Consider the following 139,608-nt stretch of genomic DNA (forward strand, 5'->3'; position numbering starts at 1 on the left):
TAAAGCTTATACATCAGCATTTTCCTAGTACCCTTGGCTACCTTTTCGGAATCTATTAGCAACTGCTTGTGATTCTCGGTTTATTTTAAGAATTTAACTTCATTTTTAATATCATTTCATCACTCTAACAGTAAATATTATATCAATTAAGATGTCATTGTCTCTCCTTTTTGATATCACATTCATGAATTTATCATGATAGGAAAATTCCATCTATTAAGTTAATAATCTCTCTCTGCATATTCCATCAAAGTAGTATGATCTCTTTGCTCCTCTTTCCATGACTTTATGAATGGAACAACCAAAATGATTTATCTTCTTTTCAACTATAGAGCATTTGAAGATGGGGATAATCAGAAGCAGCTTCTCTTTTTTGCTGGGAACTGGCTGTGGTATTTACATTGCCCAGAATTACAATGTTCCAAATGTAAAGAAGCTCGTGAATACATGGCTCTTTGTGGCCAAGCACGTTGAAGAAACATACAGGAAGCCAAAGCAGAAAGACGAAGATTAGTAGCCATTGATATGTACTGCCATACACTTTGAATGAATAATATAATACCGCGATGGAAAAAGCACCAGGAATGTGGTGATTATTTTTTTGGAGATCGAATATGTCTGCACTTTATCATTGTGAACATTCAATTAGCAAGCAGGGCTTTGTTTCTGGGATGCAAACTCTGCAGCATAGCTTATTGTGACCGTGTAACTTTCTTCTACTGCTTCTATAACCTTTAATTTTTTTGAGAAAACTTTTGTAAACTATATGAAGACACCTCATTTTGTGGGTGCTCTAAATTGTCGCATAATCTACTAGTGCTGATCTTTGTTTGCCAATATCAGTTCATCATTTTGATTTGAAGTCTCAGTTCTTCTGTTGAAACTATGATTTAAGAGTTGATTTCATAGGAATTTTTCATTATACAACCTGGTTAGGCTTCCTTGGAGTAGGATGAATTATATCAACGCATATGCAAAAAATATCTTTCTGTGCTGATCCTGTTTCTTTTTTGTTTTTAGAGAAAACCCTTTCCATGATTTCAATTTTACTGTTTGTTTTTTTCTCTCGATTTATCTGCAGGCTTAAGGATGGGATAAAGTCCTCAGTCGCCAATGTTAAGATGGCATGCATCACTTGTTAAATCTTTCTGATACTGTTTTCTGTTATGGTTAGATTTGGACGCATCTTTGTGGCTCGATTCCAACGTTGAACGACAGAACCTATTACTCTTAATTACCTTTGGAATCCCTGCTTTGCTTAAAAAGCCTTTTATCACTGTTCGCTGATTGAAATTCCTAGTCCAACCTATCTCCTCAAGTCATGATTGAACTTTGAGTCCAATAATACTTAAAAGAACCAAGTTCCTTTTATCGCCAATCTGGGACTTAAAAAAATCAGGTCTTTGTCAAGGGAATAATGGGGCCTTAGTAGCATTTTCTTTCTTTTTTAGTCAGCATGAGCATCCAAAGAGCTTTTCATGTGTTTTTACTCATGACGCAACTAAACTATTGCCACCATACAGTTTGAGGCTCCATTTTTCTTTCCTTGTAGTAATGCCACTGAAGTTAAAACACCTCATCTGATTCCCCCTCCACCACTTGACCTCTCCCTTAGGTGGGCATCTTAAGAAAGTCGAGTTGTTTTCACAGTTGAATATTCTTCCTCATCATTGTGTAGCCTAGCACAACCTTCTCCCTAGGCTACTCATTGGACCTTGATTTTAATGCTACTAAAAAATAGCAACAAAGAGCCTAGCAACTTGAGGCATTTCCACATTAGTGCTTGAGCCTATATGAAGCTTTACCGGCGGTGTGTCGGCTGCCACGGTCTTTGGTCTGGATTCCGTGCGAACCGAAACCTAATGATACAAGCTATGCCGTTGAATGTCGTTAGGAAAGCCACTGCAATGCGTAGAATGGGTTCATTCATATGGGCACTTGCATACTGCCCATCAAAGAGAGAACCATATCATCTTAAAGGGCAATATAAAGAGCTTAGTGGAGCTTTCAACCTCAAATTACAGGCCGACAGGAATCCAGACAGCTGCACTCTCCACCTGTAGGGGGGCCTCTATTGCTCCCTTCAAGACCATGTAGCCTTTGCCTAAAGCTGAGATTCCCAAGCAGGTTAGAATTTGATTTCAAGTCTCAATTCCCCTCCTAGTCTAGAATAAGAAAGCAAGCAGTCTTGGTTGGGTGGCGTTGCTGCTTTTTTGATCTTGACTCGTATAAATATATGGAATGGAAGCAGCTAAGGGGAAGGCATGTCATTCTTTACGCCTTCTAAAGCCAGTGTACTTGAAAGCATTAGGGATCGGGTTGCATGTGGAGAGGGCTCCCTACCTTTTTGTAGGGATTAACAAAATACTGAGACCGGTGGTGGACAATGAAGAGCTTTGTTTAAACATAATCTGGTAATGCGGCAAGCATAAGGGCGCTGTTTCATACACTAAAGAGGAAGCTTCTTCCTTGCTCTTCCATGGCCAAGTTCCTGTACAGGTCTTGTCTTCACTGCACCATCACCCTGACTTATGATCCAGGTATGCAGATGCTAGACCGAGATGTCTCGAATCGAATGAGGTGTCAAATTAATGCTTCTATTTTACCATGAGGTCTCATTTTTAATGTCATGCATATACCATGTTTTTAATTATGTAAGAGCCTAAAGAGGTTCAAATTTTGATAATGATTTCTTTAGAAGATGCTTGGTACAGCACAAAAAAAGGAGACTTACAAATAAAGGAGGTACCTCTAATATACAATTATATAAGTTTTAATCTTCTTTACACAAAGTTTTGAAGGTATCCTTAGCTTTCGCTTGCTAAATTTTTTTATAGTGCGGTTCTAAATTCGTGATCCATATATATTGTGTCCAACCGAACATCACACTTGCAACTTTAACCGTAATGAAAGAACTAACAAGACGGCGTCGCAGGCCAAAAGTTGGTGCAATAATTTGGTAGATATGTATAATTTGTATATTATACAAATTTGCACTGCAAATAATCTAAAATTAGAAAATGGATTTTTTTAAAAAAAATAGTTAGGTTAGCCATCTGGTCGCAGTTAGGCTGAGTGACTGATATATCTTGGGTTTGAATCAATGCAACCAAAAAATTATTTTCAAGCCAAACTTAGCTGTTTGTTGGTATGGTTTAAATATCAAAGGAACATCATATGTTGAGTCAGACTAAGCCATTTGCGAACCTTCTTCAATTGGAATGTTGCGTCTCTTTTACTTCATGCAAGTTGAACTTTGTTGTATTAACATTCGTGCCGTCGATTTTTTTTTTAAGGGATATGTCATAAGCCCCACCATCTATTCTAATATACTAGTATCTGAATACTTTACAATTATTATACCATCATTATCTCGTACCAAACTATTTTACAATTAGAAGAATTTTAAACAAAATAATCTATTAAACTGGTGTTGTGTGAAGCCAACTCCCATTCTATAAAAATATTGGGAAAGGAATATGCAAAGCTTATAACAATTATTAGAAATTTACATTGCCATTTTCCTTCTCTGATACTTCTCCAATGATCCTTGAAATGTTAATCATTCTGCCAACATAATTATTGCAGCCTGCGTTAGTTCATTAAGGAAGTGGATTATCGCATATAGCATCACCAACATAAATTACATTATCATCTTCTCAAGCACTCCTTTCCATGACTTTTTTCCCCTGACCGAAGCTTTCCTTCCATAACCTTGGAATATATTATTTGTAGAAAAACACCATTTTGTCGCAAAAATAATTCCCCTTCTCTCTCTCTCCTTTGACCAATTATGTTTTTTTTTCCCCTCACACATACCGAAGGCTTTCCTTCCACGACCTTGGAATATATTATTTTTAGAAAAACACCATTTTGTCGCAAAAATAATATATTCCAGGCTTTCCCCCTTCTCTCTCTCTCTCTCTCTCTCTCTCTCTCTCTCTCTCTCTCTCCCTCCTTCCTTTGACCACTTATGTTTTTTTTTTCCTCCTCACACCTATGTCTCCGGTCTTTTTCTTCTAGATCCCAGGGTAAGGTGGCGATCATGCACAGTTTTTCTTAAACTAAAAAAATAAATAATTAAAAGCCGGGGTAGAAGTGCCTGTGAAAACTTTTACCACCTCTAGAAGTGGTGCGATCTGTGGACTAGGTTGTGCTGCTCATAGTTTTCATCTCCACTGTCCCGTGGGGAACACCAGAGCCTATGAGACAGAAAAAGAGCCTGGGAAAATTTTCAAACCCGGAAGTCCAAAGCAACCTTTCTTGTCGAAGCCGTCGGCCGGGGAGGGAGAAGGGGTGGGGGGACGGATGGATGGATGGATCTGTCACGAGGGACTCGCCTGAACCTGGCCACGATTGAGTAAAAATCCCACCTTTTCCCAAAAGGCAGCACACGAGCTCGATAGCGAGCTAAAGGTAAGAAAAAAAGACGGACTTCTGATGAACCCCTGCACCACTTTAGCTCCCTTCCGAGTTCCATCTTATTTTGTCAGTAGTTGGTGTAGAAGAAAAGATTTGGATTCATCCAATCACCGCAACCCACATGAAGAAAAAGAGGCAATGTGGAATTAAAATAAAAGTAACGTCCACTTAATTTAGATTTTTAGAATTCTTTAAGCTTCATGGAAGGAACTCAGAAGAAGAGAAAGGAAGGTAAGCGACGCCAGTCCCAAGTCTGACCCGAACTGTCCCTCTGCTGTCACTTGTTTATGGTTACAGGCCCGCAGACAAGTACTACTGTTACTCGTGCTTCTTCTGCTACTACACCTAACTAATCCACCACTTCTCTCTCGCTCTCGCTCTCTCTCCCCCCACTTGGATAACTTTTAGGAGGGAAGGTTCACGGAGGAGATGTCGGAAAAGTTGGCCCAGAGCTCCTCGTCATAATAGCACTCCTCTTCCACCTCAGTCGCCAGCGCCGCCTGCATTTGCCTCCACCAGTCTCCGTCGCCGTTGACGCCGCCTCCAGCGATCGGAGTTTGCTCATAGTTGTTGTAGCTGCTGTAACGATCGTGGTTGTTCTCCGTGACCTCTGCTTCAACTTCCGGCTCTGTTTCTGTCTCGGTCTCGCCATTCCTTGCGAACCGGCCCCGAACTCTCGGCCGGCTGTCAGCCAGCGTCTTCCTGCATGCATACTGAAGACGAAATAACAAAGTCAGTAATGGAATTGCAAAATTAAGATAATCGTATGGAAGAATGAAAACAGCGAATCAAAATCAAGAGGAAGAGGGGATTCATACAGTGATCTTCTTGTGGAAATTCCTCTGGTTGCGCTTGCTTCGGTACCTCTCGATCCTCTCCTTGCGCTCCTCGGCGCTGTAACGCCCGACCCTCCCTGGTATCGCCGTGCCTTCCTGGTTGTAATTGTCGCCGGACGCTTGCATCCCGTTCATCCCCTGTTCCCGTTAATTTCGTCCACAGAGGGGGTGAGGGGGGGAAAATCCAATATTTTCAGCGATGCATGAATCAAGATGAGATTTTGGGAGATGGGAACGAAAAAGAGAAGGTGCGGGCGCCTTTGGTTACCTGGAGGTCGCCGGTGCTGAAGACCCGCCTGACGGGGCCGGCGTTGAAGTCCAGGTAGTCGCCGGAGGAGGAGGATGGGGACGACGATGGCTGCGGCGGCTGCGGCGGCGGCTGCGGCGGGTGGTGGTGGTGGTGATGCTGGGGGTAGGAGAAGAAGTGTTGCTGGTTGGAGAGGTCGGGAATGCCGTGGGGGAGAGAGAGGGAGTGAGTGCTGCTGCTCCTGGGGAGATGATGATAATAATAAGAAGGAAGAGAAGACGAATAGGGCGGAGAAGAGGAGAAGAGAAGAGGATGGGAGCCGCCCGCGTCGTACAAGGCTTGAGGGGGGGCGGCGGGGCAGCAGACCACGGGGAGGCGGTAGGGGTCGCCACAGGAGGGGGAGGGGGAGGAGGAGGAGGAGGAGGAGGAGTGGAACATGGCTTTGGGGGTTCTTCTGGGGCAGAGCTTTGACTTTGATGGAGAGGACACGGGGCTTAGAAGGCTAGGGGGAGTGGGTTGTCTTATAGGGTAATGAGGAGAGTTAGACCACCAGGATGACGTGGCTAATGACGTTGGCTTGAGAAAGGGGGTTGACCATATCTGGCCCCCGACAAGGATCTCCGAAATATGTGTTGGCTGGGGCCCACTGAGTCTCTCCATGTCTACTTTCGTATTTGGCTTGCTATCAGCTACAACCAAACGCAACCGTATCAACCAGCAATCTAGTATTTCTGGAGATAAATATTTTTTTAGATACAGCGTAGGGGGGTTTTAGACCTACGGTTGTCTTCCAGAATAGGTCATATTTTTGAGTCCTTTTATTTTTTTTGTCTTGTAGCTGTACAAGGCCAAATTTTTTTACGGGAGAACGGACAAGGTGCTTAGGACTGCGCTCAAGGGCTTTGCCCCCCTATTTGTTTATTTCTAATATTATATATATTTTATGATGTTTTTTCTAAAACAAGTATACCTGTCGATGGCTTTCATTTAAATGTGAGCTAAACTTACCCGAGTTAAAATCTAACAAAATTTAAAATTTACACTTTGCTTCAAATCCAGCGCCCTGACATTTTCCCCTGTTTCTCCACTAAGGTTGTTTGCATGACTGAATTCAGCCAATGAGGAGCCAACCTAGGCTAATTTGATGAGTAGATATGCAAACCTAAAGACATCAAGTATGAGAAAGTAATCAGGTGATGAAGTTCTTGAGTATGGACTCCAAGAAATTTCTTGATTGGCATTCAATTGGAGAGAATTAGTGATTCTAATCCTAAATCGAAGAGAATCATCAATAGTGTCTTTCTTATGCATCTTTATCGGTCCTCCTCCAATTTCTTTATTTTGAATATATAGGCTACGGCTTTAGCTAATGTGAGGTCGTAATTCTACACAAGCTGCCATATTCTGAACACATACAAGGGAGGAGTTACTTTGGAAAACTTGATGGGCGCCATTGAAAGCCAACTTAAAGCTTAATCTTCCTGAGCCGTAGAATTCTAAATTTTTTTTTAAGGTGCATGCTAGGCCCTCTAAAACTTTAGTCATTAACATAAATAAGCTCTATGGATGGGATATTGGCATATCTAAAAGCCTCCGTCAGCTTTCTTTCTTTGCTAGATGTTGCTGTATGCGTACCCTGGAGAACGAGATTTTTGTGTGTGTGAAACCGAAGGAAAGTGGCCGTCAGCAAAGGCTTAAGCTTTATTCAGGTACCAAAGTAGGAGGATATGGAGGAGGAGGAGAAGGTGCTTTATCACTAACTCTTCCTTTGAACTTCGAATATTTTTTATGAACATCTTCTAATTTAGCATGCCACTTTAATAACAGGTGCAGTCTTAATTTTTTAGGTGGAGTCTTAATTTTTTAGGCTTCTCGAATTTCAGTACATGTATGAATAAAACAAATTGGACCCAATCAAAAGGTAAGATAATGGTGATTCACTTGGCATATGAGTGGCCATAGAGGGCTGTTGATATGGTTGATGCTTGAAAGGGGAAAAAGAGAAGACAGCCATGCCACCAACCTATAAATTGTATTTCACTGATATTTCTGTAGCATTCACACATGATAGTTCAAATAATTATGACTGTTGGACATATGCAAATATGTGCACTTTTAAAAAGACAACACTCATTTTACCCATCTATAAATTATTGTAATTTTCTTTTCAGAAATTTAGCATGATTATTTGTCTGCCTATAATTCTTTTAAATTCTAGTTCTATATAAATATATACATGTATGTACGTACACTGCATGAATGTGTATATGTATATAAATGTGTAACCATGCATGCATATATGTATAATAAGAAATACAGTTGAGTTTTCATCTCTTTGGATATGGAATCTGTTGCGTGCACAGAAGAGAGGGCACTATAACCAGTAGACCTAATTCAAAATTTATTAATATGATATAAAAAATAAAGAAAAATGCGCTGTTAAGAAATCTTATGAAGACAAATATAAATTGTCATGGTTTAAAAAATTTAAAGCAGCATCATATGCCATGGTCTTAACAAAAGTTGATTTTTGATAATTCTTGTTAGAGGAATTTTCTCAACCCCAAAGTATGGCATATTCCAACAAACCACAGAGATGGCCGGGATGATATTTTCCCTTTTTATTAGAATAACAATTTTTGTTTCGATAACACAGATAGTATTTTACCATTCTAGCATGAGTACAACTACAAAGTCAGAAAAGAAAAGAGGGTGAAGGGAGAGACGAGAAGGCTCCAGACTATTCCATAATAGACTATTGGAATGCTAAGCAACGAAGGATGCTACCCAATCGGCCGCCCTGATCGCCTCCTAGAACACATATGTGACCCAAGCGTCCAGACGATCCCATAGCAAGCCACAAGTATCAGTATTCTAATGGGAGAACAGGAAGACGGACTCAAACCGCTGCCTTCTTAACCTTGTCCACGCCAGGTCTGAAATCCGACCTCCACGGCTTCATCGCTAGGAGTTGGCCAACCACAACCAACGGCTCATCGAACAGAGCTGAGTTCTAGTCATCTTCGCACCGAAAACAAAACATATGGTGGTCCTTCGCCATCGAATTGACCTCCATGTCATACTCCAACTTCCCCTGAGTTTTGAAATTATGGGCAACCTACTCAACGGAAATCATCATCCTAAGGCTTCGAGCTACGATTGCCGTCGTCTCCCATGCCTGCCTCGCCATCTCAACCCTTCCACCGGCAGCTCTACAACACCCGCAAAATAGCGATAGAGATCTAGTGATTCGTCCATTGGGGTTGTCGAGGAACACCCTGCACTAGTCCAGACTACGTCCAGGAGCCCACGCTTTGCTCCTGGTTCGGCCAGTCCTCATTGCCGAAAGATCTCTTCACCGGCCTTCCTCGCCGGCCTTGAAAGCCTCAAGGTCACACGATTTCTAAAGCAGAATATGAACTACACCAAATATTTTGGCCATATAACAGCAATCATTCAGATGCGTTGTATGAGCCCCAAAACTACTTTTTCAATAAAAAATATCACCACATCTCTCACCTATAATGGAATTTTTCTATATCTCAATTTGTAGAGGATTCCCACTCGGTCTTTACTTACCCAGCTAATATCATTCCTTTCCAGGTGGAAATGGCTGTTTGAAAAGCTTTGAGACTGGTTGGAAGCATAAGATTCCAAAACTTTTATTATAGTTTTGAGTCAGCCTCCAGCTACACTAGGATATATATATCACTAACCATGCAAGCAGCAATTCCACAATTTGCTTTTATAATAAAAACTCATCGGTTAGCTACCTCACTGTAGGATTTTGCGTGGCATAATATATATATATATATATATATATATATATATATATATGTTCTAGGTGTAGCTCGAGAGCACAAGCACTTGCATGGTCCATCGCCCACTGGCCTTTGTCGCTGTAGATAGAAGATTAGAGAGAGAGAAGGAGGGGGCCACGCCAACCAGAAGTCGACACATCTCAATCAACTCAAGGATATCACTTTGAGTCTGGTCAACAGGAGGTCAACTTCGTGATTAAGATTTGACAAGACTGTTTCAGTCGAATCAGTTTGTAGTCCTGAGAATGCTCGAATGCATTGCCATTGTCTTTTTCCTTGTCATCAAACTCGCATATATGGTCCTAGATTTCTAGCCAATCAAGTAATTCCCAAAGTCTTTAACCATGCAGGGCGCTTTGATCTTTGTTGAAGTTTTATTTATCATGAACACCGCCACCCTAATCTATTCCTTTTTGCCTGTCCATCTAGACATTGGCCAGAGGGAGACAACCTCAATTGGGGGTGGATGGGTGGAAAAGAGAAAGCAATGAAAAGAACAGCCTCAGCCCTCCATCCCATTCTCTCACGCTTCACCACCTCTACTCTCTGCCCCTATCCTCCTTATCATCTAATCATGTCCCTCACGGAACATTCACCCAATTCAATCTTAGAACTGTTACTTATTATTTAACGGGCCCACCAAAAATAATTACTTATAATTTGAAATGCAAATGCAAAATAAAACACTTTTTTTCCCCTTTTTTTTTTTAAAAAAAAGGGCAATCTTTCTCTCTCCAGATTTTGTGAGTTTATAACGTGAGAGGCCATTGGGCGCAAGTATTGGTCATGAGATGTATAACATGAGTTTCCCATTGGAAGCATAGTCCCTGGATGATGATGAGTTGTACTAAATTTGTATATATTCATCGTCGTCGTCATCGTCGCTGTCATCATTTTCTCGTTGGCAAAAGAATGGCAAGCTTCTTCCTACAGTGAACTTATGCTGAGTGGTCTCTCCATCAACTCCATCGGGAACTTTGATTCAATTAAAGCGTACGAACTCAAACATGATAAGAACTTAAAAAAAATCTGGCCCCTCTTTAAGAAGCCACCAACCAGGAGCCCACCTTTGGACTCTTTAGCTCATGACCAACTACCAGGGTAGGTCCTCCTTCTGTTGCTCTCTAGCTAGCTCCCTGGGGTGCAACCTCTACTTCGCCATGTTGTCATCAGACCTCATTTTCCTTTCCATATTCCAAAAGAACACGATATAAGAACTCACTCACAAGAGACACCCTTTTAGTTTAATTAAATTTTGATGGATCTCTACTTCATCTAGCTGCATCATGTGGATCAAGTTTTGTTATTCGCAATTATCAGGGAATAGTTAGTCAGCAACTCCCACTTGGGCACTAAATTTCTGTATAAAAACGTAAAATTTCCATCCATGAGGACTGGAGAGACGGGGACCAACCGGTCCGAGATTCTTCTTCAATGTCCAATTCAAAAGGTCCTCCTCCAATATGGCGATGACCTTCGACAGAGAGTAAAAAGTATATGAAGATGGGATGCAATCTCTTAACATAGTGCTGATTATTCGGTCAGAGCATTGGTAAGGTGGGCTTCTCACTTCCCATCAATATACCTCTACAGGTATCCATACTCAAACTTGCATTTGACTACATAGTAAAAAGGAGGCCCCACCACTTACATCCTGAACCAGAAGAGAGGAAACCCCATGAAACAAATGAAGAGAGAGAGAGAGGTTTTAGCTGGCAAACCTACTATAATGCATAAATGCCATATAAGTTAGAGATGATTAGCTTATAACTCTCTTTTTTTAAAGTGCTTTGAGAATAACCTGAACAATAGCAAGCATCTACACGTCCTCCATTGGATACTTCCAACAGGCTTCTATTCCCTTCGATTAGTCTTGTAAACATTTTTGGACAAACAAGGAGCTAGAGGCTAGGTCATCAGCTAGAAGGATTAGAAATTGCCATATCTCCGCAAGGACGGTCCTCGCAAGCATTTCCCCACCTCTCTGAGGTCCATCAGACTCCTCTGATCAAGCTCCAAGGGGACATCGGTCCTATAAGGCCTGGGTGGGGGGAATGATTCCTTCTTCCTTTGAACAATGCCTGCCTGCAGAGATACCAGACAAAGCTCTCGAGGCATCGATGGTTGTTTCAGGCATCCATTGGCTGGCAAGTGTGTTGTTGCAGTCACTGGTTAATTGATGCTATTTCGGTCATCCATTGGCTGGTAAGCAAACAGAAAGTGATCCAAGCCGCTCCGAGCCTGATCATGTCCTATTCCTCCACAGATTCCATGAACCCCACCTGCAGGTCCACCCTCATGGGCTACGTATCCCATTGACGTAACCTGACAGTGCAAGATCACCACCATGGTGGCCACGGCCAAACCAACATGATAAAAGTCCGCGCGCACCCACCGATATCATCACTTGCAGAGAGCTTTTGACCCTTCACATGCAACAAACTGGAGATCCCACTTGCAGCCTCAGTGCTGCAGACTTCATGAAGATTTCTTGAATGCCTCTTAGCCTCTGAGATCGAGCTCACAAGGTTGCTGGTCAGCTTATTACCCGTCGATTCGAGCAGACGAGAGCTTTTAATAAAAGCTAATGAGCCATAAGAATCGGTAGTTCTACGGTTAATTACAGCTTCAACGACGACTACTGCTCGAGCTCTTATGGTTGCAGGTCAGATTTCAAACCGATCAAGCACCAAATGCACTATGGCAGTAAATGAGCCATGAAAAGCTATAGTTTCATACGCGGTTTCGGTTCTTCTCTCCTGCTCGCCTGTGCTTTCACTCATAGGTAGCAGCATGTAGGAATCGAGTGGGAAGATTAGGACATGGTGCAATCCTTATGGTTTTAGGCTTTTCTGGTAGCAGGTCAACAGGCAAAACAGTCGCACCACTACACCAGGAAGTGGGGATGCAATTATTGGCCAGTTGATGGGCATCAAGTACTTTGCAGAATGCCATCTTAAACGTTAACAGCTTATATATGCAACTACGATTGCCGTAATTAAGAGTTGAGAGCTCGCATGGCCGATATTCTCCTATATATATTTTGGCATTGAAGACACTCTGGGACCCTGGGTTGACATGTGATGTGAATGGGTGGAAATGGGATGCAGCAGGGCTCGAGGTGACAGGAGACACATAGCTACAAATGCGACATCAAAAAGTTTGAAGTAGACCATTTCTCTTCTAGTAGCACGAGCACTACTTTTTACGTGCCACCACCAAAGTGATAGGAAGAGATAAGGAGGATTTGCTGCACCCTATGGAAGAAATTATTTCCTTTTCCCCCAGGAAAGAGACCTCTTTTTCTCCCCCAACATCCCATGCTTCTGAGCCACCTTAAGACTGGCATCATAAAGAACATTCAATGTAAAATTCACAGATTCACTTGCCATGCATACAGATAACACACGAGTTGATATGGGCATGTGGTTTTTGGAAATTCCAAAATTTCCAAAATTTACTGTTCCCATCAAGATTCTCTCACAGCAAAATGGATTCCTATTTAATGTTTTTCGGAACTGGTGAAGTCCAGCAACGCGGGGAATTCAACAATCAAAACCTGGAGTGTCGTTGAATCTTTTAGAAAACTCAGCTTCAACTTAGAAGCATATGTTGGTTAACTGATGAAGAAAAATGCAATTGCTCCTCAAGAACTTGTAAGAAAAAGGGGAATCCACAAAGGTTTTCCTGCACAGATTCATAAAACTATGGAAGCCCTTTGGGCAAGCCGAGGCATTCTTTAACCAAATTAACAGGGCAACTGTTTACCTTCAGAACTATAATTATTTGATAAAATCTTTGCAACCATCTTCAAAGGCTTAGCATTTTTTCTGAATACCCATGAATTTCTAGTCATTCAACACCATGGCCAGTGACAAAGCTTTCCTCATCACTCAATCTATAGCCATTTTTAATTTTTGCACATAAATAGCATGTCTTCCAATTTTCCTTCCACAATGAAAGTGTGCATTGAAAAATCTGAACAGAAATATACCTGTCATTGAAAGTTCTAGATGCCTTTCCTGTTTCTTTATCACCTCATACAGGTGTCCAAGTACACATGCATTCTCAGCCACATGCGCCGAAAGCATCAAACATGGAGTAAGAAGATATTGCATCACTATAGAAGGTCAAACCTAATAACTGGCTAGCATGAAAAACATCCTAGAAAAATTTTGACTCACAGAGTTCACAATGTCAGTAGATTATATGAGATGGAAAATTGCCCAATAAGTTACTCCGATGTTCATAATATAATGTCATGGCAACAAAGTTTTACAGTTCCAATCAATTGTAAGGAATATGTGAACGGAGTAAGATAATAACAAACAGACAACATGAAGCTGATCCGACAATTTGTCTGAGTGAATTTTTGCCTGAAGGACCCAATTGATTAAGATGGACTGGACCAGCAGCAAAGAGATTGCAGAGGAGCACATCAGAGCTTTGGGTCAAGTCAGACGGCACAACTGATCATTGCATTAGATATCAAGGAAGTCAATTTCAAGTCCATACATAACATGATCAGTAAAGGTTTGCTAAACTAATGGTGTAAATTAAAAATGAAAAAGAAATGATAAGGTATTCAACAGGACTTGGATCCAATTGTTGGCACCCCTCTCTAGGCCCGGAGTTCAAACGCTATTGGTGGTCTAATACCACTTTATTTCTCAAAAAAGAAAAAAATTAAAAAGAGAAAGAAAAAGAAGAAAGGAATATGATCAGGTCACATGTTCACAATCTAGTTATTAGACTTAAAAGGTATGATTATGGGAGATTTGTAGTGTTGCATGGACGTGAATATGAGAATCAAATCCAGACACATGTCAAAGTGTTTGACTTGGCAAGAGGGAAGAAAAAGAAGATATGGGATACATAGATAAATGATTTTAATTAAATAATATATTTAAATATTGCATAAAAGAAAATATTAAAAATATTATATGTCTAAGTTTTCAATGTGCATGCTGCTCATCCAAACTTATGAATTAGCTCAAGAATCTTATGAAAAATGGCATTTTTCAAGGTTACTTCAAAACTTACATTCTTGACCAATGTTTAAGAATGATAGAAGTTGCAATTAAGTATCCAACAAACAGATTTTAGGTGCTGGACACGAGTGTCCAGATAACACAGGAAAATTTGAGGTCAGTTTAGCTTTTCATTTTAGTGATATCAAGATGTAGAAATTATAAACTTGAAACCTAGTATGATAAGAATATTTGACTGAATTATTGACGTATAATTATGTGAGCTTAGATCTCAGGATAAGCAGGTTATTGGACATTGTAGGAGACTTTATTCAGCAGACAAGTAACAAGCAATCCAACAAGGTAGAAAGCATTTTTGCTAGCATTCCCCATGACGTTGGTCAATTCTTTGGATAGACAATACCCACTTTCCAGCTACCTCATACCGGTAACCACTTATCACCAATGCATTTTGATACAGCAATCCAAGATGGAAGATGTTTTAGAAAACCAAGGTATCAGATTGTGCTGTAATCAGAGTCATAAACAGTAAAAAAGTGAATAATCATACATATGATTACCTAAGAGCTTGAATGGAATCATGATTTTCCTTAGACTTGAGAAGCTAAAAGCTGAAACATACTGGCAAAAGCTTAGGGGAGAACAAAATTGTTTCGACCATAAATTTGTTAGCACGTTTATTGTTTCATTCAAGAATAGTTCGCAAGGAATGTTGTTTTTCAATCACTAATATTCTGCTGAGGAAAGAGGCTCTGCCACAAGACTATAATCCCCAGTACATAAAACCCAGCTAAAGTAGCCATATACCACACAAACATAAGAAGATCATCTGGCTATAGCACAAAACTATGAAGTTCATGCGATCAACGGTGCCCATCATTTCAGAGTTTTGGCCTTCGGCATTCGAGAAAACAGGCATCCTACCTCATGCTAGTACTTGGCAATGCAATGTTTATTGGAGGGCTTGAATGCACATTTCTATGAAGGCCATCGTTCAAGGATGCATGATCTCTAGCTGGTATACTGATAGGATTGGGTATGAAAGACTTAACAAGCAGACAAGAATAATAAAATTCCCTAATTCCCCATGAGACACAAGAAACTAGGTTTTGACATGGTATTCATCTTTCATGTATATACATGTTACCCTCAGGCATACAAGACAAGCAGAACTCAGTTTTCAAGCTGTCGTTATTAGATTAATGAGCAAAATATTCTAATCTCTACATTCATAATTGGGAGTACAATAGTTGTTGCAAATGAAGAATTTGTTGAATACCATCTTAATTTACCCAACAAACAGCAAGGACCATTCGTACAAAATTTGCTCGTGCAATTAATCTTTTTTTCCTTTGTTTTCTGTTAATTGAGACTTACTGACAACAAGCACCAAGAGATAAAGCACATTGCAGAATGGGAAGAAGTAATAGTATTAATAAAAATGTTCGTTAAAAGTTAAAAATCACTAGACATCCTTACAAATGTTTTCTTAGTCTTTGGAATTGCCATTTTTTCTTCTTGAAAAGAATTGGCTTAATCAAACCCTTGCAAGGCAATGGGAGAGCTGGATAGACCAACCTTTGCTTGCTTCCTCGTTTCACTGAATATACCAAAGAGTAACATAAACAATCAAAAAAAGCAAAAGGCAAAAAAGTATTATTAGAAGCTCATTTGGAAACAGCATGAAGATACTAGTTCTAAATCAAAGCTTCAACTTTGCTGAACATGCTACCTGATTTAGTCTTGCAGCTGCTGAACCATTTTCTATTTTTTCACTTTTGTTAGAAGTCAACTCCCTCGATACTTCATCACTTTCAATCAAAACAACTTCTCCTTTGATCACTTGCTGGGGGCTTTGCAGTACCCCTCCACAAAGATGTGCCATAGGCATTCAAATATTCATACTTTATTTCTTGCAGCATTTCTCTGTCATTTGATTCGCATATCCTTGTCGATGGAACTGGTGAAAAATGACTCATTATCTTCTGATGAAATCCGATTGCTTGCAACACTGATGCCATACATTTCTTCTGAGACATCTGTAGGAGTCTCAATTGCAACTGGAACATTGTCAGACAGCTCTGGACTTGCATGATCCTTCAAACATCTATCGGATGACTCGCTGTCCTCAAAAGCATTCGACCATGCCTGATTAGCTTTAGATGATAAGAGATTTTCTTCGCCAGTAAGCTTGCAATCCTCCAATACTGCATTATATAAAAGCACATCAACTATACCAGAAATCCCACGTACACTGGAACTTTTCAGGTCCTCATTGACCACAACATCTGGGCTAGGCTCTTCAGCATCAGCCAATGATGTTTCCAAGTCAACCAATGAAACCAAAACATTTATGACAGACTTTTGCCGCTCTAATGGTGTTGTAGCCATTGGCACCCTATTCTCATCTAGAAATTCATTAGATGTCTCTTGCAGTGCAACATCATCAGTTGCAGCAAGAGGGGTGTCATTTGCAGAAGCAGATGACTCCAATTTCTTAGGAGAGGAGATCTGTGTTTCATGTTTACTGAATCAGAAGGGTGTTCCATCAGCTATTGATGAGAAATCAATTGCATTTGAAATTTAGACAGTTTGCTGGCAGAAGAGAAAAACTTTGTGTCCAACAATGGTGAATCACGTTGCCCGGTAGAGATAGGATCCCCATTGTTACAGTCACCAAACCAAACCCTTTTAGAGTCCAACTGTTCATTAGGCAAGATTCTTTCAATTCTGATAGCTTCCTTATAACAATGCTTCTTTCTTAAGGCAGTAGCTACTAGTGACCTGCATTCCAATGAAACAAGCTAATATGAATCATAAAAATTTAAAAAAGGAATAAACAAAAAATGCATAAGATTGATTTCAATGATATCAGAAAAGAATAAAGTATACTAGATCTGCAGTTCTCAGAAATAGATGATTTCGGACTCTATAGAGAGGCCAAGAGAAAATGCTGATAAATTTGCATCATCATATGGCCCTCTAATTTCATTTACCGTGAAACGGCACCTGAAATGATGAGATTCTTCCCTCGTGTCCAATCCACTAGGAGCTGTGAGTTTAAGATACGAACCTTTAGATGACAGAGTTGATATCTAGCTATTAAATAATAGCTAGCTGGCATACTTGATAAGGCATCTGATATATGCAGTACAGGAAAGATTGATGTTGTGAACACTCATGTAATAAAAAGCAGCCTGTTTTTGTTGATTGAGAACAAAGTATCACAAGATATGCAAACACAACTATACTATTCCTCCCAGTATTTCCATGATCTTTGATTTTATTTAATTCCTCAAGTTATCTACCAAGAATCCAGAAAAAGGAAAAAGTAAGCCTTGACAATAACTTCTACTTGAGCATTGCTGCAAGACACTGCACTGACATCTTCTTCGACAAAGCAACCAGATTGTAGCTGTCTTAGTGTCTTACTGATCTGAAATTCCAGCCAAAATTTACAGCACATTGAGGTGTTACTCAAGCTTATACATGAATTTGCTAGACATAATCCTTACCTAATTAACTGCAAGAGATTGATATGTGAAGTGAGATATTAGCTTGTAGCAACTTTATCCCCAACTCTCTAGCCCAATATGGCTGTCCCACTATGAACTGGATATGGGTAGGGCTTCACACATGGCAGTTAAATGAAATGTCAAGCCACTACTTTATGCACAGGGTATAGTTCCAGTGGTGTCGCCAAAAGCAGATAACGGCTAGGATCTGAAAGCATTATAAGCCTTCATTGCATTTTAATAAACCAAAATTTGACAGCAGCTTTCAGAAACTTTATTATTCATGTTATTACTGCCACTATATGCTATTATGGCAAATGATGGCTAATAATAGCAAAATAAAAGCATTATGGATATTTTCTGTTTGAAATTATTATTATTTTGTATTTGTGTAATTCCCAATCTAGTATCTACGCCCACAGGTACAATTTATAGTACAACCAAGTGCAATTATGTAGATTAGAGTCAATCAAGGTGACTCCAGATTTTCCACCCGAGACCAAACCTGATTAGACAATAAAGTCCCGGATCAAATCTAAACATATAGTATAACCGGATCTAAATCAGCTACAGTTCAACTCAAACGCTGACATATGGACCCATTTGCACTGTTCTTGAAGGTCAAAAATTGTTCTTCCCCATACAAAGCCTCCTTCCGTAGTCACCATCACCAATCCTTTACATGGCATGCAATAAAGGAAAACTTTTAACTGGTTAGGCAACATATTTTATTAAAATAAGTGCTCCGGAAAGAGAATTTTCAGTCGACTCCTCCTTCCTTTGTGTGCATGTGTGTATGCATAGTGTTTCCATGCTTACAATGAAACAAAGGAAGGAAATAAGCACAAATCTAAAATAGTAGAAAATTATAGCACAAATTCAAAATAGGACAGCCTAGCGCATAACTCTAAAATTTAGAGGCTACAGTTTTTATGATCAATAATCAAACTTGCATCAACACTCCTATGAACTGTAACAGTTTTCTGGCAAACAATAATGAGTGGACATAAGATGGACTCTATGCACAAAAATGACATATTTCTGTCTAAAACTAGTTGGAAAGAAGTTCTTCCTCTATTATAGTGAAAAATATGATATTGCAAGACAAAGGCAAGCAAAGTAAATAGTCCAAAACTACAACAAAATTTATTGCATTGATTTCAGGAATAAAATTTTAGCTTCAATGCATATGATCCATGTATTCTGGCCCTTACCAAATGCTTGCAAGCTTTGGAACGAGTCAGTTATATCGTACAAATGGTTCACTTTAATTTATTTACTAAAGCAAGCTGGGTGAAGCAAATTTACTAATTGTAATGAGTGACTATTTTCCTTGGCATCTGATAGCATCTATCTCCTGACGCGAACATCCACAATAAGGTGAAAGTATTTTATCTCAAAATGTAACCCAAGCTGCAGTCAGATCAGGTATGTATTTGGTGAGCAGGAAATTATGCTAGAGTTTTAAGTTAATACATTTATGTAACAAGGGAGCATATAACTTCATAAAGAAAATTAAAATAGGCGCATGCATTGGATCACCATTGCGGAGACGGAAATCATGGCTCCAGCAGAAAACCCTTTGTGCAATCTCATACAGCACCTAAATAGCAACTTCTACCATTGGAAGCCTTAAACAAAAGGAAGTTTCTGACAGAAGCCTATTGAAATTATATCAACCTGTGAGAAGATAATTCTTGTTGGGAATAGTCAACCAACACCAAATGTGAACTTAAAAGTAAATTATAATCAAGGAATGTTATGACAAGACATGAAGAATATAAATATATAGCAGTTCTATGATACATGGTAGATCACACTACAATGATACATCAAAAAGGATAAAACTTTGCTGTTACTAAGATTGTCTTTTCCAATTTGAAGATGCCTATGAAGTTGCAATGGACTAATCCGCCCTTGGTAGGAGCAATCAACAAGAAAAGATCTGTATGGTTTACTGCTGGGATAAGTTTTGATAGTTAAGATTTACAGTTATGGGATATTTTGAACTTGCTTTCGGCTTAAAAAAAATTCACTACATCAATGACCATAAAATATGATTGCTGACGGTAAATATTTCTGTCTTCTTTTGAACAGACTTTAGCACAGTCCATGTACATCACCTAGAAGAAAAGAAAATGCCCATCCAAAATACATACAGTAGTTCACTGTAAGCAAGTGCCTCATAGACTGGGATCTCTTCCAGTCTTCAAGTCGACCACCCATTTAGCCAGACAATGCTATGACCCTGTAAGACACTTGCGTACATTATCTACTTCATCTTAAATTACATCAGACTGATAAAATTAATAACTCACCCATATAACAGAATGGAATCCATTTTCTCATTTTCTTAATAAGAAGATGAATAAAACAAATCATCAAGAAATGAATTGACACTGATTACCAGAGTACTGATTGCACTGGTGATCAGGGTTCTAAATCTATTGCCAGTGCATCAATGATTTGTAGGAATGGCTAAAGTGATATAGGTTGGATAAATAAGGAGGGCAATTGATTAAGGTCCAGGGAATATTGGTTCAGTGAACCTAAAATATCCAAATCTGTCTGCAGTTTCTTTTCTACAGTCTAAATCAGTAACAACTTTCTTTTAGAGAGCATTGGTATGATTCTTCTTCATAACCTTGAGGAGAAGTTTTCATCTCATCTATTACTGAATAAAAGTTCTGACGGAATTTGCATTCCTTGTACCTCCCCAAAGCCAACATGAGTCTACCACCAACTGAGAGTATTGATGAGTGGCTTTAGGCCTGGAAACACCTTACCCTCCACTGAAATTGGAACAAAAACTAGAAGTCCATTCCTTATATGAGTTGTGGACCTATGTTTAGCCATAGCGAAAGCCTTCAAGAAGGTTTTGAAGTGTCGGAAACTTCATGTAACTGTACATCTATGTTTCTTTCCTCATGAAGGGGAGGCCCCAGACTGCAATAACAAAGGGATACTTCAAGAAACATGTTCTTGGCTTTGCTTTCCACTCTTCAGGATTTGTTCTCCTCTCCTTTTATATCACCTTTTATATTTGGAAAATTGGGTAAAGCTTCCAACTTTCCTCTTCTCACCTCCATTTTTCAGTATCTCAAGGATATGTTAATTGCTAGAAAATCCAAATTGAATTTTTTTAATAAAAAAAGAGGAAAAAACTTTTTATTATTTGGTTTTCAGTGGTGGGAAGTAAAACGTGTACTTGGGGTTTGGTATCAGACAGTCACAATGTCATGCACTGCCAATGGTTTATTTGAATTAAAACACAGCATGATTCCACTGCTGAGCTTTTATTGGAAGCCCTCGTATAAAACGAGTCGTATAATGGGAAAATAAAAGCATATACACAGGCAAGAAGCATTATACCTCAGAGAACTTGCAGGCCTCGTCGAAGGTCTCCTGGCTGAGGAGCCGGACAGCGGCAATGTCGTAGGTTCGGAGAACGGGGTTCCCAGGGAGGAGGGAGGCGGCGGCGGACTTGGCGCTGATGGAGACGGTGAGGCGGGAGTACTGGCGGAAGTGGGCGGAGAGGCGGACGCCGACTAGGTCGCGGTGGAAGGCGACGCCCAAGGCGAGGACGGGGTCCGCCGGGGACGGAAGAGAGGGAGAAAGGGAGAGATCTTGCAGCGGTCGGCCTGGGACATGACCTAGCGGTCGTAGGCGACGGCGGTGTACCGAGCTCCATGGCCTTCACCACCGCCTTCCGCCGCACAGCCCGTCGGGCCTTGTTTTCCGGCACGTCGGCTAGGTCACTCTCGAGGTAGGGGACGCTGAGGTCGAAGAAGAGGACCATCGTCGGTGGCGATCGTCGGCGACGGAGAGGGCTTTTATTGGATCTTTTTAGACAGCGCAAGGGCGCGACGGCCAACATACTTAGCCCACCAGCCAAAGAATTTAATTCGAGTACAACCTTTTTCTCAAATTGAACTCCGTTTCCCCAGCCACTGCCTTTCGTTTTACCGGGTCGGTATCCGAATCCTAGACCCTTTTTAGAATGCCAGGGCCGTTGCCTTTCTCCGGCGACAACTTTCCGCCGAGTCGCCGGAGGAGAACCCATCCCTCCGCCCTTCTCTCCACCGCTCTCCTGCTCGAAACCTCTCTGCTCTCTGGGCGTCACCCTTCTCTCGTTTGTCCCCCACTCGATCGATATGAAGAGGCCGAGATGTGTTCTTCTTCCCGGGATCTCGATTTCTCGTCTCCTCCTCATTTCTTGCGTCTTCCTGTGCTCTGTTCCCGGCAAAGCAAACCAATTCTCTTATTTTTCTTGAAAACAATTGTTTGTAAATATTTTGCATGGGTTTCCCTCTTATTTAAAGACAGAAAAGAGGGCAAACTGATTGCATGCATATGAAGAAGCCTTGTTGGTCGCATTGTCTTGAGAAAAGTTGGGAGATTTCACAGGTTCTAATTCATATGGTGAGAGAGAGGAAGAGAAAGGATAGAGGTTGGAGACTATGCTAAAGTCTAGTTGAATTTTAGATATGATTTGCAGGAGTTGTAGAAATAATTAAGAAAATAAGAGTTGGCAGCCAGTTTGGATAATAATGGTAGGAGGATAAGTTTTGTTTGGGATAGGTGTGAAATTATTATTGTTCATTAGTTTTTTTTCCTAAAAAAAACTTAAATATGAGCTTGAGGGTGTTTCCTAGGTTTGTTTTTTAAATTCTTTTTCGTTTTCTTCATGCTATGGCAATGGTTGATTTTTGCCCCCAATTGCAATTATATTATATTCAGTTCATTGAAAATTAATGTAAGAAATTGAAGCAATGTGTCAAGAAATGAAGCTCAGATAAACTTTTTTGGAATATGCTTTTCTGGTAGTCAAAGCATAAGATGTATGCAGGTTGACTGACAGTGCTTGATTGTCGCATGGGTAGTTTCTTTTCCTATAGAAATTTGTGGCTTGCTACATCAACTATGAACATTATGGAAGTTACATCCAATCCAAAAGAGAGAGGGCTTAAGGAATACTAGAAAACATTTGGATATTGAGCTATAAAGGAGTTTGTGGTAGTTGATAGAATAGACAGAATAATTCTGTGCAAATGGAAAAGGATATTTTCTTTTTTTTATAGCATATGTGTGTGTTGATTTATCGAAAGGTTAATATTTGTAAGCACAATGAAGATATTTGTGTGATTTGATGTCTTGCAAGAAAATGCTCTCAAGTTGTCAACTTTATATTGTATTGGTTTCTATGATTATGGGAATATGGGGTGAAGGTTTTGGAGCTTTTAGATTGGGGCATATCTTTTTGCTCAAAGTTGTTGCAGAACTTCTATTTTTCAGGAGGTTTTTCATCAAAGGCAGTTACACTTAGGTCAATCCAATTTTTTAATATTCATGAATTTCTGGCTCGCAATCCAACAATTTATTTTGACTGTAAAGGAGAGAGCAAGATAATATTGCCAGATGTGAAGGAGAAACACTTTTTCTACACTTTCAAGGGCAAAGAGTCTTGGCAGGGTATATTATTCTTTCATTGCATAGATAAGTCAAAATCCATTATGTTGCATAGTTATTTATTATGTTCTTTTTTGTCGTCCACACTTACTAGTTTCTCTTGGTCTAGTGCGAACAAACTTAGATAAATTATATTAGCACAAAATACATAAACAACAATCATTCTCCCATCTGTTCATGGGTAGCGTTAATAACTGTGCTTCACCTTAGGAAATATTATCCTACCATGTCACTTGCTATATACCTTGTTTGGCTTTGAGAGAAGTTTTTACTAAATTTGCAAGCAAGAATTACTTCATATTTGGTCAATTTAAATTACAGCAATCAAAGAAAATTTTAATTATATGATTGGTCCCCATGGTACTCCTATGCTTAAGAATCATAGCTGTTGGAAGCTTGATCTGAGTTATAACCAGAATACACCTTCTTTTGAGTGCTTATAACTAAGGGGGGAATGATTTGGTGATGTGTGATAATAAGGTTATTGTTTTCTGAATCTACTCATGTCCTCGTCATACAGTGAGCCAGTGTTCTACTGCTATGATAACATAAACTCACACTCAAGAATTTTTCTAGAAGTTTGCCAATGGACTTGGTTCCTGCCATTAATCATTAAAAAATTTTAAAAAAAATTAAAAGTTCATGAGTTTTGCCCTTTTTAAAATGTTAATGACTGAATTCTGTTCTTTTCAATTCAGCATTTATCTGGAATTTTTCGTATCACCTAAAGCTAAATATTGTTAAAATGAAAAATTTTGAAAGATATTACCTTCAGCAGAGTCAACATGCCCATCTGGCTGTTGTGCTTCTGTGGGGAATAAAGAGCCTTGTATTTGTTCTTCTTACTATAAGTTGCGGTAGGTTATGGTATGTTCATTCAGCAGCCATAATCATTGTCATGTTCCCATTTAAGAGGATAGAATTCTTATAAAGATGCGATGGGGCCTATAAAAATGTTCATTTGAGCTGTATGCTTTTCTTGTTATAGCAGCAAAAAAAAATAATTTCCCACTTGCCTCCAACTGTGATTGAAAATTGAATTTCTCCTCTAATTCGTTATTTAATAGTAAAGTCTGGATATAATTTATTTTTAGATCACACTTTTTTCAGTTTAAAAGGTTTACTTTATTTCGTAGCTAATTTCGTCGATTTAGAATAACATTTTCATGAATAACTGATGCTTTTAATGTTTTTGTTACTGGCATGAAGAATAAATAGAAATCCATCTATGTTTATCTTAGTATGCCTCTCATTAATAAACTCGACATAATGTCTTCAATCGTTTACAGGTTTTAACAGTGGTATACAAATCTGGACATCATGCTGGTAACAATGGTGATCTTAAGCTTTCAGAAAATTTTCTATTCTAAAGAGCATAAAACATCCATAATGTCCTCTCTGTCATCTAAGGACACTCATTTTAAGCAATTAGGTTGAAACTCAATTTTTTCGTGGCTGAGCATGGAACTGGAATTTTGGGTATTTATAGTTTAGAAAGTAGATTTATTATTGTCTAAATTATAACGCGGCATCATGATTTAAGCACCGGCTTAAAGAAAGATATTGACAAATCACCAATATATATCACTTCTATACTAAATTGCATATGGATATTTGTAATCTGATGAAGGCATGGGCATGCTTGAATGTTTTGCTGAAATTTGAGTGGGATCATAGATTTATTACCTCCACTATTTAACCTATAGAAAGGCATATAATTATCTTTCTGTTGGTTCCAAATGTATACGATCGTAGACAATCTTTAAGAAAGGAAATAACTTTGAAATACCATTATCTTTTAATTAGTTCCATCATTATACTAAAGATGCTCTTTGGAAAAGGATAACATCTGATGAAGATCAAGACATCCTTCTTCAAGATCACACTCTCTTTTCTATCTCTGGCTTATCTTCAGAAGCATTGACAGCAGCATTTTTTTTTTTTTTTGGAGAAATAGGAGGGCTAAAACGCCCACCTCCATTTTATTGAAATGGTGAAAGAATATACAAAGTTTACATTGAAATTCTGGGGAAGACAGTATGGAACTGATAATAGATATATTATTTATTTATTTGCCTGTCGGTTGGGAAGTTCAGGGGAGCTAGTTTGCCTCTGACTCAATCAATAGTTGCTGCGGCATCTTGGGTGGTGGTGTTAAAATTTCTGTTATTACTCTCTTTCCATATATGCCAGATGTGTGCCATATCTAGATTGTCTCATTCTTGCTGAATAGAGAGATGCAAGTCATTTGTCCAAGTCGATCAGAGGGACTTGAGTTTGGCTGGTGCAGGCTTGCTAATATTTAAGCAAGCAAGAAAATGTTGCCAAACTTGGGTCGTAAAATTGCAAGATAAGAATAGATGGTCATTAGATTCTGGAGCAGACTGACAAAGCACACAGTTTGAACTTTTGACTTGTTTTTGCTTTGAACTGTTGTCTTTCATCAGCACCACCATGCTGGCGATTATGAAAGTTTGCAGCAATCACTCTCTTAAGCAAAAAATTACAACCTATCGCAGATGTTAAGGCACTTCAACAAATTCATCCTCTCCTGTCTGCAAGTCCTAATAGCAACCAAGGACATTCTTATGTCTGTTTTTGCCTAAGACCTCTACTTACTGAGGGTACTGCCATCTATCAATGTTTTGGCTTTAAATACAGAAACCTAGTTGCCATGAAATGTTTGTGTTCAGGCAGTTAACTATGATATATTATTCTACTTGCAGTCTCTGACAGAGCTTACAGATAATAAGTGCAAGCGCTGTGGTCTGTATGAGATGGACAGTATAAAAACTGATGATGTTTTTGATGAGTGGGAGCTGTGTCTTGATGATTTTATTGATGGGAAATCTATACATTTTAAGGAGGAGTTCAATGCCACATTCATATGCAAGGAGTGTAGAGCTGCTGCTGGTGCAAATCTCTCTCTCTCTCACACACACACACACGACTTTGTATCTACTTTGATGTTTTTGCCCCAACGATTTGGTTCACTGTTGTTCCAGTTGTAGATCCTGGTAATTACTTCTAGCTCAAATAGTGGATCTGTTGACAACAAAATGAATGTGGTTCTAGTGATGGTTATCAGTGCATTGGTCTCTGTTATAGCTGCTGCTGGAACAGTTGGTGCATACAGATACTGGCAGAAGAGGAAGAGGGAGCAAGACCGGGCTCGATTTCTAAAGCTTTTCGAAGACGGAGATGACATCGAAGATGAAGTTGGTCTGGAGAAGATATAACAACACACTGTGGCAGAGCTTGATTTTGATCGACAGTATACCATACAGAGAGTGTCATACCAATTTCTGATGGATGTTCAACAGAGATAAGAAAACAGTGTCTGGATCACACACCAAGGGAACTTACGGAGTGGACAAGTACGATGCTCTTTAGAAGAATCCTTGTATTCTTGATATTATATGCCAACATAGTTTTGATGGTGTATATTGTTATTTAGTTGATCTAACAATTGTGAGTTGAAGTATTTTCTTAGTTTTGATGGTTCTCGGACCATGCTGCTCGAGAGCAGCCACTCTTGTATTACTGCTTAATCCAAGTGTCCAAAACATTTTCTCTTTCTTAGTTTTTTGGAGCTCGAGACGGGAGTAGAGGAATAAGCAAGGTCAAATGTTTCGGAAATGACACCAAGATTTGAATGCAGAATATCATATGGAAGAAGGCTGCAAATGCAACTGCTTAGTATAACCAATCAGATTCTAATTACTTTACCAAGCTGCTCTTATCAATGGTTTATGGCCTCATTTGTGGGTGACAGTGAATTCAGATCAAGCTAGTGGCTCTATAACTGACTCACTGTAAATTGCAAGGTTGAAATGCCCATGCCCTGACGCTCCTACAACCCTCAAACTCACTAACTTATGATTTTCTCAGAGAATGTAACGCCCAAAAGATGTTAATTTATGATTTTCTTTTCAGTATGAGAGGCCACAGCCTTCTAAACATTGGAGGATCTAGCATGCCCTCGGGAGATTGCTAAGTTCCTGGTAATATAACACTCCTTTTGCCATGTATTGTGTTATTGCAAACAAAACCAAAGAATTTCAAAAACCATGCAAATTACCACTTGTCCCAAAAACTTAAGCTAATAAGATGAAGCGGATTTATTTATATATTTTATATTTTTTTATATTCTTTCTTACATATGGACCAAACTTTTCTTTAATGGATAAGCCCAACATGTAAAATTTTTAATAATGAGATTAAAGAGTGCTAAGACAGAATTCACCCAGAACCTTTGCTCTAATTCCATGTTAAAATTACCATTTATCCCAAAAACTTAAGCTAATAGAATAAGATAGATTTATTTATATATTTTATATTTTCTTGCAGAACTTACTGAGAACTCAATAATATCAGCTAGCCAGACTGCTAAGACTATTACCATGGTGTAAAATATGAGATACCCTCATCTCCAGGAGTAAATCCATCCAAGATTAGATCTGAAGCAAACATGGGTTATAGATAATAGAACATCTTCGGGGAAGACAACATATGACAGTGACAGGATCCTTCTCAATCCACAATTGCAAAACCTGTAATAAAAGAAAGTATATATAACATCCATCCAAGCAGCATTATAGCTCTGCTCAGATGACTGAAACGCCAGACAGGGCTGCAACTCACGGCCTAACCAACCCAATCATTCCAAAGGATAAATGTTATACATTTATCACCATCCAGCCAGTTCAGAATTAAGGCCAACATCGTAGAAATAACCCAGAGTAAAACCCTGGATGTTCGCAATAAGATGGTAGAAATCTTCTCTCTTTAATCATACAGTACCATGCAGTTGTTGATTTCACAAAAGAAATACAAAAAAAAAAAAAAAGGTCCATGGCAAAAACTGTACAATGCACGAGATAATATAGAGTTCATAGATGATATGGTCACAGTACTCTCAGAGTCAACAGAAACCTATTCAATAGTTGTTAGAGAAAGTAAAGCATAGCCAGCAATGTCAACCATCTGAAACCCTAGTTCCACTTCTTGAACTTGCCCAACATATGGTGTTTCCCTCCAAATATTCAATGCTTCCCAAACCTCTTGTGCTTCCCATGGTTGAACTTGCCATACTAGAACTTGCCATGCCAGAACTTGCCATGATGGCATCCATGGAACACCCCATGACCATGATGGCATCCACGGAGCATCCCATGACCATGATGGTATCCACGGAGCATCCCATTACCAAGATGATGATAGCCATGAGCCATATGGTGAGCCCCGTAAGCAGCAGCCGCAGCAGCTGTACCCCCAGCTATTAGCGCCCCCATGCTACTAGATCCATAACCTGCATATAGAGTTTCCAAATTAATAAAATTAAAATAGTAGAAATTCAACCTTCTTTTAGGTGGGGAAAAAAAAAAGACGTATTATCACTGAAGGCTCTTCAAGTTGTTCCCTTTTAAAATAGTTAATAAGAAACAGCAACTTTTATTTGGTATTTTGGTTGTTGAAGCTGTTGGTGGTGATGATGGTCATAACTCATAATCATATATAGAAGCAACAAACATCTTCAATAATGTTACAAGTTCTTTTACAGCCTTCAGAAGTTGGGCAATTTATTATTAGCATATAGAAGATCGATTGATACACTGCCAAAATATCATAAAAAGAAGCCCACCACATGGTTCCTGAAAATTGAACAAGGTCAGCAAATAGATCAAGAAGGGTTAGAAAGAATAGCATAGATGCTATATGACGAATACCATGACATGGGGGAGCAAAAGGACCAGTACCAGGATAACCTGCTGGTGGGAATCCACCTGCTGGGCGGTATCCACCGGCAGGTGGATATCCAGATGGTGGATATCCATAAGGGGGATATCCTGGTGGAGGATACCCATGTGGAGGATATGGGCCAGGTGCTGGGGGATATCCTTGTGCTAGGTATCCATAAGGGGGATGTCCTGGTGGAGGGTACCCATGCAGAGGATATGGGCCAGGTGGTGGGGGATATCCTTGCGGTGGGTAAGCCGTAGGTGGTGGGGAATAAGGATACTGAACAGGGTATCCTGGTGGATGTCCCGCAAGCCCATACTTGTCACTGGTGTCAGGCTTGTCCTTCCCACCTCCCATTTACTTTGTTGAGATGGCTGCAGGAGAAGGGACAAAGAATACAGATTATGTATTATTCTGAAAATGAGATTATGTATTGTTCTGAAAATAACATGAGAAATATATTTCAGCAAACCTTGAACTCAACCAAGAACAACTAAATACAGAAGCAAATGATCCACGAGCACAAATTGTTTAACTAAGTCCAAGATCGATAAAAATCATGGTTGATTTTCTTAGTAGAATTTTAATCAGTATGTTACGTATGCGATATATATGAATCATGTGTCGAGGTGATAAAGACCAATCAGATGCCCGCTGCTTCATTTCCTGTCATTTCATTGACTAGCCCTGAAGATCCCAATCTTCCTCACATAAATAGTTTCCTAACTTTATTTTTCTTAGCTTTACCAAACAAAAAGACCTAATAACATGTATTTAAAAAAAAATGATCATTGAGCTCCTTCTCTGTCCTGTTGTTTTTTTCTTTCTGTATTAACGGCAATTTGTTTGAGACTCTCTGCTTTATTAACGGACAAGTGTAAAAAAAAAGTAACTAACGGGCTATAAATGCAAAATTCCCTGTTGATCAAGGCTTTTACCTTCCCTTATTTTAGAGATTTCATAAAGTATTAGCTTGAAATCATGCAGCCATATGGTCATTAAAGACCAACAAGTAAAACAAAACAGAAAGAAAATTCTGGTTCTGATGTATCAACAGATGTGCAGTGATTACTTTGAGGAAATGGAATATTTAAGGTAACTTATAGCAATGATCAGAAAGCAAAATCCTATAAAAAAAGTGGACTGACCACCTTTTCAATGAGAAAAGTAAGGTGCAAGGACACAGAACTAGTTTAAATAATTTAGGAACAAGTCATCTAACCAAACATTTCTAGAGAAAAATCACGAAGGAGGAAAAAAGGAAAACCCTGCTATCACCAAAATAGGATAAATCACAAAAGTTGAAGCAAAATATGTGAATTTACTGATACCTGACATCTAATTTGTTGTAAGCATTATATTGCTTATAATAAATGAATAATATGACACAGGTTTGTGTAACGATGTCAAGGCATGTATTGACACTTGGATTATTTCATCACTATTTGTTCTCCATCTACAGGCATCTAGCAAAGTAAAACAATATCCCATACCCACTTTCTTCTGTTTACAGTTTGAAATGCCAATTACATGCATGAATGCATACGATGGAATATCAAATCAAACTTGAAATTCTAATACTTAATGAACATGTCTCTTTATAGATGACTGAAAAAAAAGAGAGAGTAATGAAGAGATGCATGTAACCAAGGCTTTATATTCGATCATTTCTCTGCCTATTTCAGGGTGCTTTGTGCTCTGCATGTTTGCATGCGTGCAAGTTGGTGCATGTGTCCATGATTAGGAGCCCTGCTCAATGCATCTTAAACTGCCTAGGCATTAGGGATGCAGTTTTCCCTTTCCTTGGTAGAAGGGTGAAGAAAGTTGAAGTCTTAAGTCCCAACCAGGGTATATCATAATACTTTAGCAAGTATCTTCTGCCAGATATTCTATAGCTTTTGGTTTCATCTCCTCCCAACGTAGGGTCCCTCACTCTACCCTACATGCAACAACCTAGGATCTCACCCAAAATGGCTGGTCTGAAGGTATATTTTGAGCTCCTTAGTCCTATATAAGTATTCAAAAATTTTTCGGTGAATAACTGATATGAGACTAAATACACATCCAGATAGGTCTTCGCATACTTTCCCCGTTCAAGCCCTGACGTCTTCGTTAGGCTAAGGGTTTAAATCCATTCAAGTCTAATCACAGGCACCACGATCAGCTCGTGGTCAGCCTCTGTGAACCTATACTGCAGTGTCTCCTAGTCCACATAGGCTATGGGCCGAGTTCGTTCTAATACCATTTGTAACAACCTAAGAGCTCACCCAAAATGACTAGTCGAAAGGTATTATTTGGATTCTTTGATCCTGTATAAGCATTCAAGATCCACCTAACGAAGAACCAATATGGAACTAAACACATGCCCGCACGAGTCATCACATACTCCCTCTGTTAAGCCCTGACGTCCTTGTTAGACTAGGAGTTCAAATCCATTCAATATAATCACAAGCACCACGATCGGCTTATGATCAGCCTCTATGAACCCATGCTACAGAGTCCTCTAGTCCACATAAACTATGGGCCGAGTTCGCTCTAATGCCATTTGTAACAACATAGGATCTCACGCAAAATGGCTCCATCACCTAAATAATTTGAAAATCATCCAAATTCCTCCGGTTAATAAATTTCAAGCCCAATTCAGCTAATACAATGCAAATATCTAAATATAACAACTAATCTAACATCTTTTTATAGAAATTAATAATGGATAAACCAGCCATACAATACACCGCAACCATCACATTGTTGCAAGGAATCTTTTTTTTTTTTCCTTAATTCTTTTGGTAGGTTTTTACTTCCTAATTTCTATTGTCCTATCCAAATTCCAGTACCGACAAGAAACTCCAACATACTAGAAACAAATAGAACGACAATACACAAAATTTCAGATGATTCAAGTTTTTCTTACTAAAAAATCACCACATAGTGCTCAGATACATGGAAAACAACAAAGAAACGATTGCATTCAGCATATAATCGATCCCAAAAATAATAATCTAAACAAACAACACTTAGTATAAGGGGGGGAAAAAACACGGTTTGGCGGAGGAAAAACCACACCTTTTCTCGGAGACCGATCGCTAAAGATTCCGGAACGACGGAGACGAGAGAATGACAGAGATTGAAACGATAGAGATTAGAGCGAGGAAAGGGTTTTTTCGTGTGTGTATGTATACAGGGGAATATTTAATTATAGAACGCGAAGGCGGCGCGTGTTACGAACGCGATGGCGTACGAGGAGATCGGCTGGTCCGGAGAGTGTAGTCTTCGTCTCCAAGCAAACGCCGTAAGGTGAACGCGTGTATTTTCCGTGTATTTTCCCAAGGCGGTGTTGAATCTGTTTACGTTTCGATATGTGAGTGGCTTTTTATGATTCGAGGAAATAAGAAGCATAGGACGTGATTAAATTAAAAAAGCTAAGGCATGCAGACTAATACGTCACCTTGGAGAAAGGAAACCGTTTTGGAGAGCCGGTATTGTCCCCCAAATAACGCAGTTGGCGTGGCAACTAATTGTGCCAATTACGTCTCGCCACATCGAGATCATTTTGTGTGAACCAATGGGCGCTCGTTAGTAGGAGCCAGCAAGGTGCGGGGACGTGCCCTTAGGAAGCGGGGCCCGTCCGCCGAGTGAAGCTTCGTCCCCAAGCAAACGCCGTCAGGTGAACGCGTGTATGTTCATGTAGCTGCCGCCCTTTTTTCTATTTATTTATTCATTAATTATTATTATTATTATTATCGGCGACCACTCAGAACAATCCAAGAAAAAAAAGTTCAATGGCATGAATAAAGAAAACCTCTCAAGTAATGCATGACAAAAAGTGTAACTCAGTCGGCAGCTCTATTCGCTTTTCGGAAGACATGCATAGCTCGAAAAGCGTCAAGTTCTTTCGAAGTTCTGTATATGTTCCAAAGTAACGGGTGTTGCCTGTCAAATGTCAATACTGTGACGACCGTGAATCCACTTAATCACTGTAGCTGAGTCATCTTCTAGTTAGATGCTATCTGCGCCTAAAGCGCGCCTTGCTTGAATAACACCCTCCTATGTTGCTCTCAGCTTTATCAGTGACAGGCTCATCAAAGGTGCGCGCACCAGCTACCTACTGCTACAAACTTGAAGTTATGGTCCTTGATCACAAAGTCTACTCATTCTCTGTCTCTGCCCTCCAGTATGCTGCCAACAAAAATTGTTTTGAGGAGGCCAGATAGTGGGGCTTCCAAAGTGAACGTGAATCATAAGTTGACTGAGGCCCAGTGGTTCCTAGCGAACTCAAGTGCTACCGCAGATGTCGCCTCTTCTTTTCCGAGACGGTTCTGAATCGGTTCCGCGTGTATATGTTAGTGGCTTCCTATGATTCGAGGAAGCAAGAAGCATTAGTACGTGATTCAATTAATAGAGTGAAAGCTTCCACACTAATTCGTCACCTTGGAGAAAGTAGGAAACCGTTTTTCTTTTGCTGCAGCAGGGAGGAAACCGCTCGGAGCGCCGGTCCATTACACAAACATTTCCCTCGGACTCGAACCCCCACACAACGCGGTTGGCTAATGGTGCCAACTAGGTCTTGCCACATGGAGAGCAGTTTGTCTGAACGAATGGGGGGCTCGGGAGGTCGTCTCCAAAAAAACAATGGTGGATGGCGTCTTTCTTTATGCTGCAGGGATTACCACGATTGCCGCTTCGATATCTTCTAGGATGGCCAGAAATATTTAGGATGCCCGCTCCGCTGTCACAACGTCCATATTTGCTCTTTTTTTTTGAGTGTCTCTACCTTTTAGTCATCTCAAAGTGAACTTCAACGATGGTATGTTGGCGGATGGAGTATATGAATGAGTGAGCTGTATGATTAGAGACCACTATGGTAAGTTGATTACAGTTGGAGGTCGGCGTACCCCGGCCTGACCATCATTGAGGCGGAGCTTCGAACAGCCTAAGAAGGTATCTTTTATGTGAGGAGTGTACTATAGGAAGTGGATCAGTATGGGGATGGTCACCCACTGCTTCGCAAGACTTGCAAGCAGGTCAGAGATTTGGGCTCTTTTTAGGCAGCACATGTGTATCGGAAGGCGAAAAGAGCTGCAGATTGAATTGTCTCCTTTGTTGCTTGGCACTTCGAAGAGTTCATTTGGACAAGTATAGCCGATATACTCTCTTTCTTGTATCTTTTTTCTCTTGATTTGGCAGGTTGTACTTACGTAAGAGGTATATGAAATACTATTTTACCAAAAACAAACAAAAAAAAAAAACAAAGGGGGCTCGCGAGTAGGAGTCGGCAAAGTTCAGTGACCTGGTGTGGACTTTGAACGCGGATCTAAAAGTCTGCAACGTATTAGAACTCGACCGCGTGATGAGATACTCCACGGCCGGAGAGAAGATTTTGGGGTGCTGTATAATTTTTATCTCGAAATATTTGAACTAGCATTTTACATTTGTGATATGCATGTGAGAAATTGGGTGGAAGGCTATGTTTTCATAGTAAATATCCTTGGAAAAATGGGGAGGAGGGAACTTGTGGAAGAACATGGGTGATGCAAGTGAGAATACACAGTGAAAGGAGAGATTAGGATTGAACATAAAAGATATTAGTCTTCGATAGAGGAAACATGCAGTTAAACTGCATTGATAACTAAATTGAGATCTAAGATTCCGCATGTGGTAAAAATATATATGGTTTGAGTGGGTCAAGCGGAGCAAAAAAACCTCCTAACGAATCTCCGAAAAGGGAATTCAAGTGCTTAAATCCTAAGGTCAGACGAGTGAGTGGCCGGCATGTGTCTCTAAAGATTCTTGATGCTTCATGAGTTATGTTATATAAATGAGGCTAGATTGTGATTTCTATATGCTTTATACTAGTGAAATGCATAGGGGTATCACATGTGAAATTTAAGCAGATAGAATTACAAGATATTCCTAGAATATTATTGTATTCTTACCACACCCCGAACCTAGCACCCAGGTCTAGGTACGCAATACGGCCGCACACTTTTTAGGGCAAAACATCAATTTGAGCGGTCCATTTACTTATGTTAAAAGTCGTTTTATGAGGATCCATATGGGTATATATTTAGTCCCACATTGGCTATGCACCAGATATATCTTGGATATTTATATGAGGCTAAGGAATCTAAATAATACTTTTTTGTTGGTTTTCTTGGGTAAGATTCTGGATTGTGACAAATGGTATCTGAGCAAATCTAACCCACGACCTATATAGACTAGGGGACACTGCAGTACGAGCTGATTCAGGCTAACCACTAGTTAGTCGTAGTGCTTGTGATTAGATTTAAATGGATTTGAACCTTTAGCGTAGTGAAGATGCCGATGCTCAAACGAGAGAGGAAGAAAGGATCAATGCGAGCGTATGTTTAGTCCCACATCGGCTATGTATTGAGCATATTTTAGATATGTATATAGGATAAAAGAATCCAAATAATATCTCATAGCTAACTTTTTTGGGTGCAAATTTTCCCACATCAACAAAAAAATTAATGGTAGACTCAGGAAAAACATAACACAGTCAGACTACCTTTCCATTGTGCATCAATGTGGCCCTCAAATCAGGTGTACAAAATTTTTTTAGCTCGCAAAAGAAACCAAAAATCAGCTTACAAGATGCTGAGGAAATCCGCTTCATATGCGAGCAACGCAATGACAAGAAGAGGTGATGTTCCACCACCAAGCTGAATTTATGTAGGAAACCCAGTTCTTAAATCACTGTATTGTTTGTGCAGTGCTGGATTCATGCATGAAAATATTGATGGCTTCTTAGGCTTGGCACCAAACAAGAAGGTTTTTAATGGTATTTTATGCTTGCTTGATACATGCCTAAGGGACTGTTGTTGTTGGTGGTTTCTTGATCCAGCCAGTTCGAAGTTCTCACGGAGCTTCGACAGTGCCCTTCCAATCTCAATCTGAAGGCCTCTCACATGATCCAATCCAGTTTGCAGCTCTTTTTCCACCTTTTTGTTCTCTTGTTGCATGTTGAGCACCTCACCTTGGAACTTTGCAGCCTGATAAGAGGTGAACTGCACATCTTGTTTCTCACTTTCTTTTGAGACCCTTGTTATCTCCTCTTGCATGTTACAAAGGGATGAGAATCTGCACTGCAACTCCCCCTTTAGCAGCTCATTCTTTTCCAACCAAACTTGGAGTTTCGTGTTCAATTCTCTTAGCTTTTTGCCGTTCGGGACTGATTCCTGTTTTGCTGCTTGTTTAGCAGCAGCCATAGCGCCACCACTCCCCTCTTGTGGTTTGATATCCTTTAGCTCTTCCATCTCAGCTTGCAAGTCATTAAATGTTGTCTGGAATATCTGGATTTGATGGTACGATGTGCTGAACCTTAACCAGAAGTCCAAGTTCTCCTCTAGCAATGTGTCGATATCTGCTCTAAATTTTTCTTCGATAGGCGAGGAGGTGTGTGATTCATCGACTTGGTACAGCTTGATGTCTTCTTCTGCATGAGGGCTATCAGTATTTGTTGCATCAAATGGTGTATTTGTTTTTGGCATGGAGTCCGTAACTTTATTGTCAGACTTTTCAGAGTTCTTTGGTGCATTTACATTAACAGTCTTCTGTAATGAGCTCAGCATTTTCCTTAGAGATCGGATCTCATCATCTTTGATAGCATTGGCACTCTTCAATTCTTTTACCTGTTCCATTGTCTCAACGTGGTATTCTTCATTCCTCTTCTCTATCTCAGTAAGCATTTTCTTCGTATTTTTATAGTCCCGAAGGATAGATGAGCACTCAGCTAATGACATCTTTTCTTTGCCTTCTAATCCCTTCACTAGCAGGTTTTGCAGGTCTGGTATATCATCCAGCTCTTGCAATTGCAACTCTGCTTGGGGGCTTCGACTATTGCTATCAACTGAACCCATCTCCCCGATCCTTCCTTCTTGCCTTCCCTCTCTTAGTGGCTTCTTCTCTCCATGATGTTTAGGGGACTGCAATTTCTCTGAAAGATCATTAAGGCTATCGCAGGCTTTGGCCAAATGTGTTTGAACCATGCCTTTTTCATCTTGAACACACTTCTCAAGATGTTGAACTCTTTGTAACTCGTCTTCTGCCTCCTTTAACCTCTCAGTCAAGCTATTGGAGTCACCAACCAGAGTTGCCTTATCTTCCTCTAGGCTGCGCAAGTACTTCTGAAGCTCATCTGTTTCTGATCTTAATCCCTGAATCTGTGCAGTCTGGGATGAAACTATGAGCTCCAAGCTGATGACCTTATCTACAAGCTCGTCGATCTTTTCTGCAAGCTCCACCGCCGATGTATCAGAGCTCATATCAAAGTTTTCCTTTACGTTCTGGCATATCAACTGCAACTCCACCCTCTCCGGTTTCAAAGCACATACTTCCTTCTCCCCATTCATGGTGTCAGAACTCTGCTCCGTATTTTGATCGAAGTTCTCCCCGGTCTCCATCTGAGACTGACCACACTCAACTTTAAGTGCCTTTAGCTTCTGTTTGGCATCCTTTATCCTTTTTGACTCTATTCTTGCCTCTTCTGTTGATCTCTTTTGCTGCTTGTGCAGGTTCACCAAGGTATCCTCACAGGACTTAATGGCTCTTGCTACCATCAAAGCTCGAGCATCGTCATCTTCAATGAATGCACTGGCATTGAAAGCATCTTGCAACGAAGAAGCTTCCTCTTGCAGCTCGGTAATCCGCCTTTCTATGTCCCAGTATTTCTTGACTCCACTCTCGTAAGAGCTCTTGACAAACTCCTTCTCAGTCTGCAGTAGCAGGATTTCCTTCTGAAGCCTGTCTATCTCTTCTTGTGCCTTCTCTTTGCTAATCTGAGAGCTAATCCTCCTATGGTTTGTCTTGTCCAGGACAGGCCGACTTTCTCTGTGTGTGGTTCTCAAACTAAACGGTGGAATTTCTGCTGGTGACTTGCAAAATTTACCGGCATCGACAGCAGTCATTGCCTTTGGAGAGTTCTCATCATCGTCGTCATCGCCGATATTAAACTGGACCTGGTCAGGAAAAGCAGTTGCAATGGTGTGGTTGGCCTTGTGCAATTCTCCTGATATTCGATCGTACCTATCAGCTAGTGCTTTATATGCTCTGTAGGTTTCATCAACAAAGTTTAAGAGCTCTGGTCTCCTTCTAAAGTACAACTCTGCCTTCCTAGCAAAGGAATCAGCATCCTCCTCTATGAGCTTGATCATGGCTTTCACCTTCTCCTCCATCTCTGCACACCAAAAAACGTCCAGAAATTTAGATCATGAACTATAAAAACACAAACTCGTGATGTCCTCTCTCTCTCTCTCTCTCTCTCAGAAAAAAAATGTAGTGAGCATGGATGTATATACCATATGAAATGCAACTTTGTGACACAACAATTTTGATCATTTGCAATCGGTTATAAGTTATCAGCTTTATGTCCACAGGCAATACATAAATGTATTTTATAGTCCCTTTCTCAAAATATAGAAGATATTTAAAAGTAAGAGTAAGATTTAAGGAGGTATCAGAAGGGTTGTTTTCTATGAGCAAGTGACAATGAGGTAAAAATAGGGACTGCCTAGTGTCTTGAAGCCCATGAAAAATTGGTCAGATTCCTCCTAAACAATTTATTGAAAATGACAGAGAAATTTTCTATTCGCCCATACAATTTCTTGTCCCCTCAATTATCTCTCCGAAGAATCCTACCATTAAGCAGACCAGATTCACATGCTTTTTTCCCGAGAGAGAGAGAGAGAGAGCAATAGATGCTTTCACATGCTAAGAGTAAGAAAATTCTCAGGAAAAGCCAAACAATGTCTCTCTATTACAACTTGCAATGGAAAACCCAGCATTAAGAGAACAAACGGGATCCTATTCCTTATTTTTTCATTGAAACATCTTAAGGATTTCAGATGTAGTATATGAAAAAGTTCTTTGAAAAGGTTATGAAAAAGTTCTTTGAAAAGTTTAAGAAAAAAAAGATCATGTAGTTGTGACTGTAACGAATCTTGGTTGCACTGAAATGTTTCAATAACATAATACTATGAAGGAGGAAGAAGGCTAACCTTGGACGTTGTTGTCGAGCCATTTGGACTGCTTGGTTCTGATGTGGCTGGCCCACCACCAGGAATAGGCGTTGCTCGCTGCCCTTTGCAACATCTCTTTCCCTCCTCTCTCACTCTCTCTCTCTCTTCCTCTCTCTGGACTTAGACTGGATCAAAAGATCCCATTAGAGAGAAGGAAACAAGGTGTGGTGGGAGGAAGAGAAGGAAGAGGAGGCGATCGCCATGACGAGGAGTCTGAACGTTTTTCTCGTAAGCATATAAGGCTCGGACGTAGAGGACCGGATGCAGTCCCGAAGATGGGGGTAAACGTGTGGGGAGAGCGCTCTAATAGGAAGGGAAGAGGAGTATGCTACGTCTGTAACGGAGTAACAGCTTAACATTTTCGATTCTAATTATCAAAAACTTAATTTTGGAATCATTTAATTTTTTTTTCTCGTATCTGTTTATCTTCTCTCTTGACAATATAACTCATTTCTGTCTCTTATCTCTGTTGTAAGTACGATTAATATTCAATAAAAATCAGATGGCTCGTTTTGCCTCCCTTTACATTAAAAAAAAAAAATCTCCCTGTCCCTATCGGTCCGAAGGTGGCATGAGACAGTGAAACGAGGTGGCAAGAACTGGTCTGGTTTTGTTTGAGCCAGATTTGGTTCAAGAATTTTGGACTTACCTGAGCTTTGAAGATCTGATTTTTTTTTTTTTTAATCTGGAATATAAAACGGTCATGAATGAGTGGGGATTATAGACCAATTTGGATCAAGAGATGTAGAGTTTTCATGGATTAAGACAGTTGGGTTAAGCCTTTTATGGCTGTTTTCTATCATGTGTAGCTCACTTTTAAGTAAAATGTAAGAAGTATTAGATTGAAAATGTTATGCAATCCTTAATTCTCATACAATTGATTATATAAAATGTAATAATAATAATAAAATTGTTGCAGTTAAATTATTCTCCTTTTCTTCTATGTGCATTCGTTTCCATAATGGATGGCGACAATTTATTCAAGACGGGATGAGCTGAGTTTAAGATGGCATAGGTTGTATCGGACAATTATTGAACTAAGTTGTGAATCAAATTTATTGGGTTAAGCTGAATGAGTCAACTACTCGTAATGATTCATTAAATTTATAAAAAGTTATTCTTTTAACTTGACCAGACCAAAACCCAACCCATCAATTACGAGAAACCAAATAAGTGAATAATATCCATCACACAATAAACTTTAGTGTTTATGTTGAATTCGGGACAATACAAGTTGAGCTCAGGTTTTGTGCTTGGTGCATTTGATGGATTAGATTATTCATAAGTGATTAAAGAAAATATTATTCATTAAGCAACATGCATTTCTACATTATTGATCATTTACTTTGAATCAACTTGAGCTAAATGTGTCTTAATTTTCACAAAGTGAAATTCAGAAAAAAAAGACTCACTTTCCAAGACATAGCAGCCATCTCACTTACCCCAGGTTCCGACTCCACCCTATTAGCGTAACAAATGATTTTGAGCTGCTTACCAAGCAATTTTTTGGAGTTGCTTGCTAAGTGTAGAACATTTCTAACTGGATGTACCTTTTATATAACTCATTTTTGTTTTTTTTTTTTTTTTTAGTATAACGACTGCTCATATCATTCTAGCATGAGTATAGCTAGCAGAATTAAGAAAAAGAAAATAAAAAAGCGGTGCAGAAATAGCTTCTTGGTAAGACCAATAGATCTCCTCCGAGTTTTAAGCAGTAAAGAAGGCAACTCAGTCTGTTGTCCTATCTTTCTTTTTTTTTTCTTCTTCTTTTTTTTTTTGCTGAAAACGGGTACTTCATACAGTACGGGTACGAATACACCCAATAAAATCAAAATACAAGACCTCACGGAGTGCCAATGGCAGCTCCGCCTCCCCTGACCAGAGGGCATACCCCGAGTGGTGGGCCACATGGCCAGCCACCCAATCGGCTGCCCCATTGGCCTCCCTGAATACATGTTTGGCCAAAGTGGCCCCTCCCTCACTCATCATCACAATATCGCGAATCAACGGATGGTCTGTGCTCTCACCCCCCAATCCCCTCTGAATCCATCGGACAACAGTGGCCGAGTCCCCCTCCAAAATAATCGAGCTGGCCCGCAGTACTACCCGCGCATGTCGAAGGCCTACCCAGGCTGCATGCAACTCTGCTACAGGCACCGATGTATCAAACAACTGACAGCCACCTGCGGCCACTACCCTGGAGTGCGGGCCTCGTATGACAAAGCCTGTACCGCCTCGCGTGCCACCATCCAGAACTGACCCATCGAAGTTAACCTTGAGGAAGCTCAGGGGTGGGGGCTCCCAGGTGAAAAACACCAACTGAGAAGCTGCCGAAGCAGGGGGGAACCCCAGGTGTCCCGAGCTGTCAAAGGTCTATCTGTAAGAAAGGCGGGTCTGATCTCCGAGGCCTGTGCTCGAGCGAGCTCTGCCACAAACCTCGGTGACACCCTACGCTCACCGAGAGTGCGGGTATTCCTTGCCAGCCAGATCTGAAGTGCTGTGCAAGTAGCTCTAATGCCCTCCTCGCGGGTCCGTAAACAGGCTAACCACTGCCGTGTCACCCTGAGAAACTGTAGCCGCTCACTCCGGGCCCCCCGCGGGATCCCAGCCCACTGCCATGTCGACCGCGCCCATGTACACTGGAAGAGCACATGGTCCGCTGACTCCTCAGCTCCGCACGTCCCGCACTCAGCTGGAACCCCCCAACCTCGCCTGATCAGCTCTGCTCTCGTAGGAAGTCGGTTCCAGAACACCTTCCATAGAAAGAGAGCAACCCTCGGATGAAGTCTGGACCTCCAAATCCAAGTGCAGTCCGGCCCCGGCTCATGCCCTGGCTGAATGGCGCGCGTGATGTCTCCCAACCTGACACTGGCCTGGCTCGAGGTGCCCCACACCCTGACATCTGGCCCACCGCATCCTGGTAACGGGAGGGATCGGATCCTCGCAGCTAAGTGTACCCCGAACAATAGCCTGAGTCTGGCCTCATCCCATACTGCCCCTCCTGGTACAAGGAGATCGCACACCCGTAACCCCTCCACTGCCTCTGTGTCAAACATAGTTGGCTAGCGGCTCAGGGCCAAGGAGTCCACCCATGAGTCGCTAGCCACATCAATACTCCGGCCGTCGCCAATCAGAACCCTGATGTGTGCCGATACTGACGGCAGGTGCCTCCCGATCTCACGCCACATGAAGGATGTTGAAAAAAAAAAAAAAAACTTAAATGCGCACGCGGCCAAAATCTCGGGCCGCGTGCGCGTTTGAGAAAAGGTAACGCCCAGCGGGCGTTACGCATTTGAAAACGGACGCGTTTGAAAACGCGTCCGCAAATGACCAAACGGCCCCTGTAAAAACCCCTATTTAAACCCCTTGATTTCATCTCTTTGTAAGCACGAAAAATTTCAGAAAAATAGTGGAAAAATTCTGAAAAAATTCTTCTCCCTCTTAGCCACTTCCAAATTCTGGTTTTACATTTTTATTAAGTTGATTTAGTTCTTTTCATTCCGTTCTTTGCTGGATCTGCAAGTCCGATCGGGTTCGCTTTGACTTCTTCCGAGACGTGCCGAAGAAGAGGTTGTAGGGTCGTCGTATCTCCGAGAAGGATTGCCGGGTGACCCGTACGTGGGGGCAAATACTTCTTTGGGACAGCGTCTACGCGCTTCGACCTGCTTTCAATCAGGCTATTTCTTCTACCTTTATTTTTAATTTAATATTAGTAGATTGGTAGGATTTGAAATTCTATGATATAAATTTATTAAATGCATAGATTTATTTTGTGCTAGAATAGATTTATTTTACATTAAAATAGAATTATTTGGATGCCGAATAATATGCATGTATATTATTTCTTTTAAGATTTTCCATTAAATGAATTAATAGATTTATTGTTTATTTATATGATATATTGCTAACAATCCAAAGAAGTATTTATTTTTGTTAGTAATATATAATTAATTAAATTCTTTATTACAATTGTGGCATATTAGATTTTAATTGCAATAATTGTTTTTGCTAGCACATCATCAATAATAAATTATTCTAAAGAGTTAATAATTTGGTTAACCTCCAAGAGGTTTATTATACCTCCATTTGGACTTCTCAAGGAGTAATTTCCAGATCCCATTCAAACGGAAAATTCGGAAATTGGTTGATACATAATAGTTAATCTATTGAATTGACTTATTAGATCTCAATAAATTATTCTAATAAAGGAATAAATATTTTAATTCGCTGAATTGACATTTTAGATCTTAATTACAATAATTGATTTGCCATAAAATTAGTAATCAATTATTTCAATAAGGCAATAATTCAAATCTAACATATAATTCATTAAATTGATATTTTAGATCTCAATTAAAATAATTGATTTGCTACTACTAAATTAGTAATCAATCATTGCTAATTCGGAAAATTCAAACGAAAAATTTTGAAATTAGTTAATCCACAATATCTAATTTAAATTTGCATTTAGGTTATTTTAAATATTGAATTTGTGTGATTTCTAGTGATTATATCCACTAACTAATAGTGTCTAAGAAAAGCTTGTCAAAAAGGCATACGTGCCTAAGAAAGGCTGGTACTTAAGTGAGCCTAGTACTCCACCACCGATCTGGAGCTGATCTGGCTATTAGTTTTTTGGATATATCAATTAGACATCCAAAGTTCAATATAAATATTACTGCAATCTTTTGACATAGATTTTTTTGATTTCAATCAGGTTTCTGTCACTATTCTGTAACCCTGATCCTATGGCCTCAAACACTAGTGACCATCTTAGTGCCAAACCTGAAAAATTTGATGGCCATAACTTTAGGAGGTGGCAGAACCAAATGCGGTTCTGGCTCACCACATTAGGGTTAATCTCAGCCATAGGTCAAAGTACGACTGAAGTTGATAACGGGTCCAACCCAACTACTTCTTCCAACACTGAACATTCTGCCTCCACTAACACACCCACTAGGACACCTGATGAGATAGATTATCATTGTATCCATAGAATCCTAGGTGCTCTTTCTGAGAGGCTGTATGATATCTATTACACAGCCAAGAGTGCCAAAGAACTCTGGGACACCCTAGATAGCAAATATGGTCTTGATGATGCTGGGGTAAAGAGGTTCAAGGCCTCCGATTTCAATAAGTTTAGGATGGTGGACTCAAAGCCTATGAATGACCAAATTCATGAATTTGAAACCCTGATCCACCAGCTTAGGGCTAATGGAACCAATTTGGATGAATCATTCCAGGTAGCCTGTCTGATAGATAAACTACCTACTTCCTGGTCTGATTTTGCCAAGACCCTGAGCCATACCCAAGGAGTTCTCACCCTAACCCAAGTCTTAAACTCCATTAGGATTGAAGAGCAGCATAGGCTCAGAAATAATACCTCTACTGGACCCAAAAATAATGCATATAATGTAGAAGCTCCTCCTAAGAAAAATTAGAACCGACCCTTCCGTAAGAATTTCAAGAAGAAACCCTACAACCCTAGAAACCCTAACCACCACTACAATGGGAAGCCTATTCAATCCCAGGAGCAGAAGAAGAAAAAAGAGGAAGGTGGTGCTCGTTTCTGTTATGTGTGTGGTCGGACCAACCATTTGTCTCCCCAGTGCTTCTATAAGAAAACTGCACCTCTTCAATCTAAGAAGAAGGGTCCACACACATCCAGTGCTCAAGTCAACATGGTGACTTCCGGCGCTGGCTCCTCTGAGACAGCTTTCAGGCCTGTTTCCTTCACTCCTGAAGTTAACATGACTTTACAAGCACTTGATTGGTGGATTGATACCGGAGCTGGTATTCATATTTGTTCGGATCGCTCCTGGTTTTCTTCTTACCAGATCTCAAGTGGAGGAGCTGTGATCATGGCAAACAGCTCGGAGGCGTGTGTGTTAGGAGTAGGACGTGTGGACTTAAAGCTTACCTCTGGAAAAGTCCTGTCACTGCACGGCGTCCAACATGTTCCAGTTGTTAGGAGAAACCTCATTAGTGGTTCTTTGCTTGTCCAGCAAGGCTTTCGTCTTGTTTTTGAGTCCAATAAGGTTGTAATTTCTCATGGTGTAATGTTTATTGGAAAAGGATTCCTTAGTGAAGGATTGTTCAAGTTGAATGTAATAGCTCCTTTAATAAATGAAAATCATTTGATTATGAATATAGAACCCCCTTCTATTTGGCATGGTAGATTAGGTCATGTAAATTATAATTCAATTAAGCAACTTATGAACCTAAATCTAATACCAAAAAGTGATCTTAAGAACCATGAGAAATGTCAAATTTGTGTAGAAGCTAAACTCCCTAGGAAGCCTTTTAAATCCGTTAATAGGGATTCAGATCTATTAGAGTTGATCCATAGTGATGTTTGTGACTCTGGTAGAACTTCTAGAGGAGGTAACAAATATTTTGTGACCTTCATAGATGATCTATCCAAATTCTGTTATATCTATCTAATTAAAACCAAGGATGAGGTGCTCAGCAAATTTAAAATATTTAAGATCGAAGCTGAGAACCAACAAGAAAAAAAAATTAAAATTCTGAGATCAGATCGGGGAGGTGAATATACATCCAATGATATAACTCAATTTTGTGAAGATCATGGAATCATTCATGAAGTGACTGCACCCTATTCTCCCCAATCAAATGGAGTAGCAGAAAGGAAGAATAGGACTTTAATGGATATGGTGAACTCCATGCTTATAAGCTCAGGAGTGCTAGAAAATTTGTGGGGGGAAGCTCTTGTTTCAGCCTGTTATATCCTTAATAGGATTCCCTCTAAAAATAATGATCTAACACCATATGAAGTTTGGAAACATAGAAAACCTAATCTTAGCTATTTGAAAGTGTGGGGGTGCTTGGCAAAAGTTAAAATACCTGATTTTAAGAGAAAGAAAATAGGGCCTAAAACAGTGGATGCCATATTCATAGGTTATGCAGCCAATAGTAATGCCAATAGATTTCTGGTGATAAGTTCAGAAGTAAATGATATTAGTAACAACACTATCATAGAAGCTAGAGATGCAACATATTTTGAAGACACCTTTCCACTTAAGACTAGAGTAGATAGCGGTATAGCTAGTAGCTCTAGTAGAATAAGGACAAGAGAAATAGAAGTAGAAGCAGAACCTAGGAGGAGTAAAAGATCCAGGATAGAGAAAACATTTGGAGATGATTTTTATACCTTCCTAATAGAAGACTCTCCAACTACCTTTGAGGACGCAATGAAATCTTTGGATTCACCTTTTTGGAGAGAAGCTGTGGACAATGAGATGCAATCAATTATCCAAAACCATACTTGGGAATTGACTGATCTTCCTCCTGGTTGTAAAACAATAGGATGCAAATGGATCTTTAAGAAGAAACTTAGGCCTGATGGCTCTGTAGATAAATTTAAGGCTAGATTAGTTGCCAAGGGCTTTACTCAGAGACCTGGGGTAGATTTCTTTGATGTTTATGCACCTGTAGCTAGGATAACTACTATTAGGGTCCTTATAGCATTAGCCTCCATTCATAGATTAGTGATTCATCAGATGGATGTTAAGACAGCTTTTCTAAATGGAGACTTAAATGAAGAAATTTATATGGACCAACCAGAGGGATTTAAAACCCCAGGCCAAGAAAATAAAGTTTGCAGACTAGTCAGATCTCTTTATGGTCTTAAACAAGCACCTAAGCAATGGCATTTGAAATTTGATGAAACCATAATGACATTTGGATTTGAAATCAATAGCACAGACGAATGTGTATATCATAAGAGAGTTGGACACAAATTTGTGATCTTGTGCCTTTATGTAGATGATATACTGATCTTTGGGACAGATCTTCAGATAATTGATGAAGTAAAACAATTTTTAAGTCATAAGTTTGATATGAAAGACTTGGGACAAGCTGACTTAATTTTAAATACCAAAATAATTAGAAGTGCAAATGGAATTGAGTTATCCCAAAGTCATTATGTTGACAAGATACTCAATAAATTTAATTATTCGGATTGTCAGCCTGTCTCTACTCCCTTTGATCCCTCTACACATCTTAAGAAGAACTTAGGAACTCCTATCCTTCAAAGCCTATATGCTCAAATCATAGGCTCACTAGGATTCCTAACTAACTACACTAGGCCAGACATAGCATATGCTGTAAATAGACTTAGCAGATATACTGTTAATCCAAATAGAGATCACTGGACCGCATTAGAAAGGATCCTTAGGTATCTTAAGGGTACTAAGTCCTATAGTTTGCACTTTAGTGGGTTTCCTGCTGTTCTAGAAGGCTATAGTGATGCCAACTGGATCAGCGATACCTTAGATGTTAAATCCACCACAGGATATGTCTTTCTCCTAGGAGGTGCTGCTGTGTCTTGGAAATCCACTAAACAAACCTTAATATCTAGGAGTACCATGGAGTCTGAACTGATAGCTTTAGACACTACTAGCACTGAGGCTGAGTGGCTCAGAGATCTACTTATAGACCTTCCTGTAGATGAGTCACCTTTACCACCTGTCTCCTTACATTGTGACTGTAAATCTGCAATAGATAAGTGCAACCAAGAAAATGCCAATGTAAAAATGAACAGGCACTTAAAAGTACGTCATAAATCATTGAGATATAAATTGAAAAATAATGTTATTGCCTTGAATTTTGTAAAATCAGAAAATAATTTGGCTGATCAGCTTACAAAAGGTTTATCTAGAACAGTGGTTCTAGAGTCGTCGAGGGGGATGGGGCTTAGCCCATAAAGATAAATCACCACGGTGGGAACCCAACCTTAAAAGGTTCAATGGGTAGAAACAAACCGGAGTGTGACTAAGAGGAGCACTATTTCATGTTTTCCTCATCCCTATGGCGCTAGTGCTCATAAAAGCAAGCGGTAGGATGAGTTCGTTTGTATAACTCTTAATGAGTCCGAGACCCAAGAGGCAGGAGCTTCCTTGCTAGCTTCCTTATTAGGACTCACCTATATGTGCAGTCGTGAGGCCGCGATTATGGGAAATGGGCGATTCCCTAAAAAGCACATGATAGATATCTGCGCATGGCCATAACAGCGCAACCCGCTTAGAACCCAGATCGGGCTATATTATGTGTGTTGTTGATTTAATCTGAGCCATGGACCGAGGTTCAAGGTTAAGACCACCTTGGCTCCACAGATGTAATCAATTGTCACTAAGTGAAGGTTCAAACCGAAAGGTACCTACACCTATTACATAATATAAGATATCCAGCATTTTATTTTGATTTTAAAATTATTTAAGTTTTTTTTTGTGGGGGATTGTTGAAAAAAAAAAAAAAAACTTAAATGCGCACGCGGCCAAAATCTCGGGCCGCGTGCGCGTTTGAGAAAAGGTAACGCCCAGCGGGCGTTACGCATTTGAAAACGGACGCGTTTGAAAACGCGTCCGCAAATGACCAAACGGCCCCTGTAAAAACCCCTATTTAAACCCCTTGATTTCATTTCTTTGTAAGCACGAAAAATTTCAGAAAAATAGTGGAAAAATTCTGGAAAAATTCTTCTCCCTCTTAGCCACTTCCAAATTCTGGTTTTACATTTTTATTAAGTTGATTTAGTTCTTTTCATTCCGTTCTTTGCTGGATTTGCAAGTCCGATCGGGTTCGCTTTGACTTCTTCCGAGACGTGCCGAAGAAGAGGTTGTAGGGTCGTCGTATCTCCGAGAAGGATTGCCGGGTGACCCGTACGTGGGGGCAAATACTTCTTTGGGACAGCGTCTACGCGCTTCGACCTGCTTTCAATCAGGCTATTTCTTCTACCTTTATTTTTAATTTAATATTAGTAGATTGGTAGGATTTGAAATTCTATGATATAAATTTATTAAATGCATAGATTTATTTTGTGCTAGAATAGATTTATTTTGCATTAAAATAGAATTATTTGGATGCCGAATAATATGCATGTATATTATTTCTTTTAAGATTTTCCATTAAATGAATTAATAGATTTATTGTTTATTTATATGATATATTGCTAACAAAGGAGACTCGGCGGCCCCGCTGTGCCACCCCTGAAGCCCCTCGGCCATATCTGGTTGCCATCACATGACTCCAGAGGCCGTGTGGCTCTAAGATGAACCGAGCCGCATGCCGAGCAATGAAAGCCTCGCGCCTCTCAATAAGGGACTGCACTCCCAGACCGCCCTCATTAGTGGGGCGGCAAACCTGCTCCCAAGCGACCAGGTGCACTCCGTGACCTCCACCGTATGACCCCCACAGGAAATCCCTAAGAAGGCGCTCGATCCTTAACAGGATCGTCTTGGGAACCACTGTGTTGGCCATGAGATAAACCGGTAGAGATCCCAGCACTGTCCTGACCAGTGTCACTCTCCCCATCATGGATAATGAGGACGCCCTCCATCCCTCCAGCCTGCTCTGGACTCGCTGTACCAAACCGGAGCACTCTGCCACCCGCAGTCTCCGGCCAGTGATAGGCACGCCTAGGTAGGTAAGCGTCCCTTCCTGCTTCGGTATCTGGAGGATCCCTCTGATCTCCTGCCTGACTCCGCTCTCTGTACTGGAGCTAAAGGAAATGGTAGATTTGTCCTATCTTTCTTTCGATATACACATATAACCTAAAAGGTATTGTAGTTTTTTACTATCTGAAGTAAGTCGTCGAGTAGAAGGTTTTCACCTTTTATTCACTCCCGCCCCGTAACTTCTTGATCGAAGAAATGACAAAAAAATAAAAAAAATTATGCACCAACGAAAGGACCATGATTCATGCAAGAAGAGAGAGGGAAAAAAAAGGCACGGACAAATGTTGCCCTACGGATGAGTGCATGGAAGCGCACGGAAGCCTGAGTTCATAGAGATGCCATACCGCGGGCAAGCCCACAGGAAAAACTCTAGTTAACTTTGTTCGTGATGGATCACGACCGTCCATTCGCCCTGTCCACTTCCGCTTGCTGAGGGTTTGCGGTGCAAAACACCCAGTGGATCCTATCTGTGTCCTGCACGTACCGATCCGCCCCACTGCAAAACATGGCGACAAAAATAGAAATTTTCTATCCGAATTACGCAATCACCGATGCAACTTTTATTTTTGCACGCGAGAAACGCACGCATCAGCTGATCCAGTCAAGAACATCTGGGCCGTCCGTTCGATACCTAAGTCCTATAACTCATCGCGGAGCCCCCGTCAGCCTGCCTGCGAGCGGCTAGGGTTTGCCCTTTTTTCCTTCAGACATCGCTCAGGTGCGGTTTCCTTTTCGCTTCCGGATTCTAGGGTTTCTCTTGTGCGAATTTTTGATCTAATGTTTGGTCGATTTATTCGAGTTTTCGTCTCTCTTCTACCTTTGGGTAAGGATTATAATGGATTTGCGAGGTTTCTCCCACTGTTTTACTCTCCGTTAGATGCGTTCTGGTTTCCCGCAGCGATGACGCCCGTGATTCTTTGATTTCGGTTTGTCTTTGTAGTTATTATGTTGGATTTACCCGAATAGGTGATAGTTTTTGAGGTCAAATAGTTCTAATGTCTTTCAGGTTGTTATTTTTTTTTTTAATCGATCTGTGATTGATTAGGGTTTAGAGAGAGAGAGTGGGAGGCAGGGGGATATCTATAGTGGGAAATTTCGGAAATTTTATTAGCGTTTTCGGCAATCCTTCGCCCCTTGTTATTTCCCAAACTTCTAGTCTAATTCGACAGCCTTTTTTTTAACTTTAGAATAATCTAGTAGTAGACCAATTAAGGCAACCTGACTAGAGATCCGTTGTGCCTTCGAATGATCGATTCATCGCCATATGACCCGAACTCTTGGCCTTTTCTTAGCACCAGATTTTGATCTGAGATGCAAGGTTTGTATTCTATAATGAAAAAAAAATCTAGCCAAGATCTATAAAGAATGGCGTTGGCCTTGATGTCAGGGTTGAGATGAGTACCGACCCTCTTAAGTCCTAATATTGAAGGCTGTCTTTGAAGTCTTTCAAAGTTATTGTTTTTTCAAGATTTTTTTGTTTTATTTAAAATATTTAGATTTTTTGCTGTTTAAAAGAGTTCTTTTCAACGAGCTTTTTGGTTATTGAGAAGAGAATATGAAGTTGGAAAAAGATGACATGAAGGAAATGAAAAAAAATAAATTTAGAAAAATACACTCAAAAGTTAAATGTCCAATTTCATGGTTTTAGTGCTTTTGACAAAATTTTATTATACAACCAGACGCTCCTAAAAAGTACACTTCATATTATGCCTTTGTAAAGACAGTACCAAACTATAATTTGTACTGGTAAAAGACAACTAGTAACAGAGATATAATGAAAATGACATTATAAATTGGAGTTTATCTAATAGACAATGCATATATTTAACCCTTTAACAGTTAATTATGCATTCAACTATGAAACTTCACTGAATAGCTGATGTGTGGTATCTAATCATCTGAACTTTTGATTATTTTTTTTCACTTTTAGTTGATACGTGTCATCCGAGTTCCTTCTTTTTCTTCTCCATTTTTTTTCTATTTTATGTTGGTTGCAGTCAACTGTTCATATGCATATGTGCATACAACTGATTATCAGAATATTCATTTTGTGTATATTTATTGCTTTTGTTTTGTTGCAGTACGAAAATGCCTCGCTATGATGATCGCTCTGGTGGGACACGCCTTTATGTTGGTCGGCTGTCATCTCGCACTCGTCCACGCGATCTTGAAGACCTTTTCAGCAGATATGGAAGGTAATATAGGCAATGATATATCAGTAGTGAATGCATTGTTTCAATTGGTGTCCAAATGTGATGACATTGTTATTACCAATTTTGTAAGTTTACATGTCACAATCCCATCCAGATTAGCTGCCAAATGTCCTGACAAGGTTGCCAATCCAAAGACTCTTTTTCTATATCTATTGGTTCTGCATGTTGTTTATCATCTGTAATCTGAGTTTTATTTATCTATAACCAAGTTGACACACCAATCATCGTTTACCCGTCAGTGTAATTTTTTGGCATAACTATATTTTTATTTATTATGGTTTTACTAAAAAGTCATTTTTCTTATTCAGATGTTTGTGTCAAAAAGTCGCACATCTTTTGTATGGTTTTCCAATACTCGCTGTTTGTATATTGTGATGACAACCTTTCTGTTTCTGTTGCGAAAATGTGTTCATTCAATTAGCTGTAAGTGTGGATCTTGAAGTGACTCACTGAGGTGATATCAGACATAGTCCTTTGCCAGGCCAGTATATTGTGCTTGGGTATATGTGTCTATTTTTTTATTGTGAGAAGGTTGAAAAAAGGTCTCGTGTGTTTTAACTTGAACGATCTTGTTGAAGGTTGTTGGGTTTTTGCCCAACCGGGAGGTCTGTGGTGCCCTTGGTGGAATTGGTGGCTATTCTTGCAAAGTTTATAAGAGACTTTGGCGATTCTTTCTGTAGTGTTATTGCGTGTTTTTATGGAATTGGCTGCAACCACAAAGTGGTGTTTTGTTCTTCTGAGGGGCGAAGTAACATACCCTCCGCTACTTAAGTCATGATGGCCTTACTGTTTCTGGCAACCATTTCCGCAGAGTACGAGATGTGGACATGAAGCGTGACTATGCCTTCATTGTATGTATACCTCTACTCTTTGCAATACCTTTTCTTTTGTTATTGTTAGCTTGTTATGTTTACTAGTGGCTGTTATATGCTCTTCTTCAAATATGAGCTTTTCCCGTTTTCTCCTTTTCTGGTGTCTGCCCGCCACTTTAATAGGAATTTAGCGATCCTCGAGATGCGGATGATGCTAGATACAGCTTAGACGGGCGAGAATTTGATGGAGGTCGTATTATAGTTGAATTTGCAAGAGGGGTATGTAACTGAAATGTTGCTTAAACTGAATATTGATATTATTAATTGTATTTCTTTGGCTTCCCTGTATAACTTCTGCCACCATTTTTAGGGTCCACGTGGTCCTAGGGGTTCACGTGAATATCTTGGAAGAGGTCCTCCTCCTGGATCAGGCCGTTGCTTTAACTGTGGGATTGATGGCCACTGGGCTCGAGACTGCAAAGCTGGGGACTGGAAGAACAAATGTTACCGCTGTGGTGAAAGAGGTCATATAGAAAGAGACTGCCAAAATAGTCCCAAGAATATCAGGTAGCCCACATCCCTCATCCCCAAAAAAATTGCATTGCATTTCTTTTTTGATGAATTATTTCTTGGCAGCGCCAATGTGGGTTACTGTTTGGTTACTGATGTTGCAGGCACGAGCGAAGTTATTCACGTTCGCCAACCCCTCGCCGTGGTAGGAGCCGGAGTCGGAGCTACAGTCGGAGCCGTAGTTACAGGTATGCGTAAGATTTTGTACGGTCCTTAACTTATAAATGACTTTTCTTGGGTGGTTAATGGATTTTAATTTGCTTCTAGTCACTACCGGGATGGAAAATTAAGTGCTAGTAGCCTTTTGCTGTTATCGAGTATTTGCATTAATTTAATTGGAGTACGTAGTTTTTGGACTGCAAGCAGATTTCTATTACTTTATGAAGTTGTGGTAAAGTGAGGATTGTATATCCTTGTGAATGAAGGTGATTGAGCCTTTCAGATGAAGGCATGATGCCATTTTTGATGTTAACAATTGGTAAATTCAACATAGGGAGTTGGACTGTTTGTTATGCCTTGGGCTTTTCATGTGTAGATTATGTAGCTTGTACCCCCGATATATCCTTATCATAACCAATTCATTCATTATTTGACTTTTTTGCTGTCTTTTTCCTTGTCAAAATTTTAACCTTGTATTCTTTTTGCTCTTATACTACATTTGTGTATTCTTTTTGCTCTTATACTACATTTGTGTAGTTTGCATGGGGCAGCAGTTTGAACTTGCTATTCTTTTTTGGGCCTTGGTACAAAATTTTATGATTGGGTGTCCAACTTTTTTAACATGGATTATTTGGAAAGAAAAGTTGAGGGGTGTACTTTTTTTTTAGATGGTTAGGCTTTTTATCATTTGGGGAGTTATTTATTTTTGTTTGTGTGTATTTCACATGTTTGTGCATGGGTGAATACCTGCTTTCTTGCTGTTTTGTTTATTTTTACTTGAAGTTCTTCATCTGTTTCTTGTTCCAAAGGGGGAGAAAAAGAAGCCCCAATATCTGAAGACTTATTTTTTCCAGATCTACTGCTTGTTTCTTTTTCTTCCCTTCTCCTTTCATTTTCTTTTTCTTGTTTTTTGTGGTGGTTTTGGATTTGGTTGGTGGGGAGAGGTGGGGGAGGGTTGTGCAACATGCGATTTTTAAGTATGATGGATATTTACAGTCTCGCTTTTGTTACCTTTCTCCTTCCAGTAATTAATATTTTAAGTTTGGTAATGGATTCTTCTTTCGGTATAATGTTTTACTGCCAGAGAATCATGGTTTCGAATTTTTACAAGTCATTTGGCAAAGGCATTCGCATTTTGGTTGCGAAGAAGCATGATGTTAAGAGAGAATATGCTCTCTAGATAGACTTAGGGAGAGTACAAACATCATGATGGCATCATCCTCAAAAAAATTGACTCACTTGATACATCCCTTGCTTAGGTATGCCTCATCAATGTATCTTCATTAAGTTTCGTGTTTCTTGGGTTTGAGGATATTGTTGGTTGAATCTCCTCAGTACATTGAATTGCCTGTGCTGGCACTTTTGGTGAAGAGCTTGTTACTCTGAATGCAATTCATATTTCATATTGCTAAGATACAGTTTGTGAGCATTTCTAATATCCATTTGGTGGTCTATGATCAGTCGATCCAGGTCTCCTGCACCTAGAAGAGATGGGCGCAGCATAGAACGTGATGAGAGGAGATCAAGGAGCCCTAGATACAGCAGGAGCCCAAAGTCGAGGAGTCCGTCTCCAATGAAGGGGAGGAAGCGCAGCTTGTCACCTGATGGTAGCAGGAGTCCACAAGAGAGGATGAGCCCTCCACCTAAGGAACGCAGGGAAGCTGATCGCAATGGGTCAGATTACGGTGAGAGCCCCAGGAGGAGGGAGAACAGCAGGAGCCCCATGAGCCAGGGGAGAGAGAGCCCTCCTATGGACCGAAGGAGTCGGAGCCCCGAGACTAATGGGAGGAGTCCGAGTCCAAGGGACGACAGGGATGACGGTAATCATGTCTCTCCTAGAGGCAGCGAGTCTCCACAAGACTGAGGGGGACTGAGGTTTGGTATTGTTAGCTAGTTCTATAGAACTTTCATCGGCAGGTGCCTCCATAAGTACTGTGTACTATTCTCTTAAAACCAGTGACTGATGAACATTGCTTGCTTTTGAAATTGTCTTTCAAATACTTGATTTCAGCAACATGTTATTGTCGTTTTTTGCGGAGCAATAAGCTTGATGGCACCTACATTTATCGGTGGGGTTGTTAACAATTAAGTTTGAGCAATCCAGGCTTAGCTCAAGCTAGCTTGTTTAACCTGGTATCCAATTTGAGCTGCCCATGAGAACCTGATGACCTTTATATTTACATATCTACATTTATCTGCGTAAGCTGATTTTTGTTGTTTGACCTCGTTTAAATTCTTCCGATCAGTTAATCGTAAAACAATATCTTACTTATAAATTAATTATTATAATACTATTATCATTGTCTATTTTTTATTTATTGGATTTTGAGCTTACTTGAGCTGGGCTAGGCTTAGCTCCCGCTTGACCTGTATTTATTATGTGAGCCTTTGTCAAGCTGAACCGGAGTGGTTTGTTTTGACAATTCTAATTATTTTCGAGGTATATTTATGTTATTCCCTTGCCAAATTAAGGAAAAACTTTAGGAGATTGTTTCAAGTATTCTTATATTTTGGGCTTGTTTGGAATTCTATAATTAAGTTGCATTAGAGTTAGAGTTGTTGTTGTTGGAGGCTCGACCTTTCATGTTTGGAAGACAGGCAGGGGCAAGATAAGAAAGAGGCAGTTGAGGGGGGACGGAGTGGTGGAAGGGATGGAGGCAAGGAATGAGCGAAGGGGGAGTAGATGGAGGTGTAGATATATATGAGCATGGATTGGTGTTATTGTCTTTTGTTTACAAATTTTAACACCGTATTCAATATTATTTGGTGAGAAGTGACTCTTAGATTTCACTGGTCTGTCATACGCCTTTAGCATGTCGAGCTTGGGATTGCTATTAGGACTCCGTCTTGGGATTGCTATTAGGACTCCGTCCAGAATTTGCTGGACTTAAAAAAATAAACTAAAGTGTATCCAAATGAAACTTTTGATGCTTAATCAAACCTCATAGACAGATGAAATTTTTAACTGGATAAGATCTGATGAATTAATCCAAATATGAACGGGATTATGCGCGTATTGCTCCATTTCCTTCATGCCTCTGTTCTGTTGTATCCATCGTTGAGCAGCTGGTGGACGTGGTCGGACCAATGACCTGTCCATAGAAGGGAGGTGGGGATCATGGAGCTAAGCTAATTATAGCTTAATTTAATGAGTCCAGGTGGCGGTACAGAAAGCAAACGTTTATCTCATTGCCAAGATGGTCGGGCCAGCCAACTAGGATCGGATCCAGATTTAGGTGATCCGAAGCAATAATCCAATCAAATCCAAGCTAAATATAATCTCATCATCACTAATCCAATTTCATTCTGACCCAGATACGAGGGCTCTAGTCTGAAGGCCTTCTAAATATCGAATCTTAATCAGAATTAATTGCCTAATCGATTGCAGCCTAACGGTTTCGGATCCCGCTACCGATTCACGTCCAGATCAGATCCAATCAATTGGAACCCATTTTGGGAAGGCAAATCAATTTGGTAGCTGCGGGACCCACTACGGGTTTTTTCCGTTTTTTATAGAAGGGGCGGCCAGCGACGATGCGGGAACCGGACGACGACGACGACGGCTGTTGCCACCGCGCTCGCGGGAGGAAGCGGACCAAGGTGGCGGCGGTGGCGGAGATGGGGGCCCAGGAGGAGGGAACGATCGAGCACAAAGTGTGCGCCCGGGTAGGGCTCCTCGGGAACCCCAGCGACGTCTACTTCGGCCGTACCATCTCCTTCTCGCTCGGAAATTTCTGGGCCTCCGTCCGGTTGGAGCCCTCCGAGGATCTCGTCATCCGCCCCCACCCCATCCACGATCTCGTCTCCTTCACCTCCATCCACCATCTGGTCTCTTCTCTCTCTCTCTCTCTCTCTCTCTCTCTCCGATCTTCTTGATCCTTCCTGGTCTTTTGTAAGTAGATCATTGTCGGTTTTGCGTGTAAATCGGATGGGTTAGATTCGTGCTTATGGACGAATCCAGCAATCTAATTCTCAATTTATGTTAGATAAATTGGAATCTTGGGCCTGATTGAATTCTGTTTTGCAAGAAAGCTAGCCTCCCTTCCTTATAATTAGAGGAGCAAACATCTTATCAGGAAGGATTCCTGGAGCGCAAAGAAAAAAATGTGTAAAAAAATATTACATTTTTATCTCGCAAAAGGAAGGAAAAAAAGGAAAAGGAAGGACATGAGCTATGTTCTATATTTCTAAAGTTAAACGATCGATAGCCTCATAGCTTATTGATATGCATGTTGTAGAGGTAGGACAGTAGCTTAGAATAGAGACACCATCTTGGGAATGCCATGTTTACCATACTTAAAATTATGAAAGTATTAACTTTTCAATAGCAATGAAATTTGATAATTCATTTTCTTTGTTTATATTGTGCAAAATTAGGATAATACAATTTAACAGTAACATTGCGATATGGTCAGGTGGATTGTCGTTTATTTTTTATATTTGTTGACAATTGGTCTATTTAACATGCATGAATATTTTCATTGAATTTTGATGATTGGATTGGTAAGCATATCATTTTCTCTATTCTACTAACTTTCTTTATTGTATTTGATACATGTTTTTGTTATCTATATCTCAGGTCCATCGCTTACAAAGTGAGGGATATTATGGAGGTGTTCGCTTGCTTATGGCAATTTGTAAAGTTTTCTACAAGCACTGCACCGATAATAATATAAAGTTAAAAGAAGGAAATTTCACCCTGTCTTACGACACCAATATTCCTCGCCAGGTGAAGCCTTGAGTAAACCTCATTTATATTTGCAAAATAGACTTTGAATACCTTTTGAAGCTTATGTGTTTCGTTTGCTCTGTTAATATGACAGCTGGTGAAATTTGTCAAGTAATATCGGAGCCTGTATTAATTATGCTCCAAGCTTACAAGTTTAGTTGCATTATTCTGATAACTAAGAAGTGCACCATCCATTATGCAATAATTATAGTGTATTTCTTTTGATTTATTGGTATGATCATCGGTGATATTCGCAAAAGATATCAGAGCATTTTGTGTTTACGTTCTGTGCACAAAAGTCCACTAGACATCATGCAGCATCCATCTTTCTAAATGAAAAATATTTACTTCAAGATATAGTAAATTTAGTGTTGTTCGATTGTTGGTTAATCAGTCCCACATGATAGGAGCATGTTTGTTATGTGTCAACATCTAGATTGGATGTCCTTTAAATAAAAGTCTTCCTAGCTACCTGCATTTTGAGATTGATATAATCGTAAAGATTTTCTAAGAGTTTAAACATCACCATGACCGAATAGACCCAAAAAGGAAAATGAAAAGGATAATAGAGTTCAAGGGATGAAACTGGTTCCTGTTGAAGCCACCTATGTGATTCTTGTAGATAGTATCTAGGCTCATTAGGGCCTCTTGGCCCTAGTGAATGTTCTTGCCCATAAATATTTTATGGTTCTTGGAAAATTATTCCCTGTTGTTGTTATCAAAGTCAGAGAGGTCTCAAAGATAATCAGAGAGTCAAGTGATCCTTCTTACTTCGAGCTGGGTGATCCCTTAATTTAGGGCAAGTAAATTCCCAAGTTTATTAAGCTAGGAGTTATAGAGTTTGTTGATATTTGTTATCAATGCTAAACCTCCACTTTTCATTTGCTTATTGCAGTCTACAAGGCCCGATCCACAACGGTTTCATAATATATTCTCAGTCTCACTTAAAATTACACAATATTTGATATATCACGCAAAACAAAATGCCAAGAGCATTTGCCTATCCAGAAGCATTACATGAAGAAATACTCAACTAATTAAGGCTTTTTTTGTTATCACAAGAATGTGCAATTGTCTTGTAATTGTTGATAAAATTCTTTCATCGGTTGATTAAAAAGCATGTATTATTTTGGCATTTTCAGACAGGACTTTCAGGTTCAAGTGCCATTGTTTGCGCTGCCTTAAACTGCCTCCTTGACTTCTACGGAATTAGACACCTTGTAAAAGTTGAAATCAGACCTGGGCTGATTCTTAGTGCAGAAAAGGAGCTTGGAATTGTTGCTGGTCTTCAAGACCGAGTTGCACAGGTCTATGGAGGCCTTGTCTACATGGTATGTAATATTACAAAGTTTGAAGGAGAAAGATATTGAAGCAAGTGCATGAACGTGTGTATCACACAGAAACAAGACCACTATGACTGTAATGGATGTGTTTGCTTAGACACATCTTTCTATGTGGTTATTGCCTGCTTTTGTGTTTCTATTCACTAATGATCATTTTCAAAATTGACTCTGCAGGACTTTAGCAAGGAATATATGGATAAATCGGGGCATGGCATGTATACACCCATGGATATTAGTCTTCTCCCCCCACTGCATCTCATCTATGCCGAAAATCCAAGTGATTCTGGAAAGGTTGGTCTTGCATAATCTATTCTTGTCCTTAAACAAAGTCACATCTGTATTTTTTCTATGTATCAGAGACAACATTTTTCAACTTGTTAACCGTGTTTCTTTAATAGGCAAACATGCAAAGACTATGTGTGTCTTAGTTATCAGATCCAATGTCAAGTGGGTGGTGGAAAGCAGGTTTCAGTGAGATGGGCACTTAAGGATATATATGATCATAATAAATGATATATGTGTATTTATATACATATACATACATACATACATACATATATATATATATATATATATATATATATATATATATATATATATATATATTCAGAATCATAAAGAAAAAACAAAAAAACACTGGATACATATGCCTGGTGGCCATATGCTGAAGCGGTTCATATTCATTTTGAGTGCAGTTGGATATATAGCGACGTGATTGTTCAGTGATGTTATCTGAAATAAAACAGGTATTAATACTACAAAATTGAGTATTCACCTAGGTCCTAAACATATAGAGCATTCCTAGAATTAAGAAAATGATTGTTTATTTTCTCAGTATAATTTATCAAATTTATGATTTTTACTCCATTGCATCTTACATTTTTATTTTACTCCATTGCATCTTACCTTTTTACCTTTTCAACTTTTTCCTGTTAGCAACATAACATCACCCAATATTCTTCAATTTCACTTATAGATAATTGAATCAACGAAATGGGTGGAATTGCTGTTTTGCCCAAAAAAGAAAAGGAACACCAAATGCAGAATTAAACGATAAGAAAGAAGTAACATATTAGTTTAATCTACTAGAGTCAAAATGTTAAATAATATGGCTTAAACAAGTAAATGAATTGATATGAAATGTCCAAATCTTCTTGATTTGTCTGTAGAGCTTACTTTAGAGTTGTGCTTGATAGCCAACACCAGTCTGATGAGAAAAAGCTTGTTTGTTGTTCTTATAATTCTGTAAATGTTTGGGATTCTTGGAGCTATGAGTTCTTATAGAAAAAGGATTAATTATAATTAGAATCTCTTTGGAATTCCTTGTCTGTTTCGAGATATAACTTTTCAATCTCCTTTACTGAAAGGCTGTCACACACCTCGCTCCTTTTGTTATAGTAAAATTATATGGCACTTTCAGGGCATTATGCAGTCATCTAATAAATCTTGCTGGTGAAATTGCCATACAACACATCTAAACCTGCCTGATTCAAGTACTTGTCAGGGCACAGTTTCTTTGATTGATAGTCATTGCTCTCTTGTATGTAGGTGCACAGCACTGTTCGGCAAAGGTGGCTGGAGGGTGATAAGTTTATAATATCATTGATGGAAGAAGTTGCACGGTTAGCTGTAGAGGGTCGCAAGGCTCTACTTGAAAAGAATTATATCAAACTTGCAGACCTAATGAACCGAAACTTTGAGCTTCGGAGGCAAGTAAAACTAATATTTTGACGAGGTGTATGACTGATATATTCTTCCTTTACAGCATATCTCAGCTTTACCGTGGTTATGTTATCTCTATAAGCTTCATAACTACTTGTAATTCATTGCATAGAAATACTTTAATCCACATGTTTAAAATAAAATATCATCAAATGTTTGCCTGATATAATCTTCTGTATGATGCTAAAAAAAAACCTATAGGTTTTCTTCATTGCTAGTAACAGCTCTATCCTCCTTTTTTAACTCTATCTGTTGGTCATGAAGAGAGACATTAGTGGCATACAGATTGCTATGAGATGCCATGCATGACTATATGCTCTTAGGAGAAGAATCAGTAGAAGTTTATGGAGGGAAAGGGGGAGGGGGATCTTAATCCTGGAAAAAGTTCTCTTTGGTTCAATATCTAGAAGAAATGTCACTGATGCAATAAAAACCTAGAATTTATATTAGGAACAAATAGTTATAGGCTTCTGTTCTCCATCATAGCTATGGATTTGTTAAATGTGTGGTGTTCTTATTTTCATTTCTGATGGAAACATTGGGGCTCTCCCATGTATTCTATGGATTTGTTACATGTGTGGTGGTGTTTACTTCTTCTGGTTACTCTGCCTTAAAATGTAGTCATAACTCATAAAGGTAAATTATTAATTGATGGACAATTGAAGTTCTGGAATTTCCATGTTGGCTAGAAAAGTACTTAAAGAGCAATGGATGAATCATAAGTGGGAGTTTAACACATTTTCTGTAATCTACTGGCTTTTTGCAGCTGCTCATATGGTTTAATCTTGCCTGTTGTTATGTGGTACAGTGACTGCCAATTTAAGGTTGTTTAGTCAAGGATTATATTTTCTCACTTTAGTGATTTATTTGTATTGCGTTACTCAGGCAAATGTTTGGAGATGACGTCCTGGGTTCTCTAAACATCCAGATGATTGAAGTTGCCAGGAGTGTTGGTGCTGCATCCAAGTTTACTGGCAGTGGAGGAGCTGTGGTTGCATTTTGCCCTGATGGACCCGATCAAGCTAAGCTTCTTGAAGAGGCTTGCAAAAAAGCTGGTTTTATTCTACAGCAGGCCATCGTTGTTCCACCTGTTCTTAATGATGAAGACATGAAAGCTTTATCTAGCTAATAAAATGTCTGGAGCTTGTTGATATTCTCTCTATTATTGACCAGCAGAACCACCATGAAATCTTGAGTCATTTATCGATTATCTTTTACATGATGGGTTACAGTTTTGTTTGCTTGGAGGAGGATTAAGAGTTTTGTTTTTGTCCATCTTGCATAGTAATAGTTCTGTTTATATTGTTTTCAATTCTTATATGATAAAGAAAATGAAAAGAATTGGAGATGTAGGTTAGGCCCAAGGCAGCTAGATGGGGCTTGCCATGGTGGTCACACCCCTCAAAAGGATTTTGGCATAATTATAGCATGGGTCTCTCTCTCTCTCTCTCAAAATAAAAGATGCAGCTATATTGTAGACTCAACTACCACATGTCATAGGCTATATGCAGCTGCAAGGTTTGGTCTACTCCAAGAATTGTAGCAGCCAAATTCATCTTATTTAAATTGAGAACATCATTACCTCTTTTTTTTAATTCTTATGCAGAAAATTATGCCATTCAAAGCTATAATATATTAAACATTTCTTTCACTGGTAAATATGCTATGTGATGAATTTATTATTTACAAAAAACTCTGAGTTAATCCAAGTTCAAGAGGAATGGTAAGCTTTTACTTCTTATATGCATTTAGGTGGAGGTTCTTTCTCCATCTTTATCATGGATCCAACTTGTTGAGATGCATTTGATTTTCAATAATACTAGATGCCAAATAATTTAAAGTATATCCGTAAAAAATTTTACAATTGCAGCGTTTTAAAATAGAGCCTAATTTCTCATTTTTGTGCGCAAGTTGGCTTTTCTTATCCTCTTAGTGATGCCTCACACCCACCAATCTATTCCAAAATTTTCAGAAATGCCACTAGAAAGAAAAAAACTAGATTAACCCTGCTTTCCCTCCTAGCTGCATCATCGATCCGACCATCCCAAAATTTAGGGTTCTTGATTTGTAGTTTCTTTGATCATCTATTATATTCGATTCCATTGATTTCTACTTTTCTTTTTTCTTTTTCCATTCGCAGCGACTCGCAATGTGGCTAGGGAAGGGGTTGGAGAAATGGGACCACTCTCTACTTCGAAACATTTGGTCGATGAGCGGGGACGAAATGGCCTTTCAGGCTAAGCACGTCTTCCGGAAGGCCAACAGTGCTGCAAACTAGGTGGCCACTTATGCTGCCAATTACTCTGGTAGCAACTTATGGATCTGAAGAGAGGATTTGCCTAGAACATTCTGTGATATTTTGTTTTTTGATTTTAATGGGTGTGTTCAAGATTTGAATTGCCTGATTTGTCGGTCTTAATCAAAAAAAAAAAAAAAAAAAGGGTTGGGGAATGGCGTGAGGACATCACGAAGCCCACCATTGGACGTCTGATCCGTCGTGCTGGCATGAAGCAAATTAGCGGTCTAATCTACGAGGAAACTTAACGTACACGGAACACGCTTGCCGACGTCTACGCTTTCAAAGAATCAGGGCCGCATCTTTTATATCTTTTTTTTTTTTTTTTTTTTTTTTTTGGTCAAAACGGCAAATTATATAGCTCTAAAGTGAGTACATCCTGCCAGATCACGATAAAGTAAAGAGTACAAATCTGAAGAAATCTCTCCTACAGATGTCCAAAGGAACTCCCCAGAGTGTCGTGCGACGAAGGAGGCGACCCAGTCTGCTGCCCTGTTCGCCTCCCGATATACGTGGGCTACCTGGAAGCCACCGAACTCCTGAGCCAGTCTCCGAATCTCTCTAATGAGGGGATGACCATCCCCATATCTATCCACACCTCGGATCCAATCAACCACCACAGAGGAATCCCCCTCCAGTAGCACCCACTCGGCACCAAGGACTCTCTTCGCAAAAGACAAACCCTCCCATGCAGCTCGAAGCTCAGCCCCAACAACTGAGAGACCCATCGTGCGCTGACCCCCTGCTGCCACCATCCTACCCCAGGAGTCTCTGATCACAAATCCAACCCCTCCAAATACACCATCCATCATCATGCTCCCATCGAAATTCACTTTGAGATGACCAAGGGGTGGGGGCACCCAAGAGACGAGGGCGAACCTGGGCGCTGTAAAAGCGGGTGAAGTGCCCCAGATGTCCCTAGCCATCTCACTAGTGAATACCGCTGAGGCTGCCGTGACCTCCCCAACCTGTAATAGAGCTCTATCAACCACCATCCTCGATGAAATCCTCCGACCCTCAAAAATGCCAGCATTCCTGTCCAACCAGATATGGTAAGCCAGATATGCTCTAAGAATACCCTCCTCCCACAAGCTGGGGCTCCGCATAGATCCTCTCAATAAAGAAATCAAGGCCTGAGCCGACTCCACCGACTGGGGCAGGGGAACCGGCGATCTACTCCAGATCTCTCTAGCCCTCGGGCACTGCACAAGAACATGATCAATAGTCTCCTCCACCTCCGTACACACCATGCACCACTGCGAGATCCGTACTCCTCTTCGAACAAGTACGCTTCTGGAAGGTAGGCAACCCCACGCCACCTTCCAGATGAACAAAGCCACACGCGGGTGAACCCGCAACCTCCAAATCCAACCTCCCTCTATCTGCCGACCGGACTCCCTCCTGAATAGGGGAAGAAGATCTCTAGCTCGGACCCGCGTCCGTCCCGACGGCCTCCACACTAGCCTATCTGACTCCTCCCGCAAAAGAGCCGGTAAAGCCAGAATCGCCTCTGCCAGCTGCTCTCCAAAAGTCTCCCGAACCAGCCCCTCCCTCCACTGACCCCCAGCCTGGTCATATAAGTCACAAACTCTGCATCCAACCAATCTCGCCGAGTCCACCAGAGTCGGCAGAAGACTAATCGGCTGCTCAGTCACCCATCTGTCCGCCAGAACATCTATCGACCGACCATCCCCAATAGACCATGTAATCTCCGGAAGCACCTGCACAGCTCTGGCACACATCTCCCTCCAGACCGGCGAATGGTGTCGTCCTGCCCGAATCCCCGGAGCTAGGGCCCCATATTTGGCCCTCATCAATGAAGACCACAAACTGTCAGGCTCTAGCATGAATCTAGCTACATGAAGTGCCGCTAACGCCTCCCGTCTCACCACCATGGACTGCAATCCCAATCCTCCAGCCCTGGTCGGCTGGCACACCACCTCCCATGCAACCAGATGTATACCGCCTCTGCCACCACTCCCCCCCCAGATGAAGTCCCTAAAGAGCTGCTCAATAGTCCTCAGGACCTCCATAGGGATAAGAGAGTTAGAGAGGAAGTAAGTCGGAATCGCCGAGAGAACTGACCGAACCAAGGTGATCCTCCCCATCATCGACAGTGTGAGTCTCTGCCAGCCCTCCAGTCTCTGTCTGATACTAAGCTCCAAAAAGGTAAGGTCCCTACTGCGAAGCCGCTGCCCTGAGATCGGGATCCCCAAGTATGTCAATATGCCCACCTGCTCCCCCACCCCCAAAATCTCCAGAATGGAATGCTTCGCTGCCACTCTCGTCTTCGGACTGAAACATATTGCTGATTTGGACAAATTAACACACTGCCCTGACACTGCGCAGTAGACACACAGAATCCTATAGATGACCTGCGCGGCCTGCGGAGTCGACCGAGCCAACAATAAACAATCATCAGCATAAAGAATGTGAGAGATCGACACTGCCCCTCTGCCGGCCTATAGGCCTCTAACTCCTGTGTGGATGTAGCATGTCTAAGAAGCCTGGAGAGCGCATCTGCGCACACCGTGAAGAGCAAAGGAGAAAGAGGGCAACCCTGGCGCAACCCTCGGCTAGACTCAAAGAAGCGGGATGGAGTGCCGTTCACCAGGATGGCGAAGGAGGGACACCGCACACAACTCATCACCCAACTAATCCAAATCTCGGGAAACCCAAACCCCTGCAAAGACTGCTGCAAAAAATCCCATCTCACCCTGTCATAAGCCCGCTCCATGTCAAGCTTAATCCCCATCAGGCTCCTCCTCATCGGGGCCCTACGAAGATCAAACATAAACTCCTGAGCAATAAGCACATTATCTGTAATACTCCGCCCACCCAAAAAGGCTCCCTGCTCCAGACTGATCAACCTCGGAAGAATGTCCCTCAATCTGACTGCAAGTATCTTCGTCGTAGCCTTGTACAAAGTCGAGCACAAACTGATCGGCCGAAAATGCCCCGGCTCAGTAGCATCCTGTCGTTTAGGTATCAGTGTGATAAATGTCCTCTGCCAATCCCTCGACATCATAGCTGTACTAAAGAACTGCTGAATAGCCTCTGTCACCTCCTGTCCCACAATCGACCAATACCTCCTGAAAAACACTGGAGGAAAACCATCCGGCCCTGGAGCCTTTTCCCCTTGAAGAGACCAAACTGACTCCCTGATCTCCCTCTCTGATACCGGCCTGCTCAATGCAGCAGTCTCCTCATCCGACACCTGGATCTGAGGCCTCGGGATATCCACTAGACTCCCAACCTGTGTCTGCTCTGTCCATCTAACTCTGAAGAAACTCTCCAAAATCCTCTGTATCGTGTCCGGGTCCTCCATCATCTGCCCATCCTCACCCTTGATAGCCTTGATCCTATTCTGATGCCTCCTAATCACTGTAGACTGATGAAAGAATCTGGTGTTCCGATCCCCTTCCTGAATCCACTGAACCCTTGACTTCTGTCTCCAAAAAATCTCCTGCTGTCTAAGAAGCGAATCATGTAGAGCCAAGTGTGACCTGAGCTCCCCCAACTCCCCCTCCGATAAGCCTCCACTCTGCACCTCCTGAGACTGTAATCTGGATATGACCTCCTCCAAATCCTCTATCCTCCTAAAAATATTCCCCACCTCCTCACGGTTCCACCTCCTCAACCGTCTAGAGGTCAACTCCAACCTCCGGAAAACACGGTACATGGCATCTCCCCGGACGGGCAAACTCCACGCCTCCCTAACCATCTCCCACGACCGAGGGTAGCAGAGCCAGATCTTCTCAAATCTAAACGGGGGGCGAACCGGAGTAAATGTATCCATACTCACTAGTAATGGGCAATGGTCCGATGCAATCCTCGGCAAATGTCTGACGTGATAATCTGGAAAGCACTGAACCCATCCTGCCGTCGCACAAACTCTGTCCAGTCTCTCCCAAACTCGGGCCTGCCCCTGTTGATTATTACACCAGGTAAACCTCGGGCCAGAGTAGCCCAAGTCAACCAATCCATTCAAGTCAAGGAAATCCCGAAACTCTTTGACTTTCCTTTTAAAGGTGAAGGCCTTACCCCCCATCTTCTCCTGAGAGTTGGTAATGCAATTGAAGTCCCCTGCTACTAACATCGGTTGGCCCTGGCTGATCAATAGAGATGCCTCCTCCCACAAAATCCTCCTCTCCCTATAGTCTGTGCTAGCATATACCGCTGCAAAGACCCATGGCCTCCGGTTGCCATCCGAGATAACCAAGATTACCTCTTGAGTACACACATTGAAAATGTCAATTCTATAATCATTCTGAGCCCATGTAACAATGATACCTCCTGAAAGACCTTGAGAATCCACTGCGTAGAAACCCCATGACCTCGGCACGGCCCTCCTTGCCTTCTCTAAACTTCTACCAGATAACCGAGTCTCCAATAAAACACAAATATCCGGGTTGTGCTGGAGCATCAACCTGCGAAAAGCCGGGGCAAAGGAAGGTTTCCCCGCACCACGACAATTCCAAAGTAGAATCTTCATAAATCACTAGGTGGATTGGCGCAACCCAGCTCCCCGGGGCCACACCTACAAGAATCTTCCACAATCATCTCGCCTGTGCTCACCTCCTCAGTTGTAGACCCTCCCTTAACAGCATTCATAATCTGGGCCAATACCATGTTGTGAGCTTCACTATTGGTCTGTGCCAAATGGCACGCTGTGGCACCGGATTCCCCCGCCACCTCCAACCTCCTCTGATGCCCTCCCTCCTCCAAAGCAGTAATTGAATCCCCGGGACGCCTTGTAATCCCCTCCATAGCTGTAACAATCTGGCTCTGTGCCACATAGCCTGGCACACTGTTCATCGGTTGAAGGGGTTCCGACGGGATGAGCACACAGTGGCTGGCACCGACACCTGCAGCCCCCCCCGCCGCACCATTCCCCTCCACCACCGATCCGCCGCTCGATTCCGATGCCGCCGCCGCAGCCCCCAACTCCGACAAGGAGGCCGCCGCCGATGCCACCCGGAACAGCCGCGCCTTGCCCAAAGCCTTCACTCCCCCGGTGACCGGTAGATGACCGGCCTCTCGGCACACCAGCTCCGCCCGGGGAGGTCTACCGCGTGTCGCCGACAGTGGCGGGGGGGAGCTCTTGCTCCTCCGGCGATTACCCCCCACCTGCCCCCTCATCGGCCCGGTAGATCCTGAGAAGAACCCCGCGGAGCGAGCCGGTCCCAGTACCGGGAGCTTAATAGGGCTCCTCGACCGCTTCCGTGGGCTGAGGCCCGGTCCGCCCGCGCGCCCCGCAGGAATGTTTTTGGGCCCCTCAACGACCCGGCCCGATAACGGTTTGAGCCCACCCACAACCGGCCTGGAGCTTGATTTGGCGCCCAGCTCGGTGCACACACTGAGTTGACTCAGCCCTTCCCCTCCGCTTGTGCCCGCTCCAGCCAACGCCACATCCTTCTCCGGCGTTTTCCTCCGTGCAACCTTTGAGGGTTTCTGCCAGCCCTCAAGGTCTATCGGAGAGACAATCGTAATCGGCTTGTCACCCTTTGAAACCGGATCTGTGTGCAGAGGTGTCGGAACTGGGTCCTGGCTCACCACCGACTCGTCCGCCACCTTCTTCCTCACGGCCGGCTTGGCTGGCCGCTGCTGCCAAATCCTATTCGTCACCAACCAGGGGCCGAAAACCGGTTGCTCCTCTGGCACAGCTACCTCCACATCCACTTGCTCCGGGATTACGCCCTCAGCTGGCATTTTCCCCTTCCGTCGTCTCTTTTCTTCCTCCTCCTCCATTGTCGCTGGGGCGGACATTCTGCAATCCCCCCCAACATGACCAACTCTCCCACAGATGGTGCACGGGGCTGGCAGGTTCTCATAAACGAACCCCTGCCAGAAACTCGCCCCACTCCCAGACGATCGGCCCATAACGAAGGTTCCCGGTTTGAGAGGGGCTGAGCAGTCCACCTCCACCTTCACCCTGGCATATCCGAACCGTCGACCCTGTTCCGTGATGCCGTCCACTGCTAATGGGTTGCCCGCCGCCGCTGCAATCCGAAGAATGGTGGTTGGCTTCCAATAGTCCAGCGGTAACCCCGGTAGCCGGAGCCAGACTACCACTCTCCCCACTCCATCCGCACCCGGCACAAAGTTTGGACGCCAACGCTCCACGGCAAGCAATTGACCAGCTACTGTCCAGGGACCATTCAGCAGAGCAGCTTCCCGATCCTGTTCCGTCGCAAACCTCGCCGCCACAAAGCCTTCCAACAGGGGAAAACATTCCACATCATAATCCAGTTTCCCCACTCTCCGGAACTCCTTCGCCACCCACTCCGCCGGTACGCTCCTCCCCAAGCTTCGCACTAACACTGTCGAGCTCCGCCAAATTGCCCTGGTCCCCTCCAACTCCTCCTCCGGGATCTCCACAACCTCAGTGAAACGCCTCTGAAGCGACGCCAGCTCCCGTGCAGAGATCCGGTGGTTGGTCCAAGCCGGTCGTCTCGACATCCCCCTCGTCACATCGGCCCACGACGGGGTCTTCGCAGCACCGCCCGGAAAAGGGTTACCCGATCCCCCCTCCTTCCCCTGCGGTGGCTTCGCCGGTCTTCCCTCCCCCGTAGAGGCCATTTCTTAACCTCCTCCCTTCACACTCGCACAACTGTTTGACTGTTTGCGTCTTAGATCACTCGCTCAGCCTGTTCTCTCCTCACAGGCTCAGACCCTCTCCGGATCCCTGTCTACTCTCCGATGATTCGACGGCGATGACCCCCAAGTTCCCGATGAACGCCGACGCATCGCCCCACCATCTCCCTCAGGGACCCTCCTTCGGTGGTGAACCCTCCTTCCATGAGACTCTTGGCAGCCGAAGGCATCTTTTATATCTTCGGTGGCTATCCTTCCAAAAGGCCTTGTGCCAAGAAACCTATTTCTTCTTTCCACCTTTTTTTTTATAATTCCTTTGCTTTGCTTTGTCTGGATGTGCATATTTTCTTCCGACTGTGTAACGAAAATGGCTCTTTTCTTTTTTCTAAGCGAATTGCGTGGTCCACTGCTTTTGTCCACTAAAGTCTAAAGCAAGATATCTGTTGCGATTTATGAAAAAAAAAAAAAGAGCTAACGCGGAGCGGTGACGGGAACTTCCGCGTGGTGGTTCGGTGGTCTCTGTCTTTCTACAGGGGACACGTATCGGTAGATGAATGGGTTGAGGTGGTTGGGCTGGACACGCGTCAGAAGAAGAACGACGGAGTGACGTTGGGATCGTTGGAAAGTCATCGGAAAACGCGGGGTTGGTGGGCCCGGGCCCAGGCCCAGGCAAGTGGGAGGTGGGGGGAAGGGAAGGTCAGCACTCTACTATTTTTTCCTTCTGTTTCTGTATTCTTCTCTTAGGGCACTCTCAGAAGCAACGCGGCGACCAACGCCTCCTTCTCTCTCTCCCCCTTCGACGGCATGATCGGGTCAGGTAACTGACGCCTCGCGTCTCTTTTATTTTCTCTTGCTCAGTGGATTTCTTTCCTTCTTTGCTTTCCTTGTAGTTTTTTTCCAGTTTCTTGAGCCTGTGTTTGGTGAGGATATCGTGTGTATGCGATCTATTGTTTCTTCTTCTCGAATCGAAGTATTCGAGCCGTGATGGAGTTTGGGATGGGAAGAATTTGTTTCTAGAAAAAAAATAAGGAAAGTTTTCTGGGTATGATGCTATCCTTTTTGCATGGTTTGTGATTTTGGAGTGAGGTTGCATAGAGTTCTTGCGCCGATGACGATTTGCCTGCGATTTTCTTTGTTTTTTTTTTTTGACGGCAAGGCAGGATCTTTAGCGGTTTCTAACAGCTGCAAGGGTTTTCTGCTTCGGTTGCCTGTCCTTGATACCGTCGAAAATATTGATGGAACCGCCATTGATTTCGATGACCATCGCGGTTATTTTGACCGCGTTTGTTTTTGAAGTGGGTTGCCTAGCGGGATGGAAGACTAAAAGTTCCTTTTTTCCATGTATAAATTGAATGTCCGTTACGATCGTGCACTGATTGGTGATATAAACCTTTGGTAGAAGATGGACTCTTGATTCTTATGGTTCTTATGGGCTGCATGTTTTCGGGACAAAAGCTACACCTCTCCATGATCAGCATTTAGCAGTAAAATTTTTCTTAGTGATCGTAAGCTTTTGACAGTTTGGACTTCCGAGTGTCTCTTTGTCATCTTTGAGATCATGTGTTGTGCTGGAAAATTGTTGGTCTTCCATGTTTCAAGAACTAGCGAGTTGACAACAAGAAGCTTTAGCTTGGACGGTAAATGGTTTTTGGGTTATGCCTGAAATGATTCAAGTCACAATTGCTTGCTGAGAATTGCTTCACGATGAACTTTCTTCATGAATCGGGTCTGACTACTTAATTACATCCACGGTTGATAAATTGATCCAGCAAGAAACAGAGTTTGTGGGCAAGATCATATTGACTCTTCTTCCTTCCTAGTCGTTGCCAGGAATTTATGGCTGATTTTTTTGTAGGCTACCTCTGTCTGTTATATATTGTTATTTGTCTGGTGTTAGAAATATTACTGCAGCTGGGTCATGCATTAGTTAATATATTGTACAATGCGGTTCCTTTGCGAGTTTTATAGCATGTTTCCACTGCATAGATTGCCGATTCTGCTATATCTAGAACCATAACTCTGTTCGGATGTATGCAGCAGCCGAATCAGAAGTATGATATTCTTGAGAAGGTTGGATGCTTGACTTGTGCATCTGATTTGCGTTCATGCTTATGCAAAAGCATGTCAATGAGTAGGAGACAAGCTGAAGGGCAAGAATTACAATGTTTAAGTGAAACTGGTCTTTTCCATGCAGTATCTGATACCATGTAAAAGAAGAAAAAGAGTCCATCTATAGCAGAAAATTTCTCATTTATGATCGTTATCAAAAAAGCAGGGGACGTTTGCTGAACAGAATGGGAGTTATAACTAATAAAAATTAATTAGCATCTCTTCCCACCTTATCCTCATTCATTAATATGTTCTTACTTTTTATCGCCGGTATCATTGGGTTAAACGAGTCAACTTGATTAAAGATTAAAGAGACTTGACATCAGCTTAAACGGACTCTTGTATCTGCTCTATTCTCCGTGTGTCACAGGTCATATGCTGTTAGTGTACGGCTATTTGTCTTTTCAATTTCTGACTGTTCCATTGGTGTTGGCAGATTGAAAGGCTTTGGATGATCAAAGACTCCTTTTTCCTTATGAAAGCCTGGTCGCAGGAGTTTTCATAAGATGCTTTATGTGTGAGCTTGAGTTATGTTGCATGCACAGTGAAATCAAATAGTCACAGGGCAGTAGATTTTCATTTCATCGGCTATAACCTAAATAATGCAGAATTCTGATGATGAAAAGGTTTTCTTTTCCCCCGACATGTTAAAATATTTTAATTAATAAAATATAAAAAAGAGTCTTGTTTATCTTAGTTGATTTTTGATTTCATTTATTTTGCAGCTTGGGGTCAATCCTCATGGCAAACAGGATAGTGATTTGATTTCAGGTATACCCATCAAGAAAAGGCCCTTGATTTTAGCTCAATCTCCGCCGCCTCCACCTCAAACACCATCTTCGCGAGATAACGATTGTGGTAAACCACAAAAGAATCTTCATTGCTTGGGGACAAAGCCTGCTGTTTCGGAAACTGATGGACTGCCAGCTTCAGGGACCGACTTTACCGTCAAGGGTTCTTCCTCTGAATCTATAAGTGACACAAACATAGTTGCAAATCAAGAAGGTCGTTCTGGTTTATCTCATCATGAAGAGGGGCTAAATATGGCTCCTAGTTCTGATAAGGGAACATGTGCTGGAAGCACGCTACAACTATCAACACTGAAGGAACTGCTTGATCTTCCTGTAAGTGAAAGAAGTACTGGAGGGGTGTTTGTTCCAAGTGATAAGTCCGCATTTCACAGAGTTTTAGGTAATACAGCATTTCAAATGACACTTAAAGGGCCATTTACACTGTCCAACGATGCGCAAACTAGTGAAAGGAGTTCGGCAAAGCTAGAGAAACTAGAAATCTGTTGTGATCATTCTTCAGCTGACAAACAGCAATGTCTTCAAAGCAGATGTAGCAGTGCTGAAGCAAAAGGTGACTCTGCATTTCCATACTCAAATAGGTCAAATTGGGATCTGAATACTACAATGGACACATGGGAAGGCTCCTTGAATGACCCAAACCATGAAACTGGTGGGTACGAGGCAGGTCTTGTGTCAACATTTTCTAGGGAATCTAATTGGACTGATGAGACACTTGGAAACTGTCAGCATTTAAATGTTGAACACCTAATGTCATCCAACTCATTATTGCCTATAAATGAGCTCCACAACTCAGCGCCTTGCCTAAGCTCACAATGTAAATCAGTAAGCAATTCTGAGTATTGCACTACTTCGGGTGCTGCTTGTCCTTCTGTTAGACTTAACTCTATTACAGAAATGCCTCTTCCAAGTTCATTGGTGAAACCTATTCCCCCAACCTGCAATTCAAAGTTGCCTACTTGTGGAGCTGTAAAAGCTGAACCATGTGATGAAAGCAGTGATTCGGATGCCAGGAAAGTCGAAACAAGTTACATGAAAGCAGCTGGTTGTAAAGATGTAAAAACTGAACAATGCAAACGTTTAGGAGATGCAGTGAAAGCAACAGGTGATGGTGATCTAAAATCAGCATGCAAAGTAGCTGTAAAATCAAAGCCACTTGAGAATCAAACTCAACAGAACCTTGGGAGGTGGAATGAAAAATCATTTAAGATCGGGCTCAATTATAATTTTTTGACACCTGGTAGTACAGACATGTCCCAGCGTGAAAGTGAATATTTTAACGAGGCCTCAAGCTTGATATCTGAATCTCAGGTTTTGAGCACTAATCATGATGGGTCAGAGCTGCCTCTGGGATGCATTCCTCCGAATGTGAAAGAGAATGTTGGTGGGGCCACAGAACATTCTGTTCAAACTCTTAACCTCCATAATTATATGCCATGCAATGGTGGAGAGATTCCTATCAGTACCGGCCTTCCCCAAAATGCAGGCGGAATTGTCAACAAATGTTCGAATATGTTTTCAGAAGCCCACATTTCTGGGGCTGAGGATTTAAAATCTGCCAAGGAAGCATGGGAGACAGCTGAAGCCAAGTCAAATGGTACTGTCAAGGTTATTGCACAACTGCGCTGCTCAGATGGTGTTAGTTATCATTCCTCTGAATCTACTGTAGCAGATGAACTTCATGCAGGCTTGCATGGAAATAGCAAGGTAGATGAGGTCCAGGAGGTGAAGATTGCTGTATCTGCTGAGATCAAAGAAGAATCACATGACAATAAATACAAAGCAGATAGTTCTTGTCATGACACTGGTGCTATAAATATTGTTCGTAATCAGAGTGGCAAAATTGATGATTATGAAGACGGTGAAGTGATGGATGCAGCATTGCATTGTGGATTTGAAGGTTCTTGTGAGGAAGGAAAAGAGAAACAGGTAAATGCTACAAGTGATGCTGATCCGATTCATCATCTTGATGTTTCCATCATGATGCCTTCAAGTGCAGATGTACAGGAAAACAGAATAGAGAATTTGGACAAGTTAAATAATGTTCAAGGCACTGAAGAGGGTGATGTTGGTCTATGCGATGACAGGAATGATGATGGCATCAATAAAACAACAAATGCTCATGAATTTGCAGCTGTTGGAGGCGTAATTTCTGGGTCTTCTGAAAAGAGGCTCATTAAGACCATTTCTAATAATTGTTGGGATCAATCAAAGAGAGACAAGGACCCCGAAACAAAATCGCCATCTGATGGTTCTCTTCATGCAGGAACAATCAAAGAAGGTAGTCGGGGTGAGATTGTCAGACAATTGGAGAAGAATTCGAGGGGATCTGATTCTCTGCAAGCTAAAGCTTCTGTTTTGTCCAAAACAGAATCAGATAAAAATGTTGACGGAATAAAACATGTTGGTAGTAACCGAGGGCGCATTATTGATCTGAAGTCTGCAGGAGATGGATTAGCATCTGGAAAACCAAAATCTTTGGCTGACAAGCCATTATCGTCACTACCGGTGAGGGAAGATGCCATTGGTAAATTACGGAGGCAAGATAAATCACATTACTGGGGGAGTAGGTGATATTCCGTACATCAGAAGCTCAGCTTCAATGTTGTTATAATAGATACGAATGATTAGGTATCTGACTTTTGCCTTTTCTTTTGTTTCAGAGATGAAAACGGCATTGACAGATCCAGGAAATTTGAAAGCAAGAAGAACTATGAGTGGTTAGTTGCAAAACATGGATCAGATTTCAGACGCATTAGGAGTAAAGAGCGCAACGAGATAAGATCATCACATGATGAAAGAAACTCTGATCCTGGGCATTTATTGGAACAAGTTAATAGTTCAAGTGGTTACCGATTTCCTGGACCTAGATATGCATCTGAAGTTGTGTCCAGGGGGTCTATTGGAAATGCTGGTAGGATGGCAAGGAAGCCCATCAGTGATGAATTTCAGACCTCCTCTCATATGCGTTATAAAAGGCGTTCTCCTGGGGAAAGAGGACGAGAACCAGTTGGCATTCAAATGATCCACCATCTTCATCCTATGAGGGGTATCAGCCCTAGCAGGCGCATTGGTAGAGATGTTCCTGATTTTGAACTACTGGCTCGTGAAGAAAACCTATTGAGGAACTTGCCAAATGACATGGTGAAGCCTCCTTTTCTCTTGCACCCACATTCGCAATATGAACAAGCAGAGGGCACTGTCAACCGTCGAGTAAGGAGGAGCCTATCACCTATTCGGCAAGGAGGCTCAAAACATAGACCTCACATGTTCTCAGAAATTTCTCCAATGTCTGATATGCGTTCTCTGCATCAGTGGTCCCCATGCAGAAGATCATCTGATGTCTTAGATGGACATCCAGAGCTAATCCGCTGCAGGTCTCCACCAGTTGTCGGGCTTGGTGGAATGAGGCCACCTCATCAGCATGCTTATTTTATGGAAGATATGATGGTCAGAGAGCAGGGTTCTCCCCCTTATGTTGCACGGTTACCTGGTGATATGGTAGATATTGGTCCTTCAAGGGAGCATGATTATCGAAGGTCTGTTAGGCATCCTTCAAGGAATTTTCGAAGGTTTGAATTGATTGACTCTTGTGAAATTGCAGATGAAGAACTTTGTTCACCGTTGCTCCGCAGACAATTTCATGAACCTGCAGGAGATGATGACTATTCTGCTGATCGAAGAAAGTACGAAGAGAGGCATGAACCTGTTCGTTCTACGAGGCACCATTTCAGCATTCGTGATGATAATAGCGTGAATTTTGATTTTCACGCTGAGAATGATCTTCGGAATTTTAGGCATTGTCGTGAAGCTAATGAACAAGTTCCTGAAAGAGGCAGCTTGGGGAATTTTGACAGAAATATTAGAAACCGACTAGGAAATGCATTTAGCAGACTGAGAGGCGTTGAAGAGCCCCAAGATAACTATAGATATCACGAAGAGCCGAGAAGACGGCATGACGCCAGCTACAGTAATGGTAGACCAAAGAGGAGAAGATTCTAGCTTTGTCTTATTTGATTACAAGCCAACAAATGGTCATGCATATATGATTGGCCCATGTCTCTTGTTGATTTGGACCAGGTGCTGACCTGATACATGCCATTTAAGGCTTTAAGCAATAAGAAGCCTAAGATATGGTACAGCAAACCAATAAAGTGGTGGGAAGAATCAGATTTTGGCCGTTTATTTTATAGATATCAAATTTTGGCCTTGGAAGAGGAAGAACTATGTTCGCAGAGATATGCAGTTGAGGCGAATGGTTTGGTTCTTATTGAACTAGTTTGCATCTGTGACATCCAAACAATCTTATTTGGAAGAATTTTATGGCTGTAGGATCTTTCAGTTATGTATCAGAGGTCTGTACAAGAAACTCTACTTCTTGGACCGTCGATGCTCGATGGTGGCTTGTACCTTCCTGTTAGCCACATTTTATCATATATTACCATATTGACATTTGCAATTTGCATTAACATAAAATCAAATTATCTGATGAATAACCACAAAGTGGCATCTGGTTTCACTACTTGACCACAAGAGCTGAAAAAGTGGGGAAAATTGAAAATAAGAATGAAAGATGAGGGCAACAGAAGAATTATTGGCTGAAAAATGGGATGTGGATCGGGTACTCTTTTAAGCCCCAGCATGGTGTTCTTGATGGCTCTGAGCTGACCAATCCTGCTAGCTTGAAACATTTGAAAATGAATTTTGGTTGATGAATCTATTAATGCCTGCGTCGTCATTAAGTCGAGTCTTGAGGTTGGAAAAATATTCGGTCTTAATCATCTGTGATATGCCTGCCCCTGAAGGAATTATTTCCAGGAAGATACTATTATTGTACAATGTCAGTGATGTTGAGTTGAGAGCTTTACAAGATCCATTACGTCCAATGTCAAAACATCTGTGATATGCCTGCCCCTGAAAGAATTGTTTCCAGGAAGATACTATTATTGTATAATGTCAGTGATGTTGAGTTGAGAGCTTTACAAGATCCATTACGTCCAAATGTCAAAAAATAAGGAGTGGAGGAAAGAAGTTGCCAGCAGATAAACACCATCTTCCATGGTCTAACAGGCTTCTGCTGTTAACTGAGTGCTACTCTGCTAGATTGGTGGTGACTGATTAAGACGTTACACTAGGACTTTTTCTCATGCTAATCGAAAAGCAGAAGACTTTTCTCATGCATGGCTAGCTGCTTTTCATTGGTAATGAGAAGGTTCGTGGAACTTTCACTGTTTTATTACGTTGCTTGGGAGACTTAATCTGTGGTCTCCGTTTGGCAAGCATGAGTCTTGTGGATTGGTATCTATTATTGGACGAAAATTTGTATCTGAATATCCAACCTGTTTTCTGAATTTTCGACACCTTTTGAGCCCTATTTTATAGGTAGGGATGTAAATTTCCATTAGTCGAATCTTACACAATTCGATCATAGGTTAGTGGGTCAGTGCGGTTGAAGGTCTGGGTTTTATACAGGTTTCCAGATTTGTATCCGAAAATTCTCAAGATTACAACTACAAAATTTGTAGTTGTAAAATTTTTAACATCTGGATCCTTATTGGCCAAAATTTGCAGCTGTGTTATGGATCCAATAAGATACAAGAATTTATATCTGAATCCCATATGAACTGATCCAGCCGGATGTTATCTGATGTGTTTTCAGCCCTAACTTCATATATATATATATATATATATATATATATATAGAGAGAGAGAGAGAGAGAGAGAGAGAGAGAGAGATGCAAGCGGGGCTGAAGCTTACACTGTTGGATCATAGGAAAAGAAATATGTTATAATAGGCTAGCATCCTTACTGCTTCATTCTCTCTCTCTCTCTCTCTCTCTCTCTTATGTTATAATAGGAAAAAAATGACTATTAAAATATATTATATGCAACATAAATAATATCTATCATTTTCATTTATACTTTTTTATTAAATATTATCTTTTTAAATTTAAATTTTTAATATCATTTTTTTTAAAATGTATAATTAAAAAATAATATCTTTCTGTCATATTGACCGTCCTTTCATTTTGGTGTAATATTGTTATAACAATCGTATGATACTAATTATTTTGACATTAGAAAAAAAAAGTAACATATTTTGGGATAAATAATGATCATCATTGTTATTATAGTGGTTGATAACGCTGTTCCGATGAGGATGCTGTTAAAATTTGAAAAACCATTTTGCATACATCACAACCATTTCTTTAGATATCCCAGATTCCGTATTTTTGACTCGGATCCAGAAGCATACAGTAAATCTGATTGGAACTACCCAATCAATAGTAAGCTTTGTCACACACCGAAAGTGCTACAAAATAAATTAACTTTTGAAATAAATTACAAATTAATTGTTTTTATATAATTAATATATATATATATTGATTCATATATAATTAAATTATCAAATTATTTATTAAATAAATTAAAATTAAACATTTATATAATTATAAATTATAAAGATTATAAGTTGATTTATTATCATGTTTTTTCAGTACAAACAAGTGTTATAAATTAATAATAATATTTTTATCAAAAATTAGTTTAGTCAAAATATTATATAAAAAATATCAATGTTTTCTTTTATTTTTTTTATACCAATTAGAGGATGGAATTATTTTCATTCATCCTTCTATATTTCATGGAAGAGTTCCTCATCCATCGTTTGCATCAAACAAAAAGTTTGTGCACTGTAGAGCTGTGGATTGGGTGACTGAGGTTTCGTATATGACAAATTACTTTAAATTTTTTTTTGGATAGATCATTCTGAGATTTATTATTTTTTGATTTTTTTTAAATATATTTACAGTAGATGCGTACCTCCATTGTCTGGAAAAACAAGCCTTGTATTCTGTTTATATATATAAAAAAAAATCTCGTCTTTCTTCATTCTTGTCTCTCCTTTCATTTCTTTTTCGTTGTGAGAAAAAATATATATATATATCGAAAATTCCCTCTACTCTTCGTGTTAGAAAAATTCTAGCCGTTTCTCGTTTGATTCCGTTCTACTTTTCCTGTGTCGGGGCTTCCGTTTTTCCCCAAAGAATTCACTTCCCGTCCAGCTTAAGCAGGCGCTTTGAAGCCAACATCCGTCGAAGGGGAACTTTCAGTTGTGCCAAAAGAGGGGAACTTTCTGTGGGTGATGGTTGTCGGTATCCAGGGTTTCGTTTCTCTTTCCTATTGTTTTTGGTCTTGTTAAATCGTCTAATCGAAGTGCTTGTAGTGGATTGACCGGCTCGAGGGTGACTGCTCTAGGGTGATTGACCGGCTGCGTGGTGTGGATATATATGGTGATGATCACCCTCTTATACGGGACACTAGGAGTTTGGTGCAGGAGCTGATCTCCTGTCAGGTTGCCCATGCTTACCGAGAGGCGAACAGTGCAGCAGATTGGGTCGCCTCTTATGTTGCCCGGCACACTGGGGAGGTCTTTTGGTCTAGTTTAGATGGCGTTCCACACGCCTTATTTTGTTTGCTTTTCTTTGATATGTCTGGTTGTACTCACGTTAGAGGTATATGAATGAAATACCGTTTTGATCAAAAAAAAAAAAAAAAATGCTTGCAGTGGATCATTGATTGGTTCTTGATGAGAGATTGGATGGTGGTGAAGGAACGATGAGCGGCGGTGGCGGCGAGCCCGCTGCTGGGTTCGATTCCAACTCCGTCGAGGTACTCTTTTCAAGAATTTCTTTTTTCCTTTAATTGATTTGTTAAAGATTGGATTTTTCTTCGTTTCTTGATGTTCTGGTTGCCTTGTTCTGGTAAAATTTTAGTTTGTGAGCGGATGAAATCCAGCAGGCTTTGTTTCTACTTCGATTTTGCCCTAGTTTTCGAGGTTTAATTGATGGTTTTATTCTAATTGCAACGGAAACAATGCTCCATCTCGAGTTCTCGCATGTGTATCCCTTATGAAAAGTATCATGTCTCCAATGCTCGCACAGGGTACTACCGGATGTTTGGATCCCGTCGAGTTGTGGCCCATATTGACTAATAGCGTCAATATGATCCAAATGGAAAAATGTTTAATTAGAACCTACATTTGACAAATATCTCTTATCGCCCAAATGAGAATAATTTCACTTCTTTAAGTAACATGGGCAAGGAGACATCATCTCAAGTTATGAGTCTAGTCACACATCGGCCAGCTAAAAATTTTTCACATGTTTAAATAACATGTGTTGTCAGTCTCCAATGTCTTCCAGAAAGTAAAGGTATGATTTATTTTGGAATCCACCTACTCTAATACCATTGATGGAATAATTAAACCTTAATCATAAATCATACTTTGATTCGCTAAATCCATCTTAAACTCTGAGATGCGTGCAATCTGATTCGCAACCGCGATCAATAAGAAATAATTCTGAAAGAGGTCTTCTGGATGCGGGTGGTTACACCCATGAAGAGTCACCTCGCATCAAGATGACCATTTACTACTGCAAAATTATCCTAATACCCTTAAGATCATCAGGATTTACAAAATTGAAGGAATACTTGTAAATGGGATCAGGGTTTAATTAAACGGGATCCAATGCTAAAGTATTATTGGCGGTTATTCTGGGGATATGTGTAGCGAATTGCTGGTGTCCTTTTTCCCAAAGGTCTCTTGTCCGATATACTCAGGTCTTGCTTGCACCCGTCACCAAAATTAAACCGGATGATGGTAGGCTCCGCTTGCAGGAGAGAATGAATGTTTCAGGTGACTGTAGACGCACCTCCGGTCGCTGGAAGAACATACGTCGTTGGGAACAGTTTACTATGGGATTTGAGCTACAGGGCGTTGGGAAGATCCTGAAGATTTGTAATGTTTTGGCTGACGACAAAAAGCCTTCCTCTCAATCATCTCGTCGTTATTTGCTCGCTTTAGCCAATGGAATCGCTGCTCTGTTTTGCCGTCTGGCTTAGCACCTTTTTGTTGATCTCTCCCCACTCTCTGTATCTGTAACCTCTTTTACCCTCTGCAACTCTTGCTAAGTTGTAAATTCTTGCTCTGATTTTGATTTTGAATGTTCTTTTTCCTCTCTCTCTCTCTCTCTCGCTCGCTCGCTCTCTCGGTGAAAGCTGCTCGAACCTATGAGATGGCACCCTCTAGTCAGGCCAGGCTGGTTCTATCAGTCATGCATGCTTATATCCAAAATAAGCATATGATTTTGTGCGTGCTACATCATCTAAGCTGGAAAACTCCTCCATTTTCATATACCTCTGCTGGAAAAGTCCTCCATCCATATGCCTCTTGAGATGAGTAGTCACCTGAACGATGCTTGCTTTGAGTTCATAATTTTATAGAAAGCTTTTGCGCATTTACTTTTATAACAAGTTTTTCTAAATGACCGATTGTGTCCGGAAATCGATACACTTCCTTGAAAATCAATGATGAACTATTCAAAATCAAAATCAAAATCGTTGAGCATAATCTCCATTATAAAAAAGATCTAAAAGAAAAAGGTTTATATATTTTGGTGGTCTATAACCTATTTATCAAGTAGGTATCAAAATTGATGGTACAAACTGCACTGATATAGTAAAATATATGGTAGGGCACGTAAATTAAAAATTTAACTTATAAAACATGATTTACATATCTTAAAATATGGATAGATGATTGTTGCGGTTCAAATTTGGCCCAAGGGTGACCACGCCAGTGGAGTCGAAGAAGCCACTAGTTGTTGGAAGAAGAAGACAAGAGCCATCTCCTGCGCGACGGCGGCGGACCTGCACAAAGCCTCACCAGTATTTCTGGTGAGGGTCCTCCGACGATGAAATTAGAGTGGAATAAATTTGGTCCAACCAAGAGTCCCTTAGAGGTTACCTGACCGGGCTATTTATAGTCCCGGTAGAGGGGCCCAGGTGGCAGAGGCACTGTCAGCCCTCATCATGAGGGGGCGTGGCTCTAAGTCGAATGACGCGCAGCTAAGGCTGGTTGGTGGCGTGTGGTACTGTCCATTCTCGAAAACGGTAAGGTATTAACAGTCGCAGCAGGGTATGGCCGGAGTAGTCTTGATGCCATCATTTGACTGTCAAGGGTCAGCTATCGAAGTGTGGCACGGTGGTGTTGTAATGTACGGCCACATAGATGGGCATAGGCATTCACATGGGTGCGGTTGTTGGCGAGGCCAAGCCTGTTGAGAGGTCGCATCATGCGTTTGAGGAGGTCGGCTTGACGGGTGCTGGGAGTAGCTCGGCTCTCCAAGTTCCGAGGTGTGCTCGGTGGAGCACCCGAACTCAAGGGTCGGGGCGGGTCGGCAAACATTGGAGGCACCCCAAACTTGGTCGGGGGAATCGACGAACATCTGGAGCTGAGCTAGTTCCGGGCCGGACTGAGGATTCGACCAGACGATGTTGGCGTTTATTGGGCCAGAAGTGGGCGGCCTTTTAGCTGTGGGCTGGGCGATCCACCCCCCCCCCCCCCCCCCCCCCCCACACACACACACACACACACACACATATTTTGATGTATAATTGATCATAATGTTAGACCACCAATATATATATATAAATTTTGATTTCTAAACTTGTTTTGTGGTGTAAATCATGTTCCACAGTTTGGATAACCATCATTAATTCTCAAGAATAATATACCAGCACATAACAATATATTTTGTGTGTATACACACACACACACACACACACACACACACATATATATATATATATATACACATATACATATACATATACATATATATATACATACATACATATATACATACATACATATACACATACATATACATACATATACATACATATATACATGCATATACATACATATTGATGCGGGATTTGCACTCCGTCACCAGCACAGCCCACACACCAGCCGAGCAGGGAAAGCGACCGCGTCCTCACCGAGGTATTGTCCGCTTTGGGAATCGGGGATCGTGACCGCTCCCGGGGGTCCGCGCTCTGACGGCGCCCCGGGTGGAACCACCCATTCCACCCCTCACGGGTTTGTCCTTCAAAAGGCGCCTCGGTGAGAAGAGGTTATTGAGCCCCCCATTTAAGGCACAGACCTTTCCGCTGATTAGCCGATGTGGGACTAAATTCGGAGAACCCCCTAACACATATACACATACATATACATACATATACACATACATATACATACATATACACATACATATATATATATATATATATATATATATATATATATATATACACACACACATACATATATAAAATATATATTTGTATAATATGTGTATGTATGTATGCATGGATATGTGCAAAAAGAAAAACAGCTAATGCAAGTACACGCTTGGAAGTTCCGACTTGCAGGACGTCAACGATCTCTTTCGTGGACTCCGAGATATTCTCCTCAGTCTGTCACAATTCCCCCGTGTTCCAACTAACTTCAACTTCTAACGGAGAGTGCGAGTTAGCTCATCAACCGACGGATTCCCATAAACAAATCTTCAGTTATCTTACTTATTATCTCAACTAAAAGAAAAAAAAGTTATACCGTTCCAGTTCCACTTAACTTACACCCAATTAAATAAAATTTAAACAAAAGAAGAAAAAAAGTAAAAACTGCCATCATTTGTAGCTCTCTCTATCTCCTCTTGTTCTTACTTCCAATCAAAAGACTAAAATAAAATAGCACCCGAAAGAAGAACCCCCACGCCACCGTCACCCACAAGCAATCCCACTTCCCCAGCTGCGTTATCCCCTGCTGCCTCAGGATATCCTCCCCCGTGGTCACGCACGTCCCGCTCGTTATCCTCGTCCCCAGCGCCCCGCTTATCGCTCCCAGCACCCTCTGCTTCATCTCCCCCGGCATATTCCCAAACGGCGTGTTGTCGAAGATCTGCTCCCCTCTCACGAAGCACTCCGCCGCCATCCCGAACTCGTTCCTCAGCACCGCCTCGTACGGGTACTTCACCAAAGATAAATAGTGGAACCATATCCAGTACCCCGGTATCCTATCCCGGTTGATGAAAAACCCACTGAATAGCAGGAAGTAAGCCAGAATAGCCACCACCACGGTATATCCCAGCATGACGTGGGGTACCACCCCGGATAAGAAGGTGACGAAGCCGCTCCCGGCCCAGAAGGAGGCAAGGATTATAAGGAAGAAGAAGGCGAAGCCGGAGAAGCCGCCGGCGAGGCCGACGGCGAAGAAAGTGGTGGCGGCGAAGGCGGCGGACAGGAGGACCAGCGAGGGGAACCCGACCACGGCGTTGGATAGCACGTACGAGGAGCGACGGTAGGCGTTGTACGCGGTCTCCCGCATAAAGATGTACCGCTCTTGGAGGAATACCGGGAGGGCATCCGCGCACGTGTAGTACATGGTGGACATCGAGAACGCGAAGAAGCCGAGCCGCTCCTGGACGCCCCTGGGCGAGCTGTCGAGCCGCCAAAAAATTGTGGCTAAGATGAAGCCGGTGACGAGCACGGCGCCGAGCCGGATCAGGAATAGCTCCGGCATTCGCCGGGTATTTGTGAAGGACCTTTTCGTCAGGACGCCCATCTCGATCCAAAACGGGTTAGCGAATGTTGGGACGGAGGAGGCCGAACCCGGCCCGTCGGTGGCGCCGTAGACGAGCTTGCCGCGCGAGATGGAGGCGCTGATGGCGTCCTTCAGGGAGAGGTGGGCCCCAGGGAAGCGGCGCCCCGGGGGGAGCTTCATGAGCTGCCACGACCGGTTGAAGTCGACCAGCGGCTTCGACCCGGTCGGACCGGAGGTCTCCAGCTCGCGGATCAGGTCCAGGGCGAACTCGGTCCGGTTCTCGTTCTCCGGGATCGGGTGGCCGAACTCGGCGAAGAAAACCGGGAGCCCGTCCGGGGGCCCGCTGTACACCGTCCGCCCACGGGACAGGAAGATCAGACGGTCGAGGAGGCCCAGGATGCGGTAGCTTGGCTGATGGACGGACATGACAACGACACTGCCGCTCCGGGCGATTCTTTGCAGCACTTGGACGACCATGAAGGCGCTGGTGGAGTCGAGGCCGGAGGTGGGCTCGTCGAGGAAGAGGATGATGGGGTCGTGGATAATATCGGTGCCGATGGAGACGCGGCGGCGCTCTCCGCCGGAGACGCCACGGTGGCCCTCGTCGCCGATGATGGTGCGGGCGGCGGGGAGGAGGCCGAGCTGGTCGATAAGGGCATGGACGCGGGCGCGCTTCTTGGCGGCGGAGAGCGACCGGGGGAGACGGAACTCGGCGGCGAACATCAGCGTCTCCTCCACGGTCAGCATGGGAAACAGGAGATCGTCCTGCATCACGTACGCGGAGATCACTTTGAGGAGGCGGCTCTCTAGCGCTTCTCCGTTCAGGGTTATGGAACCCTTGAGGCTCCCCTTGGCGATCCGGTTAGCCAGGGCGTCGATCAGGGTCGACTTCCCCGATCCACTGGCGCCCAGGACGGCAAGGATCTCGCCCTCCCTCGCCTCGCCGGAGATCGAATCCAAGAGAGTCTTGGTACCGCTCGTGGCGGAATGGGACCTGCGGCGGCGGAAGAGGGAGGGGAAAGCGAGCTTCTTCGGGGTCTTGACGCTGTAGGCGAGATTAGTGAAGGCGAGGACGAAGGGGAGGGGGCGACCGCGGAGGTGGCCGACGGACACATCATCGAGCTCGACGACGTGGTCCGGAGACGCGGAGGAGCCGTCGCAGGAGGTGCCGCTGTCGCTGCCTGCGCCGTCGTGGGCGTCGCCGACGCGCTTGAGGAGCTCGCCCAGGGTCGGGGGTCGGCCAGCGGCGGGGGAGTGGAGGAGGCCGTTGCGGACGTTCTCCTCGGAGTCGCCCATCGGAGACGATCCCCGGTCGAGAAAGGGTAGGAGTCGGGCCATGGGAAGCGCGTCCCGTCCCCTTGCCTTATTTAACGACGGATGGGGAGATAACGGCAGGATTCCGTTTGGAGGAGTCCCCGTACGTGCCCTGGATAGGCGACGGAATTGGCGGGAGAGAGAGAGAGATGGGAGATGGCGGGAGGGCAGTAAATAGTCGTTGAGAGTTCGGAATATGAGACCCTTTCATCTCTAGCTTTTCGATATTTCTTCGTCATGAAATAATTAAAGCTTTATAGTAGTTTGGACTTCAATAGACTTGATGCATGCGGTGGTGACCAACGCCTCCTACTTTCTGCAACTTCACTTCCACACGGCTAGGTTTCTTTCTCCCGTATATTCGTGCCACGTGGCAGGAGAGTGTAATGGGAGTCTGGGGGGAAGTTGGGGCGGGTGTTGACCTACCGCTATCTACTTGAGTGAGGGGTTGGAATTGGAGATTGGACTCTAGAATGCATTAAATGTTGCCTTGAATCGACTGCTATCTACTTGAGCGTGGATGGGTGTTTGCAGCATTAGAGATGGGTTGTGGAAGCAGTGGAAAGTGGGTGTGGTTTGTTGGAAAGCAAGGCGAATGTGGAAGAAGAGAGTAAGAGATAAACGGATGAGCCACAATATACCAAACCAAAATATACGCGGGGAGCGGAGGGAGGTGCATGCCGGCAGATAGAGGGAAGATAGGTATGGTTAGTTGGGCCCACAACCATGCATGCATTCTTGGTGGTGCAGTCTAAATATTCCAAGTGTAGGTTCACTGACCATTCTTTCATGACAAAAATAATATTTTCAACAACATCCTGTTCTTTTTGGTACACAATGGCTCATGGGCCAAAAGAAAAAAAAAAAAAAAAAAAAAAAGAAGAAGCAGCCCCGTTTGACAAAGTTTTTAACAGTAAAACTTTTATAAAAAATTATTTGCTGTGAAATTTTATTACATTTTTGGCAAACAAACTAAAAAGGAATATGTTTATTATTATTATTATTATTTGTAATTATAATATTTTATCATGGGTATTTTGGTCCAAAAAAAATTTATAAATCAAAATAGCTTTTCGACGAATGCTAAAAGTGTTTTTTTTTCTGAAAAAGCTTCATTTTGAAGCTCTTCTCAAGAAGCTGTTTTAACTCTCTGACAAAGCTAAAACAACTTTCCGAATTTTTTACCAAACACTCATATTCTATCCAAAAGTACTTTTAGAGGGTTAGAATGTGCTTTTTGACCTACCAAAAGCTCTGCCAAATGGAGCCTTAGTGTCTTACATACTGCACAGGTATCTTCAACTTCATCGTTCAGAGGAACTTGGAAATATAAGAAGATATGTTTGAGTATACCCTCTTAATTGGCACTTATCAAAAGTGGTTTACCTTTTCTCTAAATAAAGGAGCAACGTGAATTCGAACATTGTTGTGCTGTTTCCAAGGTTCTAAGTCATTGCAAATGAAGCGTAAGGGAGATCTTTGTAATGCAGTATGAATACCAGCAATACTGTGCCTGCATGTTTGAGGAGCCTCAGTGTCCAGGATTATTTACTTTGCAGGTGGTCGCAGGATGCTAAGCCATAACATAAGCATATTATATTTCACAATTTTAATTCTAGCACTACTCACATTGCTTGTAGTTGGCAGTTTTGGACTGAGTCAAGCTCTATTTTAGTGGGACTACTTGATTTTGGTCGTACTTGGTTTGTTTGTGTCATGATACTAGAATTTGCTGCTTAGATTAATCATTTTTTTTATTGCTCATATGTCAAACAAGCTATAGAGGCACTGAATCTATGGGAGCAATCTAGTGCTCAACTTTCTTTCGTTTCCTTTCTTTTCTCTTTAGGTAGAGATGCCCGCTAGGTGCTGCTATCTGGTTAGGTCATTTAGAGTAAGCGGAAGGCATAGGAGAAAAGTTATACCCAACATACAAGGCATGGTTCTCCACCAGATTGATCGAAGTTGGCAAATTAATGAACACAAAGGTTTGACATGTTCATTTAGTTCTGAAAACAACACAATCTTTGATTATCTTCTGTAAGGTATAAGAAAATGACAGGTGCAAAATCTAGAACGAATGGAGTGACGTGGGCACTTTGATTCATTATTGAATATTTTTGTGCTTGTCTTTGTGTGTCTGTTTTCTTATGTATATGAGGAATTCCATAACTCAAATCAGTTTTTTTCTTAAGAAAGATAGAGATGAAGATTTCATAAAAGGATATGAGGATTATCCACATCGAGAAACATCTCCTAGCATATAAGCATTGGATCACCTCCATTTTCTTGGGCTTAGGCCTAAATTTTTTTGGATAATGGATGCCCAAGCCCTACCTCAACCCAATCGGGCCAGCCCAAATTATCAGTTTGGGCCAAAAAAACATCCAGCCTAAACCCGATTGAAGTTTAATGTTCCATAATATCACTTCACAAATAAATGAGCTAGCTAAAAATTGGGCTATCTTCTATAGCATAAGTAAATAATATATGATAAATTAATTATTTTCAGCTAAACCTATTTTAATATATCATTTACTTGCTTATTATTCTATCTAAATAACAACATATAAAGATAAATTGATTCTGACTTGAATTCGGGCATGAATTCAAACTCTGTTTCGAACCTTGTTCGGGCTTGGGTTCAGGTCGAACCCGAGTCAAGCTAATAATATATCGAAGTCCGACTCGAAAAATAAGTGGTCTCTATATTTAAGAACAAACCTAATTCGAACTTTTTCAGACCTAGCCCAAAATCCAGCCTGAGCTCATTCCCGGTCCTAATCTGGACTCAGTCTGGAATATTCCCGAAAGAAGTCTAGAATTCAGGTCTCCATATATCCTTGAAGGGAGCAGACCCAGATTCGATCAGCTTGCAGTGCGAATAGCTTCCTGCAGGTAGGAAGTTCTCTTGGCAGGTTGATATATAAGAGCCACAAAGATTGGGCATAATGCCAAGCGTTAATAACCTTCTATGGTAGCCCTTATAAACAACCTTGCGATAGGGAGGCCTTGCAACGATCTCATTTGGAACCTAAAGTATCTATCTGGTTATCCTCTTGTGAAAGCATAACATTTATCATTTATCTATTCACAGCATTTCAAAAGGCCTTATTATTAGATAAACTGCTGTTTATACCAAGATAGGAGTTCTATGGAAGAAACAAGATGGCACCCCTCCTGGGGCACGGGAAAAACGAAACACTAGAACGATTTCACCGTGACAAGATGGCAGCCTCCTGGGGCATGGGAAAACGGAAACACCAGAACGATTTCACTGTGGCAGCCCACAGTATTTCACACTGATACAACAACGACAACCACCTCTTACCATGTTATATCGGAATCATGCTCTCACAGGCACCGGATTCCCCACCTTCTCCTCTCCATCCTGGGATTCCTTCAAGAGCTCCGACAGTCGCACCGCCAAACTCCTCTTTGCTGCAGGGGAGACCCCATGCTCTCCTATTATGGACTCCAGAATTGCACCGCACAGAGCCTTGTTCTCTATAACCACACGCCCAGCTTCAGGCATCGACCCATCCTCCGACGATGCAATCTAAGTATGAAAACATAAAAGAGGAGAGGAGATGAACTCTGCCGGCCCATAGAGGAACAAGCAGTGGAGATGAAAAGAAAGAGGGAGCTGCGATAGAGCACTGACAGTGAGAGCGCCGGAAGGGGAGTGAGTGAAGAGGATGGAGGAGCCAGGACCGTAGGTCTCGGCCTTGAAGGCCTCTTTGAACTTCTCGATAGCCATGCCTTCGGCTTCGGTGTAGATACCGGCAGCCTTCCATGCGGCGACGCAGTTCTCGGACACCTTCTCCGAGTACTGCTGGCCGGTCAGCGGCAGGACCATGGTCACTCTGGTGAACTTCTCGAAGGAACCTGCACCCATGGAAGCAAAGCCGCCAAGGTGTCAACTACCAAACCAATAGGCTTATTAGCGATCATGAAAATTAGCATAGAATCACAGGTAATTAGTTTGCTTAAAATGGAGTTAATGATGATTAAAGCATGCCTGCTTCAATGAAAATTATGATGAAAAAGGATTCCAAAGACATAAGCTTCTAACGTGAAATCTAAGATACAACTAGCAGCAAAGGGAGATACACAATTACAAATTATCCATGTCATTCATATTCAGTACTCATGGTGATATTTACAGACAGGATTGGTTGGTATCCTCATCTTTTAAATATACTAGCTGTGCTATTGCACACTCTTAGTGAGTTTTTTTTTTTTTTTTGTCTAAAATGAATGGAAAAATTTTCGAGCTTTATTTGTATGGGGAAAAAAAGGTTCTTTGTACAGGAAGTTTTTTTTTTTTTTTTTTTTGTATGATTTCCCCTTTTAGCTCATCAGTGGGTGCTCTTATCATCCATAATTGCTAAAATTACACACAATGTTAATAGGATAGGATTTATTTTAAGTCCATTGCAAAGCAGAAATAAGGAGTTTCCCCTTTTGAATGGGATGCTGGTAAAAAGGGCTTTAAGATCCGTGAAATTACGTGCACATCCGACCATCTGCTGTACATGGCGCACCTAAAACGCACCCAAGTTGACACCACCTTGTAATTAATTACGAGTCGGTGCATGCATCACAAGTTATCAACCAACAGAGTTGACTTGGTCAAAATAGCCAACGGGACAAAAAGGAAGTCCAGATCGGAGTAGAAATCTCGTGGAATCAATCGAAGAAGTAAGTGAGACCCGGTGGTCCCACTTCAGAAAATAGTACACTTCCAACAACCCAAATTAATTCGCTAATAAATGACATGGAAAAACTCACCGGCGACGATATCGCGGAAGAAATCGACCGAGGCGGCGAGCTCATCGGCGGTCTTCCCTCTCCACTTGCCCGAGAGCGACCGGATCGCCTCGTCCTCGAGATAGACGCCGATGGCCGTGAACGTAATGAACCGGCCCCCGATCTCCAAACCCCTCACACCTAATAAGAGATGGAGTTACAGTTACATACATATAAGCAAAGAGGAAGGGAGAAAGGAAAAGGAGGGGGAGAGGAGAAGGAAACAAGTATTAAGGCTTGGAATAAGTTTTTATGCCTGCCCGGTTGTTACCAAAGCATTCAAGGCATAACCAAGAAGTAGTAATTTCGTCCGATCTACTTATGCCGGCCAGCATAACCATTCCGAACGAAAAAATTACATGAGCTATTCGTCTGCTGCAGAGTATGGACAGGGGGAAAAGACGGAATAGGAATAATTTGTGAAATAACTATTCTGTACGGGAAACTATTCCTATTCCGGAGCCAAACTTGGGAAGAATAGCTGACCTGCCCCGCCGAGGAAGAGAGTCTTGGAGGAACCCGGGGGACGGACGACCGGAGGGAAGACGAACCCCTCGACCTCTAGTTTGGGTAGCGCCACCGCTCCTTCTCCCATCTCCACCACCGGTACCTCCTCGTGCCTATGAGAGAGTGACAGCCAAATGGGATGAGGAATTGAGGATTTCCCTGGGACGGTGGCCGTTAAATAGACGGGAGTCACGGACGGTGGTAGATGGAGGATTTAACTCAATTCTCCTGCATCAACCTCGCCACCAGTTTTAGAGCTAAATAACCAAAACACCCCCGCTTAAAATACCAATAACACCAGGCCAGCCTTTATTTCCCCCGTCATGACAACACACAACACAAGTGAGCAAGTGTTTGTCTGCAGATATCCAAACTTATTGTTGTATATAAGAAGTTATTGGAGTTTTAATTGAAAAAAAAAAATTATCTCCTAATTTTAGCCATTTTAACTATTTTAAAATATTTTTTTTCAAAACGTTAATTTTTAAAAAATTGTACTCGTTAGAGAAGGATCGAATTGAGCCGACTGATTTTACCTAAAAGATGGGATCGTCGCCAACCTGCACATAAAGGATGAATCACGTTTTTAGAATAGTATATATATCGTACGCCTCTCTAGATAAATTCTTTTTAATTTTCTAAATTTTTTAATAAATTATTTTTCATAATATTTTTATAAAATAAAAATATAGCAGTTTTTAGTCAAATTATTTCTAACACAAGTGTGGTCATCTGAATGTTGTATTATTTAGCATAATTTTCAGGAAGGCACTAAGGAAACTATTTCAGACAGAGGAATTAGAACACGTAATGGCATGGTTTATAGCTGCCTCAAATGTATGCATGTTACTTCAGTTTGTTACTTGGTGAATTTTGGATCGCATAGGGGCAAGGAATGAGTTGGTTGGAGAAGGGCAGGTAGGCAGGGATGCGCCAAGAGTGGTAGGAAACGTGGCTCCAGCGCTCGCCAAACAGCCCTAGCATCATTCCCTAAGAACAGGACACGAGTGATGCAAGTCAAAATACAACCTTGGTTAAGACCGTCCGCCTACACCAGACTTTTTTTTATTATTTTTTGGTAAAAAACCAGATATTTTTTATATTCTTTTTGAGTAAAATACAACCATAAGAACCGGCATGTAAATTGTTCGACAACTTAGTAGGAGCTATGGAAGTAGAACTCTATAAAATAGTTCCTATATAATTGGCCATAAATGATACAACCCAATTAGCTATGCTATTGACTTTCTGTAAATATGTATCACATCGATCAAAGTGTATAAGATGGGAATCAATCCAGATGGGAGATCAATTACAACTTGAACAACCGTGACTCAAACGGCATGGAAAATATAAATTTATAGGTGGATTAGGTTGACACGAATCTCACCGAATGCTGCCACAACTTGAGACTAAGCCATGGCTGCTTTTAACAAACTTGCTAGGTTGATTTTAGACAACTTTTGGCATGGCATTATGCGCTCTCCAGGCAAAATAAATTGAACCACAACACGGGCCTGAGATCAACAATAGGAGCGGTATTTTTCGCAAGTCTCCTTAAAAACAGGAAAACTGATAATCGTTAAGTTCTCAACAGATGGAATTATGTTTCCATTAATTACATCAAGAGATACTTTTAGTGACAAGCAAGTTCAAATCAGTAAAAGCTAAAAACAAATACAGGAAGAACCAGTCTCTCAAATGCTGCCATCAAGAATAGATGATTCTTAAATTAATGAAGGAAACAATGCAATCACCTCAGTCTCAATACTGCTAATCTAGATAGAAATATTAACATTATGCTTTCAACAAATATTCTATGAGAACTTGGCTGATGTATAACATCTTTCGAGATAGCTCATAGGCAGCAAGATCATTTCCATCAAAGGAGGTAGCTGGAGGATGAAACACAGCCAACCTGCTAAGAAATTTTCATCTCATAACATGCAACAATGTACAGCAGACGCTTCAGATTTCAATAATAAAAAAAATCCAAATAACAAAGCCATATATAAAAATGAAATCAGAGTTGATGGTGGCAGAAAAAAACTAGGACATCCACCAAGTTATAGATCTATTAGAAATGCCTTCTCCAATCTCTCAATATTTCACAACAACAGATCGAAGATAATCAACATTAATAACATGGGTTTTCATTCACCTGAATTCCAGCTAGAGACTTACTTGGTTCTGCTACAAAATGCAAACGCGTGCAACAGCGCTTAATTGTCCTGTCAGAGTCAAAGAGTATGCAGAAAGAAGATGGCATTACAAAGAATTAAACATAGATGTGTTAGCAAGCAAATGAGCTCCCCGTTTGATCCAGAAAACTTTTCAAGGATATGGTGCCAGGACCCTCAGATATACATTTGCCAAGACCACCAAATAATAAACACTACTATATTTTAAGTTCCAGGCCTAGATTCTGAGATGTGGTCCTACTCTAGCATGGTCTAAGCATATGGGGCACTATATCCTGACTCCACTAAACAAATTAAGACAAATTCAACAGTTGATGATACAGAAGAAAAGGTCATCCCAAGCCGAGACATGGTCACCTCCAAATTGAACTCATCAACAGTCTAGGTGCATATTCATAGATGGAGACTAACCAAGTTGAGCACCTGTATTAGAATAGACATGTATGGATAACAAACCTTATCCCACCTAAATAAGGAGGCATTATAAATACTTAAGTTGTCAGCTCCCAGACAAGGTCAAATCTTTGGAGAATGAAGAAATGAGCACTAAGAGAAGACAGAAAGAACATGGATGAATACAAGCTAAACACACATCACCAGACAAAATTTAACAGACTATTTTTTCCTCTCTAATGATTGTTTCATTTTTTATCAAAGCACAATATTTTATTATTTTTTACCAAATCTTTCTTTCAATAAAATCGTAAATCCTCATATCCATTGCCAAAACCACTCTTTATTTTATTTTCAATCATATCAAGATCCCGAAAAAAATTTGCACGCCCATCCCGCATGGCTATGTTATTAGCAAAGGATAGAAACAGGGTATAGAACCTCTAACAAAGTTGTTGGAACAGTTCTAGAAGAAGAGAAATTTTCCTGGTCGAAACTGATTTCACAGTCTACGGTGTGACCAGCACGGAACATATTTGTCACTTTCTACTCCAAAAAGCCATAATGCATTGGACAAGAAAGACCATATTGCTGGTTGAGGCTACTATCGCTCATGATGAAATATTACATTTCTCTACATTAAAAATTCCCTGTAGCCTCACAGTGGAAACACTGAATAAATTTATAGGAGGTAAAAAAGTTATGAAGATAATGCTATATATCTAAGGATCAAAAACTGATCCAACATACAAATACAATATGTGTAGAGTTGCTATTCAAAATTAACTACATATCACCTAGTTATTGATATTGATATAAGAAATCTTATGTCACTTTCAATTTATTACTGAAGGACCCAGCTTATCTCGCGGGTAAAGTCTCTTGAAGGCCGCCGAGGCCTACCTCATCCTGCTCTTCGAGGACACCAAACTCTGTGCCATCCATTTCTCCCCGTATACGACCCAACACACCACAGTTTCCACCCCCAATGACGATCGCATCAAAACAAATGAGCCAAAACCCTTGATGCTATTTTCCATGATATCAATCATGACCACTTCCTTGCTATCTACTCAGTACATATGCAAGATAGTATGGAATTTGGGGATTTATTTAATTGTTCGGACAAGATATTATTGAATGAATCATAAAGATTATACTCAGTACCTGGATGACGAGTCCTGCAAATTGGATTACAACGCTCCAGTCGAGATCATCTAGAGACTGCCTATGAAAAGAAAGAGACATAGGATGCATAGGTGTGCACAGGAAGAGATGTCTATGAACAAATCTCTAGGTACAAGGAATCTTTTTTGTGTTAAAGGCATGCAAATTGAATGGTTTTAGATAGATCAAACTCAATTGATCGCCGGTACGGCCAAGAATCAGGATGAAAATTCATCCAAAATTCGATCATCAAGAGCTTGTTCATGGAAAGGAAAGTGACAAGGCACATGGAAGCCATTGAAAAAAAAGGTAAGATGAGTCTAATTCAATCCAATACCCCAACACAGCTCTTGAAAAAAAACAAAATATCGGTGCATTTCTATATAGTTTAAATATGATATGCCCTTTTAGGTATCACGAACTAACGTTATAAACCCAGGATAAGGTGTCCAAAATTTTCCTGAAGGCAAAGTTATTGGAGAAATACAGTATGTGCAATGCCTCTTGGTGGTAAAGTCTTGAGTCCAGAAGCATAATATTTTGGCAAGCACAGTTGATGGATTCGAGCCGTTAAGGAAGACAAGTCAAGAGAGTTGTCATCAAGAATATAATTCCTAAGAAAATGTTTTCTTTTTATGACCAATTCAAGAAGACATTTGTCATCGCATTTAACAGAATCTACTTACATGCACTCATCTTCAGCGAGAGAGATCAGAATAATGTATCTATATTGATCAGAATAGTGCTGATGGGATGGACCATCAGCAGTCATTATTAGCCTACATTATCCAGAGATATTTTATAACCTAAATAATTGGTGGCTGCTCTAACTAGATGGCATACAAAATCAAAGCAAAGAGAAGTAACAAGCAGAGCATCAAAAGAAGCAATCAAAAATCAAAATTGACAGTACAAAAATCAAGTGCAGCACTTTTTGAACTAAGAATTGGCAAGTTGAATGCTATTCCCAACTTCCAGCAGCTACAGCACAGAGAACAGACAGAATTTCACAGAGAAACATAGCATGCAAAGCATCGAAAGAACCGGCAAAGAAAATGAAAATTAACATAGTGAAAGGCAAGCCAATTTCTGATATTGGAATTGACAAGCTGAATGCCATCCCTAAATTCCAACAACTACATCCCAGAGAGCAAATATAATTCCATAAGGTATGGAAACTGACGTAAACCATTGCTATGGCAAGCGCTAAGAACAAAAGTAGTAAACGGGAGCAGAACAGCACACCCGCCAGTCTCTCCGACCATACTGCTTCGATCCACCAGCCATTCAGAGCTCAAACTCTTCGTCCCTGAGAGCCACCTCCGCCGCCTCTTCCTCTTCATCATCAAGTACAAAGTACTGGTTCCTCTCAACCGGCCTAAACATATAAAACATAAAGATATAGAAAGCAAGGCTTGCAGTCTCCTCCACTGCCACGCTCACCCACCGGTACTTATACGATGCGATCGTCCGGAGCGCATACACCACGATCCTCGTGAAGTACAAGTAACCAATGACCACAATGTAGAACTGCCTGAAAAGAGTGAGCTTGGCCAGATTCCTTGCAGCCTTCCCATCGGTCTTGGACGTCTCGCGGAGGGACCGGATAGACCAGATGATCGGGAACAGGACGGCGCAGCAGCAGATGACGTCGATGAGGAGGAAGACCTGGTTCCAGGTGACCCAGTCCTGGATGAAGGGCCCAGTCTCGCCGATCACAATCGAAGCAATGTTCGCGATGACCTGGAGCGGGATCACGATCATGAGGACCTTCTTCTCCTTCTCTTGGAGGAAGGGCTTGAGGAAGGACCAGCCGGTGCCGATGAGGACGATGACGGTGAACAAGAGAACACCTTTAAGGAACTGGAAGAGGTAGAAGAGGACGTCCCAGCCGTGGGGGGTGCCGGTGACGCGGACGTAGTGCTGGTCCTCGGCGGCGAAGAGGAGGTTGAGGACCTTGGTGAGAACGAGGCCGGCCATGAGGAGGTGGATCCGATGGGAGGAGAGGCGGTTCTTGATGAGGTAGGAGATCCAGACGGCGAGAAAGGCGACGTAGACGAGGGCGAAGACGAAATAGAGGGAGGGGAGGGGGTACTGGCCGACGGAGAGGTAGTCGCGGGAACCGTCGGGGCGGACATTGTACATCTCAGTGTGGACGGCCATGGAGACCTGGGACTCGGGGTTGCAGTTAGCGAAGAAGAGGCTGTACTCATCGGGATGGGTTATGGGGAAGGAATTGTTGTAGAAATTGAAGTTGGGGGCGGCGAGATCGTTGAATTTGAAGAGAAGGCGGACGTAAGTGCTGGAGAGGATGCAGCTGGGGTTGGAATTAGGGTTAGGGTTTTGCTGCTGCTGCTGCTGCTGGGATTCGTAGGTGGCCTGGATGAGGCTCTCGTCAGAGAGGAGGAAGAAGCCGAAGAGGGAGGGGTCGGGGGCGGCGAGGGAGGAGGTGAAGGAGACGTCGGAGACGCTGATGGTGACGAAGCCTTGGTGGGTGAAGCCGAACTTCTCGAAGAGAATGATGGGGCGGGTGTCGGCGTTGATCTTTAGGGTTTTGATCTCGGCAACGGACGACGAGATCAAGGAGAAAAAGAGGAGGAGGAGAGGAAGGAGAGAAAGCTTAGCCATGGCGCCGGGGACCGGATCTGCGTTTCTCCGGAGGCGATCAAGGTGGAGGCTGGCGCTTTAACCGGTGCTTCGACTCGCGGGAGGCGACCTTTGGGGGAAGACTGCGAACGGGGACTCGATGGGCAAGAAGTCTCGGTCGCTATGGCGTCTGTCGGTTTGGTGGAAGATGGGGATTGGATAACTTAACGTGGACCTGACGGGCATTGGCCGTCCGTTTTGCGTGGAGATTGGAGATGTTGGTGAGATTATGATTGATCCGATGGTGGATTTTAGTGCCGTAGAGAGCGTTGCTTGTAACACGGTGAGAACAGTGTACCGAAGGGGGGAGCGGAGCCCAGTCATTCTATACTATAGGCCCCGTGACTTGAACGAAACGCTACGGTTGAGAGGATTTCTTTAAACGAAGCCCAAGATCCGGCCCATTGATCCTTCCTCCTCCTTTTTTTTCTTTTCTTCTTCTTCCTTCTTTTTTTTTTGTTCTTTCTAACTTCTTCTCTTTTTTTTTAAGATTAGCTTATACATATCTAGTATAAATATATCCAGAAAAATTAGAAAATAAATTATCATAGAGTGGAAGCGGGATGAATGACTCGATCCATAAGACTTCAGCAGAGTGTTGTGCAATATAAAAAGCAACCAATCTACCGCCCTATTAGCTTCTCTATAGACATATCTGACCACCAGAAATATGCACTCCCTTGAGCTCCTCATTAAGTCATATAGGAGAGGATGGGCGATTGCCATCCCCATTAGATCGCCTCTTTGTGTGAAGAATAGACAGCATATACTTACCAAAATCAAAAAAAAATGGTACCTGACCAAGGGAGGAGAAGTGCAATGCATTTCACACCCATGTCTTTCTCCAAAAGACTTGTTTTGTACATCTCCACCAATCTCCCACCTTGATTAGAGAGTAGTACACGCCCATAACAAATGCTACACTTTTGAGTCCCACTGCTTGTCTGACATTGAGTAGCTTGCACCTCCAAAAAAACATAACATTGACTAGCTTGACCAGTGTGTAGTAATTCATCGATTTCGAGCATTTTTTCTTTATGTTGATCCATACAGTCTCTAAAATTCTCTTCCTTTTTTTTAATATGTTGTTTGATCTGTTTTTCTTTTGTTGCATAATGTAGATTAACAGTAGTTATGCTAATGATAGAGGTGATGCATGCAAGTGATTTTCCAATCCTTTGTTGCGTAAACTGCCATCTTCTCACGTTTAAATCATATAAATGACTCCAAAGTATTGGAGTTTTTCCACCGCACTCTTGCCTTATTCTAGTGTGTGCCTTTGTTCTGTGCAGCCATTATGCAAATTTATAGGCCAAACTTGCATCTATACTTGGATCTGTTTAAATTTTGCCTCTTATTAAAAGTGACAGATAGATTCACCTTGCTGCAGCCCTGATCTCTGTTGGATTAAGAGGTGAGAGGTAATGCTTCAAGGTAGTGTTCGGTCGCAGGACCTGGTTGTCAAAATTAGGTTTAGCAGTGATAGGATGGCTAGAGCATGTACAATATCTTAAAAAATAACTAAAGAAAATGTGAGCATAAGCTTGAAAACTTCGCAACTCGAGGCTTAATCCTGTGTATACTCCAGTTATAGTAATTAACGTTAGGGTTTCTGCATGGTGGGAAATTAGCATAACTCCAAGCTCATCTGATTCAGTCCATGGTGGAGTAGTTTGAAAAAAGAGTGGTCAGTGTGCAAGCAACTTCATGCTGCTTCCTGATATAGCTTGTCGAAGCTACAGGAAATTTCTTGCAGCTAGGGATGCAAAGGATCTGCTGCGAAGGAACCAAGACATGATTTAGATGTATGATAGTAGAATATGGTGGTTGAAACTTTTGACTCACAAATATTGATGCCAATGACTGCAAATGAAGTCGTGCATTCGACGACAATCTTATTTAACATAAAACCTAGGGTTTGATTAAGGGATTGTTGAGATGTAAGATCCTGTCAGCCGATAACATTTTCTCGATGAGTATTCCATTTTAAAAATGCTTAAAAACAGCAGTAGTTTAGGAGGATTTTGAGGGAGACGAAGTGATCAGGAATCAGTTGTTTCAAATTTTTAAGAATGATGCAAGCAGCTGAAAAGGTGATTTACTGTCTCTAAAAGCTTAGGATAACCAAATCTCAAACTACTTCGAGCCTCTCTATTTTAACAATCATTAGACTAACGACGATAGAAGTTTCATGTCGAAGAATAGTTAGTCGGTGGATTAGTTATTTGGGCATCCAAATAGGCCTATTATTAGTTTTTCACCTCATAGCTTGTGGATCTTTTGTTGTTTGATAATTTGTCAAGCCTCTTGAAATTGATGGTGTAAGTGGCTTTAATAGTCTCTTTTCTTAATCAAAAAAAGGAAAAAAGAAATAGCCTCTTGCCCTTGGGAACATCAACCAATGCAGAAACTTGCACTCAATTAGCACATAAGAGAAAAAGTGAAAAACTCAGCTTCAAAAACAACTTTTTTTTCCCCTCTCACAACTCAACTCAACTCAGCCTTAATCCCAAACTAGTTGGGAACAACCATATGAATCCTCCTCCTCTATTCCACTCGATTGAGCAGCAATCTCATTTATTATAATTGGCCTTTAAGGATTGATCTGCGATCCATCAAAATTTAATAAAGCCTTGCATATCTAAATCTAATGTCAACATGATAAAACTAAAAGGAGTACTACCTGAAATGGGCACCAAACTAGGTTTTTGTGCATCATACACAAGAGTAGGTGGTTTATGAAGGGCTTTATTATCCATTTCATTTCCAGCGGTTCAAAATAAAGCATTTTCCAATATGAAACCTCTTATCTTCATCATTATGCATAGCTGCCAAACTACGAATTCTTTGAGGTGTGGTTATGTCATGTGGTTTCCCAATATGAAGTCAAGGAAAGTATTTGCAGGAGGACCTACATACTTTCTTGTCAAGCATGGAACATTAGAAACCTGTGAGGTGTGATGGGGTCTCAAAGTCCCAAAAGGATGCAAGCAACCATTCCTCCTCAGAAACGCCAGGATAGAAAAGTTCCATCTTTGCTTCTGTTTGGGTCCTCCTACATGAATGAGAGCAGGAGAAAGAGAAAGCGAGGGGGGCTTTCTGCGTTCAGGGCCTCTCACGCTGTTTTAGGAGGGCAATTATAGGAGTTATTGATATATGGGCAGGGCAAAGGGAGCCTCGAGCTTTGCAGTGCAATCTTTTAGTAGGAGCTGCATGTTACCCACCTACAATTGTCGGGAAGGGCTTCGAGTTAAGAAGTCAGCAGCCACAGGGACAGTTAAAAAAAAAAAAGGTGAAAGTTTACCAAGGATCAGATGACAGTGAAAGAGAGGAATATCAATGCAAATTTGGATTACATTTCCCTCATCAGTTCTTGGTTTTCCAATCCAAGAGCCATCCGATCTAATCCTACACCAATTCTGATCTTAATTGATTCATGAACAAAAGCATATGCTATCCTATCAATTCAAGTGTTGTAGACAAAGGGTATGCACAAGTTGCTCAGTATGTGTGGCTATTCTATCATAGGTTTGGTTGTCCATAAGACCAAAGAAAAAAGGAAGAGAAAAGAAGGAAAGAAAGAAAGAATGCATATATGCATTGCCTACCGGACGGATCCTGCTTATCATTAGATGTATTGCCTCCCCTATTTAGAGATTGCAAATTTTCAGTCATAACCTATGATAAATCTTATAGGTTTTCAGACAAGCATGACCTTGGGGTCAGGGACAGGTAGCTTTCGTACCTATCTAGATTAATCTAGTCTAGGACCTGATCGAGCAGCTGTATTTAAACTAATGTAGATTCTCGACACGTCGATTCCTATAGATTTTTCGTATCGCTTCCAAAAAGGATTAAGGGTGGCCAAGAGGCCCTGTCTAGCAATATTAAATCAGCTTCTAGTGCACCAACACTTGAGAACACCACACAAAGTAAAAGGAGTTCAAGCTGTTGCCATCGAAGTCATATGCATATGTATGTTCTATTCTATATAACTATATTTGGTGTGTTCAATGCTGGAAGCACACAAGTCCAGGTTTTGGGGTATGGTTCTTTTCAAATTCAGATTACTAGCAGAGCAATTGTAAGTGATTGGACTAAGTGCAGCTCCATAATCTTATCATAGTAAAAGAGAAGCAATGAAGGAAGAGAACAATGGAAAGACAGAACTAATTGAAATAGCAGTGAAAGAACTACGCATAAAAAATAAAGAAACTGAAAGGCAGCATTGAAGTGCGTGGTGTCTGACAAGAGAGAGATGTTTGGAACGAAACAAAATATTAGCCATATGAGAAGGGTGGGGACTCCAGGCTTCCCCATAACTCTTTTGCGTTTGTTATTTTGGATGCTTTCCCAGTTTGTAACGGCCCCTCCCAAATGCTTCTTTTCTTGGCCCTTTCCTTGCTTCAAAGAATGCCAAACTCCCCTCCCTGCCCCTTCTAAAGCACATCACCACCCACCTCAAAGCCACACCACCGAGGAGAAAAGAAGGCATAGAGAGAAGGGAAGAAGACACGAGAGAGAGAGAGAGAGAGAGAGATAGAGAGAATTATCACAACAAAGAGAGCAGTTTGCTAATCATTACTGTAGCATGGCAAATCCATATGACCAGCTAGTTGAGGAAGAGTATATAGATATGGACATCAGCTCTGCTACCTTCTTGTGCTACAACAAATCTTCTCCCCCACATTCAAGAGAATTTGAGTTCCAAATGTCTGCCCCACTTGAGAGAGAGACCATCACCTCCCCTGCTGATGAGCTCTTCTACAAAGGAAAGCTCCTCCCCCTCCACCCCCCACGGCGCTTACAAATGGTTCAGAAGCTCCTGCAGAACTCCAACATTCCTCCTGCCCATGGAAAAAATTTGGAATCCTTCGAAGAGGGTGTCATCACCACTACCACCAATACTAACACTTCCACCACCACTCCATTTGAGTCCTGCAACATCTCGCCTGCCACTTCTTGCTTTGCAAGTGGAGAGCTCGATGCAGAGGACTACTACTTTGAATGCTCTACAGAGCTCGTCCAGTCCCACCCGAAGAAGTCTTGGTCTAAGAAGCTCAAGTTCATGAGGCAGTCCTCCCTGAGTCTCAAGCTGAAAGCTTCGAAAGCTTTTCTCAAGTCTCTCTTCACGAAATCCGGATGTTCAGATGAGAAACACGCGGTACCTGAAGTTAAAGAATGCTCAAATGGCCACCTGAAGTCAGGGAGAAAGAAGCCATTTGGGCAAATTCAGTGGGAAAAAGTTGCGCCTACACATAACGATGCTACTACAACTGTGATTAGCATCGATGGAGAGAAGATGAAAGATGAGGATTGCAGTCACAGGAGGTCTTTCTCAGGTGCCATTAAGTGGCATTCTCCAACCAAATCCTCCTCTGCTTCTTCATCATGCTCTTCTTCCGACTCTTCCTCCTTCTCGAGCGTGAATTCACATGGATTCTGCGGACCGCCAATGCTGAAGAGGAGCAGCAGTGTAAATTCAGACATGGAGAACTCGATCCAAGGAGCAATTGCCTATTGTAAGAAGTCTCAGCAGCTAGTTTCACCAAGAAAGTGTAAGTGATGTTGGGTTTTGTTCCTTGACTGCTACTAGCATAGCAGCAGATTGCAAGAAACAAGAGAAACCAGGCCTTTGCAGCGGATGATGGAAAGAAATCATCATGGTGGGGGGTGGGGGTGGGGGGGTGTTTGGTTAAGAAAAAAAACAATTTCTCTGGGTTTTCCTATTTTGCAGGAGTTTTGAGTATGCCTTAGTTCAGTTAAAATGGCTTAGATGCCTATCAATGGTTCTGTATGCTCAATGGAAGCTCAGTTTAATCCAATACATCTTGTTACAAATTCTCTTTACAAGCTTTTCTGAAAGAGAATTAATCTCTGAACACATTGCTCTCAGCATGTCAAATAAACTAATAAATCTGCTCTCGATCGATATCTACTTGCATGGAGTCCTCATAGTCTATATTAATGACTTATCTTCTCTCCATCTGCTTGATATCTATGTAAATGTCGAGTTTAAGTCATCTAAATCAGATGAAGCAGAATATGACTTTGGTAAAGATGACGCATTCCTTATAACGAGAGCATCCAATGCCATCACCTTCAGGGTCAATTTAAACAACAATGTTATAGATTCAATTTAGACAATTTATCATGACAAACTTCTGCTGATGTGCGGTGCAAGCTGCACAGCTATCCTGGTCATTTTGCTTGGTTGGAAGGTAGTGCCTGATGGTCCAATTTGCATGAGGACATATGCTTGTGTTGCCTGAGGTCGCAGCACAATTCATGCTGAGGAATAATAGTCTCACATCGGATAGGTTAAGAACTTTTGCGGTGCGTATGTACTCCCCGGCTCATCCATCTAAATGTTCAGTTTTTTAGCTAGGATTTTAACAATTCTTGAAATGTCCTTTCCCAATTGAATTAGGATATGTTCTCGTGCCTTTGTTGGAATTGAGTTGTTTTCCCGGCACTTTGTAGTAAAGCCAAAGTCTCCGTGGGGATTTATTGTGAAGCAGCCCTAAGAAGTGACAGATGAACTGAAGACGAGTTGTAGACACGACTGCTATTCTCTTTGAGATGAGATTTTCTTTTAGTTATGATGTCTTCATAGGATTCCTCTTACCTTTTAAGTATATACTTAATCGACGTAAGTTTCTAGTAATGTCGACTATAGAATAGAGTCAATGAATAAGCTGTTTAGGGAAGTCGATATATATCTGTAAAAAAGTTTATGAGGCCAATATATCTCCTTGAATGGAAAATGATCGGATTATTATATATATGTATACATATATATATATAGCGATGACAAGAAGCTACCATACATGAAATGATCAACTTCTAGCTAGTTCTGATGAATAGCCCATCTTTGAAGCTATGATTGATTGATTGATCCACAAGCCCTGGATTGCTTCACTTGGCCATCAAACAAAAACAAAAACAATGGAAAAAGAATAAAGCCACTACTTTTTGTTTCCATTAACAAACACAGACTTGGCAGCAGATGATTAGTGATTTCTACTGATATCTCCATATGGAAGCTCCACCAGTTATCAATGCATTGTAATGGACCATTTCATGAATATTTACTAATCACCAAGTTATTAAGTATTATTATCTTTTAGACTTGTGCATGACGAGAGCAACTTGTTTTAATGCTCGGGAGACTCTTTCCAATAATAAGTTAGTTTCTTGTTGAGCAGATCACGTAAGAGGGCAAGGAAGATTAACAACCTAATCTGCAGACAAATTGATAAAGAAACAAATACTTAAATACATAATGATGGGCCTAGTGATGAGACTCCAGTACAACAAACAAGCTTTAACCACCTTACATTAAACCCTGAAGCTATATGACAACTTACATTAAACTCAACTAAGATTGCTGAAAATAATATAAAGGAAACAAATATGGGCACTAGTAGTAATAATGACCACCATCATTGGACACTACTTGTCCGCATGGAATTGTTTGATACTTGCTTCCAGAGATCACGTTGGCAGAGACCCATTCAAAGGCAAAATGATTCCTCGACTTTAAAATAGCAGTTCAAAAGAAGCCTTAAGGTGGACATAGATAAACGTTAATCTAAGTGAGCATGTCAGTAAAAAGTTCGACAAGATTAGAACCCAAGGAAACCCACCGCACTCATGCTGTTGAGCACTGGCAGGGCTGAGGAGCACAGAACAGGGACTCCTTTTTTCCACCCAGCATCTCTGGCATCCAAAGGTAGGCAAAGGGAGACGAACCTACATTATGTTTTTGTCTGCATGACATCAGCTGCATTTTTGTATTATTTCTAATCTCATGAAAAAAATAATGTAGTTGGAGCAGAGAGGACTGTCCACTGAGAGTTAATGTACTGTTTTTTTTTTTTAATGCGGAAGCCTCATATATCATCTCTTGTGGCTCTCTTTCTCCCTTCACATGGTTCTCTTTTCCATCCTTTCAGCTGCATTCAGACACTAGAAACAAATATCAGAAAGGACTGTCACAATAGAAATGTTGAACAAGTATGTATTTATGAGGACACCTGTGATCCTAGGTTTTAAGTTGTGAGAATTGTTAAAAGCAACAGCAAATAATCACAACTCATGAAATGGTGCTTGCTGGATCTGGCCTTATTGAATTTTCAAAAACAATTAAAAGTTCAAGTCATAATTTTGAGAAATTCAAATTAACTTCAGAAAGCAACTTCAAAACCATTTTCATGCTAATGCAGAATTTTCGAGGACCCAAATCTCCAATACCACAGAGATGCATGAGACTCACCGACCCACTTGTAATCATCAATTCACCAGGGCTCATTTAAGTCAAAATAGTAGGTAACCAGGAGCCATATATTTTGAGTTGTCTAAGTACTAGCTCAAAGAAATGCCATTCAACAAGGGGATGGACATAGCAATATCTGGAAGAAAAATGAAGTCTCAAGGGGAAAAAAAAATTGTTAAGGAATGATGCAGGACCTTCCCATTTTCCTTCAGATTCACCAAATCAATACAGGCCTTTCTATTTTAAATCAAGTTCAACCAAATTAACCTGCTGCTAAGACAGCAACCGTGAAAATATTACATTCACCTTTCTAAATTTTGAATCATAAAGAACTTTTACAAGACGTGTTGAAAAAAATTAAGCACAATACAGACATACAATAGGTGTAGTAGATACGCTGCAACACAAACCAGTCTATTTCAAATTGCATGCATACTCGTTTGCACTGTATCACAGCTCGACATCTGTCATCCCAGGCCATGACCTGTGATGCAACAGCCACTTAATATTCCTCAACCAAGAGACAACAAATGCAAATGACCTTCTGTCATTGTTCAAAAAGAGAGTAATGTCATGTCCACCTTCACGTATTGTAGGCTTGTAGCATGAATCATTTCAACTATGACAAGAATCAAGATTCTATCTCCCAGACTTTTGGGAATGAATATCAGCTATCCCTGGTTAAGTACAGTTATTACACACATATCGAAGCCGTAAGCACAGGTTATACCAGTAAGTGGATAAGATTTACAGCTCCACACGGTATGCATTATCAGATACAAACAGAAATAACATAGGACGTCCGGTCAGAAACCCCCCACCTTCACTCTTCAAATGGCATAAATTGGATTAATATCAGAGTCCGAGATGTCAGAGTTGGGATGCCATGAGCTCGAGATGCTTCTCATGGATAACTTCCGCTTCTTCCTAATCCTTCGGACATGCTTTGATTTCACCACATAGTAAGTCATGGTCCCAAGAACCCCAGCCATTATCACTCCTCCTATCAGTGTAACAAGTATTGCAGCCCACTGGAAATGGCGACCCACTACAATATAGGAGGAGGCAATGAAAGCAACTGTGGTGCACACTGAAGCCAACCACATCAATTTGTTAATCACTCCCACAACCATCCTCTCGGACTTTGTTTCCCCTCTTACAAGTGTTATCTGCACCACCACCACGGCCAATGATGTAAAGAGAGCTATAGCATTAAAGATGAAAAATATCTTGAAGGAAGGAGCATGCACAGAAACTGCGACCCCATCATTATCATTTCCACCTGGCACCGTGAAGATAGCTGCAAATGCCACAGTGGCAAAGAGCACAGCGACCACTGTTACAGAGTTTGTGGCATTATTTATGCCCTCCCGATGTAGTTTCCTGAGCCTTTTAGCTATCCCATGCACATTTTTATTTGTTTTTCTAGTTTGCTCCAGTTGTGTGTGAACATCTTTCTTGATTTCTGTAACAGTCTTCCGAAGCTCATCTCTAGGCTGATTTAATTCATTGGCTCTGACAGCACCATAGCGAGATAAACACTCTTTAATCTCTGCAGATTCTTCAGAGAGAGGAAGCCCGTCTGCAATATCAAATGCAGTCTTATGGTCTCTTGTCAATGCATTCACGTGTGTGTCCGGTAGGCATAATAGAATATTTACTATCTGCAAAGAAATGAGAATGATGAGCTTTGGCAAGATGACAGCATAAATTTCAGTTAAAACTATTATAGCCCCCCCGACAACGGAAACACTTAAAAGTAGACAACGAAAAAAGATGGAGGAAATGAAAAAAACAATGGGGCAAACAAGAAGAATGACAGCAAATGAGAAGAATACAAGTAAATGCTTGATAGTTTCTGTTTCATAGCAGAAGGCACAGACTAGTAAAACAAAAGAATCCTAAAGCACCTAGTCGGATAAAAAAAATTTACTCCAGTGCCATAATAGCTTAATAACATGCAAACTATAAGAAAGTTCCCATCAGACCCAAAAATAAAAACCTGAAATTTCAACAACCATCAACAAGATTTGTCCCTTTTATATTGGTCAGCCCACAAATCAAGGTATGAACCTTCTACATTGGAAAATGTTTATAAGAGAGGATATTAATTTGGCACTGGAGCAGAAGGGCCTTGGGGAAACAGTAAGCTTGCTCAGTTGCGATCTGGTGTCACGGGTTCGAACCTCTCCACATGAGGGAGAAAGGCCCTAGACCCCGTAGGGGCGAGAGTCTCGTGCACTGGAATGCCCTTTTTTATATTAATTTGGCATTGGCAGTAGACCTCATTAAACTAATCTCGAAGGCTAGAACACCTAATCAATTCATCTTTGGACAAAAGAGTGCCCGGCATAAAACCACTAAGAACCAAATGACAAATATGGGCCTGCATAGACTAAGAAAAGAGTCTAGAAAGAGGGAAGGGGACAAAGTTTGATGCTATAAGGAGCACATTCATCTGCACAGCACAAATGATGAATCAAAGGGCCAATTGTAACAGGTTTCAGATCAAAAGGCCAAAGTTTCAAAAGGTTCCATATTTGAAGGCAAATTTTCTAGATGTTTTGATGCGTAGCAAGTTTTTTGTTTTTTGTGAAAACTGGGGACTACATTTATCCAGATCCGATGTTCACATATTCTCCAGTTCACCAAGATAACCTCATAGATAGGGAAACTCACCTTTGCTTTGTTTGATCTGTGGTTAATTTGAAGTTAATACTTTGATATATTTGAAATTAAACTCATGCAAATCAGCTGATGGCTTAATTAATAACCTCGTAGATAGGAAACCTCACCTTTGCTTCATCTGATGTGTGGTTAACTTGAAGTTAATACTTCAATAAATTTAAAAAGAACTCAAGCAGGTCAGCTGATTGCATAATTAACATAAGGGTTGAGGAAGGAAGTTATGGAAACAATTCCATTATCCCCATGACCCATATAAACTCGACACAATATTCGTGTTACATTTATAACTGGATTTCCTAAATAGTTATGATTCTCTTTTCAGGTTCAGGTATATGTGTGTGAATTCTTAACATCACTTTTGCTTTGATTTCCACCCAATATTTTCAATGTTAAAGTTTAATAATCCTTTCAACATCTTGTAACTTTGTAACAGCAGAGCTATCAACTTCATCATCAGAATGTAGGCATACATAATTTTTTATGACTCTAATAGCCTACACTTAGGAATTGACAATCATAACTTTTTCGAAGTATGTCTGGTTTTGTTTTTCTTATATTTGATAGTTTTCTCTAAAATCATTTAATGATATTTGTAACATATGCATACAAGCATACTCCATATTTACAGATAAATAATTATCAAGTTTTTATTACAGATAAATTTATGTTAACAGATAAAGGTTTTTATTAAATGCATACTCCATATTTACCGATAAATTTATGCAAAAGTATTATCAAATAATTATCAAGTTACCAGTTTAAATTTGGTCTGGTCCAAACTTGACCCAGTAAAATTGTCAGCTTGTCTCGGGACACAACGCTAATTTTTATCTAATGATCTGGTTGGGTTATCAGGTTCTATGGTGCATCTAAGCATTACCCATAGGCATCTGGCACGTACCAGCTCAATAGAGGTGCAAGTGGGTGGTAGAGCCAGATTTGACCCATACTTGACCCAAATGAGGCTGATCCATACCCAAAGTTGACTCATTGGTCAGGATGGGTCCCATATCAAGATCATTCTCTATTCTGGTTGGGCGTGAATCTCACATATTAGAACTGTCTGACAAAATTCAGTTTTAAAATTCCGGTCAAAAACTTAACTCTCAGATCCGATCTGAAAAGAGACTCTACCAGCCTGGTCTCGCCAAGTGATCAATTAGATGTGTTAACATTTCAAATCTGGGTCAAGGTGGAATTGGGACCAGTGCAAGCCACTTGCAGCCCTACGGTTTGAATTTTATTTGGTTTTTATGCTCATCCATGTTGACCTATCCCTGCTCAAGATGATCAATCTCCATAGTAACCTTTGTTAGTAGTCCACTGGAAAAATTTTCCTCCAAGGTAATGTCTCCAGCAGATACTTGGTCACCATGTCATCTCTATCAAGATGCTTGTTTGCTTCCTGTACTTGACTCAACTGCATGCTTGGAACCCCCTCAAGCTTATCAATCACAAGTTGCATCATTCCATCCTTTGCTAGTTGTTGTGAGCAAAAAAAACAGAAAAGAAGGTCAACCAGAAAGCTAATATCGCTACTAAGATAAGCTTGTTGGATCTGTCTTGTTCAAGATTTAGGTGTCTCCAACTTTACTTCTTTTTCAATTGTACAAGAAGGTTAACATGCATTCCATGACCCATTGGTGCCTATGTATAATGTTACGGTGACCTGCAACAGGAAGGCTTTCTCCAAATCCTAAGGCAAGTAGCTCACTTCCTTGCCCTTCAAAACTAATGTATTCTTGTCCGCAGTCACCACAACCTCTTCTTTGCTCTCTATGCCTTCAACATGACCCACACTTGGCCCAGGGACAACAATTAGCCTTGTGTATTGTCCAGCATATGGCTACTCCTGGACTAGAACATCAACATACTACTGCCCCAATATTTGTGAAGGTTGATTTGGTAGCATAGTCAACCAATCAGTGATCTTGATGGCTTCATCTCTAAAATTGATCATGAAGCATGCGTCTTGCTTTAGTGGTTTCATCAGTTACAAACATAATATTTTTCAATGAAATGAAAGACTATCAAACTTCAACTAAAGCTCCTTATGTAATTCATCAAAAATTTTCCAACTTTATTGGCCTGTTCTCCATGTTTTCCGATATCCGCATTCCATAAGCTTGCAAGAGTTGCTGTTTCTATGTACTTTAGTGTTGGCAGTTTAAGCTTGGGATTTTTTCAGGGTGTTAAGATTTTGTTATATAACCCAAACTTAAGAGATGCATCTGTTGTCGTTATTGTATCTATTGCAGATTATAAAAGAAACTTTCATACTCACCAAATGAGTGAATAAAACATGCACATTTTAGCATTGCCCAGTCTAATATTTTGCATCAGAAATGTTTCCATCATGTACCAAAAAAGAGAGATTAGTATAAATTTTAAAAGGCTACTCCTCTATAGTGGACTTCGGGAGAATAAGAAGATGTTACAACCATCAAAAGGATGGAATCAAATTGACAAGCAATTCAAAACTTGTCATACTAATTATCATAATCTTCTTAAAACCAAATTATTTCTTGAATGCCAACAAGAAATGTGAAAGACAAGGGAATTAAAAAAATGGTTGAATGAGTACCAATCACCAAATAGAAAATAGATAAGCTGGATATCGGATGTTGGGATCAATTATGATATACATTCATACAAACATTAGTAGGATATTTGAAATACAAGAAATAAGCATCAATAAGCTTTACCTGTGCTCGTTTTTTCCTTGTTGCCACATGTAGGGCAGTGCTACCATTTTTGTCTGGCAGCATCACTATGGCTGGATCAGCATCCACTAGTGCCTCAACAACATCACTGTTTGTTCCTTTTACAGCCATATGCAAAGCAGTCTGGCCTTTTTTGTCAGTTCTTCGGGCTAGCTGTGGGTCTTTATCTAGCAAGGCTTTGACAATTCCTACATGTCCTTGTCGAGCTGCGAAATGCAAAGCATTTTTCCCATTGGTTTTAGCCATCTCAACCAAACCAAAATCCTGAGCTAGTAATTGCTTGACCACTTCAGTGTGGCCCCTTGTTGCTGCAGATATGAGGGGAGTTGCATTTGAGGGACCAAATGTGTTGCTAAGTGTTGGGTCATGTTCCAAAAATACCTGCACAATGGCTGTAAAAAATTAGTTAGTGATAGTTCTATCATGTTACTCTGACTCAATAAAACAAGAAGATGAATCTCAAAATCTGCAGCAGACAAACTTCAGTGATGAAATAAGCAATCAACTAAATCTTGCCATGAGAGAAGGGGGGGGGGGGGGGGGTGTGGGCGTGGATGAGGCTGGGGTTTGTATTAAAAAGCCAATTTCTATCCTACAAACCAGTATGTGTGTGTTTGCATGTGAGAAATCTAAAGCTGCATAACAATTTAACACAGCTGACAACAACAAGAAGAAAGTTTCTTGTCATTCCTTAATATGCTTGTGTTTACATCACATGCAGACCGACGAATGTGATCCGAAGGACAATACACCAAGGGAGATGCAAGCCAACGGTACAAACCAAGTAACAGCAGAGTAAGCCTAAGGGAGTGAGAGTTATCGACCTAGGATGAGGGCTTTGTGGAGCGGAGTCCAAGTATGATGGTTGGCTAGCAATTACCATTACCTATGTACATGAGAGGAGTGGTTGAACTATCTACCAGGCATGAAAATAGTGATCCATGTGGCATATAATAACAAGGACAAGTATCCAAAGTAAGTAGTGGTACCCATCTTTCCGCTATTCATGATGAGAGAGGAAAGGTAGCGCTATGCCACTACCTATCATGTATGGTAATAGTTAGCCATATAGCACATAATAACAAGAAAAAGTATCTAGAATGAGTAGTGGCACCCATCTTACTAGTTAAAAGAAGCCATTTATAAATATCAAATTATAACCATGGAAAAGGGCTCTCTTTTGCCAATCGAATAACTAGTTTATCATTATCTTTATCTTTAAGTTATTCTTACTTTTACCTTTTCGAATTATATACTTTAGTTTCCTAATAGGACTTAAATTTACCGGTTGCAATAATGTACCTCGTAGCCCCAGTTATACCCTACCTCCTCCTTTTTCGAGCAGGTGGCATTACAATAGCAAAAATCCTTAAAGGTCAACATACTTAAACCTGTGCTACTTTCATTATCCCCTTCATTTTATCTCATTTCCAGCTATCCAACACTAGTTGCATGCCAGCGATCACCATACAACCAAAAGAACTTGTTGCTGTCAGGAGCTTGGAAAAAATATCAAATAGAACCCAAACTTACAGGTCTGATAGCACCTAGGTGCTCAGTCTTGACATGCTGTTCATAGCAATACTAGACTCCAGGAAGCTTTCAGCAATTATGTCAAACTTGGGGCTACTAATTATTGAACACTTACGCTGATAGATCATATTTGAAGGTGGGCAAATAGTTTTTATCATAAAATGTACCTCTGCCATTGTCATCCATAATATCATACTAAAAATCAAGGGTAACTTAAGCTCTCCTAAGCCAAACAAAGAAAAGAGGATTATACAAGACACATAGTAGCATATAATTCAACAAGCTTTTTAGAAACAAACTATAAAACCAAAATCATTGAAAACTCACATAAGTTTTGGAATTGAATCAAAAAATCAAACTCAGTCGAGCTAAATCAATTGATAACAAAGACCTTCAAACACCAACTAGGTAAAAAATAAATGACCTGGCAGTCTCCGACTAAAGGAATTGGCATGATGGATATTTACTGTACGGATTCATACAAGCATGTGTTTAGTCCTACATCAGTCATGCACCATGTAGATCTTGAATACATAGTGCCAAAGAGCCCAAATAATACATTTCAACGGCTTTTTTTTCATAAGGTCCTAAGTCGTTATAGATGGTATCAAAGCAGACTTTGTCTATAGCCCATAGGGGCTAGAGGATACAACAGTACGATCCTTTTTAGAGTCGAATACGAGCCAATTGTGGTGTTTGTGATCGGAATTGATTGGATTTAAACCCTTTGCCTGACAAGAATACCAAGATTTAAACAGGAGGAGTATGTGAGGATCTAATTGGGCTTAAGTTTAATCCCACATCAATTACACATCGGTAGATCTTGGGTACATCTATAGGGCTAAAAAACCCAAATAGTACCTTCGAACTGTTTTATTCTTTTATTTGTCATTATTTGTATCCCTAGATTTCATTAGCAAAAGAAATAAAAAAAGAGTCATCAAGCAAATGAGAACCTAATGATCTGTTTTGATCTCTGCTGCTTTCATGTAACCTCGACTATCTGTGAATATGTGTACTTAAATTTCCTCAATACATGTTTGAAGCTGAAATAGAAGCCCACTTACAAGATCAAGAACTTCCTCCTATTGCTTACCTATCAGTGACAAGAAACCAATATTCTAGGTCTCATTACAACTACAAAAGATGTTTGGCAACTTCTGCTTGAGATTAAAAAGGTAAAAGCACCGCATGAACTTGCAATATATTGGTAACAAAAAAAAAAAACAGAAAGAGAGTCATTAGCATTACAAGATCAGATTAACTTACAAAACCCTCCCCACTCACATCCAAAACAGCTCGTATGCTTCAGATGAAATCCAATTAGTCATAGCCAACTTTGGTCTCTAGCCTCAACTTCAGAGAACAGTCACTTCAGTATTGACTACATTCAATATAGTTTATGCAACCAAGATATGATTTGGCTTACATGCATATGTTAACAGATTGTCCAACAATAACAGCTGATTTTCTTCACTTATTTTATTGAAATAATCCCTGTAAATTAGAAATCTCACTAAAATAATCACTCTTCCTAAATAAAACAAGGCATATTCTGTTATCTCTTCTTTTTGAAGGAAAAAAGGATGGAAGATATTTAAAAAAAAAAGGAAAGGAAAAAGGGTAGCCATGTGTACGAAAGCAAGACAAATAATCCATCTTATTAGTTTTTAAAGTCAAGATCAACTCTTTTAGCTTTTTTTGGCCTTCGGATCAGCTTCTCCATAGGGTAAAATACATAATAGCAAACAAGTCATCACGCATCCCTAACTACTGGCTTCACAATAAAGATCGAAGAGATCGAAAAGGAGAAACTAGAGACGGATAGACCGAACACTGCAACAGAAGTTACTACTGGATACTAAACTAGTAAGCACTTAAGAGAGGGGGAAAAACCCACACCTTGGTGCCCTTCTCTCGCAGCCACATGCAAAGCATCATAGCCCGACCTATTCTTGGCCGAGATGCTCTCCCTATCCGAATACTTGAGCAGCTCCACCACCACCTCAAGATGCCCCTTCTGCGCCGCAATAATCAGCGCCGTCTCCCCGACCTCGTTGGTCTCGTTCACGAATTCGACCCCCTCTGCAGTCCCCGTCATCTCGGTATCTATGTGCCTCAGAATCTGCCTCACGGCGGCCAAATCCCCGCGTTGCGCCGCCAGGTGGAGATCCGTGTCGTTGCGCCGCCCCGTAACCTGCTTCACATACTTCTTCTTCCCCGCCTGGTCGATCCGCTTCCCCGAATTCGACAGCACCAGCGCCGGCGCCGCCGCCGGCGACGGCAGCGCCGACGTGGAGGGATTAGAGTTCTGTCCGGGGCTGAGGCTCGCGGACCCCATCTCCAGATCCCTCCCTCCTCCTGCTTCGAAAAAAATGAAAAATCGCATTTTTGGATGAAAAATAAACCAAAAAAGCGGAATGGGGCAGTGGACAGTGGGAAAAAGGAGGCACCTTTATCGATCTCGAGCCCCATCCTTCTCCCCCGCGGCGAGATCGAACACTAGGATCCCAAAGCCTAGACGAGCGGGGATCCGTGCTAGGGTTTGGGAGCTCGAGGGATCTTTAAGGGACGGGACTGGGGAGGAAGGAGCGAGGAAGGTGGGATAAAGTTCGCCCTTTTTTTTCCTTCAAGAACTGCTGCCTAAACCGTTAATCAATTCAGTTGGTTTCAAATTAAGCGGCGACTGAGAGACGCCGCCGGGCCCACCAAACTAGGCTTTAAGATTATTCAATTATGATGAGATCACGAGATCAGGACAGGAGTCTCCTATGGTTGCAACTTTTTATCTAATACGTGGAGCATGTTTGATAGATTTTTATTATTAACTAAAGTAATAATATAATATTGCTATGTGGCATTTTTTTTCCAAATCTTTCTAATATGAAGTAATAATCGGTTCAGATGAGACCGAACACAAATTAGACCAGATAAACCTGTTAACTCGACTTTGATTTGTTTATTAAATGGATAAAAACTCAAGTCCAAACCTGACCAATCTATCAAACACATCCTGATGTGGCTCAGAAGAAATTGAATTAAGTTAAACGAATTAAATGATTAAACATTGCTATCAATCATCCAGTAGATTCATGCTTAATTTATTGGATTAGGAACTGAAGATTGTTGCGGTATATAGCAGGATCAGTGATACCAACATGATCCCATCTATCACTCAATGAATTGCCAATTTTCACATTGGATTGGTGTACTGAGTGAACTTCGGCACTTTCCATCATGATTGTGCCATGACTTGTGATGCAATAGTTCTTGCACCTTACATGGATGATGCGTTGTTCATTGTAAGGGTGGGTGGAGCAGCCATGGATTTAGAATTTCCTGTCAGAAACTTCCTGGATACTTCATAACTCCTGACGAGATCCCTTAGACTTTAACGCATCTATCTCTACTACCGGCACTAAATTTTTTATATTTTTTTAAGGTAAGAATGACTCCACGGTACGCCTTGTCAAAGGGTGAGAGGGACATCGCGTGGGAGGGAAAGTGGGAGGAAAGAGAGGTGATGAAAATTTTGTTACGGCTCGACTTCTCCTGAGCTCTTTTTTCTTTTCTTTTTTTTTTAATTAGTATTTAGTTAATGATAACTGTGAGAATCTGTGTGGGCGTGTGTTTAATCCCACATCGGTTATTCGCTGGATAGATCTTGGGTATTTATACAAAATCAAGAAATCCAAATACTACCTTCCGGCTAGCCATTTTAGATGAGGTCATGCATTGTTAGAAATGGTATCAGAGCGAATCCGGCTCATAACCTATGTGGGCTAGGGGACACTGCAGCACGGATTCATTGGAGCTGACCACGGGCCAATCGTAGTGTTTATGATTAGATTTGAATAGATTTAAACCCTTAGCCTGACGAGGACATTAGGGCTTGAACGAGAGGAGTATGTGAGGACCCGTGTGAAGCCATTTTAGGTGAGGGAGAGGGATATAAGATATAACTGGCCCGCCATATTAGCTTATGATGGAGAGGACTGGGATTTTTTTTTTGTGTTTTTTTTCGTATCATGGTTTAGATGAGAAAAATATACGAGATCAATTTAAACTAATCATAAAAAATAGTATCAATATCGCTTCACTATATATCAGGCAAATTATATTATGCATTCCATGCGCCAACTCGGACGTACATTATGCCAATCAAATCGTCTCATTCGTGTAGATCAAATACTGTCTAACATGATAGATTAGTAGGAGATTTATGAGTTGTTAGTGCAGATGGGAACCTAACCATGCATGGAATGGAGCAAGAAACATGTTAGTGTGGTTATTCTCAACCATGTATAATAGCCATCAGTAGTAATGCTAAGGGTCAGGGTTGGATCTTTTGCGTAAAAGAAGAATTTATCTTTCTTTGCACGAACCATCATTGGATCATCCATCGCTTTGCAAACTATGCAAGGGGTGATCCAACGGGCAAATTAAGGTGAATACTTCAATCATGTGAAAGGTAAGGATCCTCTAAGGGAGATGTGGTGTAGGAGGAAAAGATGTAAAAGATATTAGCATCTTCTCATTTTATGGGAACAACAAACAGCTTGATTTTTTGGAAAAGGTAGTAGATGCTTTTTTTGATCTATGAAAGAGTACTTGAGAAACAAAACAGCAGTAGGACCATGATCTTTTGCAATTGGTTACATATACCATGGACTGAAGTTTCTCAATGGAACCTTTCAGATCTATTATGACTTGAAGATTAATACCTTAAGGTAACTAATAAAAGATTATATTGTAACTAATGTTCATAAACAAGATTAATACCTTTCAGACCCATTACCTCAAGCTGGGGATCTCAGCCGTTCTTTGTTATTAATTTGAAATGAATAGCAAAATAGTTTTTGATTAGATGAAATCACATCCGTCCATCTCTCCTTCTTGTGCACGGACTAGATGAAATCATTTTATGCACACAAATGATCTCAGCCCACTCGATATTCTTAATAAGTGCCTTGCCAAAAGCCCACCTGAAGCCCAACGCCATCACAGAATGCAAGGTTCTCCGAGCAGAGCTGATTGTAGGCCGGGCTAGGACGCAGAAAATGTTGGATTTTAAATAGGCCCGGCCCATGTTCAGCCATAATCCTTGCGGCTAGGGTTTTAAGAGCGCTCCTTCAGCTCTTTTGGACCTCTGCCGCCATTTCTAGGGTTTCGTCTCGCCGGGGCCGCGCGCGCGAGAGAGAGAGCTCGACGAGGAGGGGAGCAGAAGAGATCTCGATCCGCTTCCAATGGGTAAGAATTCGGTCTGCTATCTCCCATTTCGATCTTCTTCGATTCCCATCTCTATCGCCTTCTCTCTGACCTCCTTCTCTTGTCAGCGAGGATTAAGGTCCACGAGCTCCGGGGGAAGTCGAAGGCGGAGCTACTGACCCAGCTGAAGGACCTTAAGGCGGAGCTCGCCCTCCTCCGCGTTGCGAAGGTCACCGGCGGCGCCCCCAACAAGCTTTCCAAGATGTAATCTTCCCGACGCCTTTCCATCTCAGCGTTTGATCTCCATCCTGCGACGGCACTCACGGTGTTTCTTTTTTGGGTTTGGCAGCAAGGTGGTGAGGCTCTCGATCGCGCGGGTGCTCACGGTGATCTCTCAGAAGCAGAAGCAGGTGCTGAGGGAGGCGTATAAGAAGAAGAAGTACCAGCCGCTTGATCTCCGGCCCAAGAAGACTCGCGCCATCCGCCGTCGCCTCACGAAGCACCAGGTCATCACCCTTCTATCCTCCTTTCGGATATGAAATCTCCCTTCATTTCAAGTCTTACGACAAGAGAAAAAAAAAATCTTTTTTAGTTCTATAACTTCTTGCGTGGATGCCTTTTTCTTTCATATTTCTTGCCTATATTATATACTTGTTAGCGAGATTTTATTTTATTATGGCATGGATAATTTTGCTTTGTATCGAGTTTTGAAGAAATAATTTGGCAATCACTACGGGGTCGATAGTGTTGGATCGAAGGTAAGGTGTTTAGGCTTGATGAGTACATATCTGGCATTATAGGTGTCCCCTTGATGGTAATCTCGAGTACTGTTATTATTCTTGTATATCAAAACGCAAGCCTGTTGAGTGCTGTGTTTTCCTGTCATTGGACACATGGAAGAACCTATCAAGTCATGGTTCCCCTTTTTTTTGTTACTAGTATTGCTAAATAGCATTCCTTGCTTGTTTAAGTGTTTGAAATGTTAAAATATTTTTTGCACCTTAAGAAATTTTAATGCTTAAAACATTCTTTCTGCATCAGTTATTTGTGATTACTTATCCTGTTCGGAGGAGTGAATCTAACAAAAGTATGAGGGCTATATGGGGTTGGCTTGTGATTGGACGATGCTCATATGTATCGGCTATTGTTCCCCAAATGTATCTTACCTTTGCTACATAAAGTGAAGTGTTTCTGTGAAGTGTGATATGTGGTCAGGCAGTGATTGACTTTGAGATGCAGGTAGTTGGTTGATGGAGAAATAATATAGCATGATGTTTATATGCATGAGCGAATATTTTAGTGCTTAAATATAGTAAAGCTGTCGTTAATTGTAACAAAGATTGTATCCTAATAGTTGCATCTAGGACATCTGTTAACATTTTCCTTGATTAATGCATGTGTGCATGCTTGCATGCATAGCAAGTATCAGTCAATCTCCTATGATATATTTATATATATCCCATGCTGAACCCTTATGTCAGTCATTGCCTGACCTGTATATATACATATGTTTGTATGTAAAAGTGATTTATAAAACATAGTAGGTTATCAAAATAATACATAGCCCATAATTACTTTTATAAGCTTATCATTTAATCATTTAAATCCATAGACCCCATTCCATGGTTCATAGTAAAATGTTGAAGTCATAGACGATAAAATTGACCATTTACCATTATAAGGTTCGGTTATAACCTCCCTCTCATATTTGGAGGTAACAGGGAGTATCTCAAGTGCATCTAAACAGGATCCATAGTGTTTTTTGAATGCTGAAAAATAGTCTCTAACGACTATCGGTATCCGATTTTGACAAGCCAATTATTTGAAGAATTCGTGCTTCCTAGATATGCATAATTTTATTCACTCTTTTATACAATACAGTGGTGCATCTAAACGTAATGCTTGGCCATGGAATGAGAGAAGCACTTGTAACAATCTATTAATGATGTCATATTACTCCTTTATATGAATTTTTGTGGTGTAGCTAGTTAGGATTGTCTATGTTCAGGAGAGCTCCCTTAATTTTTTTTAAAACAAAAAAAACAAAGTACCATGGTACTCATATCTTGCTTCACATGATGTTTTATAGCTTGTTCTGTAATCGTGAAGATTCAGAAGCATTGTCGCTCGCACTTTAGCTGTTCACACCTAGCATATATTCCATGATGTTTAAAGAGATAGCATATGTTCCATGACATTTGAAGGACATGCTCTTGACCTAGTTAACATTGCTGAGGCATTCTCATTATGTGACTTATGCCATTGTGTAAATGCTCTCTGCTCCTAAAAGTGATGGTAAAACTAAGAATCTTGTCTCTCTCATTCTAGTATTTTTTGGTTTTGTGGATTAATGATCATTTATATGGTGACCTTGTATATCCATGCATTAACAGTTCTTTCTTCTAACTACAGGCTTCATTGAAGACCGAACGTGAGAAGAAAAAGGAGATGTACTTCCCGATGAGAAAGTATGCCATTAAGGCATAGATTAGGATATTATCTAGACTCTCCCCCCCTTTGTTCAAGTGACTGCCTTTGGCGTCCGAATTTTATCATATGTTTTATCGATTATCAATCCTGTTTAGCACTATGATTTGGGTTTCTGACATTTTATGGCATACGAAATGCAAGTCTTTTCCGAAATTCAGATAGATTTGATGTTCGATTCCTGCTTCATCTTCCTTTGCGGGCATTAATTTTCTGGATGGTAGTACACTCACTTGGTTTGCCATGTCCATGGACATTTCTGCTTGGCGCGGACTTTCCATCAAATTCCAGAGAAACTTTCACTGCAGTTGCTGCATGAAGCAGAATTATCTCATCTGCCTGCTTATATTTTGGAGAAGTGCAACTGGAATGCTCAGGCCTTAAAGCTCTGTTCTTGCTGCTTTTCGGGGTGCCCTGGTTTTTTTGTCCGCCTTTTACCGCCAGAAAAGGAGACTCCTCTATGTTATTTTGGAAAACACTAAATACATGGTGGCGCGAAGCCAATAAAGCTGTGGATTGGATGGCTGCTTATGTAACCTTGGCACTTTGAGGTATCCTATTTTTTGACTTTATTGGGTGTATCTGTACCCGTCAGGTATGGTCCATCCGTTCTAGCAAAAAAAAAAAATACGGTGGTGCGGTTTGGCGAAGTAAATTGACAAATGTGAAAACAACCACAATCATTTATGTGTCTGTCAATGCTTTACTGCCTCTAAAGGATCCAAGAGTGAAGAATTTGCTTCGGGGTTTTGGTTGTAAAGAAACGCGTTCGGTATTTAGAGCTCATTTGATTTGCGGGAAGTATTTTTTTTCCTAGGAATATGATTCCTGTGAATAAGATTTCTAGAAAGAAAATGCCTGGGAATGTATTTTTGGCATGTTTGGTTAAACATGAAAAAGTGACAGGTTTTCAGAGTACTTATATTTGGATGACCACTTTTCTAGAAAAGTTATGTGTAATTCCTATTATACCTTTAATAAAAATTAGGTTTTTAATGCCTCTTTAATGCTGAAGGATCTTTTTGAAAAAAAATAAAGATGAAATGATTTCCACCTCATGGGAAAGTATTTTCTCATGTTTTTCATGAGAAATACTTTTTTCTAAAATATGGGAATCATATTTTTATGGGAATACAATTTTTCTATATCTCTCCTTTAAAAACTCCAACCAAACAAAACATATCTTATTACTTTTTTGTTGACCATATTTTTCATCCTTCTTTTTTCGTGAACCAAACGAGACGAACATAAATTGGCTGGTCTTGCTCGTCCTTCACATAAGAAGAAGAGGTTTTAAGTTTGAATGTTATTTTTCGGTTCAACTAGAATTGGTGGATGATATTATATTCTCACTGACTGTTGCTCTCAAAAATAGATAAATAAATGAATGTGTATAGACATTTATGCATAAGCAAGAATAGAAAGAGCCGTGCATAAGTTTAGGAGAGCCGTGCATAAGAAAGAATAGAAAGAGCCGTGCATAAGTTTAGGAGAGCCGCGTCGGTGCTGGGATTGGGCTGTCGCTTTGACTAGATTCACCTCACCCCAGCCAGATCCTCGTACAAGTCCAAACGTTTGATCCAAAACCAATCCATGGAAGTCAAAATATATGGGCATTCAAATGACTGGTCACCAGCATTGGGCTCAAAACAAGCAGGATGGAACGGGACACGACCAACCAATCTTGAAATCATGGCAATTGACACGAGTGCAACATATCCACTTTAATTCATTTTTATCCAAGCATCACTTAGATAAAAATCTAGACAGGCAGAAGTTAATCCGATTAGATCAGATTAAACTGGGGATATGCCAGCTTGTTTTGAGCAAGGGTTGAGTTAAATTCGAAGAAATTTGAGCTAAATTTGGTTTTAGATCAAATTGAGCGAAGAAAGGGGTAGAATTGGTTAGTTGCCTGGCTTGAGTCTGGTTAACTCGAGATTCAACCTGCACGCTCATATACCTATGACGACCACAGATTTAAAACCACAGATGCATACATCTCATCTCATTATTTAAAGGGACAAGGAATAAGAACTAAATCCCATTACTTCTTGGTTGCAATCTCTCCCCATAAATCCTCCACACTCCCTTCTCCTTTTCGTCTCCACCAAACAATTCCATATTCTTGTCTACTCGTTCTTCTCATGGTACGTTCGCTTATGCTAACACAGCACCCTCCTCTCTCTCTCTGTCTCTCTTCCTCCTTCCCTGCTGCTTGAATATTGTGCACGGTTCTCCTTTTTTAATTAAAAAAAAAACATGCTATTATAAATTTTTGCAGGCTCAGGACAACGAGAATATCGGATATGAAGAGGTTAGCCTTTAGCTATCAGAGTCTTAAATTTTTTGAGTAACATCTAGGTGATTATCTCGGGGTGTTATTTATAATTTCTATTTTCTTTACTTTTTCTATGTGCATGTGATTTCAGGAATTTATAACGAATCCCCATGGATTGAAGCTCTTTGCATGCAGATGGCTGCCGGAGAACAGAAACCCGAAAGCCTTGATCTTTTTATGCCACGGTATATAAATTCATAAGTTTCGGTTTCATGTATGTAATCAAAACCTTGTTGATCTGTCACCTTTCTAAATCTATATGTTTTGGTTTCGTGGGTGGAATTTGCTAGGATATGGAATGGAGTGCAGCATATCTATGAGAGGTAATCATGCACCGAATCTAGATATGTTATGCTTCTCTTCTACATTTTTGAATCTAAATACAGATGTTATGCTCTTTTTTCATATAAAATTTAAAGTGAATATAATTCGTAATGGAGTATTAATTTTTCATGAAATAGATACTGGAACTCGCCTGGCAAAGGCAGGTCATGCAGTTTATGGACTAGACTACGAAGGTCATGGGAAATCTTCTGGATTGCAAGGATACATACCAAGCTTTAATGCACTCGTCGACAGTTGCTCCAACTATTTTATGAGCGTTTGTGGTATGAACTCCTTTTTTTTTTGGCTACCAAGTGGTGTTGTCTCTTTTAAGATCATGAGGTCATGCATGTTTATATCCAGTTTTCTTGAGGTTATAGTCTTCCATTTCTTTGAAATTTTTCAGAGAGGCAGGAGAACAAGAAGAAGCAAAGGTTTCTTCTTGGCGAGTCCATGGGAGGAGCAGTGGTCCTTCTCCTCCACAGGAAAGAGCCAACCTATTGGAATGGTGCCATTTTGGTTGCTCCCATGTGCAAGGTCTTCGGTCTTCCATCCTTCTTTTTTTTTTTAATCTTTTTCTTTCCCTCACCTTCTCACGAAGCTTAGAATATATTGCTTTATTTTTTCATTTTTTTCTGGTCGAACACAGTATATATAGCTAAGTATCATGTCTTAATATAAATCAATATTCGCTATCTCGGTACTGGACCTTATACAGATGCCATACTAGGACAATATCGGTATGGTATGTTATAAATTTTTTTTGGCATACCGATGCTTAGTACGTCATCTGTATTGGATACTAAATTGGTACGGTATGTTATGTTTTGTATCGTCCGATTCAGGCCGGTATACTATACTATGATATAAATGATACTGCATCAAGATGTTGCGATGGTGTCTAAGATGATAGGCCCTTGAGTCCGACACCATTGCAAAGTGATTTATTTTAATTTTTACATAAAAAATATAAACGATAACTAATTAGAATTGTTTATTTGGTTAGTTTCTTAATTTATTATTTTATTCTAGATTGCTGATGAGATGAAGCCTCGACCGATCGTAGTCAGTATTTTGAAGAAGTTGTGCAACATCATACCGACGTGGAAAGTAGTCCCCACGCAGGATATTATTGATGCTGCCTTCAAAAATCCTGAAAAAAGAGAGGAGGTAAACACACTTGGAGATCCACAACATATCATTCTTTTGGAACTTTTATCTCTTTTTTTTTTTTTACAATGAGTAGTTGCTCTAATTGTTCATGAATGAATCATGTTAATTTGGTAGATTCGCTCTAATCCTTACTGCTACAAGGGAAAACCCCGCTTGAAGACCGCCTATGAGCTTCTCATGGTCAGCTTAGACATTGAAAAGAACCTAAACCAGGTAATATCTTTCTTCTGATCAACATAATCTTTGCTCAATTACTTATTTATTCCTTTTTCTTTAGGCTTAATTAGCTCATTTTCCTTCCCTAAGGATTGATGTCTGACCAGCTTCATTAAATGTCATTGTGTCAGCATAATGTTTTGGCTCAATAGGCTGATGGGAATTAATAAGGCTTAAGCCACGTATGCACATGTTTCTGCAATATAAGTATGAATGGGGTTTTTCGGCATCAAAATTTATTTGCTTTGCTTTTGTGCGCATAATAGTCATGTAGCTTCTTATCCTTGCATTTAGCTCCTTCATGACGATCTCTTGATCTATGACAAATAATAGTGCGACAACAAATACTTACAAGAGTAGACCAACTTTATAATTTTCTTTGAAGGAAGACTAATTTTTGTAATTAGTCTCATTAAAAAAGTGATGTTTTACTATTTACATCTACCGATGAGGTTTTCTTGCTTAATCAATGACATACGCCGAGATCATTCGATGAGAAAGTTCCCTTATTGTATGGTCATCATGAAATTGTATGCATGGAGATGATTAGGACTAGTCAAAGGCTTTGATTGTAAGCCATTGCAAATCCGAAGATGAGTCCATTTGTAGTCATTATTTCACCATCTGAACTTCAATTTCATGTTACTACCTGCATCATCTCTATGTTGATAGGTTTCGCTGCCATTCTTGGTTGTGCATGGTGGAGACGATATCGTGACCGACCCATCGGTGAGCAAATTGCTCTATGAATCAGCCTCAAGCAAGGATAAAACATTCAAGCTATACCCTGAAATGTGGCATGCTCTCACCTCTGGTGAACCACTTGAAAATATTGAACTTGTGTTTTCCGACATTGTGGCCTGGCTAGATGAGAGGACACCTCTAGGAGACACAAGATCTGAAATGAAGCAAAAATCAAAGCATGATGAACATATTCCGGAGATGCAAGCTAAGAAGATGCCTAATAAATAGAGGTCCAGCATATGTGATGGTGGTTGGATGGTTATGATTCATGGAAATGGTGTTCACCTACATTTGATGTGGTTTTTTAGGCAGAATTTTGTTTGTTTGATGATGATTATAGCAATATAAGCAAGCTTCAAGCAACTTTTATATGGCATTTTCTAAAATGGAGAGATGGTGATGGGATTGTATATTGCTTTGGAAAAGTAAAGGTCCTTTGGACACTCTGATGATCAATTTGTTTTATTGGATCATATGAACAATGACATCTGTCACAATCTAGAATCTGATGCTTCAAAGTATGTTTTCTGACCTTTGGTAAAGTTATAATTACTTTATTAACTTTAAATGTGATCTCTATTTTATACTTGATTAAACGGGTCGGGCATGTTATTACAGTAGTATTTGTTTTAAAATCTGTTATGTTTTTAATGATTCTTGTAAAATAAAATTTAAAAAATATGACAGGATAAATTATGAAATTTGTTATATATATATATAGTTTTGCAACAACTCAAGATCTCACCCAAAATGACTAGCCAAAAGGTTTTTTTTTTTTTTTATTCTTTAGTTCTGTATAAATACGTAAGATTTTCTCGATGAATAACCGATGTAAGACTAAACAAACGCCCGTACAGTTCCTTAAATACTTTTTCCGTTCAAGCCCTGACATACGTCCTTGTCAAGCTAAGGGTTTCAATCCATTCAAATCTATCACAAACACTACGATCGACTCGTAGTCAACCTCCATGAACACATACTGCAGTGTCATCTAATCCATATAGGCTATGGGCCAAGTTCATTCTGATATTATTTGTAACAACTCAGAACCTCGCTAAAAAAAGCTAGCCAGAAGGTATTTGTTGTGTTCTTTGGTTCTGTATAAGTATCCAAGATTTTCTTGATGAATAACCGATGTAGGACTAAACACACGTCCACATGGGTTCTCACGGTCAGAGAGTCCACATCAAAAAAAAAAAAGAGACGAGGAAGCTGAATGGGTTAAGGAAGGAACAGATGCCTAAGGTCTAAAGTTTGTAATTTCCCAAGTATGTTTTTGTTGATGCCGTGAGGAGCTGAGGTCCTTTCATTTCCCAAGTGAAGAGGTAACTTTGCCCGTCAGGTCGATCAAATTAACATCCACTTTCCCCCATAAAATCTCTTCCACCCTTTCCCAAACTATGGCCTGATGGCTCCTTGGCATGCATGTTAGCCACTGATTGAAACAGGTAACAATGCTCTAAAAGTTTCATAACTCATAAACAAATTATAGATTGTTATTGGGTTGAAGAGATAATAACTGTTACAAATCGTAGTTAGTAAACTTGTAGAGCAGTGGAGTGAGAAGTAAGGAAGATGATTCAATGGCCTCTGTCCTATCTATAGCTTTAGAAGAGTGAAATCTTAGTGAAAGCTGCTGTAAGCCGGAATTCCAGCATCTGGTATCCTGTAAAGTCTCAGCTACAAGACCTGTTGATTGACGCTCGGAAAAGAGAAGGCAAGGATGGAGCACCTTGCCCGATTTCAGAAGTGGTATGGGTGGTGGAAATGGAAGCCTTTTAGAAAGTCAGGAAATAGTATATTTATGTAAAGGATGGAGCACCTGTTGATCTCTAAATTTTCATGAGAGCCGAAGTATATTTATGTAAAGGGATATAGTACTCAAATTAAACGCAGCATTTTTTTTTTTTTGACATAGATTAAAGGTGCCCAAATTTGCCATCTAGTTCAGCAAATTCAGACGTCCATGTCATCCAGCTAAGGTAGCAACATTTGTACTGCAACAACGGTCGCACAGCTTACTCCTAATCCTTCTCAATCCACTCATACACATAGCGAATAATTGCTTTGGGGTGATGTATTGATTCTCTCCAGTATAATAGAACTCATAATGTGAGAAGGGAGAAAAAGGGATATTCAAGTCATTAAGGATCCAAACTTATTTGTGTGGCAACCTCACCTCAGCAAACAAGAGTTAATGCAGCTTTAATATATGGTTCCTTCACTGCTTGCAAACCACCTTTGTTCATTCTATTTGTCCATGATCATTTTTAGATATGCCTTCTAAAGGCACTGATTCAAGTATAGGTATGTTTTTTTTAATTAAATCTTTAATATAAGGAAAATATCAAAGCTCACCTGAAGGAGATAGGATTTTATTTATTTATAGTACAAATGCCCAGACCAGCACTCACTTCTAGTACAAAGTGCACCACCCAAGAAGACTACACAGCTCAACATGGATTTCAGAAGAAAAAGATAGGAAGAAAAGGAGAAGGCTAATTAGGCCACCTTACAGGAAAATGATGAAGAGAAGAACCAAAGCTAGTCTCCTCTTTTCTGATGCACCGACGTCGAACTTCCTTGCTGGTGGCCCACGCAGCATATGATGCACTGCATATATTCCTCCTTTCCAAACATCTTATATAATTTACAAGCTCCTAAGAAATGCTAATCTGGTTTAAGGCGAAGCTGATGATCGTGATGGTGATGGCCAGAATTGCGCATTCTTCACCTTCGAGATGCTGTTCAGAACACCCAGTGGCGTGACATCTCCGATCACCGTCACCTTCTTCGTGGCAAAGTCGATGTTGAAGGATGTCACGCCTGCTCGAAGATAAGTAATTAGCAAATTAAACCACAAGAGGGAGATCTCCAAGTTATTCAGAAAGGTAAAATGAGATGAATTAGAAGTCTTCAATTGATCAAACCATGGCTCGACTCAAATAGCTTAAGAAATCTCACCTGCCATCTTGGAGATGTGCTTCCTTACTTTCCCTTCACAACCCTTGCAATGCAAAGATACCCGCAATACCACAACCTAAGAAGATAACCAAAGTTAAAACATTTTAACTCTTAACAAGATACAGCAGCAGCAACAACAGCAACAGCAACATTGAGAAAAAGGAAGAAATACTTCAATTCAAACCTGATCTTGTGGTCTAGTAGAAGAGGGTGTTGAAACAGCTGACTCGTCTCCCCTAATAGCAGATGGCCTTGAAACAGCTGCATCATCTGCCTTAAAAGAAGGTGGCCTGAAAACAGCTGACTCATCTGCCTTAAAAGAAGATGGCCTGAAAACATCTGAATCATCTCCCATAAAAGAAGATGGCCTTAAGACGACAGAGTAATCATCAACCTTAGAAGAAGATGGCCTCACAAAAGTTGAATCATCCGTCTTGAAAGAAGATGGCCACGAACCAGCTGAATCATCTCTCTTGGAAGAAGGCAGCCTTGCAGCAGCTGACTCCTCTCCCTTGGAAGTCAGAAGCCTTGCCGGTTCTACTGGGAGAAGAGGAGGAACTGGGTCCTCCAAATCAGGAAACACGTCCAAGAAGGGAGTATCATTTAGCAGATACCGAGAAGAACCTGCAGGGCTAATTAGTTCAACTTGTTTGTCTGAGCTCTTCCTGCTCTTCTGCTTGTAGGATTTGGACTTAGAGGGGGCCTGAGACATTGGATTAAGCATAGCTTTTGCTCTCCGCGAGTCTCGTATATGAGGCGAGTGGCGATCAAGCGCTCTCCCAATGCTTGGCCGGACCATGGACCGGCGGTCTATGCTTGTGCATACCGCGGCGGATGCCGGGGATGCACAAGAGAAGCTAACTCCTTTCATTTCCTTGAAGAGCAAAGGAGCCATGGCTTAACGCGAACTAGCATTAGTTGTGGTAGGGGGAGGGGGAGGGAGGGGAAGAGAGAGAGAGAGAGAGAGAGACTTCTTAAGTGAGCTTACTTTGATGTGCTTATAAGCTTGCAGAAAGAGAGAGGTGGTGAGAAAGGGGAGTCTGCAGACACTAGGTGAGACTAAGCTAACTACAACAATGTTCGCTGTCCAAGTTGAAAAGGAGTTGAAAAACAAAGCACTTGTCATACTGAAAAACTAAAATCAGAAAAATACTTTATACATTCTAAGAGTCGGATTTAATGATGAATTTCTGATTGTGTTATTATGAGTGGAGAACAGCAAGTGTGGAAAGAGTAATAACATGAGGGGGGTTGTGAGCTTGTCCCACAAAAGAAGCTCCACCTGAATTGGGTTGGATAAGAGTGATCATTAAAGGCTAACATTGACCTCAGTATAGTAAGCTTAAGATAATATAATCATCTTCTTTCGGCCATGCTGCCGCTATAATTGCGACCTCAACATGTTGTCATCGATCTCATTATCCCCAAATCATGGATGTTAACATCAACTGCTTCTCATTTTATGCCAACTTTAATGACTTTCTTCCTCGATCTAGACCTACCTCTCTTCCTTCTCTAGTATTTCTTGCACCATTATTGAATATTGTTAATCGAATAGGTTGGTTAGGCCATACACACCATCATCTATTTCTAGCCTACATTGATGCAAAACCTACTACTTTACTCTTCCTCTGATTTTTTTATACTTCGACCAAATTCCAAAATCTTGGTTTTAAGTATATTTTAGAGAGCAATTCGTCTTATCGTTGCGAAACTCTCTTGTGACTGTCCTTTTTTTGTTACAATATTCATCGAAGTTGTTCTTCCAGTGACCGTTGCTTGAACTGTTCTTTATTTTGAAATAATTGAGGTCTACAAAATCCAGCAAATGGGGTAGGATTAGCCCAAGGCTGAAGAATAAAATTTTGCGGTCTTTTGTCTCGAACTTTTCTTATGATTCGAAGGAATACTTCCCCGATCTTGTTCATCAGATCATCACAATGGCATCCCCTCATTAATGGAGCCATCAATTCTGTGGTCCCTCGATGAGATCAGAGTGTTGCTTGGGGTCTGTGGATACTGCAAACCAAGGGATCTCTTTGCCTGCGACTTTAAAGAGATTAAACTGTGATTAACTCTCTGTTTTGAATTAGATAATTCTGTGGAGACCGCTTAACAGCTAATTACAGACTACAGAGCAGAGCTCTTCTCAGCAAGCTGGCAAGATCTGACTTTTCCCAGCAGTGGCTTCAATAAATAATCACCGGTTCTTTGTTCCACATGATACAAGGCCTGGCTTCACGTGATTTCAGGCTTATAGCAGAGCAAAATCCAAGGGATAAATTAATATATATATGTATAGTTCAGAAGGGGGCGTGCACTGCTTTACTACCATGGTCTCACTTCTCTCACATTGAGCTTGCTAGTTTTCTATCTTTTGTTTTTTTTGAGATGTAAGATGGAGGAAGTGAGACACTTCCTTCATAGTTCTTTTTTAATTAATATATATGAAATATTTCCAAGATATATAACATTGTTTTGCTATCAGTTGCTGTGCAGAAAATTGCCATTACCAATGTATTTAATATTTGACAGATGCTTTGTTTTTAACTTAGGTAGACCGACCATGGTTTGAAATGCCAGTTAAGGCTGACTACTTCACAAAAATATTTATTCTGTTATAAGCAGGTATGTTAATTCCAATAAATATTGATTCAGAAGGATCATCAGATTCGATATGGATGGCATTGGCCATATCCTTCGATAGTTTAATATCTTAGCTAACCGCCTTTGAGATATATCAAAATGCACCTTTTGAATTAAATACCACTTAATCAATGTCATATTACTACTTCATCATGACAAATAGTTCTAGAGTTGGAGCTAATCTAAGCGAACGTGGCCTTGAACCTGACCTCAACTACCCAAAAACCTGGGCCTAAAGCTAAAACTAGTCTTTTTGGTGCCTAGATTCATCATGGGTTAGTGTGAATCACATCAAGGTGTTACTGTTTTTGAGGAAATTAAGTCTATGTTTAACTAAGAAAACCTCATTGGATGGTCAAGAATTTCGGATTGTCATGTGAGCTTGATAACGACTGCCAATCCACAGCAACCTGTCAACTTTTATTTGCTTATAGGATGCATGATATTATATAAATACCAGCTTGTTATAAACACCTGACATGACATTATGTAGTAATCCCTTCCCGTGCATGCATGTGGACCATGAAACAAAAGAAAACTTTGATCCGGAAAAGAAAAATAGGTTGTTTACCCAAAAAATATAGCAGGAAACAGAACAAAGGAGACAGGGTAGCCTGCATCATGGAAGTGAATGATCACCTACCTATTGGAAATGGGGCCAAGGTAAGGATTCAGAAACTCACAGAGAGAGAGAGAGAGAGAGAGAGAGAGAGAGAGAGAGAGAGAGAGAGAGAGAGAGAGAGAGAGAGATGCACCAGAAGTATGGTAATTTTGGACATGAAAAAACTCTCATCATGTTCATATAGTTTTAATCAGTTATTTGTGATTTTTACATAAGTCAATCAACTTATTATTTATTTAGCGGTAGCTTCGACCTCTTCCATGCTTGTTTTCTGACTTGCATACACATGTAATTGTGTATATATTAGTGACAAATTTTTGTTACACAAACATCTCCATCTCTCACGAAAAAAACAAATCGACATGGCACACCAGTATTCTTTTATTTTACAGCATGTAATTTTACTGAATTGTTTATCTGGCAACATACGATCAGACAGTATCTTTTATCAATTTTTCATCCACAAGTACTTTTGATCTGGTTCTCTATAAAAAGAGAGAATAATTTGTCGGAAAACAACATGATCATTAAATTCTCACTCGGTAGTATTTTAGAAAAATAGCAGGGAATGGGAGGAAGAATTCTTCTACATGCAGCTATGGACTATGGTCTAGAAAGGAGGAGAGACGGTGGGCTGCTTTTCCTCTCCATTATTTCTCACACTGCCGTCCATAAACTGGATAGCATCTGATGCTTCTTCCAACTTCTTTTTCCCTTCCTTTATACGCCTTGGCACCGGTAGCAAGTCTCCATCACAAGATTCCGCACTAGGTGAGCCATCACACTCGTGTAGCTTCCATGGATGGATCATGGAACCCCTCCCTCTATGTAGCCACCTGTACAAAGATATCCATTCATCTTCATCTCTCTTTTCCTTTTCTTTCTTAGGATTCCTCAATGCTTGCTACAGCCATCCATTTGATGGCAGGTGCTGTACTAAATTCTTGAAGCACTCCAAGTTGCTTATTAAGAACATTCTTCTCTCGGACCGTGAGCTTTCCGAGATGTAACCTTGCTAATTCTTTTACCGATGATCGGCGGGCGATTAAAGGCAAGGCCTAGAACTGACTTGAAAAGATATCAACTAGTCTTTTGGCTTGTTAATTATGCATGGACTGCTAACTTTTGGATTTGAGTTTGTCAGTAGGCCAGGGAGAGAGCATATAAAGGTTGGAAGGTTGAGTAAATGAGACGTTCTCCAGAATCTTCAGCATGCTCGGAATGGGCTGCAAGCACTCTGGAAATCAATTTTTGTCATTATGGTGGGGTTTGTAATAGTTGAAACTTTTGAGAAACAAATAGTTACTAATTAAACAGTGCCACTGCGAAAAGGAACGGCTTTTAGAAACAAATTATTCTACCAAAGTGAACCACTGTTTCAGCTGAATCATGCTTTGAAGCGATCCATAAGTCTTCGAAATAAACATCCTAAGTTTATTTATCTAGTTCACTTCATTCTGATCGAGAGAAATAACCTAGATCACTCTTACAGGACAATTTATTTAATTGGAAAATATAAAGGTTCTTTAAATCTTTTTATATAGGCAACTACAGCAAGCCACCACCTTGGACCTTTCTATCCCTCTCCCTTCTTCCTGCCTCTTGTTTCAAAGGCTGTCAGTTCGACAAGTAGTCTCTTCCACTTTGATCACCTAACATCATGTATTCTAGTCTTCAAGAACAAGAAAACATGAAGCACAGCCATTAGAAGATAAAAAAACTAACCTCCTACTCACCTTTCTCTCCAAAAGAAAAACCTCTAATTACCTAAAGGGATTAAACTTCAGCTGTGATTTAGAGAGGGTTCCAATTTTCATTAAAACAGCCACTTGGAAGAAAGCTTTGTAGAAGGACGAATCTAGAATATTAAAAGGTAGGTCTTTAGACAGGACCTGTTCACCCTTGGATGAAGACCAAAGAAGGCCCAAGTCAGCATGGATTTGGATATTGGAGTACGAAATGCTTTAAGATATTTATCTCTTGCGACAAAGCTTGTATTGCCTTTTGACAAATAAGAATGCCCAGGATGTTAATGAATTCCATAGAGAATGTCCCTGATGTGGTTGGTAGGGTCCAAAAACATCTTCAATATTAAGACACTAGGCCTGTGCTGGTGGATCCCCTTGGTCCCATATTGATCTTATTTCTTATGATAGGCGGCTGGTGATATATTAAACGCATTAGGCCTGCCTTTTTCCTCATTGGGTGGCTAGTGTCTCATGATGATATCCAAGCATGCTTGTGAGATTAGTCTCAGACAAAAATATATTCTATTTGATTATTTTTTCTAGAGAATGAACCCCCTTTGGTTTTCTTGAAGATCCTATCTGATAATATGCTTACCTTTAGAGCAATTATCTCACTAAATATGTTAAGAAACCATAAAGACATTTCTGACATAGACCCAATGGGACATATGCACACTTTATACGTACATAATAAAATGGTCCCCTTACGGTTTCTTTGCGGAAAGTAAGATGGACATTTTTGAGGGGAAAATGAAGTGGCAACTTCCCTTAGTTTATTTATAAGTGAAAATATTTACAAGAGGGGAGGAAGTGATTACAAGAGACCAAACATCAAAATTTTACATAAGAGGAGCAAGATAGCTCAGTAGCACCTGAAGACTCTCGTTCCCTATCTCATTAGATAGATTTTGCCAGTGTTGGAAGGTTCAAAGAATCTTGTGGAAGGTTGCATTGATGGAACATTTCTTCCCTAGGAAAATTCGAGTATTTCTTTTTAACCAAATATGCCAACAAAGCACGATGATGAATTGATCCCATGCTCTTCTTATGGATGATTTTGTCTTTCTTTTTCGGCGCCACATCGTCCAAAGATATAGGAGATTTGCCGGCCAACCTTTTAGCTTGAGATGTATCTTCGAGTTGAACTAAATACTTCTTGAAAATGAGCATCTAATGAGTAGCACATAGGCACATTGGCAATGTGCTAAAAGATGAATTTTCATTATTTGTGACTTTCATATTAGCACATTTGCAACTCTTATTGGTCTAATTGATTTCAACACTTCCAATAGAAGCTCTAGTTGTCTTGATTCATATGAAGATAGTGGTCCTTACACTTTCCTTTGGGTTGCAAGAAAAGTAGGATGGACTTGTAACCACACTCATAAGTTAAACATTCCTATATGATCAACACTGATCAAAGATTCAGGATTCAAAAGATTGCGAAAATTTAAAATAAAAAGCATAGTTGTCAAACCATTCATGTACTTATTTGTTGATTACACGAAAAGAAACATGTCGGAAGCAATTGCAACAAACATTAGCAGCAACATCACCAACAATATGAACAACAAACAGCAACATCAAGCGATAACGCATCTTTCACATGATGTCGAATAATTTTTGAATAATGCATGGAAATTGCGTATGATATTTGGCATATGAAAATTTTTTGTTGAAAAATCCAAGTTTCTTTCAAAAAGTTAGAGAATATCAAACAAGTCACCTACCTGGGATCTAACAGGGTATTCATGTGCAGTGGCTCAACCACGAGGCTAGATGAACCCTATCAAAATGGGCATAATGGCCTATAATTTTAGAATTTTCGATGAAAAGATAAGGTAGGGCTGGGCCCAAAGCTTCATCCAAATCTGTTTGAAGTCAATGTTGGATTATTATACCTGAGGAGCCAGGCTCCATTGATAAGAAACACAGGAAGTTCAGGTTCACTCAACGCAGCAACTCCATCTACCCAGGATGGCATTGCGTGACATCCAAGTCAAAAATCCTCAGGTAGCACAAATAGTGAAGTCTCGGGTCTTCTCCTGATCTTGGTGGGTATGCATTCTTTTTTGATATCATTGTGAAATGCTCAACGGCCTGCCATTGTTAAGCTAACATATAAAGTCTAGCATGTCCCAGAGCCTATTTTTCAAATTGTCACAATCTTTTTATTGGTAAAATTTGGATTATTTCTGAACAATTGGTTTAGTCAATACTCTGCATGAGTTTTTATAATTGTTTGTGGTTATTGTCGACATATGATGAGACCAATGAGGAGGATCTCTTGAGACTTCAGAAAGCTGGTGCTGTTGTTGGCCGCCATTGCGCGCACACAGAAAATTCTATACCATTACATGAAGATGGAGGCTGAAGTAACACAAAAATATAGCACCAAAAAAAAAAAATAATCATAAAGCTGATGTGTGAATCTATGATTCCTCCTCTCACACCCAGTACTTGATATGAGTGACAGGAGAGTCAGCTGTGTGAGCTTTTTGTGCAAGATTTCTGCATCACTGGAGCAATGTTCTCAGATGAAAGATAGCAGTAACCATCACTACATCTCTTGGAATGTCATCAGAACTCTTTGGACATCTCCAAGCAATTTATAATTAGGTTAACAGCAAAAAATGGATACCATTATGCATTATAAAAAAAAAGAAAGCAGACTATATTTCAAAGCAAGGCTAATTTCATGTAGCACAAGTGTTCTGCATCCGGATACATTAAACTCAAGCTACCTAGCCCACTGCACAGGGACAAAAACAGACAAACTTTAGCCAACTTAAAATTGCTGGACATAAAATAACGAAATTATACAATTTTTTTCTTCAATATGGGCTCCTTTTGTCTTGCTAGTTCTCCATCCTCATCATTTCATTTTTTATTTCACTACTCCATGCATTTCTTTTGTCATGCTTCACTATTGTGAGATACCACAGTCAGAGACTTAGGATTTAAGGCATTTCATATTTGGCTCCGAATGATTGTGTTTAGACCAACCATAATGAGGCACACATTCACAGTCATATCCATCTCTTGAACCACCAAAAATTCTCACCACTGCTGAAAATTGCTTTTGGTGTGAGGTATCAGGGCAGACCAACAAAGACAGCTATCAGCTAAATCACACACCACCTGCATAAGATGGGTATGCGATGCTTCACCAGTTCGATGCTAAACCCAGAAGTAACAAGTGCTTTTCTTTGGTAATTGTACTGAAGAAGATGCATTAACACCTGCTAGTGGGGTTAAGCTCTTCAGCAAACGGAAGATGATGACACACGACTTATAACAACCTTCTGAACTTTGATGGCCGTAGATGATACCCATTAGACCAGAACATGGCCAGATCAAAGCCCACAAGACATTCCTGAATATATGAAACTTCCTATTTCTATTTCGGGCGGTGATCATCTAGACAGGAGCATGTAGTTGCCAAATATATTTTCTTCCAAAAGCTAACCTAATGAACTCTGAAACAAGTTCTTCCAAAAGGTCCTCCTTCAACATTTTCTCAATCTCCCTTCCCACATCGCCATCATCTCCTCATTCTAACCACTTAAAATCCAGGACCTTCTCCTCCGGATTACCTACATCCAGTTCTTTCCGCTGTTTAACCAATATCTGCCATAACTTCTCAACTAGCCCCTCACAGCCCCATGTGGGCCTGATCCTTCTGTTGGACTTCACCCATGGGTGCAGATCCATGCATGGGGCCAGGATCTCAGCAAGAATGTTGTTTATAAGATCAAAAACAGCCTTTTCTCTGATCTTGACCATGCCACCAGCTTGTTGTACTTCTTTTCAAGCTTTTTAAACATGCCTGGGCCTACTGGATATTCTGGACAGTAGCATGAACTGTAAAGCCTGTCCTGCCTGGCAGCATGAATGCCAGAATCAATGAGAAAGTCAAGTAGGTATTAGAAGTCTCTGTCCTCTTCATCCCTGAGTTCTTGTAGGGTATCTCCTGCCTGTTGAAGGGAGTGACAATCTCCTCTAATATCCACATCACCTGATACGAGCAGCTCTGATCTCTTTGCATATGCATCAACTGACTCCAGCTGCAGAAATTGAAGCTGAATTTGGAGCTCTGCAACAAGAAAGTGAATTGTAAAGGGTAGAACATGTGAACAAAAGAATGATTGTTATGGAATGAATGAAATACAATATCTTTATTTTTTTCCCCAACTACCCTTAAGTTCTGCACTGGCCCTCTTGAAACATCCCAAACTGGACTTTCTCTTCTGATGGTAGCTCAAGCAAGGCGACGGGACTTGGTTGCCCAACCTCTTTGGAGCTTACAGAAGACCCTGATTCTGTTTCATCAGAGTGTATAGGATGGCAATCAACTTGAGGACAGTCAGATAATGTTTCCTGGAAGGATATAACTTGACTTTAGTATAGAAATAGTGCTTAGTAATGTATCTTGATGTACAATTTGCAAATGAAAGTAGTTCTTTCCCCTCGTTGTTGAAAAGAAAGGTTCACTTATTCTATGAAATGTTCAAGAGATGAAGACATAGGTGATATATTCAGAATCTAATTATATCATAAAGACAAAAATTTGGTGAACAATGTCAAAATGTTTAAACCACCATTAATATAGAGGCACAAAAATGGAAAATGGAAGAAAATGAACGAAAATAAAGGACAGAAAAATCTTCCAAAACACTAGTTAAGAAACAAAAAAAAATGCAATGACAATAAAGTTGACGTGATAATGGTTCATGCATGATTTCGAAAGTAGCATGTAACAATCCATGACCTCATCCAAAAAGGCAAGCCGGATAATTTTATTTGGATTCCTTAACTTCGTATAAGCATCCAAAATTTATCCGGTGCATAGCTGATGTGAGACTAAACATACATTTGGACGGATCCTCATATACTCTTCTCTCTTTGCCAGGCTAAGGGTTCAAATACATTCAAATCCAATGATAAATACCACAATCTAATTACAAACAACACGATCAACCTGTGGTCAACCTTAATAGGCCTGTGCTGCAGTATCTCCTAGTCCACGCAGACCATTGGCCAGATCCGCTCTAATTCTAATTGTAACAACTCAAGATAAGACTGGCCGTAAGGTATTATTTGAATCTCTTAGCCCTAAATAAGTACCCAAGATCTATCCAATGCATAGCCAATATGGATTAATATATGTCCACATGTGTCCTCACATATCAATACCAAGAAAATAAAGAAGTAAGAAATTGAAGTCACAGAAGTTGAAAGAAAACCTAAAATCACTTACCATGCATCACAAGCAAATCCATACAGGGTGTTGGTCAGCACTGCAATAACTTGCCCAACCTTGATTGCATCAACCACTTCTTCAACATGATCACCTGTTGCTGGGAGGACAAGTCCCGCCTTGGCCTGGCAACCCATTTCCAATCCCTTCAGACTCTGAGACATTTGGCTCCGGAGAGCCCCTGCAAACTTCTTCTTCTGATACAGAAAAAGAAAATCGATCAACCTTAGGACACCTGAAAACCCGGAAAGCATAAA

The 139,608-nt window shown here is 40.8% G+C and overlaps 15 protein-coding genes and 4 long non-coding RNA genes across 27 annotated transcripts in view; 9 read left to right on the forward strand and 10 right to left on the reverse strand.

Annotated features, from left to right (window-relative positions):
- The first annotated feature begins 335 nt into the window (after positions 1–335).
- Positions 336–865, forward strand: LOC103696357. The gene has a single exon (XM_008777957.4). It carries the CDS (start codon positions 344–346, stop codon positions 512–514), a length of 171 nt encoding a protein of 56 aa, XP_008776179.1. The 5' UTR covers positions 336–343; the 3' UTR covers positions 515–865.
- Positions 866–4,563: 3,698 nt separating this feature from the next.
- Positions 4,564–5,993, reverse strand: LOC103697757 (two-component response regulator-like APRR1). Its single transcript, XM_026800704.2, has 3 exons — positions 5,527–5,993; positions 5,241–5,396; positions 4,564–5,135 (listed from the first exon to the last, which is right to left on the reverse strand). Exons 1-3 carry the CDS (start codon positions 5,941–5,943, stop codon positions 4,827–4,829), a joined length of 882 nt encoding a protein of 293 aa, XP_026656505.2. The 5' UTR covers positions 5,944–5,993; the 3' UTR covers positions 4,564–4,826.
- Positions 5,994–15,714: 9,721 nt separating this feature from the next.
- Positions 15,715–21,291, reverse strand: LOC113461250. Its single transcript, XR_003383390.2, has 3 exons — positions 21,205–21,291; positions 16,050–17,101; positions 15,715–15,917 (listed from the first exon to the last, which is right to left on the reverse strand). It is a non-coding gene; the product is annotated as an uncharacterized LOC113461250 (long non-coding RNA).
- On the forward strand, positions 20,636–26,883 carry LOC103697764. Of its 2 annotated transcripts, XR_001878874.3 has the most exons (3): positions 20,645–25,925; positions 26,028–26,214; positions 26,307–26,883. It is a non-coding gene; the product is annotated as an uncharacterized LOC103697764 (long non-coding RNA). The 2 variants fall into 2 exon arrangements; XR_005514381.1 differs by having other exon boundaries at positions 20,636–25,925; positions 26,028–26,883.
- Positions 26,884–28,070: 1,187 nt separating this feature from the next.
- Positions 28,071–32,253, reverse strand: LOC103696365 (cysteine-rich and transmembrane domain-containing protein B-like). 3 transcript variants are annotated; one of them, XM_008777964.4, is made up of 3 exons: positions 32,107–32,253; positions 29,088–29,417; positions 28,071–28,612 (listed from the first exon to the last, which is right to left on the reverse strand). In XM_008777964.4, exons 2-3 carry the CDS (start codon positions 29,398–29,400, stop codon positions 28,395–28,397), a joined length of 531 nt encoding a protein of 176 aa, XP_008776186.2. In that variant the 5' UTR covers positions 29,401–29,417; positions 32,107–32,253; the 3' UTR covers positions 28,071–28,394. The 3 variants fall into 3 exon arrangements, with proteins under 3 accessions (XP_008776186.2, XP_017695992.2, XP_026656839.2); XM_017840503.3 differs by having other exon boundaries at positions 29,061–29,417; XM_026801038.2 differs by having other exon boundaries at positions 29,031–29,417.
- A 3,282-nt stretch (positions 32,254–35,535) lies between these two features.
- LOC103697776 (protein NETWORKED 2A-like) lies at positions 35,536–39,283 on the reverse strand. The gene is made up of 2 exons (XM_008779701.3): positions 39,057–39,283; positions 35,536–38,236 (listed from the first exon to the last, which is right to left on the reverse strand). Exons 1-2 carry the CDS (start codon positions 39,148–39,150, stop codon positions 35,730–35,732), a joined length of 2,601 nt encoding a protein of 866 aa, XP_008777923.2. The 5' UTR covers positions 39,151–39,283; the 3' UTR covers positions 35,536–35,729.
- Positions 39,284–50,113: 10,830 nt separating this feature from the next.
- On the forward strand, positions 50,114–55,429 carry LOC103696377 (serine/arginine-rich splicing factor RS2Z32). 3 transcript variants are annotated; one of them, XM_008777983.4, is made up of 7 exons: positions 50,114–50,267; positions 51,631–51,744; positions 52,574–52,613; positions 52,758–52,853; positions 52,945–53,141; positions 53,249–53,332; positions 54,765–55,429. In XM_008777983.4, the coding sequence occupies exons 2-7, from the start codon at positions 51,638–51,640 to the stop codon at positions 55,165–55,167; spliced, it is 927 nt and encodes a 308-aa protein (XP_008776205.2). In that variant the 5' UTR covers positions 50,114–50,267; positions 51,631–51,637; the 3' UTR covers positions 55,168–55,429. The 3 variants fall into 3 exon arrangements, with proteins under 3 accessions (XP_008776205.2, XP_038988376.1, XP_026656850.2); XM_039132448.1 differs by lacking the exon at positions 50,114–50,267 and adding an exon at positions 50,352–50,372; XM_026801049.2 differs by lacking the exon at positions 50,114–50,267 and having other exon boundaries at positions 52,341–52,613.
- Positions 55,430–56,820: 1,391 nt separating this feature from the next.
- Positions 56,821–62,331, forward strand: LOC103696387 (glucuronokinase 1-like). Its single transcript, XM_008778002.4, has 6 exons — positions 56,821–57,131; positions 57,883–58,032; positions 59,175–59,363; positions 59,550–59,666; positions 60,924–61,084; positions 61,983–62,331. The coding sequence occupies exons 1-6, from the start codon at positions 56,838–56,840 to the stop codon at positions 62,224–62,226; spliced, it is 1,155 nt and encodes a 384-aa protein (XP_008776224.2). The 5' UTR covers positions 56,821–56,837; the 3' UTR covers positions 62,227–62,331.
- Positions 62,332–70,670: 8,339 nt separating this feature from the next.
- LOC103696399 lies at positions 70,671–78,259 on the forward strand. 3 transcript variants are annotated; one of them, XM_008778013.4, is made up of 4 exons: positions 70,671–70,807; positions 72,536–72,725; positions 72,825–75,478; positions 75,572–78,259. In XM_008778013.4, exons 2-4 carry the CDS (start codon positions 72,702–72,704, stop codon positions 76,908–76,910), a joined length of 4,017 nt encoding a protein of 1,338 aa, XP_008776235.2. In that variant the 5' UTR covers positions 70,671–70,807; positions 72,536–72,701; the 3' UTR covers positions 76,911–78,259. The 3 variants fall into 3 exon arrangements, with proteins under 3 accessions (XP_008776235.2, XP_038988377.1, XP_038988378.1); XM_039132449.1 differs by having other exon boundaries at positions 70,713–71,032; positions 71,151–72,725; XM_039132450.1 differs by having other exon boundaries at positions 70,715–70,807; positions 71,151–72,725.
- Positions 78,260–79,826: 1,567 nt separating this feature from the next.
- Positions 79,827–81,949, forward strand: LOC120112788. Its single transcript, XR_005514437.1, has 3 exons — positions 79,827–80,058; positions 80,476–80,579; positions 81,588–81,949. It is a non-coding gene; the product is annotated as an uncharacterized LOC120112788 (long non-coding RNA).
- Positions 81,950–84,311: 2,362 nt separating this feature from the next.
- On the reverse strand, positions 84,312–86,886 carry LOC103697782 (ABC transporter G family member 6). Its single transcript, XM_008779710.4, has one exon. The coding sequence runs from the start codon at positions 86,692–86,694 to the stop codon at positions 84,460–84,462; it is 2,235 nt and encodes a 744-aa protein (XP_008777932.3). The 5' UTR covers positions 86,695–86,886; the 3' UTR covers positions 84,312–84,459.
- Positions 86,887–89,766: 2,880 nt separating this feature from the next.
- Positions 89,767–92,158, reverse strand: LOC103696411 (chalcone--flavonone isomerase). Its single transcript, XM_039132451.1, has 4 exons — positions 91,969–92,158; positions 91,465–91,623; positions 90,335–90,558; positions 89,767–90,229 (listed from the first exon to the last, which is right to left on the reverse strand). Exons 1-4 carry the CDS (start codon positions 92,075–92,077, stop codon positions 90,017–90,019), a joined length of 705 nt encoding a protein of 234 aa, XP_038988379.1. The 5' UTR covers positions 92,078–92,158; the 3' UTR covers positions 89,767–90,016.
- A 4,626-nt stretch (positions 92,159–96,784) lies between these two features.
- Positions 96,785–98,528, reverse strand: LOC103696420 (protein CANDIDATE G-PROTEIN COUPLED RECEPTOR 7-like). The gene has a single exon (XM_008778036.4). It carries the CDS (start codon positions 98,376–98,378, stop codon positions 97,038–97,040), a length of 1,341 nt encoding a protein of 446 aa, XP_008776258.1. The 5' UTR covers positions 98,379–98,528; the 3' UTR covers positions 96,785–97,037.
- A 4,459-nt stretch (positions 98,529–102,987) lies between these two features.
- On the forward strand, positions 102,988–103,962 carry LOC103697789 (probable membrane-associated kinase regulator 4). The gene has a single exon (XM_008779722.2). The coding sequence runs from the start codon at positions 102,988–102,990 to the stop codon at positions 103,960–103,962; it is 975 nt and encodes a 324-aa protein (XP_008777944.2).
- A 2,889-nt stretch (positions 103,963–106,851) lies between these two features.
- LOC103696427 (ankyrin repeat-containing protein ITN1-like) lies at positions 106,852–116,262 on the reverse strand. The gene is made up of 4 exons (XM_039132452.1): positions 116,072–116,262; positions 115,521–115,979; positions 112,068–112,477; positions 106,852–108,338 (listed from the first exon to the last, which is right to left on the reverse strand). The coding sequence occupies exons 1-4, from the start codon at positions 116,091–116,093 to the stop codon at positions 107,505–107,507; spliced, it is 1,725 nt and encodes a 574-aa protein (XP_038988380.1). The 5' UTR covers positions 116,094–116,262; the 3' UTR covers positions 106,852–107,504.
- Positions 116,263–118,707: 2,445 nt separating this feature from the next.
- On the forward strand, positions 118,708–121,489 carry LOC103696440 (60S ribosomal protein L35-like). The gene is made up of 4 exons (XM_008778072.4): positions 118,708–118,868; positions 118,955–119,090; positions 119,176–119,332; positions 121,239–121,489. Exons 1-4 carry the CDS (start codon positions 118,865–118,867, stop codon positions 121,311–121,313), a joined length of 372 nt encoding a protein of 123 aa, XP_008776294.1. The 5' UTR covers positions 118,708–118,864; the 3' UTR covers positions 121,314–121,489.
- Positions 121,490–123,342: 1,853 nt separating this feature from the next.
- On the forward strand, positions 123,343–126,612 carry LOC103696446 (caffeoylshikimate esterase-like). Its single transcript, XM_008778082.3, has 9 exons — positions 123,343–123,463; positions 123,598–123,630; positions 123,746–123,839; positions 123,945–123,977; positions 124,116–124,262; positions 124,385–124,515; positions 125,011–125,148; positions 125,266–125,364; positions 126,040–126,612. The coding sequence occupies exons 1-9, from the start codon at positions 123,461–123,463 to the stop codon at positions 126,337–126,339; spliced, it is 978 nt and encodes a 325-aa protein (XP_008776304.2). The 5' UTR covers positions 123,343–123,460; the 3' UTR covers positions 126,340–126,612.
- Positions 126,613–128,456: 1,844 nt separating this feature from the next.
- LOC103696454 (protein SODIUM POTASSIUM ROOT DEFECTIVE 1-like) lies at positions 128,457–130,051 on the reverse strand. Its single transcript, XM_008778095.4, has 3 exons — positions 129,260–130,051; positions 129,076–129,151; positions 128,457–128,937 (listed from the first exon to the last, which is right to left on the reverse strand). The coding sequence occupies exons 1-3, from the start codon at positions 129,968–129,970 to the stop codon at positions 128,792–128,794; spliced, it is 933 nt and encodes a 310-aa protein (XP_008776317.2). The 5' UTR covers positions 129,971–130,051; the 3' UTR covers positions 128,457–128,791.
- Positions 130,052–136,766: 6,715 nt separating this feature from the next.
- The window catches only part of LOC103697796, a 3,447-nt gene continuing 605 nt past the window's right edge, over positions 136,767–139,608 (reverse strand). Inside the window, exons 2-4 of one of the 2 annotated variants that reach the window (XR_001878908.3) lie at positions 139,352–139,548; positions 138,290–138,471; positions 136,767–138,187 (exon numbers count right to left, since the gene is read on the reverse strand). This is a non-coding gene — a long non-coding RNA (uncharacterized LOC103697796). Of the gene's footprint in view, positions 138,472–139,351; positions 139,549–139,608 lie in introns of both variants that reach the window. The other variant, XR_003383426.2, reaches the window with a different exon arrangement.

The sequence above is a fragment of the Phoenix dactylifera genome, chromosome 12 (genome assembly GCF_009389715.1).
Source record: "Phoenix dactylifera cultivar Barhee BC4 chromosome 12, palm_55x_up_171113_PBpolish2nd_filt_p, whole genome shotgun sequence".
Taxonomy (NCBI): Eukaryota; Viridiplantae; Streptophyta; class Magnoliopsida; order Arecales; family Arecaceae; genus Phoenix; species Phoenix dactylifera.

Excerpts from the sequence above, each read along its gene's own strand:
- LOC103696357 (XM_008777957.4), top strand. The coding sequence starts at position 344 with ATGGGGATAATCAGAAGCAGCTTCTCTTTTTTGCTGGGAACTGGCTGT.
- LOC103697757 (XM_026800704.2), bottom strand. The coding sequence starts at position 5,943 with ATGTTCCACTCCTCCTCCTCCTCCTCCTCCTCCCCCTCCCCCTCCTGT. Across the intron at positions 5,397-5,526 it reads TCAGCACCGGCGACCTCCAG|GGGATGAACGGGATGCAAGC; the intron begins GTAACCAAAGGC and ends TAACGGGAACAG. Across the intron at positions 5,136-5,240 it reads ATTTCCACAAGAAGATCACT|TATGCATGCAGGAAGACGCT; the intron begins GTATGAATCCCC and ends TTTCGTCTTCAG.
- LOC103696365 (XM_026801038.2), bottom strand. The coding sequence starts at position 29,400 with ATGGGAGGTGGGAAGGACAAGCCTGACACCAGTGACAAGTATGGGCTT. Across the intron at positions 28,613-29,030 it reads TTTTGCTCCCCCATGTCATG|GTTATGGATCTAGTAGCATG; the intron begins GTATTCGTCATA and ends CTCTATATGCAG.
- LOC103697776 (XM_008779701.3), bottom strand. The coding sequence starts at position 39,150 with ATGTTGCAAAGGGCAGCGAGCAACGCCTATTCCTGGTGGTGGGCCAGC. Across the intron at positions 38,237-39,056 it reads GCTCGACAACAACGTCCAAG|AGATGGAGGAGAAGGTGAAA; the intron begins GTTAGCCTTCTT and ends TTTGGTGTGCAG.
- LOC103696377 (XM_008777983.4), top strand. The coding sequence starts at position 51,638 with ATGCCTCGCTATGATGATCGCTCTGGTGGGACACGCCTTTATGTTGGT. Across the intron at positions 51,745-52,573 it reads CTTTTCAGCAGATATGGAAG|AGTACGAGATGTGGACATGA; the intron begins GTAATATAGGCA and ends CCATTTCCGCAG. Across the intron at positions 52,854-52,944 it reads TAGTTGAATTTGCAAGAGGG|GGTCCACGTGGTCCTAGGGG; the intron begins GTATGTAACTGA and ends CACCATTTTTAG.
- LOC103696387 (XM_008778002.4), top strand. The coding sequence starts at position 56,838 with ATGCGGGAACCGGACGACGACGACGACGGCTGTTGCCACCGCGCTCGC. Across the intron at positions 59,364-59,549 it reads ATGGAGGCCTTGTCTACATG|GACTTTAGCAAGGAATATAT; the intron begins GTATGTAATATT and ends TTGACTCTGCAG. Across the intron at positions 61,085-61,982 it reads CGAAACTTTGAGCTTCGGAG|GCAAATGTTTGGAGATGACG; the intron begins GCAAGTAAAACT and ends TGCGTTACTCAG.
- LOC103696399 (XM_008778013.4), top strand. The coding sequence starts at position 72,702 with ATGCAGAATTCTGATGATGAAAAG. Across the intron at positions 72,726-72,824 it reads AGAATTCTGATGATGAAAAG|CTTGGGGTCAATCCTCATGG; the intron begins GTTTTCTTTTCC and ends TTTATTTTGCAG. Across the intron at positions 75,479-75,571 it reads TCACATTACTGGGGGAGTAG|AGATGAAAACGGCATTGACA; the intron begins GTGATATTCCGT and ends CTTTTGTTTCAG.
- LOC103697782 (XM_008779710.4), bottom strand. The coding sequence starts at position 86,694 with ATGGCCCGACTCCTACCCTTTCTCGACCGGGGATCGTCTCCGATGGGC.
- LOC103696411 (XM_039132451.1), bottom strand. The coding sequence starts at position 92,077 with ATGGGAGAAGGAGCGGTGGCGCTACCCAAACTAGAGGTCGAGGGGTTC. Across the intron at positions 91,624-91,968 it reads TCTCTTCCTCGGCGGGGCAG|GTGTGAGGGGTTTGGAGATC; the intron begins GTCAGCTATTCT and ends ATCTCTTATTAG. Across the intron at positions 90,230-90,334 it reads CCCCTTCCGGCGCTCTCACT|ATTGCATCGTCGGAGGATGG; the intron begins GTCAGTGCTCTA and ends TTTCATACTTAG.
- LOC103696420 (XM_008778036.4), bottom strand. The coding sequence starts at position 98,378 with ATGGCTAAGCTTTCTCTCCTTCCTCTCCTCCTCCTCTTTTTCTCCTTG.
- LOC103697789 (XM_008779722.2), top strand. The coding sequence starts at position 102,988 with ATGGCAAATCCATATGACCAGCTAGTTGAGGAAGAGTATATAGATATG.
- LOC103696427 (XM_039132452.1), bottom strand. The coding sequence starts at position 116,093 with ATGGGGCTCGAGATCGATAAAG. Across the intron at positions 112,478-115,520 it reads TGCGAGAGAAGGGCACCAAG|CCATTGTGCAGGTATTTTTG; the intron begins GTGTGGGTTTTT and ends AATTTTTTACAG. Across the intron at positions 108,339-112,067 it reads CAAGGAAAAAACGAGCACAG|ATAGTAAATATTCTATTATG; the intron begins GTAAAGCTTATT and ends ATTTCTTTGCAG.
- LOC103696440 (XM_008778072.4), top strand. Across the intron at positions 119,091-119,175 it reads CCCAACAAGCTTTCCAAGAT|CAAGGTGGTGAGGCTCTCGA; the intron begins GTAATCTTCCCG and ends TGGGTTTGGCAG. Across the intron at positions 119,333-121,238 it reads GTCGCCTCACGAAGCACCAG|GCTTCATTGAAGACCGAACG; the intron begins GTCATCACCCTT and ends TTCTAACTACAG.
- LOC103696446 (XM_008778082.3), top strand. Across the intron at positions 123,978-124,115 it reads GTGCAGCATATCTATGAGAG|ATACTGGAACTCGCCTGGCA; the intron begins GTAATCATGCAC and ends TTCATGAAATAG. Across the intron at positions 125,365-126,039 it reads TTGAAAAGAACCTAAACCAG|GTTTCGCTGCCATTCTTGGT; the intron begins GTAATATCTTTC and ends CTATGTTGATAG.
- LOC103696454 (XM_008778095.4), bottom strand. The coding sequence starts at position 129,970 with ATGGCTCCTTTGCTCTTCAAGGAAATGAAAGGAGTTAGCTTCTCTTGT. Across the intron at positions 129,152-129,259 it reads CTACTAGACCACAAGATCAG|GTTGTGGTATTGCGGGTATC; the intron begins GTTTGAATTGAA and ends TTATCTTCTTAG. Across the intron at positions 128,938-129,075 it reads GCACATCTCCAAGATGGCAG|GCGTGACATCCTTCAACATC; the intron begins GTGAGATTTCTT and ends ATCTTCGAGCAG.